Source organism: Solanum stenotomum, chromosome 12 (assembly GCF_019186545.1).
Source record: "Solanum stenotomum isolate F172 chromosome 12, ASM1918654v1, whole genome shotgun sequence".
NCBI classification, from domain to species: Eukaryota; Viridiplantae; Streptophyta; class Magnoliopsida; order Solanales; family Solanaceae; genus Solanum; species Solanum stenotomum.
In genome coordinates this window covers 49,806,617-49,946,902 of record NC_064293.1, presented here as the reverse complement: position 1 = coordinate 49,946,902, position 140,286 = coordinate 49,806,617, and the positions used below count along the sequence as shown (strand labels likewise).

At 32.8% G+C, this 140,286-nt stretch overlaps 18 protein-coding genes and 1 non-coding gene across 27 annotated transcripts; 11 read left to right on the top strand and 8 right to left on the bottom strand.

The window, feature by feature from the left end:
- The first annotated feature begins 10,784 nt into the window (after nt 1-10,784).
- On the top strand, nt 10,785-13,062 carry LOC125848585 (protein LYK2). The gene is made up of 2 exons (XM_049528467.1): nt 10,785-11,484; nt 11,565-13,062. Exons 1-2 carry the CDS (start codon nt 10,785-10,787, stop codon nt 12,872-12,874), a joined length of 2,010 nt encoding a protein of 669 aa, XP_049384424.1. The 3' UTR covers nt 12,875-13,062.
- A 99-nt stretch (nt 13,063-13,161) lies between these two features.
- On the bottom strand, nt 13,162-14,003 carry LOC125848094 (putative calcium-binding protein CML19). Its single transcript, XM_049527897.1, has one exon. The coding sequence runs from the start codon at nt 13,875-13,877 to the stop codon at nt 13,452-13,454; it is 426 nt and encodes a 141-aa protein (XP_049383854.1). The 5' UTR covers nt 13,878-14,003; the 3' UTR covers nt 13,162-13,451.
- A 671-nt stretch (nt 14,004-14,674) lies between these two features.
- TRNAK-CUU (transfer RNA lysine (anticodon CUU)) lies at nt 14,675-14,747 on the top strand. The gene has a single exon. It is a non-coding gene; the product is annotated as a tRNA-Lys (tRNA).
- An 820-nt stretch (nt 14,748-15,567) lies between these two features.
- LOC125846656 (probable adenylate kinase 7, mitochondrial) lies at nt 15,568-17,445 on the top strand. Of its 2 annotated transcripts, none has more exons than XM_049526217.1 (4): nt 15,568-15,856; nt 16,171-16,311; nt 16,417-16,602; nt 17,082-17,445. In XM_049526217.1, exons 1-4 carry the CDS (start codon nt 15,572-15,574, stop codon nt 17,238-17,240), a joined length of 771 nt encoding a protein of 256 aa, XP_049382174.1. In that variant the 5' UTR covers nt 15,568-15,571; the 3' UTR covers nt 17,241-17,445. The 2 variants fall into 2 exon arrangements, with proteins under 2 accessions (XP_049382174.1, XP_049382175.1); XM_049526218.1 differs by having other exon boundaries at nt 17,005-17,185.
- A 109-nt stretch (nt 17,446-17,554) lies between these two features.
- On the bottom strand, nt 17,555-23,776 carry LOC125846655 (uncharacterized). 2 transcript variants are annotated; one of them, XM_049526215.1, is made up of 9 exons: nt 23,639-23,776; nt 22,319-23,089; nt 20,602-22,013; nt 19,702-19,990; nt 19,392-19,616; nt 19,082-19,255; nt 18,479-18,670; nt 18,278-18,391; nt 17,555-18,126 (listed from the first exon to the last, which is right to left on the bottom strand). In XM_049526215.1, the coding sequence occupies exons 2-9, from the start codon at nt 23,027-23,029 to the stop codon at nt 17,800-17,802; spliced, it is 3,444 nt and encodes a 1,147-aa protein (XP_049382172.1). In that variant the 5' UTR covers nt 23,030-23,089; nt 23,639-23,776; the 3' UTR covers nt 17,555-17,799. The 2 variants fall into 2 exon arrangements, with proteins under 2 accessions (XP_049382172.1, XP_049382173.1); XM_049526216.1 differs by having other exon boundaries at nt 22,319-23,080; nt 23,639-23,742.
- Nucleotides 23,777-26,438: 2,662 nt separating this feature from the next.
- On the bottom strand, nt 26,439-31,083 carry LOC125848058 (probable inactive leucine-rich repeat receptor-like protein kinase At3g03770). The gene is made up of 7 exons (XM_049527851.1): nt 29,292-31,083; nt 29,061-29,194; nt 28,273-28,516; nt 27,637-27,842; nt 27,525-27,550; nt 27,253-27,364; nt 26,439-26,921 (listed from the first exon to the last, which is right to left on the bottom strand). The coding sequence occupies exons 1-7, from the start codon at nt 30,640-30,642 to the stop codon at nt 26,691-26,693; spliced, it is 2,304 nt and encodes a 767-aa protein (XP_049383808.1). The 5' UTR covers nt 30,643-31,083; the 3' UTR covers nt 26,439-26,690.
- A 7,121-nt stretch (nt 31,084-38,204) lies between these two features.
- LOC125849284 (uncharacterized) lies at nt 38,205-41,195 on the top strand. Of its 3 annotated transcripts, none has more exons than XM_049529344.1 (12): nt 38,205-38,493; nt 38,568-38,838; nt 38,919-38,993; nt 39,085-39,143; nt 39,234-39,366; nt 39,443-39,539; nt 39,625-39,691; nt 40,092-40,190; nt 40,324-40,413; nt 40,509-40,663; nt 40,750-40,851; nt 40,958-41,195. In XM_049529344.1, the coding sequence occupies exons 2-12, from the start codon at nt 38,634-38,636 to the stop codon at nt 41,103-41,105; spliced, it is 1,230 nt and encodes a 409-aa protein (XP_049385301.1). In that variant the 5' UTR covers nt 38,205-38,493; nt 38,568-38,633; the 3' UTR covers nt 41,106-41,195. The 3 variants fall into 3 exon arrangements, with proteins under 3 accessions (XP_049385301.1, XP_049385298.1, XP_049385299.1); XM_049529341.1 differs by having other exon boundaries at nt 39,231-39,366; XM_049529342.1 differs by having other exon boundaries at nt 38,228-38,493; nt 38,598-38,838; nt 39,231-39,366.
- An 11,542-nt stretch (nt 41,196-52,737) lies between these two features.
- LOC125848595 (uncharacterized) lies at nt 52,738-57,622 on the top strand. Its single transcript, XM_049528481.1, has 4 exons — nt 52,738-53,275; nt 54,883-55,158; nt 55,560-55,697; nt 55,900-57,622. The coding sequence occupies exons 1-4, from the start codon at nt 52,946-52,948 to the stop codon at nt 57,427-57,429; spliced, it is 2,274 nt and encodes a 757-aa protein (XP_049384438.1). The 5' UTR covers nt 52,738-52,945; the 3' UTR covers nt 57,430-57,622.
- Nucleotides 57,623-60,361: 2,739 nt separating this feature from the next.
- LOC125848131 (transcription termination factor MTERF5, chloroplastic) lies at nt 60,362-63,515 on the top strand. The gene is made up of 4 exons (XM_049527940.1): nt 60,362-60,580; nt 61,538-61,587; nt 61,713-61,928; nt 62,077-63,515. Exons 1-4 carry the CDS (start codon nt 60,501-60,503, stop codon nt 63,183-63,185), a joined length of 1,455 nt encoding a protein of 484 aa, XP_049383897.1. The 5' UTR covers nt 60,362-60,500; the 3' UTR covers nt 63,186-63,515.
- Nucleotides 63,516-65,286: 1,771 nt separating this feature from the next.
- Nucleotides 65,287-72,072, top strand: LOC125849226 (sister chromatid cohesion 1 protein 2). Of its 2 annotated transcripts, none has more exons than XM_049529264.1 (13): nt 65,287-65,551; nt 67,371-67,656; nt 67,797-67,834; nt 67,939-67,982; nt 68,647-68,705; nt 68,778-69,337; nt 69,592-69,703; nt 69,856-69,992; nt 70,070-70,524; nt 70,710-70,746; nt 70,848-70,869; nt 71,020-71,152; nt 71,564-72,072. In XM_049529264.1, the coding sequence occupies exons 1-13, from the start codon at nt 65,428-65,430 to the stop codon at nt 71,684-71,686; spliced, it is 2,130 nt and encodes a 709-aa protein (XP_049385221.1). In that variant the 5' UTR covers nt 65,287-65,427; the 3' UTR covers nt 71,687-72,072. The 2 variants fall into 2 exon arrangements, with proteins under 2 accessions (XP_049385221.1, XP_049385222.1); XM_049529265.1 differs by having other exon boundaries at nt 67,800-67,834; nt 71,564-72,070.
- A 796-nt stretch (nt 72,073-72,868) lies between these two features.
- Nucleotides 72,869-77,427, top strand: LOC125847702 (COP9 signalosome complex subunit 3). Its single transcript, XM_049527370.1, has 11 exons — nt 72,869-73,130; nt 73,597-73,712; nt 73,805-74,051; nt 74,584-74,641; nt 74,763-74,852; nt 75,177-75,242; nt 75,875-75,964; nt 76,130-76,288; nt 76,371-76,492; nt 77,039-77,111; nt 77,203-77,427. Exons 1-11 carry the CDS (start codon nt 72,934-72,936, stop codon nt 77,269-77,271), a joined length of 1,287 nt encoding a protein of 428 aa, XP_049383327.1. The 5' UTR covers nt 72,869-72,933; the 3' UTR covers nt 77,272-77,427.
- Nucleotides 77,428-77,787: 360 nt separating this feature from the next.
- LOC125847701 (kelch repeat-containing protein At3g27220-like) lies at nt 77,788-80,460 on the bottom strand. Of its 2 annotated transcripts, none has more exons than XM_049527367.1 (7): nt 80,275-80,460; nt 80,012-80,203; nt 79,705-79,934; nt 79,018-79,188; nt 78,675-78,780; nt 78,300-78,506; nt 77,788-78,117 (listed from the first exon to the last, which is right to left on the bottom strand). In XM_049527367.1, exons 1-7 carry the CDS (start codon nt 80,458-80,460, stop codon nt 77,950-77,952), a joined length of 1,260 nt encoding a protein of 419 aa, XP_049383324.1. In that variant the 3' UTR covers nt 77,788-77,949. The 2 variants fall into 2 exon arrangements, with proteins under 2 accessions (XP_049383324.1, XP_049383326.1); XM_049527369.1 differs by having other exon boundaries at nt 77,842-78,117; nt 80,012-80,197.
- A 2,591-nt stretch (nt 80,461-83,051) lies between these two features.
- On the top strand, nt 83,052-88,020 carry LOC125847713 (cytochrome c1-2, heme protein, mitochondrial). The gene is made up of 8 exons (XM_049527385.1): nt 83,052-83,155; nt 83,442-83,514; nt 84,187-84,407; nt 85,272-85,551; nt 85,660-85,731; nt 87,141-87,257; nt 87,370-87,435; nt 87,526-88,020. The coding sequence occupies exons 2-8, from the start codon at nt 83,455-83,457 to the stop codon at nt 87,640-87,642; spliced, it is 933 nt and encodes a 310-aa protein (XP_049383342.1). The 5' UTR covers nt 83,052-83,155; nt 83,442-83,454; the 3' UTR covers nt 87,643-88,020.
- Nucleotides 88,021-92,107: 4,087 nt separating this feature from the next.
- Nucleotides 92,108-93,262, top strand: LOC125848238 (uncharacterized). The gene has a single exon (XM_049528068.1). It carries the CDS (start codon nt 92,180-92,182, stop codon nt 93,044-93,046), a length of 867 nt encoding a protein of 288 aa, XP_049384025.1. The 5' UTR covers nt 92,108-92,179; the 3' UTR covers nt 93,047-93,262.
- Nucleotides 93,263-102,432: 9,170 nt separating this feature from the next.
- Nucleotides 102,433-111,423, top strand: LOC125847598 (transcription factor GTE8-like). 2 transcript variants are annotated; one of them, XM_049527238.1, is made up of 11 exons: nt 102,433-102,643; nt 106,904-108,178; nt 108,282-108,330; nt 108,430-108,561; nt 109,585-109,652; nt 109,768-109,831; nt 110,135-110,215; nt 110,338-110,438; nt 110,530-110,596; nt 110,690-110,820; nt 110,903-111,423. In XM_049527238.1, the coding sequence occupies exons 2-11, from the start codon at nt 106,961-106,963 to the stop codon at nt 111,170-111,172; spliced, it is 2,181 nt and encodes a 726-aa protein (XP_049383195.1). In that variant the 5' UTR covers nt 102,433-102,643; nt 106,904-106,960; the 3' UTR covers nt 111,173-111,423. The 2 variants fall into 2 exon arrangements, with proteins under 2 accessions (XP_049383195.1, XP_049383194.1); XM_049527237.1 differs by having other exon boundaries at nt 102,433-102,783.
- Nucleotides 111,424-111,965: 542 nt separating this feature from the next.
- On the bottom strand, nt 111,966-113,921 carry LOC125847945 (lysine histidine transporter 1-like). The gene is made up of 7 exons (XM_049527708.1): nt 113,758-113,921; nt 113,300-113,689; nt 112,808-113,201; nt 112,619-112,724; nt 112,450-112,541; nt 112,208-112,276; nt 111,966-112,113 (listed from the first exon to the last, which is right to left on the bottom strand). The coding sequence occupies exons 1-7, from the start codon at nt 113,808-113,810 to the stop codon at nt 112,015-112,017; spliced, it is 1,203 nt and encodes a 400-aa protein (XP_049383665.1). The 5' UTR covers nt 113,811-113,921; the 3' UTR covers nt 111,966-112,014.
- Nucleotides 113,922-116,042: 2,121 nt separating this feature from the next.
- On the bottom strand, nt 116,043-117,935 carry LOC125847946 (lysine histidine transporter 1-like). Its single transcript, XM_049527709.1, has 7 exons — nt 117,787-117,935; nt 117,332-117,718; nt 116,839-117,232; nt 116,642-116,747; nt 116,466-116,557; nt 116,319-116,387; nt 116,043-116,242 (listed from the first exon to the last, which is right to left on the bottom strand). The coding sequence occupies exons 1-7, from the start codon at nt 117,837-117,839 to the stop codon at nt 116,144-116,146; spliced, it is 1,200 nt and encodes a 399-aa protein (XP_049383666.1). The 5' UTR covers nt 117,840-117,935; the 3' UTR covers nt 116,043-116,143.
- A 2,977-nt stretch (nt 117,936-120,912) lies between these two features.
- On the bottom strand, nt 120,913-124,363 carry LOC125847944 (lysine histidine transporter 1-like). Of its 2 annotated transcripts, none has more exons than XM_049527706.1 (8): nt 123,989-124,363; nt 122,754-122,911; nt 122,272-122,667; nt 121,805-122,198; nt 121,610-121,715; nt 121,425-121,516; nt 121,276-121,344; nt 120,913-121,193 (listed from the first exon to the last, which is right to left on the bottom strand). In XM_049527706.1, the coding sequence occupies exons 1-8, from the start codon at nt 124,025-124,027 to the stop codon at nt 121,095-121,097; spliced, it is 1,353 nt and encodes a 450-aa protein (XP_049383663.1). In that variant the 5' UTR covers nt 124,028-124,363; the 3' UTR covers nt 120,913-121,094. The 2 variants fall into 2 exon arrangements, with proteins under 2 accessions (XP_049383663.1, XP_049383664.1); XM_049527707.1 differs by having other exon boundaries at nt 121,610-121,712; nt 121,802-122,198; nt 123,989-124,212.
- Nucleotides 124,364-136,346: 11,983 nt separating this feature from the next.
- Nucleotides 136,347-139,876, bottom strand: LOC125849065 (uncharacterized). The gene is made up of 2 exons (XM_049529064.1): nt 138,954-139,876; nt 136,347-137,968 (listed from the first exon to the last, which is right to left on the bottom strand). The coding sequence occupies exons 1-2, from the start codon at nt 139,662-139,664 to the stop codon at nt 136,682-136,684; spliced, it is 1,998 nt and encodes a 665-aa protein (XP_049385021.1). The 5' UTR covers nt 139,665-139,876; the 3' UTR covers nt 136,347-136,681.
- Between the last annotated feature and the right edge of the window lie 410 nt (nt 139,877-140,286).

Sequence of the window (140,286 nt, the reverse complement as noted above, 5' to 3'; positions counted from 1 at the left end):
ACAAATTACAATCTAAATAAAAATTTAGAATAGGATAAGAAAAGAAAATACTTTAGATAAGTTTTGATGACACGTTTTCCTGCCTACTGAACTTAATTACTCATTGACGAGGTAAATGAAATGACAGTATTGACAATCCTCATCGAAATCTACCACACACAAAACAAACAAAATAGAAACATGAAGAATATAAAAACTAAGACAAGTCTAATCTTTTGCCCAACCTAATTAATTAGTCTTTATCTTTGTCTTTATGTATAATCATGGAAAATTATAAAACTCAAGAATTGAACACTTTTTGGTATATTTCCTTTTCACATAGTAATGTTTTTATTGCTGCCTTGATTTTCTTCTTTCAAATAAATAAGTTGAGGGTCGTTTTTTTTTTTTTTTCTTTCCGATTGCAACTAGGGGTGTCAACACCAAATCGAAAATCAAATCAAATCGCAAATTGAGTTAAACTAGAAAAAAAGATTCGACTAATGATTTGACTTGACTTGATATTGAAAAAAAAAATCCGACTATACTTAAATTGATTTGGTTTGATTTTAACTAAAAAAAATAACTCGAAATTAAACCCGATCATGTACACCCCTAATTGCAACTATGTTGATTTGTTCTGGATTATAAACTTCTAAAACATGGAACTGTACAATATTGACAGCTTTTTTGTTTCATTGCTACACGTAATACTGATATTTCACTATTAGGAATTTGTAACCCCCCTACTTCTATAACACAATATGTAAGTCCAAATAAATTATGTTTGGGAAATCTTAGTCCCTAAATTATTTGTAAAATTTACCTTTGGTAGTATATGTTTTAACATAGTTCATCTTCGATTAATTAAAATATATTTTTGTCCTTTCGTATTAATTAAAAAAATACTAGCTAGATTTGACTATTTATAGAATTATATTATTGTCAAATATGAATTGTCAATACAAATTCAATATAACACAAAAATAACTATGTGGTGAAGCAATTAATAATTATGATAAATTTGTAAATATTCACTAATCACAACAAAGGAGTCAAAAGTGCAAAATTAAATTAATTAATAGATAAGTGGCAAAAACACACCTAAATTATTTCCTATTTTTGAGTTTCATACTTAAACTATTGAGAGTGTGAGTTTCGTATTTAAATTATCACTTATTAGTTTGAGAAACACACCTCAATGGGTGTTTGTAATACACCCTCTCTTTTATATGTAAAAACCTTGTCACATGACATTCCAGGTGGATAAAATATTTCACCTTGACAAAAATTAAATAAACTATTAATATTAGTTCAAAACTAAATATTAAACTATCCAAAAAAATAAATTTAAAATATTTTTTTCATNCCCCCCCCCCCCCTCGACAATCCCTTGTCCTTTTTTTTTTAAAAAAAAATTCAAACCTCTTCTTATGATATTATTTTAAAAAATAAAAATTTACCCCACCCCGTCTAACCCTGCGCTCCTAATTTATTTTTATTATTTACATTTTTCTCATTTTGCGTTAGATGTGTACATATATTTTTTAAAAAATACTTTTTTCTACTTGCATACCGAATATAACAAAAATAAAAATTATTTTTAAAAAAGTCTTGCTACAAGTAAAAAATACTTATATATATATATATATCTCACAAATGGAAAAGTCACAATCAAGGAAGCAACATANTAACATTCCACGTGGCTAAAATATTTCACCTTGACAAAAATTAAATAAAGTAGTAATATTAGTTATTTTCATCTCACTCCAATCTAGGGATGTTCACGGTTTGGATAAAAACCGATCCAAACCGAAAATCGAATCAAACCGATAAAATAAAATCGATTTTATTTGGGTTTGGTTTGGTTTGGTTTTAGATTTTTGAAAACCGATAGTATTTGGTTTGGTTATGATTTTATTCAAAAAAACCGAAGAAATAACCAAACCGAACCGATAAATTATATACATATATTTTATTAATAGACCTACTTAATATATTGTTTTTATAAACAACTTTAAAGATCTTACATATATTTTCATTAAAAAAAAATTATAATTTACTTATTGAAAACAAAAATACCCCATATGAAAACATTTATCTTATTGATTTCATGTATATGAGTGTCTATGACAATTCTTTGTGGGACTAAAAATGTTATTGTCTCTTCCTTCTAGGCAAATATAGTGAATTTTAAAGTTTTATTTATAGTAAATTTAGTGATTGAATGTTCAATAATTTAAGTTATTCTAACTATTTTTCGTTTTGAATGGATTGCTGTCACTTTTTTCATATTTTGAATGAATTGTTTCTTTTATTTTTGTGTATGGTTAATAACCGAATAACCGAACCAAACCAAATCGAAACCGATAAATGTATATTATATTTGGTTTGGTTTGGTTTTGATAATTTTAAAACCCATTAAGTTGGTTTGATTTTGGTTTTGACCAATAACCGATCCAAACCGACCCGTGAACACCCCTACTGACTCCACCATCTCCCCCCCCCCGACAATCCCTTGTCCTTTTATTTTTTTTAAATTCAAACCTCTTCTTATGAAATTATTTTTTAAAATACAATAAAATAAAATTTTACCCCACCCCGTCTAACCCTCCGCTCCTAATTTATTTTTGTTATTTACATTTTTCTCATTTTGTGTTAGATGTGTACATATATTTTTAGGAAAATACTTTTTTCTACTCGTGTATCGAATATAACATAAATAAAAAATTTATTTTTAAAAAGTCTTGCTACAAGTAAAGAATATATATATATATATATAAAATTTAACTCATTACATAAGATGTTACTAATTTCACTGAGTATGTTATTGTTCTTCCTCTTGCATAAATTGCTATCATCATAATATATTCTTTGAATATATTACATGTAGTGTCTTCATCATCATCATCTACAACAAAAGTTCAAATAAGATTAACAAAAGGGGGAAAAAAAATCCTAAAAATCTATCAATAAATTAAACAAAAAAGTTCTAATGAAATTAACAAAAGAAAAAAAAAAATCTTAAAAATCATCAACACACTATATACAAAATAAAAAGAAAGCTATTCCAACAAAGGAATACATAAAGTCAAAATGAACTTTAAGAATTCTGACATCTTAAACCTATTGAGGTAAACATTTTAATTTAATGTCATTTCTCTCGAAAGAAATAAAGGAAGGCATTGAATATTTTTAATGTAAAATTGAATTTTTTGAGGTTATGAATATAAAAGGATTGAAAGTTATGAATATCACTAATACTAATTAAGAGTATAATTTATGAAGTTGAAGAAGTGTGAGTTATGAAAATAACTTTTAAAAATAATATAGTTGAAAAAAATTCAAAAACAAGAGAAAAATGAAAAATGACAATGAAGTCCGAAGAGAGCGTACATCACTATTTTGTCATTCTGATCCTTTATTATTATATATAGATTTGGCTTCCCTTTTACGTCTCCAAGCCCTATACACCCGAAGCTCATTCAAAAGATATAGATGACGACATCCCTAATGATGGCGATATCCAGATGATGGCAATGGCGGCATCCCTGATGAGGTAAAGGAAGACACCCAGTTCCTTAGGAGCAAATAAAAAAAGAAAAAAAATTGTGTTGGCCTTGTGTAGTGGAGTTAGAATTTTTTTTTTTTACTTATTCTTGTGTTGTCTAATTTATTTTGCTTCCTTTATTACACATTTAAGCAAACTCTGTTATAGAGAGTAATAAAGGAAGCACAATAAATTAGACAGAACTATAATAAGTAAAAAAAAATTCTAACTCCACTATAAAAGGCAACACAATTTTTTTTCTTTTTTTTTTTACTCCTAAGGAACCGGATGTCCTTTTTTTTAACCTCTCATCAGGATGGCGCCATCGCCATCATCATGGATGCCACCATTAGGGATGCCACAATCGGAGGCCTAACTTTTATTTATTTATTTTAATTATTTTTTTTAAATCTAAAGTTTTTTCTTATTTTTAATGAAAAAACTTTATTTTTTCTATAGTCTTAAACTAAAGATATATATATATACCAAAATATTTTTAATTTGTGATCTTAAACCTGTCATGTGAAAGTTATATTTAAAAGTTGATAAAAAAGAAAGAAACATTCTTTAATGTTTCTAAACGAACTAAAGGAAAGAAACAATATAATTTATTTTTTTGTTAAAAAATATTTTATAATTTTTTTTTTGAAATAGTAATACCTTAATCTTTAACTAATACTAATACTAATAATTTATTTTATTTTTGTCAAGTAGAATATTTTGTCCATGTCGAGTGTGATGTGATAATTTTTTTAAATAAAAGAGAGAGTCTATTACACACACCATGATGAAAGTGTAATAAAAAAGAAAGACGTGTTTCTCAAACTAATAAGTGATAGTGTATGTATGGAACTCACATTCTCAATAGTTTAGGTATGAAACCCAAAAGGATTAGTTTAGATGTGTTTTTACCCTTATCTCATTAGAGGGAGTTGCTCGGATGGTAAGTACCCCTCACTTCCAACCCGAAGGTTGCGAGTTCGAGTCGGGAGCAAAAGAGATGGAAGCTCCTAGGGGAGGGTAAAAAAAAAAGAAGGTTTAATATGATGAACTAAAATAATAATTTGTTTATAAATAATGGAGGGACCAAAAGTACTATTAACCTAAATCTAAAGAAATAAATGCAAAAGACGAAGGCATGAATTGAATCTGGGCGATTTGATTCGTGACCCATTCCGATTGGAGGCAAATTAGGCGTCGGCACCTAATTAACATGTAATTAATCTTTCATTTGATTTTCAAGTGTAATCAATCACTATGGACTTATTTTCTTCTATATAATTACATCACTAGTTCATTAACAAATTAACCTAATTCAATCAATTTCCCTAGTAATAGTGTTCATGAACAAATAAATGGTACTCATATTTAGAGCATCCTCGAGGGATGGATCTGTTGTATAAGATAATTTTTTTTAAAAAAGGTATTAAAATTCAATAAAATTATAGTCACTAGATTTACTCCGCTCTTAAATATAATCAACTGTAGTTTATTTTTGGTAAACTTTGTGGTGGGTATTCTGACGCTTGGCGATAAGCGATTTTGGAAGGAGAGTCATCTAATTAGTAGAGTCGATTTAATTTTGGCTCATCAATTGATAAACGTAATTGGGCATTATCGTGCGTGCACGTTGAAAGGGACAAAATTTAAGACGACTAAATTTACAAAATAAAAAAATAGGATTAGCCACCACACAAAGATGCAAGTGCCATGCTAATGCTAACACTTAAAACTTTGATGTTGACACAGTCCGATTAAATTATTTTAAAATGAAATTCGTCGACTTATCGGAAACTGAAAATGACTCTTTTGTTTATGGACTTTGCAAACCCCTTAATCACTTCATATTTTTTTTAGGAATGATCCTTCATGAATTCTTTGTCCGACGATACAAATATTTCTAAAGGGAAAATTGTATATAATAGCAAATTATTAATTCAAATTAAATGCTATAAACATAGTTTGATTTAATTGTATCCTATAGCAAACTGTTGCTATTTCGCCTCTCCTGATGAATCTCGCTCGCCATTCTCGTTCTCTCTCGCTTTTTATACAAACTATAAAATGCGTTTGTGTTTGTATAAAACGAGAGAAAATTGTATATATACATATATTTTCTTTCCCCTCTCTTCCCTCTCCCAGATCTCGCTCGCCACTCTCCCAGATCTCATTCGTCAGTCTCTCCCTCGCCTCTCTCGCTTTATACAAACAGAAACACAATTTATACATTTCTGTTTGTATAAGCGAGAGAAAATTATATATACACATGCAAATACATATATCTTCGTCCTATACACTTATAATTATACAATACAAATATTCCCCTCCCCAGTTCTCTTTTGCCTTTCTCCCTTTCTCGCTTTACACAAACACATATTATACAATTGATCTTTTGTATATATATATATATACCAAAACAGAAACATATTATATACAACTGTTTTCTTTTGTATATGTATAGCGAAATATACATATTTATGTTTGTTATGGAGCGTAATTATGCAAACTATAGCTATAATATATAAATATAATTTTTATGTTTGCTATATGTGAAAGTTGTTCATTTCTAAATTCAGGCAATTCAATTAGATTACCTACTTTAAGTACCTATAGAGGAACAAGTGAAAAGAAATTATGTGTCTTTCATACTTTAAATTTAGAGAATAAAATATACTTAGTTAACCATATTGCCTTGTTATGTAAATATTAGGAGATGAAATCCCAAGTCGTGGTATTCTACGCTTAAGCCTTTGAAAATCTTAAAGAACTAAAATTATCTGGTCAATGCATAACATATGTATGAATCATATATAACATATATCTATGTTGACTTTTTGTAAAGATATGATAAATAGAGTTAATATTTATATTAAGACATAATAAAAAATAAAATAGTCAAACATTCCTCTTTATTAATATTTTCTTTGTACTCGTTCCCAAAAAGAATAAAGAATGACATATTTTTATATTTAGTAGCACATTTAATTTTAAAATATTCATTTTAATCATATATAATGAAATGATTTATAGTCACACACACATAATTTATTTTAAACCACAAGTTTAAAAAATCTTTTTTCTTATATTAAATTTCATGTCAAAATCAAACTATATCACATAAATAAAAATGGAGAAATTATTTGTCAAGAGGTGTGTAAATAATAAGAAGGATGAGTACGGAATAATTAGAAGCAGTGTGAAGGATGCTTAATATGATGGGAAATGAAGAAAGGGCGTTTGTTAATGGAGACAAGAAAATAATGAGGAGACGTGTCGTGTTCCTTTTTTTAATTCCTTTGCCTGCTAGCGCCACGACGAACCCCACGCCTCATTTTTGCTTCTTCAATTCAATTTGTCTTTTACTCTTAGCCCCACAATTTTATTTTATAAGTACTCTATTAAGTATATATTTTTGGATATAATTAATGGATGCTAACTAGCATTCCTATGTGGCTTTCCTTCATTGCCACTCCAATATGACAAATATAATCTTATTGTTTTCGCGATCATTACAAAGTCAGTGAATTTTTTTTTATTTTAAAAAAAAAACATGATTAAAATAATTAGTACTAGTTGGTAGCATAGGCTAGATACAATTTTCTATGATAGAAAATATTTGTATTTTATGATGGTCTGGTCTCTTATTTCCGTGGGCTAGCTCCGACGACATGGGCCCTCCTTTGATCCATGGGCTGAATCGATAAGATGTGTGATTAGCGATATATACTTTCATGCATTTCACATCTGGTAAAGATGTCAGTGAACTGTCCGTTTAAATAATATTTTTCCTTATAACAAACTATTAATTCAAAATAAATGTTATAGCTATAGTTTCATTTAATTTCAATTCGTAGCAAACTTTTTGTTATTCGCCTCTCTCTTGCTCGCCTCTCTCACTTTATACAAACACAAATGTATAGATTGTGTTTGTATAAAGCTAGAGAGAATNAGAAAATATTTGTATTTTATGATGGTCTGGTCTCTTATTTCCGTGGGCTAGCTCCGACGACATGGGCCCTCCTTTGATCCATGGGCTGAATCGATAAGATGTGTGATTAGCGATATATACTTTCATGCATTTCACATCTGGTAAAGATGTCAGTGAACTGTCCGTTTAAATAATATTTTTCCTTATAACAAACTATTAATTCAAAATAAATGTTATAGCTATAGTTTCATTTAATTTCAATTCGTAGCAAATTTTTTGTCATTCGCCTCTCTCTCGCTCGCCTCTCTCACTTTATACAAACACAAATATATAAATTGTGTTTGTATAAAGTTAGAGAGAATTGTATACACAAATACAAATACATATTTCTTCTTCCTATACACTTATAATTATACAAATACAAATTTTCTTCTGCTCAGTTGTCTTTTGCCTTTCTCTCTTTCTCGTTTTATACAAACATAAATTATACAAAATACAATGTATAATTGGTGTTTGCATAAAGCGGGAGAGAGAGAAATTTGAGAGATTTAATGTACAAATACAAATGTTTTAACTCGATTCAATTGTAGACAAATTCAAATTTTATGCAGATATACAAACACAATCATTGATATATATACATAATATTTATTTGCTATGGAGCGCAAATAGCAAAATTATAGCTACAAAACACTAATATAATTTTTATGTTTGTTATTCCTAAAATTTGGTCTAAGTTCTATTTTGTTGAACTCTGCAAGCATTATAACCTTTAATTAGTAGAAATACAGTGCAAAGTAAGTAAATTTCATTCTACTTCCTGAGTTGTATAATAGCTAAATAAACTTTAATTTATTTTTTATTTTAATGATTTCAACTTATTTTCCCCGAGTTTACTCTATAAATTCAGAAATTAGCAAAACTTAAAAAATCGTGTGATTTATGCTTTCTCATCTTAGGTAAATTGTCTCGCTTTGTGCACATTATTTTGAACCAGAAGGCATAAAATCCAAGAGGATATATCAGGGAGATTTTAACAAGTAATGGATCCAACTAGTCAGCTTGACTATACGAGAAGTTGTGAAAAGTTTGTCTAGATGGGTTGAAAAAAGATACAATTCTGATGACAATATATTTCGATCTGCTGAAGTTGGTATTTTTCCAATAAAAATCAGATCCATTATTATTTTGACCTTATGTGCGTTCTTCTTCTAGGAACACTAAATTAAACTCTAAGGATGATGTATAGTTTCAGCTGCCCAGTTTCCACTACTACAAGTGTTAAAATGGAAGGGTTAGGTTACATTACTCTTATAATGTTTTTAATCATGAAATATTTTTTTCCCTTTTTATTATGGCAATCTACAATATAAAACAACTTTTAAAAAAAATTGACAAATCAAAATGAACAACATAAGTAGCCTAACTTTTAAATAAAATGAATTGAAATACATCAAAATGAACTAAGCTAATGAATGAACTAATTACTTTTGCGCGAATCATGTTTAATAAACTAATTTTAGTACTTAAGACCCTTGATTCCTCAACACTTGGTGAAGATTGAATTAGTAAAACTCGTTTTCCAAATTTCTAACATTTACTAATATATTAAGTGTTACTACTAGCACTAGCTTTGGTCATGTGGGTCTATCGACAAAAGAAACCTTTTTTTTTTTTTTTCCCTTTGGCCTCAGAAATGGGAATGCTGATCTCGTACTTGTCACCTCTGTTTATGTATGTATGGGCCTTTTTCATTTCTTTTTTGCTCATCTATCTATAGCTTTGCTGAATGGTGGTCGGCATGTGATCTCACGTGCACCTTCTTTCTTCTTCCACATTTTCTCCAAAAACATGAAAGAAATCTAGCTTTGTCCAAAATAACTCTCCACTTAATATATAAACTAGTAAGTTGCATTTCTTTTAAATTCAGAATTGATCATAGACTAAAAATTTTGGATACAATCTTAGAAATGGTCCATATGAAATGTAGGTTATAGATATATAGGTGAAGATGGAATTTTGAGTCATCATCTTTTAAATTGAAATGTCTCTTAAATGCCTTAGCTTTATGCATGCAAAGGACGGGAGGTCTCGTCAATGAGAGTTTTTTTGTTAGCATATAGTGCTCGTCCATTGTATGCGTCACTTATCATACCCTCAACTTAAGACAAGAGAGCATATATTACGCTGAATTAATTCTTTGAAATTATGATTTCGACTTAATTTGCGCATGGAGACATGTTGAACACTTGGTGTGTGATATTGGTTGAGAAAGTAGAGTGTACACATATATTATCCTATCTTAGAGGTAGAGAGGTTGTTTTAGATAGACCCTCGGTTCAAGGAAAACCAGTTTAAGTAGTTCAGAAAAAGAAGTAACAAAAGTGATCAAAGCATAACATGGTATTAATTTTGAACAATCACTACAACAAAATACTAAAAACAACATTTAATAACATAAATTGAAGGACAAGAAACTACAAGTGAAATGCTACAACTACCGATTGCCCTAATCCGTGTCCTGCACACAACCACTCATATACTAACCTAATACCCTATTATGTGGTTAACTCTTCTTGTTTTTCTTCATACATATAACTGTTCCCAAGTGACCACATATCGCTAACTCCAATATAGAAATATCCTATAACAACCATATATTTAGCCATACGAGGGGTCCTCCCGACCGCCCCACTGGTCAATTAACTTACTAGTAACTTGGTTTTCTAAACTTTTAACAGATTTTCATTTGCTTTTCTTACCCCAATGTTTGTACATTCATTTGTTGCTCAATATTCTTCCAAGGCAAGATGACCTTTTTCCAAGTTCATGTATGCGCATAAATAAATACAAAGTTTCGAAAACCAAAAAGAATATGTTAAGGTGGCTGAGGGGATAATCATGACGGATAGCCATTTAAAATAATGTACATAGGGGTTGTTTGGTAGCCATTCATGTATTAAAATTAATATGACGTTTGGTTTGTAATGTAGAAACCCGCATAACTAATACATATAATATAAATTAGGAGGGAATTGATGTATTAGCTTATGCGGAGTAGAAGATGAAATAACTAATACAACATTATTAACACCTGCATAATTCTTACCGGCTTCCAAACAATCACAAAGAGTAGCCAGAAACAAGTGCAGGCTCAAAAATATAAACAAGAATTGTAGCATCCAAGACTCTTGTCCGAAATATTCTACCTTTATATACGCCGATTTGTACAGATCCAAAATATTCATTTCTTTGCCCTGCCATAGACCAACCTTTTTATGCCCTTCCATTATCCATAGAGTGGTCCTTCACTCAATTAATTAAACTATGATTGCCGCTTTTCAATTCTGGGCATTCCTATTTTTCTTACTATTTGTTACTCTTTCTGTTCTTGGAGAGGACTTGTTAAGCTGCGAGTCCAAATCTCCATCTGCTTCTGGCTATCGATGTGACCGTAACGTGCATCCTATACAATGCGGGACATTTGCAATTCTTCGTACTAATTCATTTTACGACTCTCTTTTCAATCTGAGCTCTTATTTAGGTATCAATCGATACGTTCTCGGAGAAGCAAATGGATTTTCTCCTGATATAGAGTTTCTTGCAATTGATCAGCCTTTAATAATTCCATTAGATTGTAAATGCATTGGTGGTTTCTTTGAATCAGAGCTAACGAAAACCACCATTAAAGGTGAGAGCTTTTACAGCATTGCTCAATCTTTGGAAGGTTTAACGACTTGTAAAGCAATTCAGGAGAAAAATCCAAATGCTACTCCTTGGGGTCTCTCTGAGAAAATTCTGTTGTCGATTCCATTGAGATGTGCTTGTCCTTCTCCAGAAGAAATTAGTCTGCGGACGAAACTTCTGCTCTCATACCCAGTGAAGCAAGGCGATACGATTGCAGCCTTAGCAATCAGCTTCAATACGACTGCTGAAAGAATAATTGATGTCAATCGAAGATCACAAGGAGGCAGTTTTAGACCTGAAGGACTTTCACCAGCTTCAACACTTTTGATCCCTCTCGAAGGTAAGAGCGAGCACACTTTAATTATATCATGTCTCAACAGGTAACAAGTTTAAGTTCTTAATTATATCATGTCTCAACAGGTAAACCCAAACTTGAATCATTCACGAAACCTCAGCAGCCGAATTTGGGATATCCAGCAGCAAGTATCGCATCATCTAAAATACATAAAAGGAAGACCAAAATTCGGATGATGAGAGTTTATATTGCTGTTGCTGTGGTTGCTTTCGTGGCAATTGTTGCGCTCGCAGCAGTTTTCTTGTTTTATTTTCTCAAGAGGAAAAGGAATAATTTGAGTAAGGAAGGAGATACGGAGCTACAAAAGTTAAGTTTGAGTGTGAGAACTACCAGTGAAAAGAAAGTTTCATTCGACGGGTCTCAAAATGATCTTGATGGTCAGATTATTGATGCCACACCACATAAGCTATTGGTTGAGACCTATACTATTGAAGAGATAAACAAGGCAACAGAGGAATTTGATTCCTCGAATCTTATCGAGGATTCTGTATTCCATGGCCGGATCAGTGGTAAAAATTTGGCAATCAAACAGATGCAGACTAGCAGTATCTCAAAAATAGATTTCGGGCTATTCAACGATGCAATTCATCATCACCCAAATATCATTAGGCTCTTAGGGACGTGTGTTACAGAGGGTCCTGATTCATTCTTGGTGTTTGAATACGCGAAAAATGGTTCATTGAAGGACTGGCTTCATGGTGGTCTAGCAATGAAAAATCAATTCATTGCTTCATGTGATTGTTTCTTGACATGGAATCAGAGGCTAAGGATCTGTTTAGATGTAGCCACTGCCTTGCAATTTATGCACCATATCATGGATCCTGTTTATGTTCATGGAAATATAAAGAGCCGGAACATATTTCTTGATGAAGAGTTCAAGGCTAAAGTTGGTAATTTTGGTATGGCTCGATGTGTTGAAGATGATGTTGCAAAAGGTTACCTGGCGCCAGAGTGCCTTAAACAAGAAATCATAACCCCGAGCATTGATATCTTTGCTTTCGGGGTGATATTACTTGAGGTGTTATCAGGCCAAACACCTATAAGAAGTGGCAATGGTACTGAAGGAGAAGATGAAGTTGCCCTCTCTGAGAAAATAAAGGTTATTTTGGAGTCAGAGAATGCTGATGAGCTAAGGGAATGGGTAGACAGCGCGTTGGGAGAGAATTATTCATTTGATGCAGCAGTGACATTGGCAAATTTGGCTAGAGCATGTGTGGAGGAAGAGCCGTCATTAAGACCAAATGCTGGTGAAATTGTGGAGAAGTTGTCAAGATTGGTTGAAGAAATATTACTGGAAAGGGAGGAGCAACTCATAATCTCCGAAAGCTCTTGCAAACCTTTGTTCAAGGCTGAAGCCACCAGTACTACCATGTGATTCTGTGAATTGTAAAGTGGCAAGTTTTTCAGGTGTTTAACTTCTTGTAAGATTTTTATGAGTCATAATTCTGGATTTCCTATGTACTCAAGGCAAAATAGGAAAAGAGAGTTTATTCTGCATATTAATATTACTGTTACTTGTAAATAGTATGTACTTTAGTAACTATATAGCTACTTTTAATCAATAGTCATCTTCTTATGTAGCTACTGTTGTCGATCAATTTTCAGTTCATTTCTCAAATATGTTCTGACTTTTTAATAAAAAGCTGTCGATTCAAAGGTAAAATATTACAGATCATAGTAGTAGTGTTACCAAACATGAAAAGCACAAAATATGGGTTTTAATGGAGAAATTACAAATAAGTTTATGTAACCTGGTACGAATATACAGAAAGAATGAGTTATACACAGATCTACCAAAAGAATGAAGAATCAAAGAAAGCAGAAACAAAACAATGTGAAAAGTAGCAAAGGGCAAACAACTAGGTGTCTAACTCGGTATCAGAGTTGATTTCTCAACGGTCACTTTGTGAGATAATAAAGTGAGCATTTGAGAAATCAACGGCCCAGTAATACTAGCAACGCATCATAATCTCAAACTCATGAAAATTAAGGAGACCATCGCCATCAATATCATATCGGCAAATCATTCCTCTGCATTCATCAATTGTTGTTGATTCTCCCAATCTAGCAAGCATTCTATTCAAACTCTCAGGCGTTATGCATCCACATCCTTCCATTTCATACATCCTGAACGCCTCCTTCAACTCGTGTGCCTTCTCTTCTTCACTTCCACCTTCAATTAATCTCACAAAATCTTCGAAATCCAACAAGCCATCGTTGTCTGAATCATTATGCTCAACTGCAGCCTTTGCTTCCTCATATGACATGTCTTTCCCGATCAAATGGACACACTGTTGAAGCTCCTCGGCTGATATTTTCCCGTCTCTGTTCTCATCAAAACGGTCAAATAGGCGTTGGTGCTGTTTGTATTCTGCCATGAATTAGTCTTATGATCAATGAAGAGAACAAGAAAAATATGTATATTGTTCTGGTGTGTTATGGAATTTGTCCAATAAGGCAAATAGAAAGGTTGCAAGAGTAGAATTGATAAGGAAGTAAATTGTTGAAACCTTATATAGGGTATATATATTGAGCGCGGCAGAATCCGTGTGGCATGCGTAAGGGCAATCGGTGGAAATTGTAGACAGGACTTTCAGGTATGCACGGTTTAACAGACTATTGGGAAGAAACCTAGAAACAAGCTGATTCTAATGTACCAAGTCATGGGGAAGGAGACTAGGAAACCAAAGGAGGAATAATAGTTCAAAGTCCAAACAATTTTTTTATTTATGAGTTTATTTTTTCTCGAAGCTCTTATTAATTGACTACTTATTAATTGGAGTAATATTTTTGAGCAGGTGGGGTCTGGGCGGGAAGAATATAACATAATCTGATCAGAGTAGTTTGTTGTAATTAGTAAAAGTCGTCAAATTTACCAACAAGCCCGTCTAGCTCAGTTGGTAGAGCGCAAGGCTCTTAACCTTGNNGAAACAAGCTGATTCTAATGTACCAAGTCATGGGGAAGGAGACTAGGAAACCAAAGGAGGAATAATAGTTCAAAGTCCAAACAATTTTTTTATTTATGAGTTTATTTTTTCTCGAAGCTCTTATTAATTGACTACTTATTAATTGGAGTAATATTTTTGAGCAGGTGGGGTCCGGGCGGGAAGAATATAACTTAATCTGATCAGAGTAGTTTGTCGTAATTAGTAAAAGTCGTAAAATTTACCAACAAGCCCGTCTAACTCAGTTGGTAGAGCGCAAGGCTCTTAACCTTGTGGTCGTGGGTTCGAGCCCCACGGTGGGCGTTTTTATTGATTTTTTTTTATAACTTTTCTTTCGGTTCTCTTATTTTATAAATTATCAATTTAAAGTTTAAACACACAATAAATAATATTCCACGAGGTCCACATGTCATTTACAATAGCACATGCCCCACGCCCACCAATTCTCTGTTACTCTTCAAGGTAGTTAGTATAATTTTTAAAAGTTAAATGATGTTGATCAGTACTATTTTAGAATATTTTTCAAATATCAGAAAAATTATACTCTATAGAATATTTTTTGTATAGTTTTTAAATATTAAAGTTTTAATTATAAAATATTATATTTCACTAATTCAGTTTATTTTTAAGAGATTAACTTTTTTTCGTGGACAACAAAATTACACTGTCAAGTTTATTTTTAGAAAAACTGAAGTGACAGTGTAATTTTGTTGTCCATTGTCTGTGGAGAGAAGTTAATGATATATGAATATATATTTTTTTATTAATTTGTTTTTTCGAGTTTAACTTATTACGATATTTAGAAAATTAAAAAAATCTTTAAATCTTGTAATTTTAAATTAAGATTGTAAAATATTTTTAATTTTTTTTTTATAATCTTAAATATGTCCATGTGAAAAATAAATTAAAGAATAAAATTCTATTTTTAAACGACTAATTTGATTGCCCTGTGACTAGCTCAAAGAAAATCGGAGTCGTAAGACCGAGTCTAGTTTAAAAAAAAACATCTTCTTTATTGGTCAACTCCTTTCATTCATGCCATCCACCTAAATCCAACACATTTTCAGCATCATTCCCATTTTTAAATCAACCACCATTTTACACTCTTTTTTTTTCTCCCACAGGCCATGGCAATGCTGAGCTTCCTGGGAGTTTCACCCCGACCATTTCTTCGGGCCGCTTCAAGCAAGTCAGTTCGGGCCTACGGCTCAGCTGCTGCAGCTCACTTCGATTACGACTATGAGGAGGAACCATCAGGATCAGTTCCACGCAGAGGAGTACAGTGGCTGATCATGGGTGATCCAATGACGCAGAGACACGTGTATGCCCAATGGCTATCCAAACTTGTTGACGTTCCATATATTTCCATGGGCTCTCTCGTACGTCAAGAACTCAACCCTCAATATAACAAGGTACCTATTTATTTCTCTTTTAACAACGTTTCGCATTTTGACAGTTAGTACGGTTTTCCTCAAAACCATTAAGAGATCGATCATCCATCTTATATGTAACTTCCCAATATTTTTAATATGAGATTTTGTTTGCATAAGCAACAGATGATTTGGAATAGTACTTTCATTAGAAGGTTCAGTTTTTATTTAGAATTCAAGTTATATACTCGTACAATATTTTCAATCCAAAGCATTAAAAAAAACGCCTCTTTTATTTGATCTAGTACTGTGACACGATGCTTTAATTTGTTTGAAATAATTATGGTTGTATGAAGATATCAAGTGTTGTGAATGAGGGAAAGCTTGTTCCAGAAGAAGTTATTTTTGATTTGTTATCAAAGAGGCTAGAAGAAGGTTATTGTAGAGGTGAAAATGGATTCATTTTAGATGGAATTCCTCGTACAATGTTTCAGGCTGTATGTATACCTCTCCCTGCTCACTTAAACGCTCTTTATTTTTCTCATGAAAAATGGAGTCGTTTCTCATGCTTTGTTGTGCAATATATATATATATATATATAGGAAATCCTTGACAAAGTTGTGGACATAGATTTAGTTCTGAATCTCAAGTGTTCCGACTCATGCTATGTGTCAAAGAGTGATAGAAGCAATGCAGCGGAAGATCAACTCCTTAAGAGAGGTAATTTAATGTCTTCAAGGGTCATGGATGGTGCCTGGAAAGAGAAGCGATATGATCATGATGAACAGGTATCTATCTGACATATTGTAAATTTTACTACAAGTTAATTTAGAATAACAGTAGCCACAAAACATTTGAGAAAGCTAGGGTTTGAGATTGCCTAGCAGTTCTATTACTCTAAATATATGAACAAAATATTTTTGACAGAAATTAAAGCTAATGTGGTGAGTTCATGATCCATAGTTGGGAAGAGTTTATATAACAATGTCAAAAAATATATCTCAAACACTAGCTTCCTTTGGTTCTCACTCAATTCGTTATGCATTCACATTTACTCTGTGCCTTAATTTATATAAATGCGTTGCATGTGTCTCACAGATGATGAATCCAAATCTAGTCTCAGCTTTATATTTTGGTATTGTGTATGTAATGATGATTGTTACCATCTTAAGGTGGCCTTGAGGCCGCAGAGTTATTACTCATTGTTGTCTCAGTTGAACTACAAAGGCAACTAATACATGTTATTGTTCTGTATATAATTTTGAAGATCAAACGCTTAGAAGAATACTATAGGAAGCAGAAAAAGCTCCTCAATTATCAAGTAGCAGGAGGGACTGCAGAAACATGGCGAGGCCTTTTGGCTGCATTGCAACTTCAGCACATGATGAGTGCAGTTGGTTCGACACAGTTGACTGCAGGATGCTGATTTGATTCTTCTGTGATACTTAATTCTTTTTGCAAGTATATTAGGTGCAGTGATATGAGTGTATCAAAATCAGTTTTGACCGGGAATGTAGAGCTAGTTATTGTTTTATTCTTGTTTACAAGTGTAACCATGTTATAGCGATGAATCTCTAGCAGAAAATAGAGTTTGTAAAATGTTCTTATCTATATAACAATTGAGTGTGGCTTGCTGTGTGAACTTTGTAGTAGAATTTCAAAAGACTCAAAACCCTTTATGACAACAATTTGGGGTCAGTGAGTTTATACTGGTGAAGTAACTATGAAAACTACTATACATTATGAAGCAGTAAAATGTATTATAGATTCAACTGAAATAACTCAATCACAAAATGGAAAGAAGAACACCTTTTTTCCATTCAAGTTTATCAAATATTTCTACAGACACCTAACTCCTTCAATATCTACACGTGAAGATACATAACAAGTGCTTCTCATATCCACAAATCATACTCTCATCGTTGATCCCTATCTTACTTCAGATGAAAAGCAAGAACGATCTTTTAACACCACAACTACTCAGTTTACTCACTGTTATCCCAAACCTCCCGAAGGAGTTGATACCTCTGCCTTCCACTACTTTTTGGCATGGAACTCTGTTTTGCCAAAAAATGTGAAGCTTCAGTGCCATCGCTAATGATAAAATTCAAGGGTGAATCCAATAGCTCAAGCTCCTCATCACTTGTGTATGACTTTTTGAGCACTGAAGATGCTCTTCTTGTCAACATAGAATAGCTATAACCATCACCCAACATACCGGCTACTGAAGCTATTGGAGGTGGCATATAAGCCACAGGAGCTGCTGTGCATGGGTAGTTTGTAACAGAATCATCCTCAGCCTCAGAAGGTTCCTAGCCAAGAAAATGGGGAAACAAATATGACTTGTAAGATTTACTTCATCGATAAAATGCTTGACATTATACTCCAGCTACTACCTTAGCTTCAACTTCCAGCTTGGAAAATAAACGACGAATATTTTCCAGATAAAGCTGAAGAACTTACATCTGAGAGAAGAACCTCAAATACAGCTTCAGGTATTGAATCACGACAAAACTCATCTGGAACAAATATATTAAGAACCCTTCTTATTAGTGATGGACCAAGTGCCAGACATACCTGAAGAAATAAACAGCACCATATTAAAGAGGGGAAAAAAATAAAGAAACGAAGAATAGATCAAATGGTTGGGGTTCTGAGTTTCACCTCTTTTCTCATTGTCCTGCTTAAAAGCATATCCTTCGGAAGCATCATAAGATCACTCAATGCATTTAGAAGGTAGAAAGACTTTGCAGAGGTGTCAAGTTCTTTACTCCCATTCTCTTCATTACTATTTTTTAGTGATTCCCCATCATCAATGTCGAAAAGGTCAGTTAGCCATCTGGACCAATTCCCAACCTGTGATCCACATGAAAAAAATTGCATCTCTATCAAAGGATAAATAATAATTTTTCACAAACATTTCCCATGAAATCTACGTAATGTCCATTAGAATGTTCATGCAGAAAATTAGGGGTTGAATGAACAAATAGGGAAAAAATTAGTTAGGAAAAATAAGAGGTTTGTAATTGGTAAACAAGTCTGTAATTGAAAATTTCCTTTATATTGGATACTAAGAGGGAAAAAGTGACGTGGCTAATTTTTTTTTTGATAAGTAAAAAAGAAGGTTAATGAAATATAAACTTTCCCTCCATCAAAGGCTTCTAAATGTGACAACACTTTTCATAACAACAGGAAAGTAGCTATCTATCGTCACGTCTAAACTCTACTATTTCATTTCACCGGGCAAAATCCAACTGTAATTCTTACCGTATTTTTCAGTTGTGCCCCCGCCCCAAAGCTAGCCTGTCCAGCTGGAATAGGAAGAACATCGGCATCACTAATAGGGTCTGATATAGGATCTGAAGGAATCTCATCAGCAGACTCTCGAAGGATTGCATTGAACATAGCTACATCCAGTCTAGCCACACATTGTTCCATTATCTGGTTACAAGAATGACATTCTCAGCAACTAGAAATATTATAGAATATCAAGCATGTTAAGTTTTACTCAGACTAATAATATTACATGTAATAATTAGTTAAAATAGATATCGAAGGACAATGTGCCAGCTAGTACCAGTTTAGATAGAAAACGCAAACAACCACACTCGTGCCCTCCAGCTCGAACAGGACAAATCCTTTCACATGCATCCTTGAAGGCTTTCTTCCAAAGCTCTGAAGAATAACTTCCATGCTCTTCATTATCTGAACTTGCTGTCCTTCTATAAACTTTGCTTATCAAAGAATTCATACTTAAACGGATTTCTTTTGCAGCACCAGATTGCATATGTGGAGTGAGAGTCTGGAAAAATAAAAGGGCAGTCGTATTAATGAATTAGATAATATATTCTTCTAATTTAAAGTTCAAATGGACCTGGAAGAGAGACCTGCCACCAAATAGATTCAACAATAAGGGAGAATATCCAGGCCTCTGTTCTCTGAAGTGCTCTCGTAAATGTACGAGGGTCCTCCCAATTACCAAAACTTTCACAAAAATCATCTCTTATAACATTGCTGGAAAAAGTCTCCCACTTAAGTGGGGAAGATATATTTTTCTTGTCCTTGGAAACAGCCTCTCCAAGCATAGTTTCAGTAGCACGGGGCAAACACAGCTGCCTCTGGAATTTGCTTATAGTTGCTCTCAGCACCACCGAATTTGATAACCAGAAAGTTAACCTGTGCTCAGACATAAAATAAGAATAAGTAGGGGGAAATCATAAATACTTTCTTGGGCATACAACTTAGCTTCCTTCCATAATAAAAGGTGATGATATTATAGTACTTGAGCCTTTGAAAAATAGCTTATTGTGTACTCATGTTAAGACCAAGAGATAACCCATCACAGGTCTGCAAAGTTGCTTGGAGATGAGTGTATGAAAGAATTTCAAAAGTACTGTCATATGGTTGCAGCTAGGTTTTCATATCAAAATACTCCCTCTGGTTCAATTTATTTTTCTTACTTTCCTTTATAGTCCGTTTCAAAAAGAATACCTTTCTTCTGTTTTTTGGCTACTCTTTAATTCCAATTTTGGCATGTTTAAGACCACAAGATTAAAAGGCATTTTGGTGCATTCTACATATCTTTAGTTTAAGACCACAATATTCAAAAGTGCCTTTACTTTCTTAAATTTCATGTCAAGTCAAAATCAGACAAACAAATTAAATCAGAGGGAGTACTTGTTATTGAAAACTTGTTCTAGCAAGAATGTGCTAGTTTATATGTGTGTGGAGTTAAAAATACAAAACTGCTAGTTAAATGCAAAAAATGATTGGAAACTAGGAAGTACCTAGGAACATCATTTCCACACGCTCTTGCAACCAAAATTAATCCAGAGACAGCACTTTTAGCAGCAGATCCCCTTTTCAATAGAGAGTCATCTTTACAAGCATGGAAATAGAACCTCGACAGGCGTCTAGCAGGAGCATGAACCTTATTTGTGGAACTCCCATGCTCTGCAACAACCGAATAGAGGCCAACTTCAATTGCAGCAGCTTCTCTCAATTCTCCTTCTGCCATCTTTACTCTTTGCTCCAACTTATGGAGTTTGCTTTCCAAAAGAGTTGTTGAATGCGCCTTTCGATCTTTCCACTCGTTTGCTAAACCTTGAGTACTAATCTGTTTATCTTGTGCTAAAAGTTGATTGCCCCTGACAGACCCTCTTACTCTATTAGGTTCTGCTGATGACCTAACTGACTTTACATGCTTTAATCTCTCATTATTCAGGATACTACTCTTTGCTCCATAACTGTCCGTGTCAGTAGAATTTACGTCACTTTCTTCTGAGGCATTCTTCATAGCATCCTCACTTTCTTCCTCTTCGACTATTTCTTGTACTTGTTCATTTTCCTGATAGTTCTCTCTATTATGGGCAGCAGATTCTTGCCTCCTCTCTTGATAATTCTCACTGTTTTCACCCTCATAAGAACCATTCTTGGTAACAACAGCTCTTACATCCTCATGTCTATTTCCAAGAGGAGTAGAAGCATTCTCAGAGTCAGTAGAATTTACGTCACTTTCTTCTGAGTCATTCTTCATAGCATCCTCACTTTCTTCCTCTTCGACAATTTCTTGTACTTTTTCATTTTCCTGATAATTCTCTATATTATAGACACTAGATTCCTGCCTCCTCTCTTGATAATTCTCACTGTTTTCACCCTCATAAGAACCATTTTTGGTAACGATAGCTCTCACATCCTCATGCCTATCCACAACAGGAGTAGAAGCATTATCAGCATTCTCAGAACTGGAGAAATGACTTGCTGAGTTCATAAAGCTTTTACTCTCATCTGCGATATGTGAAATTGGAAAGACTTCTTGATCTAGATGACTATTGAGCCTCCCTTCCTCAGAATTTTGAGGAGTATATATTTCACCACCACTTTCACTGTTAGCCAGTATTCTTTCCATTCGTTGTACTGGTTCAACATGTTTGGTCATCACCTGCGGATTCTGAGAGTTTTCAGTTATTTCATTCTCACTTGATGTTGAGAATTTATTGCTACCACTACCACCTATTTTCCTTGAGAGCCATGCAAGATCAGAAGACAAATCAGTTGAAGAGGGAGATGGACTTTCCTTCAAATCAGATAATGAAATCACCACTTGCTTCTCATCCAAATCTACAGACTTTTTCTTTGAATGTAGGAGATGTTCATCTTCATGTTGTCCAGGATTACTTTTCACTCCCTCAGCTTCATCCTGTAATGATCGCTAGGTGTCAAGCTACTCAGTATTTTGTATTTTTGTTTACAGAATTGGCAATGCCGCGCATTAACTACCACAAATTACGTCAAGCACATGTGCACAAGGAATAGTTGTGTTTAATATGAAGAGGGATATCATGAAGTAACGTCCCATCTCCTATACAAAGTGTGTATCAAACAAACACAACTGAAAAAGTTCCTTTCATGCAATTTGGAAGCAACAGAAGGGAAGGACTCGTATCACATAAGGTGAATTCATTCGGCAGAGTACAAAACTAGATTGAAAAGTAAGCATCATACCTCTCCTTGTGGTAGTGAACCACAGTTCAATCCATTAGCTGAAGAAGAAACAGCAACTGATGAGTGCGAGGAACCATCATCATCGGTAAATGAGGCAATCTCAGCTTCCTCAGCACATTCTTCACTTATCAATGTAGACACAGATTCAACACCATTACGGTCTATCGACACTTCTCTCGTTAAAATGTCACTTGAAGATGAGGAGCTCACACGACCCTTCTCAAATGGCTGGATTTTCAGGAAGAGAAGGGCCTGTGTAGTGTTCCTATAAGCCCTTGTGCAATTAATAGGGGCACTTACATTCAAACCCTCCTTAACAACACCATATTCAGCCAAATTGATAATAGCAGTTCCTAATGGTTGACCTTTCACTGTCTTATCACGTCGGGGTTCATACAAGTTGAACTCAATGCAATTTTTTTGAAAACTGTTTCCATCACCCCCTTTATTAGAAATTTCCTTCAGTAGTGTCACAGGTAGTTTAAAGGACTCATTGAACTCAATTCTTCCATCACCAACACCAGAGCCCAAAAATGGGACAACTTGACTAGTAGAACCATTCCTATCTCCATTTTCCCATTGGATCACAATAGCACGTACCGACTTCAATGACTGCGAGGGAGGCCAAGGTTTGATCTCCTGAATATGAATTAGATAATCTACTTGAACTGAGGGACCTTTCCTAGTTTTCGCCCTCAGTCCCGAAACCATGATTTCCGAGACACAAATGTAAAATGATTTTTAGTGGAATTCTAACAAAGCCTGCAAAGGCTAAAACAAAACTAACTTGTTACCTTGTCAAAGCACATTGATTCTATCTTTTCTAAACTGGACTAACCTACTGTTGAACACAATAAATGCAACCTAACTTGGATAAGGAAATCAGCAACAAAAAAAAAAAAAAGTAACAGCAGTAGGTGAGTAGAACTTCCAGAATAAATGAGTTCACGTGATTCGAGTATCAGGCTTACTGCTCCATATATTTCCATGACATATCATTGTCAGTCTTCAAAAGAGCACATTTTACTTTCCGGAAACAATTACAATGGACTTTTTAACACTCACCTTAAATGCTTATGCCAATCAATAACCCATAGAAATCAGAAAAGTAAGTAACAAACTGTTGGAAGTAAAATCAAATGTTCATGAAATGAAGTTCCATAGAAATCATTAATCAAGTTAAGCAGAGAGAAAAAAAGCAAAAAGCAAATCAAAGTACAAAAATGAAGCATTACACACATAAGAAGAAAGAAGAGAGGCTTGAACTCAAAAACATAAAAAAAAAATAAAAAAAAATTGCAAGATTTGGAGGAGACATACTGAGGAGGAGAGTAGAAGGCATAGAACATTGCCGACAAGTTGTGTCTGAGGCCTAGAGAGAGTGAGCAGTGAGAAGAATGTTTATTCTAATTGAAAAATGGGAAATATTGAAGCAAGAAAACAAGTAAGTAAAATAAAGAAATGAGCATGGAAAATATAAACGTCGAGTGGTGGAGGCTGATGCTTAAAAACCAATGGTGCTTTCCGGTTGTCCCAAAGTACCGAGAGATTCTACTCGCAATTAAGAAGGTGCAATACAAACAACAGTTTCGACATCTTTATTTATTTACACATTAAATAAATTATGATATCAAGGATATGAAAGCTAAAATTTACTTCCACTATATTAAAATTATTATTGATTTTTACTTCCACTTTTATTTCTCAAATTTGGTGTTAAATTAAAATCAGATAAATAAAAAAGGAAGTATTTTATTTGTTCTTCATATTTTATCTTCAACATTAACTATTCATTCTTCAAATTATTTTTCAAAATCTAATATTAATTAATATGAATATTGTCATAAAATAGTTGTGTGAATTATTGATTTTTGAAGAAAGTTCAAAGTCCGGAAAGGCGCGTGTAGTCCGTTCTTGAAATTGGGATTTGAATGATTCCGCCGACATTGGGGTCATACGCCAACTCCTCATACTCCATTTATTTACTTCTCACACCTCCATACCAACTACTATTTCGATAAAGAGTAAGTTCATATTATACACTCAGGATCAGGATCGTTTGATAGAGTGTACAAGAATAATATAAAATATAATATATTAATAATGCTTGTGTATTAATTATGCTTGCATTAGTTATAATGAGATTATTTTTATGCAATCTTTGATTTGATGTACTAAAAATATTATACATTACATAATTTTTTTTAAAAAAAATATTTGTTTACAAAAGTATCCTCCACACATATAGTGGGAATGATGTAAAAAAAGTTTTTGAGGACAATTCTATCTTTAATAATGTTAATGCATGCATTAGAATCCATTGCATTACTAATGCATAGAAATAGATGGTATTAGTAATATGCTCTTCAATACATAATAGAATGTATTACTAATACAAATATTAGTTATGCATATGTTAGAAAAGTGTACCAAACAAGGTACTACTAATACATCAAGCTAATGCAAACATTATTTTCTCTAATACACTCTACCAAACGACCCCTAATTTAATTATTAGCAAAGGCGGAGCTATATGGGATTCATAGGGTTCGACGAATTCACTAAATTTTTCATAATTCTTATATTAGTATTCGAAAATTAAATATATATATTAACTTGTGAATTTCCTTACATAATTGAGTGACAGCTCAATGATAAGAAAGGGACGGTGAAAATATCTTTCGCACTAGTGTTGTGGGCTCAAATCACTTTCTTTTTTAAAGAAAGCATGTTTTGCAATATTCTTCTCTTTTATTTTAAAATTTAACATCCTCAAACTTCTAATCATGGCTCCACCTCTAATTATCAGTACTGTGTTTTCAGGATACTAACATTCCTTTTAGTTTCTCAGCCGAATTATATTAGACTCCAATGTTATATCAAAAAAATTACTTTTAGAGATAAAATATTACAAATAGTGAAAGTCATAAATTTGACTAAGAATATTTAATAATTAATACATGCATTCGAAACATAATTTGTGATTTATATACTTGTTTATATATGAAAATTACATATAACACGATATTGAGTATTACCTACTAAAGATAATTTTATTCCCAAAACTTGAACCAAACAACTAGATACTTACCAACTTATAATTATCTAGTAGTAAATATTTTTCACATGATAATTCATAGAGCTGAAACTACCTGAATAGAGTTGCAAATACTGCTATTTTACGCTACATACGTGTTTTCAATTATCGAAGAAGGAATTTCCTTTTTAAATGAATTTGACTTTTATATAGTAATTTTGTAAGGATTTTCGTACTATTAATATATTTTAAGTGCGTATATATCAAGTTGGTTGATTAGCATTTTCATGTTATCAATTATTGATGAATACTGCAAAAATTTATGTGATAACTACTCCCTCCGTCCATATTATTTATAATGTTTTTATATATTAAATTCTTTATAAATAAGTGGAGGACATTAATAAATTTGTGAAACACAATACAACCACGAAATATGAAAATGAAGGTTTCGTAAATAGATTCTAAGATTTTAGTTGGTGGCACGTCCATATTAAAGAATGATGAAACCAAACTTGGCCCTTGTCGGTACTGCTCAACAGCGACCCATTCGTAATATACTATTGTTTGATTTTGTCCTCCATTCTACTTTTTCCCCTAACTTTTCTTTCTCAATTTAGAAATGAAAAGTCTTTGTTTCCTGAGGATTTAATTTTGTAGCCCTCTTAAAAACTTTATAAACATGTTTTTTTTTAAAAAAAATTAAACATACAAGATATGAAAGTATTGTTTATGTATCACCTCATTCTGCAGAGATTTGATTTTGTGGTCCATTACAAATCTAATTTTTAGCTGCCCCATAAAAACGCATAAGATGGGTAAATAGTATTAAAAAAATTCTATTCAAGTTAATGAAGTCGGAACTTAGCATTTGCTAATCATATTGACCCTTCAGTTTTATGTGCAAGTTATATTAGTCTGGTCATTCATTGAACTAACTGCTCCAAACAGTAGGCACCAAATAAATTTGATGGCATAGCTAGTCATAATGTCTTACATGTCTTGCATTTGCGGTATCCATAGCTTCTTTTTTTTTTCCGTTACACCAAACATATGATGACTAAAGTATTGTAATTGCCTACTTGCAATGATAGAATTTAAAATGAGGGCCTATGCTATATGAAAACATCACCTATTACTAGAATCAACAAAATTTACAATTCTAATACAAAATAAAGAAAATTTGGGAGAACCTGTAGCTCAAACTTGAGCTTTAAGGCTAAGCCTACCGGTTGGTACTCCCACAACCATCATGAAATTAATCAGCTAACATTCTCCTATGCTCTGACCAAATTAAATATCGTTGATTCAATGCAGTTGTACTTCTCAAATAGCTTATGACGGTGAAGTAGCATCAGATTTCTGATCTGCATCAGCTGTAGCTTGAACTTGAGCAGCATATTGTAGGTTCCAGAGAACATCCTCAAACGAGGGGCGAGTTGATGACTCTGTAGATATGCATTTGTTGGTGATGGATATTACAATTGACAATGACTCATTGGAGCTAGTGGCTAGCACTATTGGATCCACAATTCTGCGTCGACCATCTTGGCTACCAAAGGATGCCTGTCATTCAAAGAGAAAATCCAGAGATATTTATGTAACACACCAGTGAAAAAATCAAGACTTTTGACTGTTGTATATCAGGCTCAACTTTTCTCCCTATGGTACTTGCATATCAGAAGGTTTACCTAATAAAACTTGAATAATGTGTGTAGTTCTGTTAATCTATATTAGTACTGATTGTAAAGTTAGGTTGCAGAGAACGAAAATTTTGTTACTTATCCAACATTGCAACAACGTTTAGGATCCTAAAGGGAACAAATTGCTGAAGAATACTTTACGTTACTGTCAATGACAAAGGAGTTGCATACATAATAATATAGCAGTTTCATACCATTTCATTCATCAAAAATGCTTCTCCTTTTCCACTGACAGAAGGGCCAACCAGCGACTCCAGTAATATGAAACCAAAGTTATAAACATCGTCCTCTTTCTTTGTCATATGCCTACACAAGAATAAAATATCACTGATTTATATCCTGCAAACAGCTATAGTAGATGACATATATGCCTCTAGTTGACACTCTTGAAATAGAATCCCAGTTGGTTTAGCGAAAGGAAGTTGCTAAGGCACGTTACGGAATACATGAGTGAAGAGTTTCATACCAGGAGGTGACGTCATCTCCTTTTGCCTGAAAAAAGACATTGAGTATGAGAAATTACCATCTATCCTAAATTTTGAATTTTCACCTTTCACACAAAATATTAAAATACCCACCTTTTCACTTTCTTCCATAAGAATGGACATCCCAAAATCACTTAATTTTGCCATGTTATGCTCATCAAGCAATATGTTACTCGTTTTCAAGCGGTTGCTAAATGAAGAAGGAATTACACCTGTGTGAAGAAAGTGCACTGCCTTGGCAACACCAATCAGCACCGACAACCTGTCTGACCACTTGAGGATCTTTCTTGAACTATTTTCTGCAAGTACAAGTGTTTGAGATAAGCTGAATACGTTATGGCGTGTCTCTTGTATTTTCTGTACTTATTGGACATGCAGGGTTAAATGAAAGTATATAACAACAAAAATAAAGGTCCAACTCAGTATGAAATTCAACCAACAGAACTTCGTGTAAGTGAATCATTACATTGTTGCTCAATCAAACTGACAGTAATTGCATACTGAATACCACTATGTGTGAAATTAATATGATGAATAAGATGCCTCAAGCTCATAAGTAGCAAAAATACTTGCAATGCTAGATAGAGATTCATCAACAATGGTATCCCAATCATTTCTGGGAGAAAAGAATCAAACCAGCACTCCATATGTGCATCATATAATATTTCCATATTCAACCAAGCATCAAAACACATGCAATGCTCATGCTAAAGGATTTACGTAGCTGACCTGATAGATGAGCACGGAAGTTTCCATTAGAGATATATTCATAAATGAGAAAAATTCTGGGGACAGTTGAATCATCTGGTGCTCCACCATCAATGCAGTGACCCAGAAGGCTAACTAAATGGGGGTGACGAAACTTTGACAGTAAGTCCAATCGTAGTTTGAGGTTCCGGTTAGAGTATCTTTTGTACACATTTAGTGACCTTACAGCTATGTAAGCTCCATTCTCTAATCTTCCCTTGTAAATCTGAAATGGAGATAAATATTGAGGGAATTGCTGATAACTAAAATAACTGTCTTATTCAAGCAAGACATAATAAGGCTAACACCTGTTTATGTCAATCAAAATAGCACAGATGTCAACTCACTGCATAGGCACTCAAACGTGTGAGACTATCTAATTTTGCCTTTAAGGGCATTCGATATATTTAGTTGAACTGTCATGTGTTCATTAGATATGAAATCAAATGCACAAAAGCATTATTGGTGACACCAGTTTTTATCATCAAAAGAAGTCACAGATGCACATGTAGAATGCGAATATGATAGGCAAGCACTTAAAAAAAAAAAAAACAACACCCAAATCCATTTTGTACTTTGGTGAACTAGTGCATTCATTGCATTATCATTGTTGGACATGGTCTATGCAACAAAATCTACGACCTGCTTCATTTATTCAAGTTTTACAGCAAGTATATCACTTTGAGCCAAAATTCAGCGTGACCATTGAATGGAAAACATCAAGATATATATTATCTACGAGAACCATAAGTATTGTTTTGAAGCCATACTTTTCCAACTGACCCTTCACCAAGTAATGCTGACTGATCAAAATTTTCTGTTGCTTCTAGCAATTCTTCCAAGGAGAACACTCGATATGATGGGGCACCTTGTGATCCTGTGTTTGCCACTTGAGAAATGACTCCTGAGAATTCGAAGATTGAGATCAAGCTTTTCTGGAGAACATTTCCTTCATATAAATTAAACAGATTAAAAATGAAATAAGAAAAACATCAACTCACTGGCATTTGCTAGGAGTTCAGAGGGAACCCCAGGCTGTGTATTTTGCACAACTTTCGGAGGAATGTGCTTATCCACCATGTTACGCGCATGTCGTTTTCTACGGAAGATGAAAAGGACAACTAACAGAAACACCACAACAATTACAATTCCCCCAATAACACCTGCCAACAATGCTATTTGTTTTCCTGTGATCTGTTTCTTATCCGAATTAGCTTGTTTACAATAGCCCTCTGAATGCTGATATTGAGTGTCAAGAGACAAGCAATTTCCACCAACCTTAACAATTCGCTTATCTGAAATAGTGTTCAAGCAAGAAGGAAGCCCACCAACTAATCTATTATCAGAAATATCAACAAAACCAAGTTCACCCCCACAATTGAGATGGCCAGGAAGTGAACCACTAAGAACATTAGATGCTAAATTCAAGTAACTAATGCTAGACAAAGAGAATAAGCCAGCAGGCAGCATTCCACTGAGAGAATTATTCGACAGATCAAGGTGTTGAAGTTGATTTAGTGTGCCAAATTCTACTGGGATTTCACCCGTAAAAACGTTACTGCTAAGAAGAACTGTGGTAAGTCCTTTTGGCAAGGGTGGCAATTCAGAATCCAAATGATTTTCCCTTAAATCCAACAAAAGCAACTTAGACAAGGCCGTTAAATCGGGCAATTTACCAGAAAGCACATTGTGTGACAGAACAATGTCAGTGAGGGTTGTGATTTTAGACATTGAAGAAGGAAACTGACCCTTCAACCTGTTGTTCTTCAAGCTTAATATAGTAAGATTGTGTAAGGAATCAAACCAATCAGGGAAAGTTTCATTGAAAAAATTGGCATCTAATGTCAAAGTATGAAGCTTAATCAATCTTGACATCTGAAAAGGAACAGAACCAAATAGAAAATTTGAACTCATATCCAAAAGTTCAAGTGAAGCTAACCTATGAATTTTATCAGGAAGGGGTCCCCAAATACCTAGAGAAACTAAAGTAAGAACCTTTAAGCTACTTAACCTTGTCAATGTGGTAACAAAAGAATCAATGGAGAAACCCTCAGATAATGTTTGGTTTGGAATTGCAAATCCATGAAATTCATTCAACTTAACTAACTTATCTCCTTTGATTTTGAGTTCAGTAACAGAGTTATCTTGACAGGTAATGCTCATATGCAGTGTTGAAGTCAAGCTGCAAAAATCTCCATGGTAATTCTCCCAAACATCCAACTGAACTGGATATTCCAAGTGCTTCCTCAACTGAAGAAGAGCTTGAATTTCATAGGACTGTAACTGATAAGTATTTGCTATAAAGAAAGCGCAAATAACCAACACTATCACAAAAATCTTGAAGAAACCCATTTAACAGTGACTTCAAAATGGAGCCAAGTTTCCAACAATCTTGAAGCAACCCATTTTACGTTCTTGGCTAATCATGAATAAGAAAATTACATGGGTGGACCCTTTCTAGTTCAGTGAAAATGAAAAGCATTAAAGTCTAAATGTGCAGACAAGTCAAGATTGAGCTACCAAACAGTTAATGCTGCTACAATCTTGATAAAACCCCATTAAAAATGCGAATAAATTGACCTGTAATTGCAAATTAAAGGAATGTTCTTTTTTTCTTGGGAGAAGAACAATATTGAAAATAAAAAAGCAGAGAGCAAAATTGAGGGTAGTTGACAAAAGAAAAAGCATTTAGTGTTGCATGCAGAGCAAGTCAAGGAGAAAAAACAGGGGACCGATTCAAGTTTCTGGCTTTAATGGTGACAGTTTTCTTTTCACAGAGTCTCAGAAAAGCACTGTGCCACCAGGGCGTCTTAACCACTAGACCACTAAAGCCATCGCTTGGGTCTTATATATTTTGGGGTCCTTATTTTTTAAAAACAATTATTTATATATGTTATTTTTAAAAAAAAAAATAATTATATGTACTGTGAATGTTATGATTTCTATTAAGAAAATTGCATATGAGATGAAAATAAACCTGAATTTCGTAAGAAACAAATTGATGAAAATATGGATAACAAAATCACAAAGTCCCCTGAAGAATTTTTTAGAGTTGATTTTATGTAGAGTAGATCAAACTATTTTTTCATTTCAAAATAGATTTGAATCAATTGAAGCATATGAAAATATTTTTGATTTCTTATTTAGTGGTAAATTATTGAGATCACTAGATGATGAGATAAAAAAATATTGTCTTAACCTTGAATTTTCTTTAACACGTAATAATTATTCTGATATTGATGGTTTAGATTTATTTGTTGAATCAATAGTGTTAAGAGAAATAATACAAGTAGAAAATAATGATCGAATGATTGCTTATAGAATGTTAACAGTTCTTGTAACCGTTGCTTCAGCCGAAAGAAGTTTTTTTGAAATTAAAATTGATTAAATCTTTTTTAAGATCAACAATGTCTCAAGAGAAATTGAATGAATTAGCTATATTATCATTTGAAACGGATTATTAAAACAAATTGATTATAAAATAGTACATAATGACTTCGCATCTAAAATAGCTAGAAATGTAGATTTTAAATAAAAGTATATATGATTAAAAAAAATATTAGAACCCCTATCTTAAGTTTCGCTTTAGGCCTCCAATGTTGTTGAGTCAGCCTGTGTGCCACTCCCACTATATCTCATAGTACTTGCAAGCTTTAGAGACCCCACCCACTGGAAATTTCCTTCTATTCTGGAGCTCCATTTTTATGTAACAATGGAAAGAACACTTCACTATACCTACAAAAAGTTAAACCGTAACAGACATTTACCTGGAACATATTATAGTTAGGTTCTATCGCTGTACTATTTTTTTTAAAAAAAAAAGTAATTCTCTAAATAAGTTTCGTGCATATCCTTACTATTGCACTATGAATCTCTCTATCTGTTCGGTATAAAGTAAGATTCACATTTATCCGTTGATTAAATTTAAATATTTTATTTTATTATACCTTCGATTCAAATATATTCTTTTATTATATTTTGACACAAATTTATTCTTAATTTTAATTTAGAAAATATATAACAAACTCAAAAAATCAAATTACATGCTCCAATTTTAAAAATAGTCAATTATTTTGGAAGAAGTGCAGTGATCATGTTGAAAGATACTGTAAGCCAACATTTCAGTCACTAGTCAGCGTTGTAACTTGTACCATATCATGTAGATTAATGATATGGCACGTGATTGTTAATCGTCAAGTGTGAAGTCTGAAACTGAGATTCAAATCTTCTTTTGACGTAAGATTATTAAAACAAACAATTGTAAAAAAGGAAAAAAAACAATATCTCATATGAGATCATATCACATTGTTATTATTGTTATAAAAGATCAAAAGTAGATGGAATTAAAGAAGAACATAATATACAAGTCCTTTTTTGGGTTTACATAGAGAGGAGGAAGATGCAAGTGTTGGAATTTGGGCCGACTGGAAAAGGACAGATGGCCCATAACAGGGCCCTTGTGTACAGCCTGTCAGGTCCAACTTGGCTTGAACAAGGGATGTTTTGTGGTCTAAATTATTGAAATCTAGGGAATTGGGGGCCTTTTCTTCTTTTTAATATCTCTGCTTTTTGGCATCTTTCAGTTATTATTATTGTAAAATGACATGCCAATATGTCATTCAAATCATACAGGCATAATAATTAATGAATCTTTATAACTTGATGTCAGTTGGTTATTATAACATTTAGTTTTGAATGTAAATAAGTAGTCACTTAACATATTTATCTGGCAATTTTGTATTTTATGTGGCGTCCTATATGTATTATGTCATGTAGAATATATGTGTCTAGTTGTTTAAGTTTTATACAAGTTTAAGTGTCTATTTATGCACATTCAAAATTAGAGGAAATAATTGTCTGTTAAAGCCAAATTAAAAGTCATGTTTATATATTATGTCAATCACAGAGGAAACATCGACCACCATTTGACTATTACAATTTCCCGGCATGAAGCCGTGGGAAAATGTCCCGCAGAAAAGCCTCCGCGTAAACCGTGGACGTTGATGTTATATTTTCGTATGGATGCTGTAATTGTTTTCGTCTTAATATATAGTATGATATTTTTTTATAGTTGGAGATTCAAATTTGTAATACTATAAGGGGTCGTTTGGTGTAAGGGATAGCACCAGATAGTCCCGGGATTAAATTATAGTACCGCTTATTTTGTTGTTTGGTTGGCAAGTTCGGGATAACTTATCCCGGGATTAATAATTAGTACCGGGATAAGTTATCCCTCTCCTTGGGTGGTATAGTAATCCCGGGATAACTTATCCCGGGATAAAGTAGGTAAATGACAAAAATGTCTCTTTCAACCTTTTTGTTATATCACTTTTTACCTTAATGAAGGGCATTTTTGTAAATAAATAAATTGTTCTTAAAATTTATTATTTTGAATACAACAAACCAAACACTCAATAAAAAATAATCCCAACACAACTTATTCCATCATAACTAATCCCAACATAACTTATCCCAACATAACTTATCCCATCATAACTCATTTTCAAACCAAACGACCCCTAAGTACCTATAATACTTTATGTAGTTTTTAAATATATAATTTTATTTCAAAAATAAAAATTTAAAATTTTCATATCTAAATTTACAATCAAACAATTTATTTATTTATTACCCATTCCTAGGAGCGAGCTTTTATTTTTTTACACTCGAATTCATGACCTTAAGATTAGATAGATAGCGTAATTTTTTATTCCTTTTACATTTTCGTATGTATAATTCAAATTGTTTTTTATACATGTCTAATGATGTCAAAGGAACAATTGGCACCAAGTTTATTAAAATCCAAACTCAGAACTCAACTTTATTTATTGGTAATCACAGTACTACAGAACTCCAATTAGAAAAGTTTAAAGCATGTTTTGACCTTTCAATTTGGAATCTTCTTCATTACAAAAGCCCCGGTTAACTTTTCCCTTCTTTTTAGAACTGTTATTCAAGTGGTTTACTCTTCTTTTTGGAGGTAAACTTACTTTAATATGCACTATCAAGTTTTGAGCTTTATTCCTTTTGCCTCAGAAAGTTGATGCAAATCACAACTAATTAGAAAATCCCCAGTTTTATTTATCTTTGATACTTTACTAACCACTTGATATAAGAAGATGGAAATTATGGTATAGCAAATAATTTATTAATTATATTTTTAAACCTTCTCCCGACGCAGGCCGATTATATTCCATTTGAGTTTATGTTTTATGTCGCATAAAATATTCTTATATTATTCAGTCAAATAATTTATTATAACCCGTTAAATTATACTGTTAATATATCTAATCAAAACTCATTTCTTTCCATCTCTAAAAATAAGTATAAATATGAAGTAGAATTGCAAATACTACAAATTGTACTTCGAATCTGATGCTCCTTTTGTTTTGTTTTGTTTTGGTTGCTTTCTTTATTCGCAGAAAGATAGAGGAGTATCTTCTTTCTTTTCCCCTTTCGTTAAGGTAACAAGCAACAACAGGAGTTTTGTTCCTCTGCTTCTTTGACTGAAGCTCTAATTTTGCAATTGTTTTTTTTCTTGGCATTTCACGTGTCCTTTTTTCCAAAAAGTTGTAATTAGTCGATTTCTTACCGATGAAACATTTAATTGTATGCTAATAATAGGCCTATTCGTAGTTAATCAGTTTTCTTTTGTCTTTAATTCATCATGTGACACACAAGTTGAAACACCATTTTCTTCTTGTATTTTTGGCACATAGTATAGTTGTTAGTCAACTAAAAAGCCCGTGAGTACGTTAATACTAGCTTGATGGAGTAACATGTTACATGTACTTATCCTCTTGATAAATTGCATTCATTAATATTGACAAACATGCCGATGTCGGCCAAACCATTTTGTCAATTTGAAAAGTGATAACATATACTCCTCTGTCCCAATTTATGTGACACATTTCGGATTTCGAGATTCAAACAAGTTTATCTTTAACCGTAAGTTTTTTTTCATACCTTTTAAATATTTTGAATTATCAATTATTGAGGCTTATAGTACTTTTTATGTAGTTTACAAAAATATAAATTTCATTTTAAAAAAATTGAAGATTTCATGAGCAAATCCTCGGTCAAACTTAAATTGTTTGACTCTCGAAAAGCGAAATGTGTCACATAAATTGGGACAGAGGGAGTAGTATATCATTAGCTGAAAATCCAATAACTAGAGTCTAGAGATTAGTATTATTCTTGTACCACCACGAGAATATATGCAATTAATGGAACATATTCATAGTTAATTTGCTGCTATATATTATGGACAAGATAAATGAAAACATTCTACTTATTTCAAAATCTACGATATTAGAGCTTTGACCGCTAATTAAAAGGTTGATGAACTTTTTTTATCTAGGTCACAAGTTCAGCCTTACGCAAGGAAACAACAAATTAAGTTAGTGTTTAGTCATAAATTTTAGATGAGATTTTAAATATTTATGTTCAGTTTGGTCATGAAATTTTATCAAATTTTGAGAATTAATCATCAAATATTTTCAAATTCCACTTCCACTCAGAAAATTCTCATTTTTGCACATGTCCAGACCCAACTTCAAAATTCACAACTCTAAAACTCCAATTTTTAAATTTCAATTTTAAAATTTATGATCAGGTAGAAGCTAAATTCAATATCCAAGTGAAGAAGGATAAAGAGGCTTATTATCACCGAATTTCAAGTGTTACAATTGATTCTGAGGGTTGACCCCAAACAAAACAAATTTATCAATCGTAATGATCTTTACATAAATAACCAATCGGATGCACTTTGTAGATTATACAAATATTACACATAAATTAAACAAGTATCATATAATTGTTGATTATTTTGAATTTACGTAGTTATATATGGACAACTATTTTGATTAATTCTTCTGAAATCAATTTTAAAATGGACCATTATGCAAGATGACTTGCATTGGACCAACCAACTTTTTTGGTTGGGCTCCATCATATCTATATCTAAATGGGCCATCCCTGTATGTGAACCATCGTTAGTAGTAGCCCAGAAGCCTATAAAAGTAGTGCAAACATCATTTAAGACGCAATCACTTGGATTAAACGGTTGTGCTTTGCAAAATGTTCCCAGAAGTGACTATATCGTAAATGGCAGTGGGAAAAAGGCTATCATGTCTTTTTGAATATGATGGATTGAAAAATATGCCCTTAGGCAACGGAAGATCATACAAAGGAAGTGTTCGGTACGGAAGAAAAAATATTTTTTCTAATTTTCATGTTTGATTGGTCAAATTATTTTTAGAACGCTTTCTCTAAGAAACTAAATAGGTTTCTTAAAATTGAATAGTAAAACTAGAAAAAACAAGTTCCAAAAGCCTCTCCATCTATACATACATATGATCTTCTTCGTCACTCCATTTCCACCCTCCCATATTCCTATCCGAATATCCCTTCACCACACCTTCATAGTGTTTTGCCTAGATTATATATAAATATATTTCATACAATTTTATTTTTTTGACTTACCTATCAAATACAAAAGATAATGAAAAAATATTTTTACCTAACCCACTAAAAGAAGGAAAAACAATTGGGACACTTAACCGCCACGTGTGCCAATTTGGATCCTAAACATGTCGATCTAGTAAATTTGATTGAGTTAGGTATAATATACTATAGTATTTATATAAAGGTTCACGTAACATACATGTAGGTGAATGAGTGGGCAGATGCTTTAGCAAGAAAACAGTGCAAATCAACCTGTTTTAATGAAGTCATAATTATTATTTTTAAAAGGTCCATGTAATTGCAAATCGAAAGAATCCATCCAAATTTTAACTACCATAGCCAAGTTTAATTAATAAATATTTTTTCATAAATTGAAGATCAATTGTTTTTAGTATTTTAACCAATCTAAATATGATCCAACACGTAAGTGTTGCTGTTTGTCAGGATCCAGTTGTCAAGCGCGTGGATTTGCAATATTGATTTGATGCAGCACAACTTGTTGGGCAATCAATAGGACTTTTACAAGTAGTATTGAATATTGTGGTACCGACAAATTAAATAAGTAATATTGATGGGAAAATTGAGATGCATACACTTCTATACACGCCGAATGAGTCCATCTATGTTCTTGCATCAAGTATCCTACAATTTAACAAACTGCAAGTTGACATATAATTGAAAATATATTTTTTTTATGTTAAAAGAGAGACTAGATCATGCATATAGTATATTCCGACTAAAATTAGTTATGATTCTCAAATGGTATGCCTAGGTTTCCATCACTTTTATAATGGTGTTATTTGGCTAGTTTGTGTGCATTTTTGGCAATTTTATCAAAGTATAAATGGATTCATGATTTGAACTCTAATGCCAATGGATATAAAGTTACTGAATTCGAAATATGATATTTGTACATATTTAGTAGATATCTTAAAATATATACCTAGTCTGAGTCAAAATTATTGGATTTGATTAAATCCATCGCCATAACTGTACAACCGACCCTGTCATTATGTACTTAAACAAGTAACTCTTAGTGTCTATTTTATTTTTATATTGATGGTGTTCGAGCCAATTTATAAGAGCCTCACCTATTCCGCTGGCGACTTGTATAAATATAAGTAACGTTGTCTATCATAAGTTAGGGATATAAGAAGAATCCGATATATCTGAACCGAACCATGGTCTTTCATGATTTTCATCCATTTTATTATTAGTTAGGCTACACAATGCTCCACCAATTATGGACTTTTAGGCCAAGTGCAATTGACATGAAAATCAAAACAAGCACAACTTCAAAAGGGACAGATTTGATTAGTGGAGAGTGCTCAATAATTCACTCCTACAAAGTCAAACACCTTTGCACATGTTATACTCTTTGAAAAATAAAATGCATATATATGACTTCCTTTATTCCTTATTTTCCGCTGTTAGAAGAAAGTTCACAAATTACAAGTAATATATATCGAAAATAATGCACTAGTTGTAAGTCTTTCCTACGCATTGACATGTGACTTATTTCTCGTAATCCTCATCATTTGCTTCCAAATCTCAGATTTCTAATCTTTTACTACATAATTGTAGATCCCACTTGCAACTCTTTCTTTTCCTCCTTTTAATATAAATGTATAAATAAGTAAACCATCCTGGAAGCTTCACTTCACAGTTGATATAGTCACTTAATTAGGTGATACAATTTGGTGTCAGCCCACACTAGCTAGCAGCCTAGCATTTGCTGTAAGTTCCCAACATTTATTAATGTACATTGCAAATAATAAATATGTACTGATCTGCTTCAATCTTTTCTATAGTGAATGTTGCAATATTCAATGCCTATGTAGGATGTTACTAGTTGAGATCAGTCCCCTTGAAGAGCAATGGGGTGCGCGGCTTCTGTCTACCAGGTTGGAAAAAAGAAGAAGAAGAAGGGCATCATCCCTGAGGTCAGCATATTTGTCCCCTCAATGCGTGTTCCTGCTCAATGTGATCTACAGAGGACACTAAAGGGTCTCATTCCTAAGGATCTTGCTGATAAATTAACTTTTATAAGGAACCAGATTCTGCTCATCGCGCAAGATACAGGTATGTATATATGCACTAAAAATTGAAACAACTTGTTCACCTGTTGTCCCCACTATTGAGTACTTCATTTTGTTACCTAGATGTGTCTGCTATTGATGAATTACAAAAAGCGCTCGAGGAGTATTTGTCTCTTCTTGTTGGCCTTACTAGAAAAGGTTAGCCTAGCACCCTTTTAAGATAAGTATGTACTTTATTCTTTCAAACGTACGATATTAGTGTTAATCGATTGATCATGTCATTTTACAGAATTCGGGCTTCAAGAATTGAATGGATTTAAGTGGAAAAACTTGGAAGATGGGCAAGAGGTTCAATTTCTTTTATCAATTTAGTACCTCCTGAGTGGTTGTCACTTGTTGACAAGCTTTATGATCCTTTGCTTCTTTTATAATTAGCAGGAAACCTCTGTTGCAAACTCCTGGTTTGAATTACTGTCTGTCCTCCACATGATGGCTATGTTAACATTAGTAGAGGCAAATATGAAGTTGATACCAAAAGACATCGCTATGACTGAACGGGCTGTGTCCGGAGGTATATATTGTGGTTATTAATTTTCTTAAAAACTCAGTGTGTGATCAGCATTGATCAAACAGCGTTTCGATTTCAGATTGCATGAGGGATACTGTTGATTTGCTGCTGAAAGCATCAGGTTATTTGGATTTCTGTGTCCAAGATGTTCTTGTCCACCTACCACCTGATATCAAGTATGTAAATATATGTTCAGCCTCATTTCTACATATATCTGTTTCTGTGTCATTTTTATTAGCTATTTTATCCTTATTTTACCAGGAACAAGTTGCCTAAAGATCTGCATCAGGGTATTCTCGAAGCCACCTCAAATCAAGCACTAGCACAGGTATATGTTATGTTACTCGACAATTAATTAGAACACAAGTTTTGATTCCTTATAGCTAATAAAATCAATGAAAAGGTAACTGCTTTCCAGTCAGATCAGTGAAACAATCACCAAAAATGGAAATACCGTTAGATGATAAAGTGGGATAAATGAATCCAAATCAAGTCATACAGGGCAGTTAATTAATTCAACTCATGATAATTCTAAGATCCAAGATTCTACTTCTTGTAGAATTCAATTCAATCAGCTTCGATCGATAAAACTGAGTTGGTTCATCATAGGCTGCACCCCCTTGCAGAACCAGTAGATAATCGATACGATGCAACTGACTGCTTAAAGTAAGAAGGTATTGAAATTCCAATATCGACTGATTCCTGACGATGCTTGAGTGGTATTTCAGGGAACTGAAATTCAATTAGGTTTGGCTCTTGAAAGTCAGAATGCTACTTTATCAGTGAAGAGGAGGCTGGCATGTGAAGCAGTAAGCTACTATGCACAGGTACTTGAAATCTTATCAATGCTAATCTATTTGCTAGAAATTACTCCCAAGTCATCTTGACAATTTCTTAGTCGTAGTTTGCTTTTTGCATCATCATATGATTGTATATCTAACTTCTTTTTTTCTCTTTCAGACTCTTTGCTGCTTGTCTGGAGACAATAATTTCCACGGAACAGCGAAAAAGCATCTGTTGTTCATCAAATGGAAGTATCTTGAAGCAAAGGTTTTTCTTCCTACCAAAATTGTTGATTTCTAGTTTAGTTTTTTCAACTTCTTTCATTCTTATTGCCTATACATATATGTTAACGACATAGTTAGGCTGCAGCTTACTACTACCATGGTATAATCATTGACAAGGGCACAGAACCTTCCTGCCACGTTAGTGCAGTATGCTGTTTCCTCGCAGCAGAAGAACTACTTACTGAGAGCAAAAAAGCCTCCTTAAGTTTTTGCCTTGCAGAACCTGTCACCAGGTTTTTAACTATCTATGCTCTTTTTAATTACATTGCAAAGAATGACCATCATAGAAGTAGTAAATTTCCTTCTTGTGTTTTCGTAGAACTCCTCCAGCATGGGGTGTTATGAAACATTTAAACAAAAAAGTGCCGGAAACTGCTGCCAAGAAGTCCCAAATGTATGGCTACCTTTTGGACCAAGAAAAGTGAGTCTGACAGCTTACACAATACTAATATTGAAACTTTCTTCTAATTATGCATGCTTATTCAGATTTTCACACTTACATTTAAATATGATGACTTTGCAAGCAGAGATCTTCGAGTACTGCCTGATCTTCCAGAATTCCAGTTGTCACTCAAACCTGAAGACTACACATTGCCAGAAGCAGATTCAACATGGGATATTATACCTGGACAAAGCCTCAAAGAACATCTAAAAGATGGGGTGGAAACTGACTAACATATTCGGGCATTATTGTACTGAAATATCTATATGTACATTATTTATTTAACAATACAAGTGTTGAGCGGAGGTGCAAGGCTCAAATAACTTGAAATCAATCTGCTTGAAGATTATGTCAATTAAAAGATATATCCCCATTGACATGAGATCTTCTTATGTATTATGCACTCAATCATCAAGATGCATTAATTTCTATTTCCTTTTCATTTTCTTACTCTCCTTTTCTTTGTTAACCATAGGAAATTAATTTTCTGTTCTGTAGTTTCCGTGCACATCATCTAGATTTAACAAGTTCCGTTTTTCTTCATTCAAAATTTCAATAATCACAGCAGCTTGGATAGAATGAGATGCAAAATACCCAATGACAAAAAAGAGTTTAAATATCCACTGACCGTGCAAGTTTTTTTTTTTTTTTTTTTTTACATGATCAGAGTTTAACTAATATCCACCGTAAGATTGATGGTGCAAGTCTTTTTCTTTACTCGATCAGCTAACATTAATTGATAACTTATTTTCATTAAGATTTAATACGCGTATGAAATTTAATACTCTGAATTTTAAAATATTGTTTCTAGATCTAACATTAACTTAATTTATCCTTGTAAACATAATCAGTAATAAATCCAAATAAAATTAGGAATTAAACACCATATCAATTAAATATTATAAACATTTCATTTCAGAAAATAATTATTTTTTTGATAAAGACAATAATTTGAATATTGATATTTTATAAAAGGATAAACTACCTTATTAGACATACATCACTACTATATATATTAATATTATCTTTACTTTCAAACAATTGCATATTTTACCACTTTTAATATTTTATACCATATATTAATATATTATTTGAAGATACAATTAGATTATTAGATACCAACATACCTTAAAACTAGGATTGATTGATTATCTGTTTAAATAACTCTTTCACTTCAAATCAACCACTATCTCTTAATTATCCCCTCCCATGTTTATCACTCAATTCCTCCTTTATGATTCAAGAATTTCATCGTACAATTTCATTCCAACAATAGCTAATCTACTCTGTTCTTCTCAAGATATCATCACCATGGCCGACAAATTCTCCTGAACTCAAATATTATTTTGTATTGTTCATTTATAACTAGATCAAATCAAAGTAACTGCTACAGAGAAAACTTTAATTCAGAGTGTGTCTTGATTGTTTGTCTCCGAAAGAAATGGATCTTAGTTTTGATTATGTTATGCCACAACGCAAAAGGATCAAAGGGAGTATTGTAGAGAGTTTTTGTTTAGTGGTGTTCTTCTAAGGCTTTCTTTGGTTATCGTGGCATGGATTTGATAGTACCAATATTACTTTGATATAGCCCTTGAAACATGTGTATCCAATAAGTAGTAATCTTAATTAAGATTTGAGTGGTATTTTTAGTAATGGGGTGTCTAACCATGTAAATGTATCCACCATTAAATTTCGGATACAAGATTTTTAAGAACACGATGATATTAATGATACGACAGATACTCTACAGTCGTGATTTGTTCCTAAATTCATGTATTTCAGCTACATTTCATATTTAGATACACATAATTAAATGAATATGCTTATTATGTATTCGAGATATATGTTTTTGGATATAACGTGTGAAATTTAAATACACATAATTAGATGTATATGTTTACTATGTATTTGAGATACAAGTTTTGGATATAACATATGCAATTGATACTTGATACATCAAATTAATACTAGATACATATAAAAGATACATGAAATTAATATTATATATATAGAGAGAGAGAGCGAGCGAGAGAGAGAGATAGATACACAAAATCAATACAAGATACCTATAACAAATACATGAAATTAATGCTAGATACTTCTATGATACATATGAATGTACTTGCAGGACACTCGTGCATCTAAGTGTTTAGTTTGTATACATCATATATTGATAATAGATACATCAAATTAATGAATTTATTATTTTAAGAGTAATATTTTGAAATTAATCAAATTGCANCTCCTTTTCTTTGTTAACCATAGGAAATTAATGTTCTGTTCTGTAGTTTTCGTGCACATCATCTAGATTTAACAAGTTCCATTTTTCTTCATTCAAAATTTCAATGATCACAGCAGCTTGGATAGAATGAGATGCAAAATACCCAATGACAAAAAAGAGTTCAAATATCCACTGACGGTGCAAGTTTTTTTTTTTTTTTTTTACATGATCAGAGTTTAACTAATATCCCCCGAAAGATTGATGACTCGATCAGCTAACATTAATTGATAACTTATTTTCATTAAGATTTAATACGTGTATGAAATTTAATACTCTGAATTTTAAAATATTGTTTCTAGATCTAACATTAATGATTAAACATTGTTATTTCAATATTTGAATATGCATAATTTATCCTTGTAAACATAATCAGTAATAAATCCAAATAAAATTAGGAATTAAACACCATATCAATTAAATATTATAAACATTTCATTTCAGAAAATAATTATTTTTTTGATAAAGACAATAATTTGAATATTGATATTTTATAAAAGGATAAACTACCTTATTAGACATACATCACTACTATATATACTAATATTATCTTTACTTTCAAACAATTGCATATATTACCACTTTTAATATTTTATACCATATATTAATATATTATTTGAAGATATAATTAGATTATTAGATACCCACATACCTTAAAACTAGGATTGATTAATTATCTGTTTAATTAACTCTTTCACTCCAAATCAACCACTGTCTCTAAATTATCCCCTCTCATATTTATCACTCAATTATGTCTCCTCCTTTATGATTCAAGAATTTCATCGTACAATTTCATTCCAACAATAGCTAAACTACTCTGTTCTTCTCAAGATATCATCACCATGGCCGACAAATTCTCCTGAACTCAAATATTATTTTGTATTGTTCATTTATAACTAGATCAAATCAAAGTAACTGCTGCAGAGAAAACTTTAATTCAAAGTGTGTCTTGATTGTTTGTCTCCAAAAGAAATGGATCTTAGTTTTGATTATGTTATGCCACAACACAAAAGGATCAAAGGGAGTATTGTAGAGAGTTTTTGTTTGCTGGTGTTCTTCTAAGGCTTTCTTTGGTTATCGTGGTATGGATTTGATAGTACCAATATTACTTTGATATAGCCCTTGAAACATGTGTATCCAATAAGTAGTAATCTTAATTAAGATCTGAGTTGTATTTTTAGTAATGGGGTGTCTGACCATGTATTTGTATCCACCATTAAATTTCGGATACATGATTTTTAAGAACACGATGATATTAATGATACGACAGATACTCTACAGTCGTGATTTGTTCCTAAATTCATGTGTTTCAGTTACATTTTATATTTAGATAAACATAATCAAATGTATATGCTTATTATGTATTCGAGATACATGTTTTTGGATATAACGTATGAAATTTAAATAGACATAATTAGATGTATATGCTTACTATGTAATTGAGATACAAGTTTTTGGATATAACATATGCAATTGATACTTGATACATCAAATTAATACTAGATACATATAAAAGATACATGAAATTAATATTATATATATATATATAGAGAGAGAGAGAGAGATACATAAAATCAATACTAGATACCTGTAACAAATACATGAAATTAATGCTAGATACTTCTATGAGACATATGAATGTACTTGCAGGACACTCATGTATCTAAGTGTTTAGTTTGTTGGATACATCATATGTTGATAATAGATACATCAAATTAATGAATTTATTATTTTAAGAGTAATATTTTGAAATTAATCAAATTGCATTACCAAGATATACATGTTTTTATCTTATATTAATAATATTAATGAATTTACTATTTTAAAGAATAATAAAATGAAATTAATTATCTATGTATTTTGAAAATCCTCAATTACTCCTCTAATTAAGGAAATCAGTTCCAACCAATTAATTTTAATAAATAAATTTTGTATCTCAATTTTAAAATTCGGCAGATACATGTATCTCATGGATTCAGACTCATGTATCCTAAGCATAAAATATGGTACAGGAAGTAATATTTAAAACTATTGGGAATCTTAATAATTAAGACCTAAACTAGTGAAATTTATGTGGTTTGCCCTTTATAAAATGAACTATCTGAAATGCAAATAAAACTTTGGGCTAGATGCTCTATAATCCAGCTATATCCTTTGGGCTAACCTTGAAAATTGTGGGCCGACTCCAAGAATGAGATTGAAATGAAACAATATATCCATCAATGAAGTATGTTTGTATTTCCAATTAGTTAACAGTAACCATGTGTATCTAAGGGAGTATCTTTTAAGTAAATAAAAGAGGTTTAAATAACCTTTCACTCTATTAAATATTTTTAAAAAAAACTTTTTTGGCTATTCTTATTTTCTCCATAAACAAATTGTCTTGTATTTGCTCGTGAAGCTAATAGAGTTGCAACATAAAATAGAAGCTATTTATGAAATTTCCTCAAAATAGAACGTATGATAATTTTGACTCATAAATGGAAGTACAAGAGTTATTTAGTTTACTTTTTTGAAGTAATTTGATATGTGGAATAAACTCAATTTATTGTTATCAAAGTTGAGGATAAGTACGAGAAGATTTTCTAATGACGAGGTACAAATAGCTCCAAGGTATAACCTAAGTGAAATAAATATATATTTAGTATAGTAAAAAGGTAAATTTGATTTTATCCATTTCTCTCTTATTAAAATTTTTTAAAAAAAGATGCAGCTTGCCAAAATGTGCATGACTTCTAAGCAGGGCGGCAAAATCAAGTCCAATCTGACCCAATTTATTTAGATTTGGGTTGGTTATTGACCCGCCCATTTATTAGCTCAATTCATTTCAACTCAACCCATTAAAAAATGGGTTGATATGTAACCCAAACTAATTTTTGAAAAATCTTGTCAAAATATTATTTTAAAATGTTTTATTTTATTTTATATGTTATATATAGTTATAATTAGGGGTGTTCACGGGTCGGTTTGGATCGGTTATTGGTCAAAACCAAAACCAAACCAACTTAATCGTTTTTTAAATTATAAAAACCAAACCAAATCAAATATAACATACATTTATCGGTTTGGTGGTTATCGATTTCGGTTTGGTTTGGTTCGGTTATTAACCATACACAAAATAAAAGAAACAATTCATTCAAAATGTGAAAAAAGTGATAACAATTCATTCAAAACAAAAAATAGTTAGAATGACTTAAATTACTGAACTTTCAATCACTAAATTTACGATCAATAAAGCTTTAAAATTCACTATATTGGCATAGAAGGAAAGACAATAACATTTTCAGTCCCACAAAAAATTGCCATAGACACTCATTTACATGAAATCAATAAGATAAATGTTTCATCTTGGACATTTTTGCTTTCAATAAGTAAATTATAAAGAAATTTTAATGAAAATATGTATAAGATCTTTAAAATAGTTTATAAAAACAATATATTAGGTATGTATATTAATAAAATATATGTATATAATTCATCGGTTCGGTTACTTCTTTGGTCTTTTCGAATAAAACCATAACCAAACCAAATACTATCGGTTTTCAAAAATCTAAAACCAAACCAAACCAAACCCAAATAAAATTGGTTTTATTTTATCGATTTGGTTTGATTTTTTGATTTGGATCGGTTTTTATCCAAACCGTGAACACCCCTAGTTATAATAAAGAAAAAAATAATTTTATTAGGTACTATAAACTTATAAAATAACAAATGAAGCTATTAAAACTTAGTAAAAATTGTGTGGGTTGAGTTATGACCCATTACCTAACCATTTTGACCCAAACAAATTTGAATTGGGTTGAGTCTTGACCCGTTTATTGTCTTGATCCACTTTAACCCAACCACCCCAATCGCCACCCTTACTTCTAAGTTACAAGTGTCCTATGATAATTCACCACGGTTAAAATAATTGTAATTGATAAAAATACTATAAAATAAGTCTTCTCTTTTTTTGTTGGTGAAAAAAATCCTTCATTGTGATATATATGTTAAACTTTGCGAAACTTACATGGCCTGAGTTGAAAACAAACATTTCTTCAAGTAGGAAAAAAGAATTCAGTGCCTCCTCTGGAACCATTTCATATGTTATACAGAAAATGGCTAAATATATAAGCAAATTGAGCAGATATGGCCTTGAGAAGAGGATCCAAATTAGTCGAGTCACAAACAACAAATATTTTAAGAATTTTTTTTGAAAACTCCTAAAATATAAAATGAGTCCCATAAATTTTAGGTATGGTTTGCAACGTTGACTGGTGTTACCTTGAAGATCGATACCCTCAACTGGATAAAAAGAATTACAGTATTTAATGATAGCAGGGGGGATGTTAATGACAAAATATATTTCTTGCAGAAGCAGGATCTAGAATTCACGTTTATATATATTATTAAAATTTTATTGTATCTATATACGTAGTAAAAGAGGCAGACAATTACAAGAGGAGGAGCAAATTATTGTAACCCATTCTCATATTGTTGGATATTTTCCTTAGTATTCATATATCAAATCTGACATAATTGTTGGAACATGCTATACTATACATTGTATATTTGCATATACAGACATACAGTATATATCTAATCTGACACTTTACTAATTTTTGGAGTTTAGGTTACGTACCTACGTGGAACTTTACATATCGTCCTCTATACACTTTACATTCTTTTTACTTTTTCCAAGGTGAGTTATGTATTTGTATTTGCATAAAATATTGAATTCAGTTAAATACATAAATTATAAGTTGCACGTCCATGAGCTTTGTGGAGAACGGAAATAATTAAACAAGATCTTAGTAAAACCAATAACTGCTTACTAAACTTGCACTCGATCGTAATATAGGAATTATATAATCAAAAGATTAGTGGGTATAGATAGCAATCATGTCCCAAAAATACTAGATTGCTACAATTAATTGGATGGTAATGATTGTTTTTGTATATAACTAGGATAATCCATATTATTTCTCGTTGAACCAATTGTGGATTTGTTACTCTTGCTTCTAAGTTTGTTTTTCTTAGATGAGAAAAACACACGAAGTACATAGCTTAAAATGTGGACTAACATTTTTATTAGAAGAAAATTAAAGAGAGATTCTCCAAATTAGTCTCATTCAAAAGATGCACAGCACTAAGGAAAACGAAATCATATTTGCTTAAAAACGGCAACTTTGAGGATTAAGCAATTCAAATATGTATTGCAAAAATGTTAGTTAAACATGATGGTGCACTATTTGGTATATAAAGTCTTGCCTACTTTTCCTTTTCGATCGATGCCTACCTAATTTCCAATCCAAACACCAAATTATTTAATTATACTAAAAGATAGTTAGGCAGGACCGTCTTTTAAATAAATTTCTTTATGAAATGGCGCTTAAACAGTTTAAAATCATGTTAAATTTAATTTACATGGGACAGTTGGTTTTTGGTATTACATTAATCTAGAAAAAGACACTTTCTTTCCACGCAACAGTATGAAATAAAGGGAGTTGAACTTTCACTTAAGTTCAAATCATTTACCGTCTTCGTTCACTTTTACTTATTCATTTTTAACTTTATATGCTCATTAAGAAATAATATTTGATATGAGTATTTTACTAATAATATCTATATTTATTGATATTTAATATTATATATGTTTAATGATTCGGAAAAATAAGTAACTAATGGTAAAGATAATATGAAAAAAAGAGGGTTTTTGCTTAATATGTTAGACATGCAAGTAAAAGTGAAAATATATTTTTAAAATAATGGACAAAATAAATATAAACGAAGAGAGCATAAAGTCTTAGTGAACAAAATTAGTAAATATCTACGTTAATAAAAAATAATAGGTAATCAATAAAATAGTCGAGATTCACCAGCGTACTGCCATTTTTTGTTTAAAAATATGTGTGGGGTGGGAGGATACACTTTGTATTGAACAAGAGCAATGAGCATATGAAAGGTCCCTTTTGTCCCATGTACGGATGACAAATGGAATTTTCTCCACTGAAGTTGGCAAAATTGGGTCCGAATTTCAAATGTCTCGTAAGTCAGTGGAAACCTGAATTGGGACCATTCAAGGCCCTAAAATTAAATTTAAAGTCATCAATCATCATTACTAAGTATCAATGTCTTGAGACAACTCTCTTCCTAAAGAAACCCGCCCAAATAGCTTTGTAACTTCGGAATAAGGGGTGCCCTTGATCAAATTATTTACTAAAAACACATACCTACTTAGTTGAATAATTCGGAAAATCTGAATATATTAATTAAATCAAACACAATGATCAGCTAGCTTCCTTAGCTTGGCCCTTGCGCACGCATGTTTTATGTACTTTCTCCCAACAATTGCGGTCGAAGTTAACTAACTTTTGTTGGAAATGGCGTCTGGGATTGTTTCACCTAGAAAAAAATATCAAGAAGAAGTTATAAATAGTGAAAATGATTAGTTGACTAGAAAAAGTGGGTGGCCAAAACATGCCATATATACAATAGTACCAGGATATAATGTTATCGAAATTATTATAACATGTCTTATATAAAGTACTATTTCTCAAGTTAGGCACATGCCTTGTCAAAATACATACACACAAAGACCGTGAGCTGCATATAAATCACATGACTAGTAGAAAAATATTGAGTAATAAGCAATGTGAAATGAATAGGGACAAATTATTTTTGTCGAGTCAAATACTCAACTTGTTCTTCGCACATGCTGCATCTCCAACATTTCTTCCTTCTATTATAATATTTTCTAGATTTCCATTAATGCATTATTAGCCATGAAATGGAATCTCTATGCAGTTTTTAGCCATGAAAAAAAAAATATAGAAATAAATGAAAGGGAAAGTTAGGGCTACTTTGGTTATCATGATTATAATTCTGGTATAGATTCGATGTTAGTTATTTTATACTTCATTTAGTTACACATTTATTTTTGGCATAAATAATTAATACTAGTCGAATTTTATATCGAAATATTGGTAATAACAGTCTAAGGATTAGCTACACTTGGGCAAAACAAGTAAAAAAAAAAGACAAAATTACCATTCAGCTTAAAGCCATATTGATCAAAAATATAATATTATCACGGTCTAAATTGGAAGTTAAAAATTTATCCAGTTCAAAACCAAACACATATGTTGATTATCCATCTTCTCAATGATACAAACAAATTTTTTATTTAGTAGTCTCAAATAATTATAAAACTAGTCTATGTAAAATAAATTGTATCAAAAGGTAAATTTTTGCTCGCACTAGATATTTACATCACATCAATGTAACTTATCATAGTTAATTAGTTTGATAAAGAGAAAATGCAGTATAATCCATTATTGAACCATAATTAAGTGATATTTGTGGTATTTTAACACATGTCATGCATTTATATTAACTTAATATAAACACCCGAGCAATTTTCTAATTAGTTAGTGTTCTCTCCTATGCACTTTTACTTGTCCACTATTACAATCTTTACTTGTCATTTTTAATATATCAATAAAAGATAATAATTATTTTTTTTTCATGTTTTACCTTAGCATTAATTATTTATTTTTCAAATTAATTTTCAAGACGTAATATTAAATATCAATTAATAAGATTAATGTGATAAAATAGTCATGTTAATCAGTATATTTTTAATAAATATGTTAAGTCAAAATATACCAAATAAAAATAAACGGAGGGAGTAATAATATGGTCAATGAGGTTGACTGAGATCTCTATCGTATCTTAACCGAAGACAGAAAAAGAGAAAGAGATTGTGAGTTGAATGGCAGTGGTATTGACTAGTCGCGTGCACAAACAAGGCAAATTTTTTAGCTTTTTTCACAGTTGTTAAAAAAGTGAAAGTTAGTAGCTCAGAAGTTCAGTGCAGAGTGCAATTGGGCAACCGTAAAATTTCACCAATTAGGTTTGTTCATTATTATCTTGATTTCATCTCAATCTTTCTTGCCCCTTATTTTATGAAATAAATACGAGCAGGTCCTGTCCCCCAAGCCATACCAAATCATCCTAGAGTACACACACCTTTTGTTGGCCGGTGAGTACGGACTTCCGCCCATATCCTCTTGTCAATATTGTTACAGACTCATAATTTAGTACCACTACATTTTGTTTAATTTTAACGTCATGTCTTCGTCTCACTTCCAACAATGGTACCCTGACTATATATGTAGTAAATTCCTTCTCCAAATAATAGTTACGTCTCAATTTCAAATTGTAGGTTAAGTCAATGTAACGTTGGTTTAAATGGACACAGTTGGATGTTATTGCCGAAAAGGCACTATGACTATTTAATATTTCACTTTATTTATTTGTCTTACTTTCCGTTTAAAAAATTAATATTTGTTTCTTTTTATATATATAATTTTTAAATCATTTCCTTACGGCATGCAACACATTTTTGTTGTACAAGCTTACAAGTAAAAGAAACAATAAAGAAGAAAAAAGACAAACAAGTAGATTGCGTTGAAATAGCCATTGAGATTAGCTACTTAAATAATTTACTATACTTGACATTGGAAAGCATGTATTCATCTTTGCTAATTAAATTGTCCGTCTTAAATGCAAATATAATGAAGTTCTAGTACGATATGTGTGTCAAAATTTGGACACACAAAACAGATACTTATGTTAAAATAATATTGATGATAAATTTCGATCGACTGCGGGAAACGGTTGCCAATTGCCATAGTAATATATATAGATGGATGAATGAAACTTGAAAGCCGTCCCTACAGCTGCCTGCTATCGATGAGATCAAAGTTCACGCATTTGCCGTCCCCCATAATGCTCCCTTCTTCCACTTACCTCCAAAATCCTAACAACAAATTCATGTCCCACACTAGATTCTCCATCCTTCCACAAACACATGGACCCATTTAAAGTATTACGTTTTGTAAATGTAACTAAGATACGGTTCAAACTAAGTTATACATACTACTTGCCTATAATCATCTCATTAATAGTAAAGCTAACGTTATAATATAATTATCAAAAATATAGAAATATATTATTCATTTTTGAGACTTAATAAAAAAGAAAAATGACACATAGATTATAACGAAATGAGAAAGGAATATAATAATGAGATTTTTAGGAAAATGGTTAAAAAAAATTGTTGTCTATGATGCAAAATTGCTCAATGTTTATAATTAATTATATACTTTAGATTAGTTCATACCTTCATTGTTAGCTAATTATCTCGTTCTTTTCGTTCAATTAACTTAGTTTTAAATCACAATCAAACATAAAATGTAAATGTAAATCTTTTTTTTAAAAGATGCAGTTTTAACACGTAAAGTTTACTCATTTCACGTTAAAGTTCTTGGTAATGTCAAAGAGGATCGAAAATTAATAATGAAATTAAAGCAATTTAGTATGTAGATGAGCCAACTTAGACTTTTTCCCTGAATTTGAAAATTTCTTAGTATTATAACTTAAAGTAACATCCTATCCAATCAAATATAAAAATGTACCCCTATGTTAAATTACTACTAGTTGGGTTGTGGGTCAGCAAGAAAAAGATCCATGTTTTAACTGTGGTGAAAGAGTGAAGTGAGGCCCAATATAACACTGCCTCCTCAACCCTTTCTCACTCTTCTTAACTCTGGCGCTCACTTCTTTCAAGTTTCCTCTCTCTCGATTTTCGTGTCTATTAAACAAAAAAAAAAAAAACTCACACTGCTCCATTCCTTTTTACTGCTCTTTGCTTCTTCCTTGCAGCACACCTACTTTGTCTGTAGCTGATGCACGTTAAAACACACACAGGATAAACAAGTAAGTAACTTCTGGTTGCGCCTTCGTCGGAAAATGATAGTGTTCGGCCATTCTGGTGCCGGAGTTGGTTTCCTCGCCGGCAAACAGGTCTTTCCGGTGAACTACGAGGCTGAAGTTTCCCGTCGTCTTCTTGAAGCGTCGCATTCAAACGATCTGACATTAGCTCTTGAATGCATCGCCGATCCGTTCGTAGACGTTAATTTCGTCGGCGATGTGTGTTTAAAGGTTCGAAAGGCAGAGGTCGTGACTCATGACGAGTTGCCGAACGAAGTTAGGATAATTTACGAGGAGTTCAAAACCGACGTTACGGCTTTGTTCCTCGCCGCTCATAATGGAAATGTTGCTCTAGTGAGAAAACTACTGGTAATAATTTTCCTCAACTTTGCAATTCCAATTAGTACTAGTAATAAATTTTTTTATGGTTCAAGTGTTTTGCCTACTTGATTCGAATTGATTTTGATTTTTTTTCTTCACGCAAGAGAAAGCTTGTGCTTTTGGATCATTGACTATTAGTTCGTGTAGCATCTTTGTATTCAGCCGGAACTTCTCCATCTGTATTTCTGATTATATTAAATGCAGTGCTTTGGTTATGACTTTTGAGTCCTTTGACTAGCTATTATGAATTTATGATGATATGCTCTAATTAATGCTCCGGTAAAAATTCATAGTTTGTTGAGCCTTTAACTTGACGTTTTGCATCGTCTGTCTGTCCTAAGAAATTTGAATTTTGAATTTTACTGGATAAGACCTAAATCTTTCCGGTTCCGGTCAGTGTGTCGTTATCGTACTGTAAAAGTAGCTGAAAACGCTCGTAGTTAATGTCGACTTTTTCTCCTTATACAATTTTCCTTTGTTATTTTGGCATTTGATAACTTTTTGGTCCTAGTCTTTTTTTCTTTTGTACTTTTGACCGTCTTCTGTTTCTATCATCATCCTTGTTTGAATTTTTTACCTATCAAGAAAAAAGTAACCTATTTTACTTGATTTTTTTTTAAAAAAAAAAATTGTCACCTATTTTCTCAGTACTTGATTTACCCATCTAACGTTATTCTCAGCTATTGTTCTCAATTTTAAGAAAAATGTCACTTTCTCCCCCATACTTGTTCTACCTAGTGTCACTGCAACTTGTGTTTTAAAATTGACTAGTTTTCGGTTAGCAAACAGCAGTATAGGTGTTATTTTACGAATATTTGGAGGAAAAAAATCTTACTCTAGTTTTTCCCTACAAAGAAACTTGCTTTAATTAATTACTACTATGGGGCATTTGTTAAAGGTCTATTTCGTTGTCCTTATTTTGAAGTAAATTTTTGATCTTTGTAAACCTTTTTGTTGCATTAGAGCATGACAGATCAAATTAGACTATAGGGTGAGAAGGCCTTTGCTGAAGTCACTTGAAACTTGAAATGTCTAGTATGGTTTCTTCTGAAAAAACATGAACAGTATGCTTTATGCGTTGCTGGACTATAAGTCTATAACAATGATAATTCACAGTCGGTCTTAAATGTGAAAAATTCAAAACACCTTATAAGTGGATGTTTAATCAAACGAACATTTTTAATCATATTTGTCCGGTGGATTAGGGAGAATGTTGGAATAACTATTCAGCTGCTTATTCACGGGCAGAAATAGGTCCTCACACTGCTTTTCCACTGGCCCATTTTCAATTCATGGATATAAAAGTGTGCAAGCTACTAGTCCTAAAACCGAACAACATAGATTTTATCCTATGTAACATCTATGGTCAGCTCCAGGCACAACTGACCAATTGCAGATCATATATCTGTTGGCTTATATCTTCTTTGTCTTCTTAGTTCTTGGTTTTGCCTGCAGAATAAAATTCCTTGTAAACTGTGAGGATTCTATGTTTCATTCTGTGGAGTTTTGCTTTCTTCTTTATCTCATCAAATGAAACTATGCATTTTGAGTAACTTATAGAGTAATATAGTTACATTTTTTAAAAAAAATTGCAGAGCACTGGAGCCGATGTAAACCATAAACTTTTCAGGGGATTCCCAACCACGTCAGCTGTGAGGGAGGGACACCTTGAGATCTTGGAGATGTTAGTTAAAGCTGGGTCATCTCAGCAGGCTTGTGAGGAAGCTCTGTTGGAGGCCAGCTGTCATGGGCATGCAAGAATTGTGGAGGTGCTCATGGGATCAGACCTGATTCGACCTCGTATTGCTATACATGCTTTCTTCACTGCATGCTGCCGGGGATATGTAAATGTGGTGGACACTCTCCTTAAGGTGAAAAATTAAGCTAGCTATTAAGGATTAAGATACTACTTTTCTGCAGGATATCACTGCTAACGTTAGCTCAGATGTTTCCAACAAAAGTTAAACCTATGAAACATTTACGATTAGAGAAAAGCTAGAGTCACATTTTTTACATTACTCTCCTTGCTGATGCCCTTTTATGCTATTTTGCCTTTAATTTGCAAATTCAAGTGGGTTCTTTTATTTTTTGCTGCTCGATATACCTATAGGTGGGAACAATATTGATGTATACATACCCTTTTTAGCGTTTGCCGTTTTACTTTGCCTTTATTGCTCGTTGTGTGTTTATCTTGTATCCTTTTTGGAGCAACCATGGCCAAAATGTGATTTTTTATTAACATCTTGATAAATTGCTGCTTTCTTGGTGGCAGCTTGGAGTGACCGTGGATGCTACAAATCGCGTGCTGCTCCAATCAAGTAAACCTTCTCTGCATACAAATGTTGACTGCACAGCACTTGTGGCTGCTATTGTCAGTAGGCAAGTCTCTGTAGTTCGTCTGTTGCTTGAGGTAATAAACTCAAAATGGATCACTAGTTATCAATTAAATTCTTCTCAAGTGAAACACTTGACTTCTTTCAATTACACACTCAGCAATTAATGAAGCAATCTTGTCGAATTTATCCTTGTTAAAAGCTGAATATTGAGCCATTTTTAGTTTTAATCAGCAATTGACTAATTAGGCTTTCCCCTTACCTTTTTGGACTCTCAAGGCTGGTGCAAAAACTGATGGACCAGTGCAACTTGGAGCCTGGTCCTGGGATGCAGCTTCAGGTGAAGAATTTCGAGTAGGTGCTGGGTTAGCAGATCCCTATGCCATTACTTGGTGTGCTGTGGAGTATTTTGAAGCAACTGGCACTATTTTGCAAATGCTCCTCCAGCGGCTTGATTCCTGCACATCTCACAGTGGAAGAACTCTTCTCCATCATGCTATTCTTTGTGGTAATGCAGGAGCAGTTTCGGTGCTTTTGAAATGCGGTGCTTATGTGGAATCTCCAGTTAAAACCACCCGGAACATTGAGTTTCGTCCTATACACATGGCAGCCCGACATGGGTTCTCAAGCGTTCTTAAATGTTTGATTGACTTTGGCTGTGATCTGGATGCAAGAACGGACACAGGAGATACAGCTTTAATGATCTCTGCAAGATTCAAGAGTGAAGACTGCCTCAAAGTATTGACTAGAGCAGGTGCTGATTTTGGTTTGGTTAATGTAGCTGGTGAATCTGCAATCTCCATTGCTGCGTCCAATCGATGGAAGCTCAGTTTTCAGGGTGCAGTTCTGGAAGTCATCCAGAGCGGAAAGGTTCCCAAGTCAAGCAACACATCTGTTTTTTCACCATTACTGTTTGTGGCTCAATCCAGGGACGTTTTGTCCCTGAAGGCGCTGATTGGACGAGGAGAGATTGATCTGGATAGCCAAGATGACCAAGGTTTCTCTGCTGTAATGATCACAGCTGCAGAGGGTCATGTCGAGGGCTTCAGGTTGCTTGTTTACGCTGGGGCTAATGTCAAGCTGCAAAACAAGTCTGGGGAGACTGCTGTTACCCTCTGTGTGCTAAATCCAAATCGTGATCGATTTGAAAAGGTTCTGCTCGACTTTGCTCTTGAACAGGGTAGTCGAAATGCTGCAGGTTTCTATGCACTGCATTGTGCTGCTCGATGTGGTGACTTGGATGCAGTTAAGCTGTTAACAACCAGGGGCTATGACGTAAACATGTCAAATGGGGATGGTTATACCCCACTTATGCTGGCAGCAAGGGAAGGACATAGCCGCACATGTGAATTCTTGATCTCCTGTGGAGCACGTTGTGATATGAAGAACGCAATGGGTGAAACTGCACTATCGCTTGCTAGAAAGATGCAGAAAAATGAGGCAGAGCGGGTGATACTGGATGAACTTGCTAGGAAGTTGGTCTTAACTGGTGCTCAGGTGAAGAAGCACATAAAGGGAGGTAAAGGGTCTCCACATATGAAAGTTCTTACAATGGTTGAAGCTGCTGGAATATTGCGTTGGGGAAAATCGAGCAGGCGTAATGTGGTATGCCAAGAGGCAGAAGTGGGACCAAGTTTGAGGTTTCAAAAGATGAGGCAAAGGAAAGGGGATGCTGAGCTTCCTGGAATCTTTAGGGTGATCACAGCCAAGAACAAGGAAGTGCACTTTGTGTGTGAGGGTGGTTCTGAGATGGCAGCGCTTTGGGTGAGGGGGATAAAGCTTGTGACAAGAGAAGCTATTTTTCGCTAGTAGAGATATTCCTCAGTGATAAGCACAAGAGTTTAAATGTATAGTTATTAGCTTTACTACTTTCATTTTGTCATATGGTTAGATGAATTCTTACTTATGTAGAGTATCTCTTAGCATCTGTAGTACTTCGTCTTGTAGTACTTCGTTTGTAAATGTCATTTTAACGAGAAAAAGGAAGGTTGAGAAGATCAAAGCTTTTACTGCTACCCAGCTTCATCATACATGAGTTGGGTTTTACTTTTCTTCTTTCCATCTTCAGTTTGTTGAGATAATGCAGATCGAATCCTCTTCTTCCATAAATGTTGTACGAACTTATAATAGGAGGTTCACTTGTTCTACAACAGAGTAGTTCAGTCTACAATTTTCTCTATTTAACTAGTGGAATGACAGGGTAAACGCAAGATGATGATTGATGAAATTATATTTGTCAAGAACACACTACTACATTTTACATTTGACGAAGACTCTATACAGGGATGAATTTGTGGAAAACAAGTTATCTAATATCGAGAAAAATAACTCTTATGAAAACTTAGTTCACAAGTAACATTTCATTTGTATTTGCTCAGATTATATAAAAATATTTCTTCTTACCCATCAAAGAGATTTTTTTTCTTATTACCAAACACTCCTAGTAGGGGTGGGCATAAATACCGAAAAACCAAAAAATCAAATCAAACCGAACTAATTCGGTTTTTCTGTTCAGCGTCAGTTTTATTTTTTCAAAACTTCGGTTCTTCGACTTGATGTTTAGTGTAAGGGTCTTAGAACTTCGGTGCACCGAAGAACCGAACTTTTATTAAAAAATATTTTTTAAAAAATAAGTAATAATAACAATAATAATAATAATAATATATATATATATATATATATATATATTCTCTTAACTAAAAATAAAAAATCAACTAACAATTAAATCATTCATGAACAAATCAAAGTAGCAACAAATGCACAATTCAATAGTTAACTTCAAATATTAGTTCTCAAAAGGCACCAAAACATATTTTTATCAATGTATGTTATGTAAAGGAACCCATCTTTGTCCTTGTTTTCCTCGAAAAGTAGTTGGAGACACAATGTTCTTGACAAAGATAAATATAGTCTTTTAGTTAACACTAGGGGTGTCAAAAGAATATGAAAAACCGACCGAACCTAACCAAACCGATTTATGTTGTTGTTTTAATAAAATTATAGACTTTTATTTAAGTGTATAATCGTCCCGAACAATTGGGATGGTTATTATAATTTATAAAAAAAAACCAAAAAATTCTCGAACCGAACCGAATAAATATATTTTGTATATTAACAATATGTTAAATTTAATATATATATATATGTGTGTGTGTGTGTGTGTGTGTGTGTGTGTGTGTGTGTGTGTTTTATAACATTTTTCAAATACAAATATAACTTAGGTCATAGGCCTTTAGTGACTAGACGACTTTGGGTCTTTGCTTATTAATTAACCTATACTTAACTAGGTTTAAAATTAAAAGATACGGTAATAAATACTCTATCAAACAATACACAAAACCTATGCAAACACTCCTATTAAATATTTAAGATGAAAAAATGTAGCAATAAAGTCTTACATTTTTGTCTTCTTGGTGAAGAATTAAAGTGTTTCTTCAAGAACATATTTGCAAAAGAAATATTTTAATAATAGTATATTTTGAGGTGATATTTTAAAAGTAAAAAAATCCGAAAATTAACTGAACTGTACCGATACCGAAGAGAAATCGATATGATTGGGATGGTTTTAAAAAAATCTAATTTTGGCTATATATTATAAAATAACCGAAAATTGGGATGGTATAATTTTTAAAAAATCGACCAACCGTACCATTAACACCCCTAGTTAACACAATAACATGGCGAGACACATCATTCCTTAACATACTTTTAAATTTTAAGTATCTTATACTTTGATTTTGTCCTTATTTTATTTTTCATTCGCACCAAAAAATCAATTTAAAAATACCAAACTAATCCAAACTGAAATAGAAAAAATCGAATTGAATTAGTTTGATTTGGTACATAATTCACGTTTCTCTAAAACCAAAAATCAAAGAACCAAACGAAGTTTGATAAACCGAACACCCACCCTACTCTTGATAAATATTTTATTTCATACAGTACTACATAGTGCACGTGACTTTCCATGAGGGCTCAAAATTAAACATCTTATTGCTGAGAAAATGATCAAAATGATCCTTAATGTATGGGCTTTGATTCCATTTGGTCCTTAATGTATGAACTTGATGGAAATGGTCCTTTATGTATCATAAATTGTAATCAATTTAATCCTTAACCCTAAAATTTTAATGGCAGCGATTATTTAAAAAAAAAATTAACTAAAATCGCTACACGTGGAGCGATTTCCCATTATTTTTTAAGCAGTCCTCGCCTCGGGAATTTTTATTAAAAAAAAAAACTTTTTTAAGAAAATGGCTACTATAGCAGCTATTTCTATTTTTTAAACGCTGTTGGGGCAGTGTTGTTAAAAAAAAATTCACAACAGCGATTTTAAAGAAAAAAGATTTTTTATTTTGGACCGGCAGCGATTTTTATGTTTTTTAATGGAGTAACAACGTCAATTTTGTCAGAAGAAAATCGCTCAGTCAGGAGCGATTTTGCCCTTTTAGTTAAAAAAATTGATGTGCCATTTTGAAATTTTTGGAAACAAAGAAAGGAAAGTCTTGAATGAACGCATTTTTTACATATTCCGTGTATTTTGATGGCAAAAAAAAATAAAATATTAATTTTAGGATTAAGGACCAAATTGATCACAATTTATGATACATAAAGAACCATTTCCATTAAGTCCATACATTAAGGACCAAATGAAATCAAAGCCATACATTAAGGACCATTTTGATCATTTTCTCTCTTATTGCTGGTTCAAAGATTGTGTTTGGCACTAGAGAACAAACAACATCTGCGGTCCAAAAGCCTCCTCCCCAAAAATCTTCAAATACACCACCTACATACCCAATTGCCAACTCTCACCTTCTTTGTTTAATCAATGCTTCACACTAGTTTTCACAGTAACAACACCACTGAACAGCTGAAAAATGATATCTTTTATGCGACTACGAATCCCAAACGCAAAGCTTGCCTTTCTTTCAAGAACATCCCGAGTACCCCTTTATCGGTAACGTTATCTTCGACTAACATCACAAATTACCAGTCTTTTAATGGTTTTTCTTTGTGGGTCTGTATGATATTGATGTTTAGGTGCTATAACCTGTTACCTATGAGACCACTTCCAATTTGAACGTGATAACACCACTGGCTTAGTCTGACCTGTGCCGAATTCACTTTAGGTCAATACTAAGAAACGTTTAGCCTTGTTAGAGATACATATAGGCAATACTAATTAGTTGAGATTAAATTTGAATCAAGTTAGGTCAATGCTAAGAAACTTTTAGCCTTGTTAGAGATCTATATATTTTTAGGAATGTAGCCTGTAGGGAACTTCTAGTGCCGGAGAAACTGATCTTTAGTAATATTGTACTGAGATGAACTTAAATGGATCGATATGGACAAGGATTCATAAAGCCGACCACAAACTTGCTTGAGATTGAGGCTAGTTGTTCTAAATTGTTTGTTAGTGATAAATATGACTATTCCCTGGCAATATCTCTTAGAAGTTAGACCTAAACATTCGGTGGTTGTGTAATATAATATGCATTATAATACCACTTGTGCAGAATAAGAGCTCTAAATATGCCTCCTCTTTTTCCTAACTATATGAATAAAAGAAGTTGATTAGGCATCACTTATTTTCGGCTGCACTAGCATATGATGTGATTATACTTTTGTAGACATGTAATTCCTGGTTTTTTCTACAATATTTTCACTTTAGTTTTTACTTGTATTTGTCAAAGCTGTTTTTGCAAACGTTTTTCTTGAGCCGAGGGTTTATCGGAAACAACCTCCCTACCTCACTCAAGATAGGTAAGGTTGCGTACAGCTGACACCCCACCCTCCCCAGACCCCACTTGTGGGATCACACTGGGTATCTTGTTGTTGTTGTAATTCGCGGTTTTGTTGTAAATATCGTCTTCTCTTTAAGTCGGGGTTAAATAATTAGTTAAACTTTCTTCAGGATTGTATTGTCGTTACCTCAGAAGGTTTTCTTTTGCGCAGCGAAGTATTGTAAGTTTCTCAATTCTGGAATATGATTTTTTTTACCTCCAGTAGACTTTCCAGCACTGTGTATCCTCCTAGCAGTGCTGCTATTGGTTTTGCCATAATATTTGTACATTATCTTTGATTGACAGCTGAATCTGAGGTAGACGGATCTTTTAGCTTAAGGTTGGTCCCCCCAACCCTTGTAGCTGCTGAAAAGGAAGAGGCGAAGGCTGTCTTGACCTTGTTTCTGAAGAAACAGGGTTTAAGCAATGCTCTTGCAGCAAGAGCTATCAACAGATCAGATTCTTTTATCGATCACCTTGTCTCTCGGCTACATTCTGTTCATAAGTCTCGCTACCTCGTAGGTCTGGTTTAAGCAGATTGATTTCCTGTTGTTTCTCCCTCTTTCTCTGCTTGTACATCTGTGAATTTGCAGAATGTGCATGAGCATATTCGCTGTGCTGTTTTCTGTTTATCTTCATCTGTAAATTGTGAATTTCCTTTAATTTGCAGGACGAGAACTAACAACTCTTGAGATTAGGGATGCTCTCATCCCATACCTTGAGGCCCTCCACGAGGAATATGGAAGCATTTTGGTGGACGTTGTGGAGAGCTTTCCAAACCCACCTGTTGTGGAGAAAATAGAAGAAACTGTTGAAAAAGTACCTATTCCTGTCACACCAGCTTCACCTCCTAGTGCTGTTCTCGACTCCAAGAAACTGAAGGCTCTGGCACGAGTGACTGATATTGGACCCACTGGAAAGCTTCCCCCACATATTTTATACCTTGTTGAACTGGGCATGGACATTGAAAGGATTAGAGTAATCACACGAAAGTTTCCTGCTTTTGCCTACTATAGTCTTGAGGGAAAAATCAAACCAGTAGTTGAGTTTCTCCTTGATCTTGGAGTGCCAAGATCACAGATCCCAATAATTCTCAGCAAAAGGCCTCAACTATGTGGAATTAGTCTCTCAGATAATTTAATTCCAACAATGACATTTTTGGAAGAACTAGGCGTTGATAAAGAACAATGGGCTAAAGTAATCTACCGTTTTCCTGCACTTCTCACTTACAGTAGACCTAAATTGAGAGCAACAGTGGACTTTCTTTATGAAATGGGTCTATCTGCTGAGTGTGTGAGCAAGGTTCTAACCAGATGTCCAAACATCATAAGTTACAGCGTAGAGGACAAGCTAAGGCCTGCAACTGAGTACTTCCGCTCAATGGGGGTTGATGTTGGAGTTCTTCTCTACCGATGTCCTCAAACCTTTGGTCTTAGCATTGAGGCTAACATTAAGCCTGCCACCGAGTTCTTCAAGGATAAGGGGTTCAGTATGACGGAAATTGCCACAATGGTGTCAAGATACGGTGCTCTATATACTTTTAGCTTGGCTAAGTTGGTATTAAAGTGGGAGTTCTTTTTGACCATGGGTTATCCAAGAGCAGAACTGGTCAAGTTTCCTCAGTATTTTGGTTATAGTTTAGAAGAGAGAATCAAGCCAAGGTTTGCCATTATGACTGATAAAGGTGTAAGGTTGTTACTGAACCAGATGTTGTCACTGTCAGAAGATGGTTTCAATAAGGCTTTGAAGAGAAAATTGCAGAAACTAATAGATAATTAGCCAGAGGCAACGTCTCTGGTGGAGATTTTAGCATTTAGATTTCAAGTCCGTTGAGCCAAAAGTAATGGTTTTCAGTTATTGCTAGGTGAAGATAGCAGTGTTCCTATTGGAGTATGTTTTTTTACAAAGTTGTCTCAATGGATGCTAGGGAAATTTGCTTCCTCTCCTCCTCTTGAGGAATCTTATTGAGTCAGTAGACATCTCCTGTGCCTAGTGTACAACTGTATAGACTAAACTAATCGGAAATATTGGTAGAATAGCTTTTAGGCAAAATGCATTTTATGTGTATTTTGTACTCGAGGTTTGTTGTGTTTATAGGCCTTTAGAATATGATGTAAGTTTTGTTGACAGGATTTGTTTGTAGTTATTCAGGATCTTTAACAAGTGAATTCTCAATTCTTGTGAGGACACATATATGGCTTTCAACAGTTATGTTTTCTTTTATTCCTAGACTAGACAATGGAACACCTCCTCTTATTCACTGTTTAGTTGTTTGTTTGGACTAATCCTGGGAAATTTATGTATGTTTCCTGTATTATCAAGTAACGAGGCTTACATTTGTTGTTGTACATATAGTATTTCATTTGATACTTCAGATATTATTATTTGTGATATTCATTCGTTCAAGATAATCTAGAGATAATATTCATTTATTAAATTTACAGGGTTGGAGAATGGAGCACTTTCATAGTCAGATTTAAATGGTGTGATGGAATAATTTAAAATTTTCTATTTTAGTTACAAGTTTAGGTTAGAATAGAAAAGCTTATGATAATATGTTATTAAGTTTATAACCCTACTCACCGTAATTTAAATTAGTCAAACAAATAGATACCAAAGATATTATGATCAAATCAGGCAAAAATATATATATAATAGAGACTACATTGTGCTTTTATAGAAAAATATTTGAAGATTTACCCTTTTTTACGATCTGATTCATTATTTCAACTTTAAAATTAAAATAGAAAAATTTGATGAATATGCTAAGAAATTTTGAAGTAAAATAATGGTTTTTAGTTTATTTTCAATCAAAACTATATCCAAATTCGCAGTAAGAAATATTTGAAGTAAAATAATGATTTTTAGTTTATATTCAATCAAAATTATATCCAAATTCGTAGGATATGAGGACTAAATTATTTTAAAATTATAATTTCAGATTAATTTATTAAACATGTGGATTAAGATAAAATAGAATCCCAAATTCGAGACAAAATAAAATATTTAAAATTAAATTTAATTAACGATATAAATAGTCTTTTCTTGTCGCGGAAGATACCGTATGCACTATAAAATAATAGAGTAAAATTACATTAACCAAATTATAAGATTAACTCTTTGTTCTATTAAAAAAAAATGGTTAATGAATATGATTGTGGAAAAGATGTAGGAATTGACAGTGGCCGTGGGTGATAAGGGGTGTGTCGAAGTGACACGTATTGCAGTCAAAGTTACTGAGCTGGCAAGCAAGAGCCCCCCCGTACATAAAAAGTTACCGTTTGTAAGAAACCCCATATATATAAAATTGATAAGAACAAACGTGTCTTTTGAAGAAAGTAAATTTTACTGCAAATAAATCGACTCGGAAAAAAGAAAAAGAATATAGTACTACGTACAACTTATTTGAATTACTAAAAATTAATAATGTCACTTTTACAAGTTTATCCTTCCCTTTTCTCTTAAAAAAAAATTCCTAGGATCAATTTTTAATTGAATGATAGAACAGGCTAATTTGTGTGTTTAGTCTCAAAATCTTGTCGTCATATATGAGTTCTGGACAGGTCACTATAAATGAATTAATTAATACGCTATTTTTTTTACGTATATGAAAAATGCTATATCAACAGTAACACCATTCTAAATACTTAGTAATATTAACAGAAGCATGAAATATAAATTTTATTCATTTCACAAGTAGTTTCCCAAGTATGCCTAAAGAGCTCTCAATAGAAAGGTACTAGGTAGTAAATAATTTGGTCATTATCGTCAAATAGGGTTTATTTGGTCGTACATTCCAAAAACGGGGAAACACATTTCTAAATAAAAAAAAATAAAATTGTGAGACTTGTTTGACAATCCTTGTTCCCATTTATCTTCTTCCTCTGAATGAATGAGTTCTGTAAAATCCAGAGCCTACACTTTGATTCATCTCATCATACATAGAAAAAGTTTAAAGTAGAGTGAGGCATTTTTGTCTCTCTCTTTTAGAAAAACAAAGATAGGTAAAGAGAGAAAGAACATGTTTTATTCACAGTTACTTCTTTCAAAGAAAGGGCCTTTAGGCACCATCTGGATTGCTGCTCATTGTCATAAACGTCTCAAGAAAGAGCAAGTTCACCAGACCAACATCGCTTCTTCTGTCGGTGCGTTTTCCTATTGACTTTTTTCCCTTTTCCCCTTTTCATTCATAGAAAGTTATGTGTTTTATCTTCTTCTTTTCCTGTAAACCCTTTTCTCCTAACCTGTTTCTATTTGTATTCATTCTTTTCTTCATACATTAAGACAAAGTGATAGATTAACACTGCAGGTTTCTTTAGATTTCTATTTTAACCACAGTGTCATTTATTGGAATTTAGTGTTCTCTTCACTTAGTTGTACGTACTGCCTCCATGAGTTTGCCGGATTTCTTCATATAGCTGTCGAATGCACACTTCATATAGTTTATTTTTGTCCCAAATTGCAGCTAGTAGTTACCTTTTGTCTCCATTGTGTTAGATGTCATCCCTACATCAACTATTTTCACATTTAGTTGGATGGCTGGACAGTTGTTGTTCTCAAATTGAGTGTTAAAACCATACATTTTGTGATTCCATTTTTTGTAACCCACTGCNTAGTCCTAGCCGTATGCTGTTTACTGCGTTTCACTCCTCACATTACTTTCTTGATGTTATTGTATCATTTGTTGATTATACACTATCTTTTGGATTGGTTGTTATGTTTTATATATATCTCTCCTGTCTCTTAGATTTGATGTTCTTGATGGGTCTCCCGGAAACAGCCTCTCTACCTCCACGAGGTAGTGGTAAGGTTTGCGTACACTCTACCCTCCCCAGACCCCACCTAGTGGGATTTCACTGGGTATGTTGTTGTTGTTGTAGTGTTCTCTTGACTTAGTTGTATGTACTGCCTCCATGAGTTTGCCAGATTTCTTCATATAGCTGTCGAATGCACAGGTCATATAGTTTATTCTTGTCCCAAATTGCAGCTAGTAGTTACCTTTTGCCTCCATTGTGTTAGATGTCATCCCTACATCAACTATTTTCACATTTAGTTGGATGGCTGGACAGTTGTTGTTCTCAAATTGAGTGTTAAAACCATACATTTTGTGATTCCATTTTTTGTAACCCACTGCTTGTCAATCACATCGGAAAGTCGTTGTGTCAGTGGAGACCTCTCTCAACAAAGAATTTTACCACAAAGCCCCAACTAGGTACTACCACTTATAGGAGTCTTCTTTGCTCGTAGAATGCCCCCACGAGAAGAAAGAATAGTGGGATGCTCACGCTCTTGTTGGACGTTGTGGGTAAACTAATGAAGGGAAGAATGTGATTTAATCACAGAATTGAATCGGGGTTTTGACCATGAAGGTGAAATAGGTTCAAGTGTGACTGACAGCTTTTTTGGAAATTTCACCTAGTTTGCAACTTCTACTGTGTTAGCTGTAACAAATGCTATAGTTATAACACGGATTTCACAAGACATGGTGTAAAATATAATTACATGGAAATAAGCATGTCTTCCAAGCCACGGAAAATGGTTTCTAGCTTTATGTTGGATTGTGAACGTTTGCTGCAAACTTGGGTGATTATAGGTGGTGTTAATTGTTGTCTCTGTGAATTCCTTGGATGATTTGGGTAACTGTTTTCTGGCGGGGTTATCGGAAACACCTCTCTGCCTCCATAAGGTAGGGGGTAAGGATGCGTACCCACCTTATTTCCTAGATCCCACTTGTGGAATTACATCGGACATGTTGTTTGTAATCTTGATTTCAGTTCACATGTTTATGGATTGCTGTGTATGTATGTAATGATGTGCTCATTGCCTTGGGTCTTTTTTAATTCAGATTCTTGATTTGATTCTGTTTTTTAATTGCAGCACAACGCACGTAAAAGTAGTATTTAGAAGTTTTAATCATTTCTGGAGTGATTTACATTTGCTTGACTGCTTTTTTTCTTTGCTCAGAGAAAATTCTGCTGGATGAAGCTCCTGTGGTCACATACAGAATTTTAGGTCACCTGCTCCTGGGTGTGGTTAGAATATATTCGAAAAAAGTGGAATATCTTTTCAATGACTGTAATAATGTTCTTGTTAACCTTGGTAATTTTTCAACTCGCAAGAGACCAACTAGTAAACTATCAGCTGTAAGGATTCAGGGTATGCATGCTCCTGCCCACTTTATCACCCGACCAAAGAAATTTGAACTGGATACTTTTGATCTAGAAGTCTTGGAGGATCAAGACGCAAACAGGTGAAATAAATACTTTCCATGAATGACGTGGTGTCCCATGTTAATTTGTATATTTTCATTTTCTTTCTCTTTATGTTTTTTCTGATTGTTGGTTTGGCGTTAATCATTTCAATCTTTGTTTGCAACAAACTGTTTTGAAGTAGTCATGTGGCATCCCGTGAAGAAATCATGCTTTCAGGTACAGTACATCTTTGTGTATTTTTATTCACGGTTACTTGGTTTTAATTCTTCTGCTTTATGTCTCTTATTTTTTTAAAAGAGACCTTCTGCTTTCCGTTTCAGATGCTCAGGAAAATGAGCAAATGGTTTTTGGCTTATCTTGCAAGGTAGTCATTTATGAAGTATTATCATTTCTTTGGTCTTTTAACAGCATGTCTCGGCCTGTGGAACTTTTCCAACAAAAAAAGGCAGCTTAGCTCACTTTCTGCTTTGTGCTCAACTAAATATCACTATCACTGCTTAGCAAGATATACTACTGTTCCCTGAATATCTCGTAGTTTATGTTAAACTCTTTGCTATATGTTATTAGAACCTTAGGATTGGTGTAGCACATATTGTTGAATCAGTTGATTGATTTTAAATTATTATCTGCAAACTGGTTAGTGGAATTTGTACTTGTCAAGATACATCATGGGTTCACATAACTGCTTTTCTTTGAACAAGTAGTGGACAGTTTTAGAGGTGCTGTGTTTAATTTGAAGAAGTAATTTGATTGATCAAGCTGTTCAAATTTCTGATGATACTTGAATAGGAATTAGCTTAGAGCCCTAAGCAGTCACCTTCATTAGTTTTTTTCCTGATGATGGCATGGGTTGGTTGGAATTTCTCTTTAACTACTACTTTCATTTTGTGTGGGTGTTGGGGTGGGGTGGGGGGCGTTCTGTCTCTTTCTCTCTCTATCTGTCAATCTGGTACTGCTGCATGAAAAAGTTCAACCTTTGTTTTCTATGGATATTCTTGCATACATGACATATAAGCTGCTTTTTTCAGTACGAGGAAGATGTCTCTCATTTGGAGTCAAAGTCCACAAATCACACTCCAGTTAGAGAGTATGCACTGATCCTACACCTCTTTAAATAGATGTAGTGCTAGTGCTAAGAATTTAACTTTTCATGGTATAGCATACATTCACCTCACCTGATGGACAAAGATTTTGACTTCCGCCCATCAGTTGGGTCAGGCCATGTGGAAGCTCTGTGGAACCTTAATGAGACTAGATACTCCTTGGAAGAGCGCTTTGAACCTATGACCTTTGGTGACATTGAAATTCAGATGATCTCTGATAGGAAAGCTGATCACCAGACTGATGATGAGCAGATGAAAGAGTCTAATGCTGGGAACTTAGTAAACGAGGAGCATCTTTATGAAAAGAGGTCATCTTTGGAAGAGCATGCAGAACCGATGATTATCACAGAAGCTACACCGGAAATCAACACTGATCAACAATCTGAGAAAAATCATCAGCCTACTCTTGAGCTCTTCAAACCCCCTGATGTAGGAGTGAATGTAGATGATGAAGGACCAGCAGGCCTTGGTGAATCATCTCTTGTGGAAAAGCATTGTGGTTTTGAGCAAAAGAAAAATGTTGAAGCATCTTCCTCTAGAAAAGGGAAGGATCGGACTAAAGTTGATCAATCAGTGTCCCTCTGTATTGATGTATCCCCAGAGACCAAGATCTCAGGTGATTAGGGTCAATCCTTATCTGGATTACCTTGTTCTTTCGCTATCATTTAAGTTGAACAGCTGAATCTTACTGGAAAAGGAATAAGCCACCCCTCCTTTCCACCTTCATCTAGAAATAAATAAGGAGCATGTGTGCCCCTTCTCATTTTTTCTGCTTGTTGGATACAATCTAATTTGTCCCTTCAGAAACCCAAGCAAATCATGTTTTAAACTGCTTGTTTTTTTAACCAACATCACTTTCTTCTAATTCAGGATCTACTTCACCGGATTTCATATCTGTTCGCACCCCAGCTAAGAAGGAGCGAACTCGTATTTCAAGGAAGCGGAAGTGCATATTTGATGAGTCTATTGTGATCCCAAATGAGTACGATCCTTCTTGTCTTTTTTCAACCATTCAAGATCCATTGCACTAAGATATCCGTATGCAGGATCTTCTTGTTGTAACCTTCTTTAGTTAGTGCAGTTAAGTTCATTGCATAGTCAGAAGAGATTGATGTGTCAAATCCAAACATGCAGGGTATTCAAGCACTGGATTGGTGATGCAAATGACTTAGTTTGCAAGAGAAGGAAAGCCCCTCATTCCAGTTATTTTGCATGGAAAGTACATAAAATTTCCTCACTTCCTCAGAGTTTTGAGGAGCCTCTTATTCCTTGTGAGTAAAACGTTCAAACACTGCCACTACCATTTCCGTGTTTTAGGAAATTTAAATAACCAACTGTGGCAATGCAGGTAGTCTTTCGATTGATATTATATCTGCAATTAGCAAAATTAGATCAGCAAGGCATGGGCCTGCAGAAACAGTAGAAGTTCCTCTGCGTGAGGACATGCCAGACTCTCCATATAAACTAAGATCTGGGGAACAAATACCTATTGCTCTTGCTGCATCTCTGCATGCGTACTTACCTGAATCTCCTGGTACCCTAAGATGTGGAGAACAAATACCTAATGCTCCTGCGGCATCTCTGCATGTGGGTGTACCTGAATCTCATAATACACTCAGATATGATGGAGAACAAACACCTATTGCTCCTGCAACGCCTGTCACTGGCTCAAGCTCGTTGAGATTTCATGATACGCAAGGAACTTCTAGATCACACATAGAACCAGCAAGTTCAACTGAAAGCACAGAGAAAGGAGCACTTTCCATGGAGGATGTAGAATTTGAAATGAATTTGATGGATGAGGTATGACATGATTGACTAGTCTGATTGCCGTCAGAAGTAAAGGAAATTGCTTTCAGCTATGGAAGTGTATTGTGATGATTATTAACTCTTTTTGGGAAATAAAAGAATTATGTTGTCCATATCTGTTATTGTAATGCTAATAAGTGCTATAAGTGCTAACTGTTACAAATGCCCTCTTTTGTCAGGAGATAAATTCATTTGAAGGGGATACCTCAGAAAAATGTAAGACAGTACTGTGCTTTAGGGGGTAGGGGAGTGATTTTAGTGGTGAAATATTATTTCAGTTGGATTGCCATTCTCATAAGCTTTTGTCTTGGTTGCAGGCAAATTTTCCCTAAGAACAAGGTATGATGAATAAGGGATCTCATTCCCAATTTTTGCAATCCCTCTTCCCCATATCTATGGCATCTTTTGGTTATGACTCTTGGAAACTTGCTGAAAATTCATTTCTTCTGTTTTTGGTGGTGATCCAATTTGTTGCTTTCTTGCATGCAGAAAGGTTGGAAAATTTCTACTTGAAAACTTTCTTGCTGGGAAGGGGAAGGAGGAGGTAGAAGTTGTTAACTTGTCCTTGCTTATGAAGGGGAAAACAAAGAGAGACAATGCAAGGGTGTTCTACGAGATACTGGTATTGTTTCTAGGTTCCTTTCGTCTTTCTGGTAATTTTAGGTCTGCCAAATTGAACTTGTGGATGAATGGAATTATTTGATACATATATTAAAGAGCGGTTGCAACAAGAGTTTTTGTCCCTTGTTTCCCTTCTGGCAAGCATCCAGTCTGTGCTCTATACGTGGTGCTTAAACAGGAATTACCTTGGTTCTATTGTTGTTAAATGCCTGTATTCTTGGCCTATAAACATTGCTTATAATGGACGGACACATACACATGCGTCATAAATTCATTCTATGCATTATAATGGACGGACACATACACATGCGTCATAAATTCATTCTATGCATTTGTCTGTGTTTATGTAGATCCAATGTAATATGCACATAGATACATTGTGAATTATTTACAATGCTTAATTTTCATGCAGGTTCTGAAATCGGGAGGCTGGATAGATGTGCTGCAGGATGATGCCTATAGTGACATTCTTTTGCAAGAACTCCCAAGACTAAAGCAGACCTTTGAAGCTGACGGCCTTGGCTCAAAGTCTTGAATCTATAATTATGTTCAAATAGAGAGCAGTGTTGGTAAATAGTAGCATAGGAAACAATCACATGACATATATGCCTCATCTTAGAGTAGTAGTAGATGAAGCAATCAACATGCATATATGCTTTTGTGCATGTTTGGTATATAGAGTGGAGGAGGGAGGAGCAGCTATTCTCTCTGCTAGGATGATGTTAAAAAGAGGAAGAAACACAGAGAAAGAGGTTGTTGTGAATCAACCATTGCTCTTCCTCCTTAACATGAGGGGAAGTTAGGTTATTGTTAACTATTCTGTCTACCAACTTTTTTAGCTTATGAATGCAAAGTTATCAGGAATTAGTTGAATTTATTGTCAATGTTTTGGTTAACTAGTACTGGTGAAAAGCTATTACTCTAATTTTCTTTAGATCAATACACAAAAATGACGAAAAGTTGCTTCATGAGAAAATTGTATACCAAATATATATTTGGAGGTGGTTATAGAAAAATGTAGACGATTTACTCTACAAAAGTTGTCAATTCATAGGCATTTTAATCAACAATGAGCAACACTACATGTATAGTCATGAGTTTTAAAAAGCTTTATCACGTAAAAAATATGACATGTTAGGACACAAAGAGGTTGTTCAGTGTGAGAAATAAAAATAAATAATCATAAAATAAAAAAAAATAGTCTATGGATAAAATTTGGGTGTATTGTTTGGTTGTCAAGTTTGGAATAACTTATTTCACCATTTTATATGTGATGAAATAAGTTCTCCCAAATACATGGTGAAATAGCGTATTTCACGGTAATTAATTCTGCGATAATTTGTTCCCAAATAAATGACTCAAAACTTTATAATTTTTATGTATATCTGTCATGTCACAAGTTATTAATTTTCGTATAAGCTCAAACTATATTACGTGTCACATACATCAAAATATATTTAGATTAGTTAATGAAATAGCATTCTTTTGAAAGTTAAAATTTATTTGAATTAGCTTATTTTAAATATTTTTAAATTAAAAGTATTTTTAAAGTGTTTGAATAAATTAAAGAAAAGTATTTATAATCTTTAATTCAAAACTAAAATATAATGTAAAAATAGATCAAAACCCAATTTCTAAATGTAAATTTTTTTTATTATATAAAAAAAATAAAACTCGAGAGCAAAGAAGTCCCAATTTCTTTGTTTTCACTTTGGCTTTTCTTTTTATTTTTGTTAGAGAACCCAGTTGAAGCGAATCTGGTGATAGTGTTGGGCGAAAGAGATGAATCTGAACATGAATTCAATGGAATCAGTGGTTGCTCAAATCCAAGGGCTATCGAGCAATTCATCAGACATAACTCAGCTTCACAACTTTCTCAAACAATCGGAAGAGCTACTCCATTCCGACTTCTCTCGCTTGCTTTCTTCTCTCGCTGAACTCGATCCTTCTATTCACTCCCTCGGCTTTCTCTATATTCTGTAAGTTCCTTTTCTCTTTATTTATAACCTAAACCTAGGGTTTCTATTCTCAAGATTATTTGTTTAAATTAGCCATTGATAGATTATACATATATATTGATTAAAACACCCTAGGGTCTGGTGCCCACGACGTTCAAGCGCAGGCAAAAAGCACCAGGTGCTTTTTTCCCATCTGCCCTAACTTTGTTGGACACACGGTATTGGTACCGGTGGAACTACGGTGATTATGAAAAAAGAAAAGAAAGATTACATACGAGTCTAATTGACAAAGAGGATTGTTATGGTCAATACCAATACATGTGGGATTGAGGCATAGTTGATTGATTAATTTACATAATCTATAAAAATAATGCAGAATTGAACCATCCACAGAATAAAAGACCAGTATTTGTGTAACAAGTGGGCGTTGTCTTTTGTACTCTGTCTAGTCTGTATTACTCATATGGTTGTGTTTGTTAACTAACAGGGAGGCATGCATCTCATTCCCAGTTGCAAAGGAGCATGTTAGTGAACTGCTTGTTTCTGTCGCTAGATTTATCAATTCATGTTCTGCAGAGCAAATCCAGTTGGCGCCCAATAAGTGTAATTTTATCTGATTTCTGGAATAGCTTTTGTGAATATTCCTGTTTCTGGTCTAACTTATATTGAGGCATGTCTACAATTTGTGGTTGCAGTCATTTCTGTTTGTAAAAAGTTTAAGGATCATATTTTCGGACTGGAAACTCCAATTCGTGGTGTGGCTCCAATGCTGACTGCTATTCGTAAACTGCAATCCTCCTCTGAGCAATTAACAACATTGCATGCCGATTTTCTTCTTCTTTGTATATTGGCAAAGTGCTATAAAACTGGCTTCTCTGTGCTGGAGGATGACATATATGAGATTGATCAGCCACGGGACTTTTTTCTCTATTGTTACTACGGGTCAGTTGTTTCAGACTTTCAGCTTTGAAGTTATTTTAGTTGTGGTGGTTTCATGCCCTTGCTCCATTCCTTGCTAAAATTTCTCTTAGTGACTTTTTTTTTTTTAGTAATTTGGAATATTTTGTGGAAATAGGATAGTTCAAGACATAATTCATTAAATCATGCTTTCCTGTCAGTGTGTTTTCTAATTTTTATAGGAAATAGGAGAAACTTTGCTCGCCTATTAACATTGTGTTTGCTTTTATAGTTATCTGGCGAAAGAATTAATTTTGTTCAAAAGCCTATGGTATTGGTATACAATTATCTACATCTGCCTTTTTACTTTTGATACTGTTCAGTTCTACAACCTAAAGACAAAGTTCTTAACAGCAATGTGAATCACAAGTGATGCACCAATTTAGAATGAGATTGAGTAATTCAATGTTCTCTTAATTAAAAGTCACTGATATATGATCTTTCTATTGCTCTTTGGATTTTTCTGGATTTGTCTTAATACTTCTTGACATGTCTTGTAATTTGAACATAACAACAGGGGAATGGTTTGCATTGGACAAAAGCAGTTCCGCATAGCATTGGAACTCTTGCACAATGTATGTTACTGTGTTTTCATTCCATGTTTCCTTTATTGGTATTTGGTTTTGTTATTCCCTAAGTTACTATATATTATCTATATCTGTTAGTTTGTGCTGATTCTAGCTGTAATGCTTCTAGGTTGTGACGGCACCTATGTCTTCTCTAAATGCAATAGCAGTTGAAGCTTACAAAAAGTACATTTTGGTTTCACTGATTCATCTTGGGCAGGTGTGTTTTGCCACCATTTTTTACATACTTTTGGTGGTAATATTTAGTCAACTCTCCAAAGCAATACACTATCTTGTAGTGACGTCTCTGTTGGACAACAGTTTGTGAGATTTATGTGAGTCTTTTCTGGGGCTTGGGCTTGCACTGCCGTATAACCTTCTTATTTTACATTATATATGATATTATCACCCATGGACTTGTTTAGTTTGAGTCACAAAGTGTCAACTTTTTAAAATGATAGTAAATAAGAATATGACAGGTCATGTTTCCAATGTTTATTCTTGCTGATTTTCATTCTCCTGATTAAATTGCTTCTGATGGCAGTTCTCTACCAGTTTTCCTAAGTACACTTCTTCTGTGGCTCAAAGGAACTTAAAGAATTTCTCTCAGGTAATTATTTCAACTGTGCAAACATATCATTCCAAGTAGCACTGACTGTTTCACCCAAAGCAAAATGAAAGGAATTCTTTTCCCTCAAATGATTTGGTGACAATGCAAGCTCAGTTAAGTATATGCGCAGTTGGCTTTACAATGTTGATGTTAGAAATCTTGTACTGATTCAAGTGTTGTTTCAAAATATAAGCATTGCATATTTTGTATTAGTAGGCTAGGCATAAAACTACGTAAATGATAATGAAACAAGAAATAGATCAATATCTAATAGAAGTGAAAGAAAGAACACATTTTCGTGTATAGATATATGGCTGGCTTGATAGGAGATCATGAGTACTTTGTGTACATTACTACATATGTTTTGGCACCATTTGGTGATTTAATACAATAAAACTTTATGTATCGGAAAAGTCCCTGTTTAGAGTCCTCAAAATCTCTTTAGTGTACTCAGCGAAGAAATAAGGTGACCAGCTGTAAGCTTCTAAAATCCCAACAATATTTTCTAATATAAAATGAATCCGAATTGGGAGGAGATTGAAGAGACGCCTCATCGAGGATAATTCTCTGTCATGTGTGGTCCTTATGTGTGGAATATAACATAAACTACTTATTTATTTCTTTTTGAGCAGCCCTACCTGGAGTTGTCAAACAGTTATGGCACTGGAAGAATCTCTGAACTTGAAACATTCGTTCAAACAAACAAGGAAAAGTTTGACAGCGTAAGTTTTCCTGAGGTCAAACTGGTGCATTTCCTGATCTTCTAGCAGCTAATATGAAAGCATGGGTGCAAAGTGAAAGCTCTTTTATCCGCTCTCTCCACTCCCAAACTCCCATGTTAGTCCATCTTTTGTGAAAGTTATAATAATCTTTTCATTATTTTTCAGGATAATAATCTTGGATTAGTGATGCAAGTAGTGTCTTCTATGTATAAGCGCAATATTCAGCGGTTAACTCAAACGTACCTAACTCTCTCCCTCCAAGATATTGCTAACACTGTCCAGCTAAGAGGCCCCAAACAGGCAGAAATGCATGTGCTTCAGATGGTATCCTGCTTTTTAATCTACTGGATTGTGTAAGTCTTCAACTTTGTACCTTGAAATGTTGATGTTTCACTTTTGGTTATAGATTGAAGATGGTGAGATATATGCAACAATCAATCAGAAGGATGGTATGGTTAGATTTCTGGAGGATCCTGAGCAGTATAAAACATGTGGAATGATTGAACACATTGATTCATCAATTAAGAGGTGTGACTTCTGTTACTTCGGTCATTGGACATGGATATTCTACATTTTACTTGTTATTAGACTGTCATTTTTCTGTCCAATGTGGTGGCTATAGCTACTGATTGGCTTTTTGAGAATTTACATTTAATCTCAAACCCCAAATAAAGTTGGAATGAATTTGAACTTTTGCACATGGTACTAATGATGGATGGTATGCACAAAAGAATGCCAATTTCCATCCAGCAATTTGGATATCTGCACCAACTGTGCTACATAAGGGAGGTGTTTCTAAAATACAAGTGAGTAAGGGAGGGTGAAACTGAAATTTAGTAGATGTGTACATAAATAGGATGGAAATTCTACTTTGCATCACTGGTTGATAGTAGGGTGAGGGTAAAGGGTAGGGTTATCTATTAGATTTACTTTATTCTTGACATCTCTATCTCTCTGTGTACATATGTTTTAACGAACCAACAATATGTGAGTCCTGCTTTTTTTGTTACTATTCTATCAATTGCTATGAAAGGATATCTAAAAACTACAATGATGTATGTTTTTCTATTGCAGATTGATGGTGGTGTCGAAAAAGCTGACTTCTATGGATGAACTTATGTCATGTGATCCTATGTACCTAGGAAAGGTAAAACTATGTCAAAGTCCTCTTTTGCTAACTGCTTAATAGAACAACTGTGTTTTTCACTAATTTAATTTGTGATTACTTGCTTATGCAGGTTGGAAGGGAGAGACAGAGATTTGATTTTGATGATTTTGACAGTGTTCCTCAGAAATTCACTGTCTGAGACTAGCAGAGTTCAGTTTTCTGAGTAAATATGGCAAATGATGCTGATATGTTCATTTGAAATATAAGCAAACTTTATTCCATTGTCCTCAAGAAATGGCTAAGGAAATAGGTGTATTTAACTCCTGGTTCAATCAGTGGTATCATGTTTGTTCCATTTGCCCTTTTGTTTTTTGTTTTGTGTGGGCAGGTTGAACTGCTTGCTCTAGTTTTAGTTTACTATCTAGCAAGGAAACTTTCTAGTTGCAGTAAGAGGCTAGGAGGATCATAATGTTCCATCTTCTTTAGTGGACATTGGTGTTTTTGTTAATTTGTTTAAAGAAGTAAGTTCCTCCATCTCCCAGTTTTGGGTTATTACAAAAATGGATACCCTTCTTTTTACGTACTATTTTACATATATTTATCATCTTGCAGCAGATATCCGGCTAGTTGGCTGAGCATGTAATGGCAAAATAAGATGCTTCCCTATTTAAGTATTTGTTTGTCGTCTTTTCCTTCCATTGGAATTCTAGACCCAGGACAGGCCACCAAATATGCTAATACAACTGCCTAAATAATAAATTTTAAAAAATGAATAGTAGTGTATGAGCTACATTTTTCTTTGCAAACGACAAATTAACTTGACTTTGACATTCAATAACATTGAAAAGCGACATGGTAGCCAGGAATCAGTAACATATCATTGTAATCTCAATTTGGTTCTCCATGTATCTCCTACTACTTTCCTGGGCTGTGGATTATCTGGTCCTCTATCCCGCTGTCCAGAGGTGAAATACAACCATCCATTCCAGAACCCCGCCTGTGTTGTCTTCGCCCGATATGGCATCTTTCCGATGACAGACCATGTCTGCACAAATTCGTAATTAAAAAAATACTCAAGTCTGAAAAGGAAATAAGTTATGTAGTCACTCGAATGGAAGGCAATAAAACAGAGAAGTAACTAAACTGAAACTTCATAAAAAAGTATGTTATGTAGTTTAAGACAAAGATATTGCCAACTTTGATATTGATTAAGAAAAGGTAAAATACCAGTGTATTTAGGTTGAACTGGAACACCTCTCCAACTAAAATCATCCTTTTGGTCACAGGATGCTTCTCTGTTGTGCCTCCAACAATAACAATAGAATTATTTACAATAACCCAAGAACATTCTATGTGCGAAACCGGTTTTGGCATAGAAGGCAACCCTTTCCATTTCATACTTTCATCCAGCATATAAACATCTCCAAAAACCACCTGAAGCCACAAACATAGAAATTATAGCAACTTCCCCAAAAGAACTTTGAGACAAGACTATCAAAAGGAAGACAGAACCTCGAGTTTAGTTGACCAGACTGAAACAAGAATACTTAAGATTTAATAATCAGATAACTGAACCTAGATAAAAACTATAGCAACATATACCTCGAACCTTCGTGAGCATTTAAAAATAGGGGAGCCAGGTTTGGCCATGAAATCACCCTCTTGACCACCAATTACGTAGAGCCGATCACCAACAGCAATACAAGCCCTGTGGGGAATAGCCTCAAGATCAGGTTTTGAAATAAATTGCATTTCAGAACGGGTTATATACTTTTGAAGAAAGGAGAGCACAATTTTCAATATGGACCTGTTAGACATTTTGAATTGCTATTCTCAAACTACTCAAGTTCAAACGTTTAACCTTCAACATAGTTTTAGCTTTTAAAGTCCTCATAAAAGTAAAATGGAACAAGGGCTATAGCCTTAGAAAGAACGACTGACAAACCTATGTGGTCCTCCGCGAGGAATGGGTACTTCTTTGCGCCAGTGCTTCTCTAAGGCTTTTCCATTTGCTACTGCAAGACTCCAATGATCTAATCCAGGGGTGTGGCGATTCTCTTTGCCTCCACCCATCACATGTAGCCTGCCTTTCCAAAGCTGAGTTGCTGGTGCATACCTGAAAAAACCCTAGACATTACTCTAGTTTTGTATAAAACTCATCATAAGGTACTTATACTTCAATATGCTATCACTACGATGTGATGCTAATCTAGAACCTAAATGGATGATGGGCGCATTCCTTATAGTTACAAACTTGATGGATGATGGACGCATTCCTCTACCATTTTCCACTTAAAATACCAGGCTTTTTGTCTGCAGCAGAATTTGAAACCTTGATGTGCGCCTAACCCACACATTATCTGCTGCACCTTACCACTAAACTGAAGTCTAAGGACAATACTAATCTGGAACCTCAGCAGATGCGGTCTCTACAACCCACGGTTTCTTAAACCACTTCATTGACCACTTGGTCACACACCTTTAGATGCACAAGAAACTAATACTATATCAACAACCCCCATTTCCATATGTGATTATTGTAAGAAATAAGGTACACAATCTAGTCTAGGTTTAATGTTACAAAAGACTTCTGAGAGATGTGTTCTTGGGATAAGCCAGCAAGGATACATACCTTGGTGCTGGTAATGGTGGCAAGCTTTCCCATTTTCTGGTGTGCGTGTCCAAAACAAATGTGTTTGCTGTAGGTCCCCTGCATTGGGGACCATATTGTCCTGACACTATATATATGTATCTTCCATCAGTAGCCACCCCTAAATGTGAATGTGCCATATCTTTTGGGATTGCAAAACTCTCAGTCCATGTATTTGTTGTAAAATTGTAAACATCAACATGAGAATGCACCTATACATAGTAATTAGTATAGTTAACTTGCAAATACATTTTCAAGCTAATTAAAAAAATGGGAAAAAGATGTTTACATGGTCTAGGTTTTCATATCCTGCAAAAACGAAAAGCAAATCCTTAATCTGAAGAGAATAGCCATCCAAACGAACCACAGGTGCAGATGCCATCTGTTCCCATTTCAATTCAGGAGCAGGCAAATCAGCATAGGTCATGGCTAACGCTCTTTCAGGGTAACGATCCCTATTACTTCCTCCTGCATCCTGATTCTACAAAATGCAAAATTGTTCATAATTTCGTAGTAATTACTAAAAGCAACCCAAATGCTGTCTTAACTAACCTTTAGAGAATGATTGGAGACGTTAATACGGTACTTGTCAGGAGCCCAAGTGGTAGCAAGGGAAACATAAGCAGAAGAAGAAGCAGAATGAAAATCGCGGGTCAAGGAAATTGCTAGAAGAGCAACAAATGCAAGAAGAAGAATGATAGGTTTTGCGAAACTGTGCTTTGCTGTCGATCTTATCATTATGTTGTACTAATAATAATACAGAAGCCGTGGGAAGAATACCCATTTGCGCCATTGATATAAGATAATAGGTTTATTAGTTGGAGGATTGTTTTAAGAGGAAGAAGCGCGGGCGGCCGCTAATGGTTTTTCACTTTGCCCTTGGTTTTCTGCCTCTCTTTTTTTTCTTTATTTCTGGTTCCTCCCTCTTCTTTTACATGAAAAAAAATAGTATATTCCTTGCCATACAATTATCTATTTTTCTACATTTATGAATTCTATATATATGTAGAAACAAATTAAATACTCCCTCCCTCCATAAATAAGTGAGGCTTGCTTCAGTGTCGAAAATACTTGCTACTTTTTAAGTTTCCAACATAATTCTTAAATATTTTTGGGGTCACATTCTTAGTATGTTGAAATTGTGTCATGAGTTCGTTTAATCAATTCTTACTTTTTTTGGTATACCTCTAACTCTTCTAACTGTTAGGGATCATTTGGTTTGAATACAAGTTATGTTGGAATTAGTTATGCTAAGATTATTTATATTGGAATTAGTTATCCTGACCTTATTTCTTATTGATTGTTTGGTTTGCTATACTAAAAATAATAATCATTACATCTTTTCTAAAAACACATGGTTTGATTACAAAAATACCCTCTAATTTAGTTTTTTTTTGTATATATATATATTTATAGAGTTTTAGTTATTTATTTTTTAAAACAAAACATCCATCTTATTTAGCTTAAGTATTTTTATGTATGATAGGATTTAGCCCCAAAAAAACTCAATTTCAGCCTTGGAAAACAAAACACAGAAGAAGAAAAAAAGGATTTAACCCCTAAAAAAATTTAAGAACAAAAAGAAGAGTTGCCTTACCATGTAAAAATATCTCCATTTTGAAGCTTCCAAACAAATCCAGCAAAATGTTGTCATACTAAAACCAATAGTACTCTTTAGACGGAAGTTCATAACTAAAGGATTTGAAGGATAGTTTTATCATTTAATAAATTTATCCATTATCATATCACTCTTGCGAGAGATAACTTATTCTGGTATTATTTATTAATCCTGAGACAAGTTATTTCAAACTTTCCAACCAAACACTAAATTAAGGGATCATTTGGTTTGAATATAAGTTATGATGAGATTAGTTATGATGGGATAAGTTGTATTGGAATAAGTTATGCTAGAATTAGTTATGCTGGGATTGATTTTTATTGCTTGTTTGGTTTGTCATAATCAAACTTATATTTATGACATAATTTCTAAGAATAAGTTGTTTGTTTACAAAAATACCATTTACCTTATTTAGTTTAGTTTTTTACATTTTCTTTGCAAGTTTAGTCATTCATTCTTAAAAATAAAAATTTCCATCTTATTTAGCTTAAATATTTTTGGGTGTGTATTTCCATGATTGTCCCGTGTGTCTCTAAAATTAAACTTTCATCTTATTAACTTAAAAATAAAACTTCCATCTTATTTAGCTTGAAATAAAATTTCCATCTTTTTAGCTTAAAAATAAAACTTTCATCTTATTTAGTTTAAAAATAAAATCTTCATCTTATTTAGCTTAAAGTAAAACTTTCATTTTAAGTTTATTAAAAGTAAAAGAAATTTTATTATTAAAGTTATCTATATTTTAATTGATAAATATAAAATATAATTTTTTAAATGAGTAATAAACTATTTAATAAAAAATATGCAATTTAGTAGTGTAGTGAACTTTTTGAGAGAAATTAAATATAAATATAAATATAAGAACATAAATAAGAATTATATATACAAAATGTAATTTATTAATAGAAAAATATATTATCATTAGAGCAACGAATAACCAAGGTTGTGAATATTAGTATAAATGTTGTTAAAAATTATGTTAATATATATGAATGTAAAGTGGTGTATACAAGTGGGGTTTAAGAAGGGTATTTTTGTTATTTTACCTACCCAATCCCAGGATAAGTTATCCTGGGATTGTTATTCCACCCCATGGAGGGATAACTTATCCTAGGACTAACTGTTAATCCTGGGATAAGTTATCTCATCCTTGGCAACCAAGCAGCAGATTAAAGGCCACTTAAATATTATCCCTGGATAAAATCCTCTTGTCCATTACACCAAACGACCCCTTATTGTTGTCAACCTCTCACATTTCTTTATAGGTCTATCTACACACTTTACATGCTTGAACTATCTCTTGCTTTGCTCATCTTGTTCACCATGGTCCACAAATGTCACTTCCACCTTACCTCATATAATGTAATTTCTTATCACATATCACTTAATATGCTCACACGTCCATTTGACCAAGAGCCTCCATTTCTCCTACTCCGCTCCAATACATTGTGCAACATCATCGTCAACCTTAGCCTTATGTATTATGTAAGTGAAATTGCATTCTCGATTTTATGTGTTGTATAAATATACAATATAGTCTTCTGTTATTTACACGGTTAAACTTTACTTCTCCTTTGGGCCAACTTTCTTTGATCCTCCAAAGGCCCAATTAAATTAGCTGGGTTTTCTTCTTTAGGCCCAATACCATTTATTATCGGAAGGCCCAACGAGAAAGATAGAACAGCTCGTCCTGGAGCAAAACCTCCTCCTCTTAGAATATTCTGAATAGCTTTGAAGACTAGTCTGGTTTTCCGGATCTCTCAGGCGCTGTTTGTCCTATCGCCGTCGATCAATCCTCTCTACGGTCCTTTTCCGGTGAGCTTTTCTCCCCTCGCCTCTCCTCAATTTATTCGAAGCTCTAGCTTGTTTCATTTTGAAAAGCACCCTAGGATTCGCCTTACTTGTTGACGTTGTTTTGAGTAGAACGAATTTGCAGATCGCAGAAAGTTGTTTGCTAGGGGAATAGGGAACTGTAGAAGGAGCTATGTCAAATAAATAGTCCGTTCTTAGGCGTATTGACTTTGGAGTAAAATAATCAAATCTGTTGAGTTATGTTTTATGTTTTGTTTCCTATTTTAACTTTTCTGATTTCCTGACAGAGGGCTTGACTAATAATGTTGGGAGGTAGAGCAGTCCATCGGTTACTAGGCAGGAAATTTCAATCTGAATCCACGGTATGGCTGTACATCCTTTCTTCTTAGCCGATGCTTATACTCTTGAGTCATTGGTTTATGTATATAAGGAGATTTATTGCCTTCAAAATGCATACTTTCTTAATCCCTTCAAAAAATGCTTTTTGTGTACACTCATGTCTCGTATTTGAAATGCATTTCATTGGCTATACTGGAACACATTTCAGAGCTGTTTATTTTTTGTTCGACAATATGTTTGGTCATGTTTTGATTTCTGTGTGGTATAGGAATAAATTATAATAGAGGATTAGTGTTTTAAGGACTAATAGAAGTGGGTTCTATTAAAGTTTAAGTGTACTAAAATTGTATTCAATATATTCAATCTAGCAAACTGGAATGTTCTCTGTGACAATGCAAATTGGAAAGAGGACTCAGCATTTTGTGAGCCTGCATTAAATTGTTTTATGCGAATGGGGTCTGCATTTTCCTGCTTGTGTTGGCAGTTATATAGGTAAACATGCTGTACTACCTGATCACATAACATCCTTCTTGCAGCAATAAGCTAATAAGTAGTCTGACAAATCACCACTGGCTGTGCTAGAGCTCATTTCTGATGTGGGAAATTTTGTGATTGGTACTGATTTAGTTGAAAGACTTGGGTCCTATCAATTTCAAGTTGTACAAATCATTCGTTAAAACTACATGAATTTGCAGGCATCTCCAATTTTATCACCCTTTGTTTCCAAAAAAACTCAAGAAGAATTTGGATCTTTTGGCATGAAGTCCTTCAGAACATTAGCACTCATTGGAGCGGGTGTATCTGGACTTCTAGGTTTTGCGACAGTAGCATCTGCTGATGAGGCTGAACACGGATTGGAATGTCCAAGCTATCCTTGGCCTCATGCAGGCATTCTTAGTTCATACGATCATGCTTCGTGAGTTTCTACTGAATCTCTTATCCCCCCTTTGCTCTCTGTTGTCTTTTTTGTTCTCTCCTTTCAGTTGCCCTGTCCCCCACTTTCCTTGTCCCATCAGGAAAAAGGTTAAAGATGTCAGGCTTTTATGTGTATTTCTGATAAAGAATGTTCTGTGAAGTGTATACTTCCATCCCTTCAAAGAAAAGGATAAGGATTTCAGGGTATCTGCAGATTTTGTGATAGAGGGATTTTGCCAGATGCATTACAACAATAATATGGGTCAATCACTTAAAGTACACTACATTCAATTTGCATTTATATGGCATAGCATAGAATGACCTTTCTAAATGAAGTGCTGTTCCATCCTAATGTTTGGCCTGAAAACATGGAAGTCTTCTATGAAATGGAAAAAATGCCAATCACCGACTATGAATAGTGCTTCTCATTTGGTTTACAATTGTACTTCTTGTCTCTTTAATTTCAAAATGCCAAGATATATAACATCGAGACTTTTTGCATCTTTGACCAGCTTACGTAGAAAAGATTCCATATTCTATGCCAATAGATTCATGACATCCATGTACTGAATCATCAACTGAGCCATGTTAAGAAAGCCCAAGCTTATACGTGTTTGCCCATGCCGTTCAGAGAAAACACTCCTATATTGTGTCTAGTGGGGAGCTTTTTCATCTCAAAGAATAAGCAGATCTTCATATTTCGCATTTTACATTACCTTATCGAAAGAAGAAAAAAGATATTGTGCATTGCTTAAATTTATACTGCTGGGATAAAAAGAAAGTGATCAAGACCTGCTTACAGAATTCAACTAGCTATATAGTCTTATTTTAGTTGAATTATTTTTTGTGCTCTTTTGGCAAACAGGATTCGTCGTGGTCACCAGGTTTATCAACAAGTATGTGCATCTTGTCATTCAATGTCACTTGTTTCATATCGTGACTTGGTCGGGGTGGCATATACAGAGGAGGAAGTAAAGGCTATGGCAGCTGAGATTGAGGTGGAGGATGGGCCTAATGATGAGGGTGAAATGTTTACCCGTCCTGGTAAACTGAGTGATCGTTTTCCTCAGCCATATCCAAATGAAGCTGCTGCTAGATTTGCTAATGGGGGGGCCTACCCTCCAGATTTAAGCCTTATAACAAAAGTATTTCCGCCTTTCTGTTTCTGTTTTTTTAAAGAATAAATCTCCTCTCTGTTCCTATTTCAGTCATTACTGTTATCTGCCCCATTTAGCTTTCATTCTGTTTCTCAGGCACGCCATAATGGTCAAAACTATGTGTTTGCTCTTCTTACTGGCTATCGTGATCCTCCTGCTGGTGTTTCGGTATGCATCATTGTCCTTTGTGTATCTTAGACTCTTTAAGTTTTCAATCTTGAAGCCTTTTATACCTTCTGCACTGTTGGTTTTCGACTTCCCATATGATTTTTTTTCTTTTGATAACCAAGAAATCCCTGAGGGGCAGAATGGGCCTTTTAGTATGAAATGGGTTTTTTCCCTTTATTACGTAGCTGATTGTGTGGCCTAAGTGGCCTGAACAACTTTTTCTAGTGGAATTAATTCTCATTCACGGTTCTCTCTAAACATTTGAATCCACATGTATGTCTGTAATTTTTTTTTTCTTTTTGTTATTGTACCTTGTGTTGTAGTCGAAAAAGGAAATTACCCCTAACATGTGACACAAGAACATTATGACACAGTGATTTCTTGTTTCCGACTGTAAGCAAAGTAGGATAAGTCTCCAGCCCTTGTCGTGATGTATTTGACTCTGCAACTGAGAGGACCGGGTTCGTGAACTGCTTTGACACTGATAGGCATCTTATTCTATGTAATCTGAAGCTGTGACCTGAATTTAAAACAACAATCCTACAGTACAAATTCATTAATTTAACCAAATCACTTATGGGAATAGAGTAGTGAGAGGATCAGAGTATGTTGGATCACACTTATAGTTGCATAGGATCTCACATGAGAATTTATGATCCTGTTTGTAGGATTGTATTAGATCAATTCAGACAGTAGATCTTAAGGCTTCACTCGGTCACAATGATCCTAGTATCCTACTAATTTGTCAATTTTATGAAATTCCCATATTGTATTTTGTTACTCCCTCCATTCCATATTAAGTTAATTTTTGAGGTGTTTCACACCCTTTAAGAAAAGTAGATTAAGACGTAAATTGAACATAGTTTTCCATTTTTACCCTTATTAATTATTGTCAAATTTATGATTAAAATAACTAAATACTAATTAATCACTAATTCCAATACTAACTAATGAATGGTAAAATTGGAAGAACACCAATCTTGAAAACTGAACAATTAAGTTAATTTGAAAAATTGAAAATGCCTCAAAAATTAACTTAATATGGAATGGAGGGAGTAACTTGTATTGGCTGTGCAACAAATTCCAAGACCAACAGGTGCAAATAAACCGTATAATATAATATAACTAACCATGTATATTTGCTTGGATCTTAAAATCCTACTATGATCCAATCATGGGATCCTAAAATGATCCTATCTAGGATCTCCATTCTAGAAACATCTCATGGTGCATTTGTTGGTTTGCTTACTTAGCCTTCCTAATTGTTGTGGTTGTTTGTGAGCACAATCTAAGCAAAGTCAACCATTTTATTAGCTGAAGATAATTAGATTACTAGATTTTTTTTGTCCACACAATACTGGCGTTCCTCGTCTCTTTGACTGATCTGTCAAGCTACAACCATACTGTAGATTCGTGAAGGACTGCACTACAATCCTTACTTCCCTGGTGGAGCTATTGCAATGCCAAAAATGCTTAATGATGGTGCTGTTGAGTATGAAGATGGTGTCCCTGCAACAGAAGCTCAGGTTGGTCCCTTTGTCACTTGATTGGAGCTGTCTGCATGTAGTTTCATAGAGATGAGCTACACTACTATGTTTCAGTATAAATAAGCTAATTTCTCCCTGTATTGTTGTGTAGATGGGGAAAGATGTGGTGTCATTTTTAACTTGGGCTGCTGAACCAGAGATGGAAGAGAGAAAACTGGTCTGTTGTTTTTGGTATATGCACAGATGATGATGTTTGTGTTATTATTACTATATGGCAGTTTCTGATATATTTGCATTTCCACTGCAGATGGGCTTCAAGTGGATATTTGTACTGTCCCTTGCACTACTTCAAGCTGCTTACTACAGGCGTTTGAGGTGGTCTGTTCTCAAGTCACGGAAACTGGTCCTTGATGTTGTCAATTAGAACATCCCCTATCCAAATGCTTGTGGAGCAGGCAAATAATATTATCTTTCTCAAAATGCTTTTGTTGTTTGACGTCTTACTCTGGAATGGCCTGGTTTTTGGTAAAGCGAACAGGCTAAAATTTTCCTTAATTTGGAGTTGAAATAAGAGGCCCGTGTAATTTTTAAGTTGTGATTTTTATAGTGGGGAGACATTCTCGCCTTGTTTTTGAGGCTGTAACCCCTGTTTGTGGAGCTGTCTGGCTGTTGTGAAACTTTGCTCTCCAGATTTTTAGTTTTGTGACTTGACATACAATTTTATTGCACTTAAAAAAATCCTATTCCAAGGGTTACCAATACGATTAATCAAATAAGAATTTTATTAGTAAGTTTATTGTTATTGGTTGGCGGATTTGCAGTTTACGTGTGTTTCCATGAATAAATTCATTACTCAGTTGTGACAAATAATAGTGTTTTCGCTGCCTTTTCATTGAAATTTTGTTTACTGAGAAAATATGATAAAAACATTATGTAATTCTTGCCTCAGTTTAGTACGGAGTAATGAAGCGAAATCTAAATTGTGGTATTTGACATATTTTGAAATTTTACATCCAATTTTTAAATTAGCCATGCAACTTGGTAGAATTACATTCTTGAAAAGCAGAGGCAATTTTTATCATCCAGTGTATTCTTTCTTCACTATTGAAGGAGAGAGGTTACCACATTCAACGTACAGTGTAAGGTGTAATATCACAATCGAATTGCGTTTTCTTTTCTTCTCTCCTAATTTTATGAAGAAAAAGGTTACTGGAAGGAAACACAACTTTTTCTGTTTTAACCAATTAGAAACCAGCCAATAGTCATGTTCCACATACTGCTTATAATTATAAACCCAACTTGTCTATTCCAACTAGCTTTCAGCGTTCGCCACGCGTCCTTCCCATTAATATCAGATTATTATAAAAAGAAGAATTGAATTCCTTGTATATTTTGATTGGCTATAGGTGAATTATTAAAGCAAACTAGTTATTTATTGGTGCACAAGATTTGATCTCATATAAAACTAGATTTCCTGTCTTTTAGGGTTCTTCCTAAACGACAAGTGCATAGGTGTCCACAATACAATTTCAAGACAAAAACACTACTAATTTATTTTATACTAAAACAAGTAATCTATAACGTGTCGCATCAATTAGAAATACATTCATTTAAGATAAACATAAAATTTTGAATACGCCACTACATATATTCATTAGTTTTAATTTGACGTAGTTTAACGTAATACTATATACTTCACAACCAATTGACTTTCAGAAAATCATATATCTTAGCATCAATATTGAATGATTGCGCTCGATTACTTATAACTGATAAATAGCTTGTTATTAATGGGAAAATTAATTTTTTTATTATATACAGTATAATTTTTTAGTGAAAGCATATCAATGACTACTTTATTATAACAAATTAAACTATACTTAATTGAGAGTATTGGTAGGAGTGAGGACCACATAAGGGGGAGAGAAGCAATGGATGACACCTGGTGTCGCAAACAATTCCTCTCATTTTATTGTCTCACTTTCCAAAATCGGTCGAGAGAGAAATTTCATATCAAATGAATATAATGTTTCAAATTAAAGGTGAAGAAAACGTTGTTTATTACTATAGAATAGAAGGGATGAAGTAGTTATAATACTAATATTTTGTAAGCAATTCGTCTAGAGACTTCAATATTATGCCATGTGTAGTGTGGATACCTCAATGGAAGCATCCATGTGAATGTGTATGTATATAAGTATATACGGTACCCAAAGAGTGCTGGGCATAACATATATATATATATATATATATACACACATTCAGTTGCGTCAAATGAAGTTATATACTATAAATGATCACTACACACATATAATCATTCTCAAGAGACAACAGGAAGCAACTCATGATAGACACAACCATCAACTTCAGGTAAAATTATCTTTCTCCAAAATACACATACAAATATATTACTTCGCCATTTATTATTATTATTATTATTATTATTATTATTATTATTATTATATCAGAGGGAGCAAGCAAGCTAAGATAGACAATTTTCCGAAACTCATCGGAATAGTATAATATATATATATATATATTATTTTTTTAGCAATATAATTATCTTGTTATATACTCATGCTCGTACATGGCCTAGAATTTGAACTAAAGTTTCTGTTTCCAAAGAAAAATGTGTTATTGTACTGGACAATCATTTCTATCTGAAACCCAAACTAGTTAGATTGTTGATATTTATGATCAATATCTTTGTCAATACATTAGAAAATATTGTTACATAGACTCTTTCTTCTAAGCCACATGCCTTGCTGTCGTTACATATACTCCTAGCAGTATATGTTTTCATCGACGTACAGACCGTTATAGGGTGAGGCCAGGCAATATATATTGTAACATGTGTTGTATGTTATTTGTTTAATAGAGTTGCAAAGAAATAGATCTTGAGTTTAATTAACTCAACCACCTCAAATGTAATTAGTTGATCATGAGGGAAGGATTGCCATGAAGAGTTCAAATTCTCCTCCATCAATACGTACCCGGCCCGGAGAATCTGTTCAAACTTTATTAAGTTTGAATTATGGGAAACGTGAATAGACATGTATGTAAAAATAATATAGATTCTTTGGTCAGGCTTTTTGTTTTTCTTTAGATTTCATCAATCATTATATATATGTAATTTTGTATGAATTACTAATAGTGTTTCCATATACTCCTCCCTAACACAATATAATTCCCCCTCACTAGACATGTATCTACAAGTTAATAATAATTTGTACCTTTTCATTAATTTTTTATAAAAACTAATACAAATTTTGAAGCAAAATTATTGGATTACTAAACTCATACTAATTCATATCCTAGTAGTATGGTTTTCTGATTTTATTATATAGTACAAGTAACAATAAACCTGCTTCTTTTTCAACCAAACTTAAATATATTTCGTAGAGATAAGTTATTAAATGGTTATATATATATAATTATTAAAGAGAAAAGCAAGCATATTAATAATTTTATATTATGTAGGAAGAACCTCACTATCATAATTCATAATAGTAAGAAGAAAAATGAATGGAAAGGGCAGGTGGCATCAGATTCTATGAATGTAGTGAGTAGTAGTATATGGAGTAACTATTAGGTGTAAGCTCCAATCACAAATCAATTCAATTGTGTGACCTCACCTAACCTATTTTATTTTATTTTATTTTATTTGATTGATGGGAGTGGGACCTAATTTTGATCTGAACCATCCACGCGCCCAATAAACCATGCTTCTTCCCATTACATTAATTGCCCACCTTCATGACCATTCCTTTCTCGGTGCATCCCACTTATTTATGGTCGAAAATATAATTAAATAATAAAAATATGATATTTTAATAGCTTAAATGTTTAAATGTAATTGTCATATACTTCAACATGATATCAAAACAAGTATTTTATTGCTATCCAAAATTTAAAAGAATTTTCACATGTTTTGAGATCGAATTTCAGCACCATCCAAAATTTAAAAAAAAATTCACATGTTTGACTCATGAAAAATAATATTATTTATATAATCACAATCACTTAGCATTTGTATTTTCTAGGATCTTTGAAATCAAGTATACATCCTTTATACTTTGTTTCAAGAGTATGACCCATGAATATTATTTCTATAAACACAATCACTTTAGCATTTGTATTTTCTGGGATTTGAAATCAACTTTTTCTATAAAATCTTTACGCAGTCTATACATTCCTTTAAACATTGTTCCAGAAATAATGTTACTTTTTATAGTTGAGGATTATTTATTTTTCAAACTTTCTTATTTATGTTAAAAAAAAAAAACCATTCTCCTTTCCAATAAACCATTAACATAACAAGTATAAGGATATTTTTGGTGTGGCAAAAGTCTTTATTTTTTGTAATTTGTTATATTATCCAATCATAACACTATCCTATTAAATGAAATAAGAGAAGTATTATTTCTCATCACTGTAGATTATAGTCAAGTCTTTCCGTATTTAAGTTTGAATTATTTAAAATTGACTAAATATGCTCTATCTATTCTATACATACGATTGAAACAAAAAACGAAGAAATATTCGTTCGTGTAGGGGGAGGTGATTTTCACGATGAAACAAGGAGGGTGGGAATATTGGTTAAAATAAATGGACACGCGTCTAATTAATGGAACCTCCCAGAAAAGCATTCCCACTTTGCTTCTATCAAGGTACAAACGTGTCGACCTTTTTTTCCTCAGTGCTCACTCTACGTGACCTAACCTTATTGGCTCTCACTGCCACACCAATCACAGCAACTCTATTTTCATTTTCCCTGGATACATGGGACCCACCTGATCTCACCCCACCAATCACATCTCATCACTGTTTTAAGTTTAACCCTAGACACGTGTTGCTTCCTAACCCAACGTCCCCTGTAACTATGATAATCCTCTCGGCATCCGGCAAAAATAAATTATTTCTATCTAAAAACCGCTCTACAACACACCTCTTCGGCACGAATGGACCTTGGAAATACTTGGGCCGGGCCGGGATACACAGGTACGCCCAAAGATACCACGATAATCAACCACATGATGCTCAGGTTCCGGCCTATTGCGCCCAAGCCCGTAGCTAATTCTTCGGGCCCGGGCACTACGCCGGAAACTCTTGTTGTTGGAAAAAGAAGAACAAAGAGAAAGTACGTTAGAGTTAAGAAAAATGACAAGTGCAAGATTATTGATAAAAAAGAAAAAAGTGATGGATCATCGGATGATCATCAAACTGTTGTAACTCTTCAGCTATTACCGGAAAGTAGTGGAGGAGTTAAAAGTTTGCCGGAGAACAGATCTTACCCAAAAACTATCAACTTTTTCGTGCAAGACCGATCATCAATATGGATAAATAACAATATTTTATCTATCGGTGCACCGGATCCGTCAGATCGAACGTCAGAAGAGATCCGATCTCCGGTGGTTGTGGAATCATGGGTGATGGTGGACGGTTTAACAAACACTACTTTGGTAGATTTATCAGCTTTAGGAAGTACGGACATGGAGAAGATGATGAATCTACAGCGTGACACGTGTCCGGGGTTCATATCGGACGGTTTAGATAGCGTGAAATGGGTGAATCTGGCGTATCGGAGAATGATAGATCCGGTAGATGACGGAGGAGAAGCGCCGGAGATGGCGGTGCGTTTAGTAGTGAAGGAGAATAAAAGTGCAGCATTATTATTATTGCCAAGTTTTGCATGCATAGTAAGAATTGTGTATACATGGAATAAAGTGAAGCAGTCAAGGACAATGCCTTGTGATGTATGGAAGATGGACTTTGGGGGATTTGCATGGAAATTTGATGCTAAGGCTGCACTTAGCTTGGGCCGTTGAAGGGTAAATAAACCCGACAATAGTAATTCAATCTAAGGTAATGTCATTTTTATATATTTAAATGTCATGAGAACTGATGAAGTCCTAAGTGAAACAAAATAATGATCCCTAAAGTTTGTGCTTTGGCTGATAACTAAATCTAGCTAGGGCAAAAATGATGCGTACCTCTCCCTATTCAAAACTCTACTTCTAAATGTGAAAAATGTTTGCTGGAAATTCATAACAAGCTTTTATGTCTTGTTATTCATCTTTAATTTGATACATGAACTGGTACTTATTGTTGAACAAGGAAAGAGATTCATACTTGAAGGAGCTTAACTAAATGAAAACACTCTCCTTAGAACTAAGACCTAGTAATTATTTAACCTGTAACATTGCTTAATTTACTTATTCGAACACAGAATAATTTTGATAAACAACATAAATTTTCATTTGGTACCCATTATATCATGTCATTTCCAACATTTCATTTATTTTGAAATGTTTTCAGGTCTTGATAGAATTTTTTCGTACTCTACAATTTTTGATTTGTATTCTGAATCCTTAAATATTTTCCACAAAAGGACTGCAATGCATCCCACACCCAGACATTGCATTTGTTGTTGATGTCAAATATGTGTATTGAGAACCAAATACCTACAACAAAATATAGAAAAAAGAGTGGACATGTACCAAATTAAAATGGAAAAAAATGTATATATGCTAGAGCAAATCTACAGTGAGTTTACAACAATAATGTGAATTAAGCTATTCTCTTATGGGCCTTTGCACACTAGATGTATCTAACGAGGAAGTTTTCTACTCTATTATTCTCGAAAAGAATAAGGCATTATTCTCCACATTATCTTGTAGTTTGTTCAAAATAATCTTGTGGCCAACTTTTTGGTCAAAGAAAAATAGACAGTAAAGCACAAATATTCATCGGATAGCTAGATCACATGATAAACATTGACGTCTTGAATATTGAATATTCTTCATTTTTTCTGTATTGTATATTTTATTTGCTATCGATCCTTTCACATACTACTAGATAGGAATTATGACTGAAGATAACTACTAAAGTAACTTGTTTTTAATTAGTGGAGCTAGCTAGGTAGCTAGTATATTGAAATAATTGGACAGGGTTAGGTTGCAACTAAAGTAAGTAATCACATTGTTATATGCTTTATTGAAACTAGAGACTATATAACATCACTTCACCAAAAAGGAATATTTTTTGTGTAATCAACTTCAACTTACTGTATCAAATTTTACAGGGTTAATACATAAAATCCCCTCAAACTTGTCCACAACTTACTTTAGTAATGAAACTTCAGGGATAGTTATTTACCCCTAATTTAATTTCAACTGAATTTAATACCTCCTCAAAAGTAGAGAACCACTTGTATTGTGGAAGGTGTTCTACACGCACCTCCACCTGTCAAATCTCCCTTCTTTATTTTTTTTTCTTCNTACTAAAGTAACTTGTTTTTAATTAGTGGAGCTAGCTAGGTAGCTAGTATATTGAAATAATTGGACAGGGTTAGGTTGCAACTAAAGTAAGTAATCACATTGTTATATGCTTTATTGAAACTAGAGACTATATAACATCACTTCACCAAAAAGGAATATTTTTGGTGTAATTAACTCCAACTTACTCCATTAAATTTTACAGGGTTAATACATAAAATCCCCTTCAAACTTGTCCACAAAACTTACTTTAGTAATGAAACTTTATGACTAGTTATTTACCCCCTAATTTAGTTTCAACTGAATTTAATACCTCCTCAAAAGTAGAGAACCACTTGTATTGTGGAAGGTGTTCTACACGCACCTCCACCTGTCAAATCTCCCTTCTTTATTTTTTCACTTTTTATTTTTTTTTCTTCCACCATTCTTGAGATGGAAGGGGTATTTTTTATGCTACCTTTCTGGGTTATGTTCAATCATGGAAATTGAAGATCTACATTTTGGTTAAGGGATTCTGATATAGCTTTGAATAGCAAATTGGTGGTTATTGCCATGGGGGCTGCCCTTTTCTCTTTGTTTTGTTCACAAATCAAACGAAGCTGAGACCTGCACTTTTCTCTTTTGCTTTACTCAAATACAACAAGTTTGAGTCATCAATAACTCATTCGAATTGGAAAAATCCATTACATACTTGCTTTGAGATTTTAGTTTGAAGAATGAGACGTCAGAGAAATCGATATTTTCAATACGAAGAATGATTTTTGATTTCTTAGATTTTTCTCTGCTTTACCAGTGATTTCTCTTTTGATGTACATCTTGATGAGAAATTAAGATATATCAATGGTGATTTGTCTTTTAGACGAAGAAACCCTCTTTTCTTGTTTGCTTTTAAAATTATAGATTAAAAAACTATAAAAAGATGAAAAGAGCATTCAAAGAAAATAGAGAGATTCATCGGAAAAAATGTCTGCCAAAATTCCCAGCAATCTGTACATCAAGAAATTAGTTGCAGGTCTATATTTTGGGGAAAATGAAAGAAAGGAAGACGATGAGGAAAAAAAGAAAAGTATAAAATTAGAAAATAGAATGAAAGAGACGTCCCACTAAAAATTGAAGGAAAAATTAATTATCAGTCCCTAATTGAAAAATGGTACGTGTATAGCTAACTATTTTTCTGTACACTTTTTCATTTGTTACGCGCGTGCAAGGAAGTAGTTCCACTTTCTTTGCCACGTCACATTTAAGGGGGTTATAAAATTCAATTGAAACTAAATTAGGGGTAAATAATTACCCATAAAATTAAAGTGCCAAAGTAAGTTTCGCTGCTAAGTTCAAGAGGAATTTTATGTATTTTCCCAATTTTACACTAAAAAAGAATATTTTTCTATCTCTTTATTTTTTATTTCATTTATATTTTCTTATTTCATAAAATAAATTCTTTCCAAAACATTCACCATATATAATTCATATTATTTTCTTTTATAATCGTTTAATATAAAATTATTTTGTATCATAGTTTTTAAATAATATAAATTGCTAGCAAATATTATACATTATACATAATAATGGATAATACAAATAAAAGTGAAATACAATTAAATAAACATTACATAATTGAAAAAATTATTTTAAATTCTACATAAATATTCAACTTTCAAGATCATTACGGTGCTCCCATAAATACTCTATTAATGCATTACATAGTACAAAATGAGCTTCTTTGTCCTTTATTTTTTTATATCGGGCTAGAAATTGTTGAAATTGATAATTTTCATCTATTGTCATTTCTACGGTCGGAGTTGGACCTTTCGATGCATCTTGAATTGGTGCATTAAGATCGTGCTCATCCTCGATTATCATGTTGTGCATTATAATATATGAAGTTAATATATCATGCAACACTTCTTTTTAAAATTACTATGTATTTTATATTTCAATTTTGATGTATGTCAATTACTACTTTGTTGAATGTTTATTATTTTCGGTTATTTTTAAGTACATTGTATTATTTGTTTAAAAATTTATATGTTTGTAATTTTAATTTTTGTGAAGGTTAATTGTAATTTATAGTAGAATTAATATAAATTTAATTTTTTAAAAAAGTATTATATAGAAAAAATAATTTATAAAAAAGCTAAATTTTATATCTAAAATTAATATAGTAAAAATATTACATAAAAAATAATTAAATATACAAGAGATTTAATTAAAACATACAATTTATATAATGTTTAATTAAAAATTTGTGTAATAAAATAATATTAAAATATTTAAAAAGTGAAATGGTGTGATGAATAGTGTTGCACCAATTTAGTGTAACACTATTCACACACTAAATTTGATGTAAAAATTAGTATGGATTAGAGCTCAAAACACCAAATTTTATACTAAATATAAAATTTGATGTAAATTTTGATGTTGGGTTGGAGATGGTCTAATAAGACGTAAACAGAAAACTGTATATTATCTGCTGTTTTCTGCGGTAGATGTGTTTTAGTTTTTCAACTTTTATTACAGTAAAATGACGTAGGAGTCTTTCATAAAGCAATTGTAATTTACTCAATCTAATTTTATAACAGTAAATTTTATTTTTTTTTAAATTGTTACCTTTATTATTTGTGATAGTGGGCAACATTTTATGACATTAGTACTATTATGATGGATAAAATATTGTTTACTTAAAAAAGGCAAATACTATAATTTACAATTTCATTGATATTAAACCTCTTATTCAAGGACCAGGCATGTGTGTTAAGTTATAGTACTACGTACGGATAAGATTTGCTTTTGCTTGATAAGCTTAAACAATTAATGAGATATAGGCTGAAACTAAACATTATTAACGAAAGAGTACCTGAACATAATTGGTTGATAGGAAAAAGCTCAAATTAAAGATATACTCATCATTCATCAAGATTGTCGTGAACTAGTAAGTATTGATTTTTTTTAATTCTTAATCATATGTTTGAGTTTGATTTCTACATATATTAATAATATCTTTATTATGAAACACTTTACATTTAGTATCAAATATTTTGATATAACTCAAATTTAATTGAGTCCTGATAGAAAACTGAAGAAACTAACAATTGAATAGAGTTAATATCTCAAAAGATCACTCAACTTTACGAATTTATCTTAAAAAATTATTAAACTTTATTTTGTATCAATAAAAGCACTTAACTTAGTTTTTTTTTATCAATAAAATCACTCGATTAAATTGATCATTAAAAAAATTCACACTATAAATAAATTATTTTTGATATTATGTTCATGATTAAACTACTAAATATATGACTCAAAATTGATATTTCATTATAAAATAATATAAAATTCAAATAAAAGATAAATTTATCAAACTTGAACCTAAAATTCTCCAAACTGTCGTCATGATACATGAACCTCACTTTTATTTCTTGTTTAAATGAAAAAAAGAGATTTTCAGAAATAAGAAAGTGATTAAACCATCACAGAAAGTGTGGTTACCAGCAAATGAAGCAATAGTAATTTAGCAAATAAAGTTGAAAATTATTAGCCGTCACTGCAATGAAGCAGTAGTAATTAATCAAAAGAAATTGATAAGATTATCTTTTATTATTTTATTTTATAATAAAGTAGTAATTTTAAGTTATTTATTTATTATTTTAATTGTGATCAGATATAAAAAATAATTTATTTTGAATTTTTAATGATAAATTTGGTTGAGTGGTTTTATTGATATAAAAGTCTAAGTTAAGTAATTTTATTGATATAAAGGCCTAAGTTGAGTGATTTTATTAATACGAAATAAAATTTAATGATTTTACTAGATAAATTTTCAAAATTGAATGACCTTTTGAGATATTAACTTTACATACATATACCTATTAATCATGGATTTCTTTGCATAGGTAAAGCGATGATTCCAGTATAGTTTCCTGTTTTTCTATTCGTAGTACCTCATTTCATTTTAATTATCGAAATAAAATAAGTGTCATTAATTAGATGTGAATGGACAGAATAATTATAAGGTGATTTTTCTTTCGATTGTGGATTTATCTGGGTTGTAGTCAAAATAAGCTGCAAAGTGATTATTAGAGTGTTTAGACCAAGAATAAGTTGGTAACCACCAAATACGATATATAACTTTGTGTACTTGTCAATCAATTACCCGCTTTTGTAAATGTATATTTTACTAGGAATTCTTTTCCTTTTCTTCTAAAAGTTGAGAAAGAGATTTTTTTTTTTGTTTGTTTAAACATACTAAAAAATGATTTATGTTTTCGTCCAATTTTTTTTAGGTTACCTCATTCCTTTTTAGCAAGTCTTTAATTTAATTTTAACTTACCATTATATTAAAAAATATTTTAATATATTTGGCATATTTTTTATTCAAAATCATAAAATTCAAAAAATAAATTCCCTTTAAATTATACATCAAGTTAAAAAACAACAAACAAATTAATTGGAAGAATAGAATGAACACGTGTGGACATAACTAGATTTCCATTTTAGGGGTTGTTGGCTAGAGAAGAACCACGCCACGCGTCCTTCCTTCTTTTTGACCAATTCTTTTGCTTTTTACTTTCTTTTTGCGTATTATTCTCTATTTTCAGTAAGCAACCTGCTTTAAATGGTTTTCTTTTTGTTTAAATAATCAAATGCCCTCTTTCTTAAAATTCTGCACTTCAACCAAATTAAGAAAAAGAAAAAACAGAACATTATTAATATTCTTCAGCAACTAATAGAATGCCTTTGCTAGTAATAAAATATAGATTAATTCCTTTGATTGCAAGTGTAAGGTATTATAATGTAATTTATAATACATGTACTACATTCATCATTAGCCATTTATAAAATTCTGGTTGCCGGCACAAATAAATACCATCATAATTTATGTAAAAACTACGGAAGAATATAAATGGTGGAATAAGAAGACAAAAATTAATAATACATCAATTTAATTACAACATTATTATCACTGAAACAACCCTCGCTCAATTATTTAAAAAATTATTTTTCCGCACATTAAAATCTCTATGTGACTTCTCTTCAAACTAAACGATCCTTCAAATTTTTATACATTGAGGTGCGTTTAGTCACACATTTTTAAAAAATATGGACCATTTATGTAGCGAAATACTTTGAAAATTGTTATTTAATGATCAGTAATAAAGGAAATTGTTATGTGGGGATCAATAATCATAAATAGTATTAAAGATAGTATAATAAAATCAAAGTCTGATTCAAAATTTCCAGACGATAAGTGCATTAATATTATAAAGAGGTAGATCTATATGATATAAAGAATGTCAATTGAACTTGGACAAACACTACAATTTTTAGATTTGAATATTTTAACTTTATTTTCTTTGATAAATGAAGGAATTTCACTTCAGTAAGTGGAAAAACAAAACAAAGATGATTAATTTATAATTATAAACTAATAAAATAGTTTAACCTTAACCGAATTGGTTAACCATTTTATACTGCTATCAACACAATAACTATCTACATCCATGTATCTATTTAAGTTAATTTTCAACCTTAAGCTAACCGATATATAAATGATAAATGAAAAGGTTTTGAATGATGCTGATTAATTTGAAGACATCACACTATGCGCGATACATATACATTATAACATTAATCGCCTAAATAATTAACATTTTTTATGTTAATTACAAATGCATAATCATAAATTTAAATGTCTATCTATTATTATTAATATTTCCGTGAGAAGTCATTTACTTGTTACTTTATTAGATGTTGATTATATTTGATATGAAAAACAAATTTGATTTTACTTATTTTTATTGTAAGTTATGCTATTTTAATTGACAGGTTTTCTAACCAATTACTGAGGGAAGGAAAGTGGAAAGGAATCACTTCAAAAAGCTGAAGACCAATATATTGGGCCTCGAAGTGATTTACTTGGTCTTCGTGGGCCAGTGTGCGGCTTCTCTGGCCCATGTGTATTATTGGGTTTTCCCAATCTAGGCCCGTGTATACTGAGATACACAAAATTATGCTCATTTTTACTCAATATGTCCAATTTTTACGGTTAAGTTATTTCACGCTATCAAGAAAAGAGTAAATATAACTGATAATTTATTATATTTAATAAAATAAAATAAATCATTTTTTCTCAGATATTGTGCATGCTTCTTTAATATTGAGGGTATAGTTTGAAATAGTTATTAGCTTCAATCTTACACTTCTAAAGTGACNAAAATTATGCTCATTTTTACTCAATATGTCCAATTTTTACGGTTAAGTTATTTCACGCTATCAAGAAAAGAGTAAATATAACTGATAATTTATTATATTTAATAAAATAAAATAAATAATTTTTTCTCAGATATTGTGCATGTTTCTTTAATATTGAGGGTATAGTTTGAAATAGTTATTAGCTTCAATCTACAATTTTTTGGTAGAAAAGGATACTTATATATATATATCAGGACATTACAGTAGCAGAAGTAGAAATAGAGTTAGCTAAAGAGATAATTATAATGAGATAGGGAGAGTAATCTGTAGAACAAATATTTGTATTTATATATTTTGACATTTTATGTATCTAACTTAAAAGAAATTGATATAAGATATTGACTTAGTTTATATAATTTGATTTTGTACATATGTAAGTTGACATTCTTACTTTTAAAAAAATATATATAAACAATCGCGCAAAGCACAAACAAATTCACTACTATAAAAATAAGTAATTAATTTGAGTTAATACAAAATTTGGAGTTTAAGAAAATAAATACTAGGGGTTGTTTGGTAGAGTGTATAAAATAATGCTAAATAGAATATATTAGTAATGCTTGCATTAGCAATGCATGTATTAGTTATGCTTGCATTAATTATACATAGATTATTTTATTGCATTGTGTGGTTTGATGCATTAAAACTAGTACGTATTGCATTAAAAAATTATTTACAAAGATACCCTTCACTTTTATGGTGGAAAAGATGTAAAAAAGGTTTTGAGGGGCAATTGAATGTTTTATCATATTAATGCATGCATTAAAACCATTGCATTGCTAATACCTAGAAATCCATGGTATTAGCAATGCACACCTTAATACACAATAGAGTGTATAACTAATGCTTGCATTAGTTATGCATAGGTTGAAAAAGAGTACCAAACAAGGTACTAGTAATACACAAAGTTAATACATGCATTATTTAGATTTTATAGTTTTGAATACATCACATACCATGTGACAAGTTGAAATCAGAAGGTTGATAAATTTTTTTAAAAATAAATAATAGACTAAAAAAATAAATAAAAAATAAAACAACTAAATTGAAACAAATTGAACATAACACTTTAAGAAAACAATTAATAGTCCTATTACTGCTAAAAAAAAAAAGATCTCCTCAAATTTGGAGCTAGGCAGGTGCTTTGAAGGCTTAGAACCGGCCAACCGGGGATAAATATCACTCATAAATTTTTTCCTTTATTTATTTATAATTTCATACTATTTATTAGTTAGATTCATGTTATAAAATTATCCTTGGAATAAAATAAAAATAGAGGCTATAAACTATAGACGATTGATTTTAGAAACAGAATGCAAATCTATTTCCGATATTCTGAATTCTTATTGAGCAGATCAAGTTTTTTTTTTTAAAAAAAAGCTTTAAAGAGAATTGTTTTCCTGATCCAAAGACCAAACAACACACTTTTTATTTATTTATTTAATTAATATATTTATATTTATTTATATATTGAAGGGACAAGGAACCTAATAGATTCAGAATCTTCTAATTTGCAAAAAAAATCATAAATTAATGACCCAGATCTTTAGTACGGAAGTACAAAATAATATCACCCGTTGGATTAGCCGCCATATATTTCACGGTTGAGATTTCGCCCAAAGTCAACAATTCTCCCTATTTAAAGAAGTTAGCGTTTCGAGAAACCCCTTTTCTTTACTTCCCTCACTCTTAACAGAAAGAAACCAAAAAAAAAAAAGAAAAAGAAATCCATAGCGAGAGAAAAACAAAAAAAGAAAAAGAAAAAGAAAAAAAAACTTATCTGTTTGAAGAAGTGGTTCTTCGAGCTTTCAGCTTCCCCCTGTGATCACAGCGGTTGCCTATAATTTCTTCAAAGGTTCGCAAGAATTGCACTTCTTGAAGGTTTGGAGGTCAAATTGGGTATAAATTCACAATTCTAGGGTTTGCTGTTTTGATATTTACGGCTTATTCTTCTTGAATTTTCCTCTGTATTTCGTTGAATCATTTAGTATTGGTGTAATTGGGCGTTGCCGCCGGGGTCAGGAGCTGATTAAGCGAAGGTAATTTATATTACCAAGCTAATCTTGTTGACTACTTAAGTTTTCCTTTTTGTTGGAATAGCCAGTTGCGTCAAATTGAAGCTGTGAAAATAGTGAGGACTCTGTGTAATTGTCTTGTTAATTATGAAGATTGATTAGGTATATATATTCAATTTTTATTGCCCATATGATAATTTTTCATGATAAAGTTCGTAAGGTTTCAATTAAAGAAAAACTAGTGGTTTTGAATGCACTTGCAATTTAATATAACACCTCACTTATTTTTTTGATTAGTGACGAATTATTCATGGGGAAACGCATCGTTTCTTTGGATTTTATGCGGTGAAGTTTAGCCCATATATATATATATATGAAAGAATTTGTAACTATAATTTTAAGATCAATGATAATATAAGAGAGAGAAATAAAAATTGAAAAACATAGCTGAATACTATCTCACATCACAATTAGTGGTTGTGGCATCAATATAGATAGGTCTGAAAAGAAGGAATGCTCTACCTTGGCAGTATGTGTCTCGAGGACCTGAGCTCTGATTAAGGCTAGACATGACCCCGAAAATATCGACCTTGAACTCAAATAGGGGTTGCCATAAACAACGATAATGGGCTGTTATCCCTGAGTTCTCAGTAGGACATCGACAAATGTATGAACCTACAGACCATAGTCTGGCTATTCTTCTTAGAACCAATTGTTTTTTTTTATGGAATTCTATCTCAAAACTCGGTGAAAATGGGGTTGCCCCTCTACTTGTCTCCACTTGAAAACTAGACTTGGTCCACCAACCAGGTTGGAACTTGTGACTAGTGCCTACTATACATCTCGTGTGGTATTGTAAAACCAAATTCTTAGGTGCTTATAAATCAAATCCTTAAGCTCTTGGGGCTCATTTTCCTTACATGGGATAAATGAAGACAAGGTAATAGCATACAAGCTTTTTTTTATAAAAAAATCGGGTAATGACAAAATCTGGAAGTTTCGAAATTTGTCTTCATTCCTAACTTCCATTATGAATACATACTATTTTTGGAGCGCTTCATAGCTCCATTGCTTTCCCTCCTTATTCAGTTATACCTTAACCTCAGGGTTTGAATCAGGAAATAGAGGACGAAAAAACTGGAAACTTCTAATGTAGTCCGGGGTAAATTTATAGGGAAAATTTGGGGCATGCGAACCCATGATCTCTCGTAACCGAATAATTTATGTTTATGTATATATTTTCTAACATTAGTATAATATTATATGCCGACACTCATGCTACAAGAAGACTAAATGGCTCACTCGGTTGTAGGTTGAGTTATTTATTTAGAGGACTAGAGATCAATTCCCACTAAATACATTTTTTCCTTTTTTTTTTTAATGGTGCATCCATGTTCTAGAATCCCTAGATTCGCGACATAATGTAGCTTTAACCAGACTTGCATTGTTGCAGCATATTCCTTGTTGACAAATCTTGATTGAGTATGTCTATGGACTTCACTTATGGATATGCCCATTAGAAGTGCACACTGTTAGCTCACTTATAAGAAAAAAGAAAAAACGCAGACTATTAGCTTGAGTATAGCAACAATGCGATCACCATCTCCTTTTGAAGTTGTGTGATGCATGAAGATCATACGTGTTTTAGATTTCACCAGTATTTGGGGCCTGTAGTAGCTTGATAAGGTCCAAAGTACTTTGGGTAGCTTAATGGTCCTTCTGATAGCCACTGATGTCTGCCTATTGGGTTGTAATCTAAGCAGATGGCTTCCAATTATTCCTTGAGCGGAGTTGTGGACATTCATGTATCTCATATGGTTCTCTAGGCAGCTGTCGACTTCCTTGGGTTATCCATCTATTTGTGAAGGGTAGAAAAGCTCCGTTGTTGTTTGACCTGCATTCATTAAAAAGGTTCCTTTCGAAACGATCTTGTCTGCAGGGACAATGTTGTGAGTAGTCCATGCAGATTATTGTCTGAGAATATTCTAGCAACTTGGAAAACAGTGAAGAGTGTGTCAATGAAAAAATATGAGCTTGTATGCTATAACAATCTACAATCACAAAGATGGTGTTACCCCCTGACTTGGCCGCACCTTTATTATATCCATTACTACGTACTCCTTTGCTTTCTCTAGAATTGGTAGGGTTTGTTGAAACCTAGGTATGTCACATCCTCTACTTTGCACTTTTGACAAGTATCACACACTTGAAAACCTATTTTCGGCCTTCCTTGACTAATGAAAGCCACTAAATACTTATCTGTCTCTTCTTAATGACTAGGGCAGACAAGTGCCCCTCTGATGAATCATGTATTAAATAACTTTCCCTGGACCATTATACCTCAGCTAATCTATTTTGCAAGGAGGTCTCAGTAATAGCCCCCTCACATGATTGTTTTTTTCAGCCCCTGAGACCTTCATCACTTAATAGCTAAATGTTATCAAAAGCGAAACAAGATAGAAAAACAACAAGTACTTGCTGGGCCTTTTTTGTGCGAGGAACAATTGAAACACGAGTTTTAGCAAGGTAATGGGTAGACTAGATGCAAATTTCTAATTAAGCTTAGTAACTAACCTGCGCTGATCATCACTTGAGGAGCAAATTGATGTCATAATCCTGATCACCATCATATTTATCCTACGAGTATTTTTAACAAATAATACATCCACAAAAGGAAATCACATCTTAACAATGAAATGTGATCCATGTCAGCACCTTCATAAATAAAAAGTTGAAAATGGTAGGTTGTGTCTCTTGGCTCTCTCCCTTCTGCACATTTAAAGCAGTTGAGCACAGTGTTATCAAATGCGCGCTTTAAGCGCTTAAGCCCTGAAGCGAGGCTCAAAACATGTTGAGCGCTTCGCCTCGCTTTATGTGCGCTTCGGTGTCGTCATCAAGGTTCTAAGGCAAACTTTTCCTTGCCAATGAGCCTTTTATGAAGAAGTGACACTAAACAATTGATATTTCACTTTATCATAAAAAAAATTCAGTTTCTTTGGTCATAAATGTGTCATTCATGTTTATAATTATTAGTCTTGGACTAAACATATATATTTGTATTTTTTTTCTCCCTTTGCGCCTTTTTTCATTAAAGCCCATGCTTTATTTGCGCTTTGCGCTTAAAGCCCCCACGGACCTTAGAGGTTTTTTGCGCTTTTCACCTTTGATAACACTGGTTGAGCAGAGACCATTCAGTCTGCTATATCCAGGTGTGATCCATCGGAGAGAGTCAGGTTTAAATTCCTGCCAACAATAGATCTGCCTTATTCATCATCAGAGTTCCTTGAGCAAGTATAATCTTTGCAGGAGGAGAGCTTTCAGCACTCCCGATAGCCTCCATCTTAATAAGCTGAGTCTCTATAGGTCCATCCTGCGATAAACATCTTCACAACATCAAAAGAGAGCCGACAACTAAATGGAGTTGATTTCTCAAATGGTCACTTAACTAGAGTTATTCTCTCATACAGTCACTTTCTTTGATGGAAAAAATTGAAATCAAGAAGAAAGGTGATTTTATGGGATAATAACTATTAGTTGAGTGACCATATGAGAAATCAACCCAACTAAATTAGAGTGAGCAGTTCTAGCAGCTTTGGACCTCTTCTTTCTCTAAGTCACAAAAGCTTGAAATTTTTGATTCAAACCTTTCATTGTTGATTTGTTTGAATTTTGGGTTTTCCACCCCGGTTAATATTTAGAAGCTCCAGTGCTAATTTGCAATGAGAGCTCAAAGATCAAATAAATTACAAGAGAAGCAAATGAAATTAGAGAACAAAATTGAACAAACCAAGTAACGAAGGGAGAGAAAAAATAATAAGAGAAATGTGCTCAATTAATTTCATTCATGCACAACACATAGTGCGATTAAGGATTTAAAGGTGATGGAGGTTATGTAATTACCTCACGGTACACTGATGTCACATAAATGAGGTTATAAGAGGAAAGAGGAAATTTTGTTAACTGGGACTAAACTGTAAAACTGAAAATTTCTGAATAGAATTTTATTCGAAATGTTGTAATCTCTACATTCTACCTGTGGAGCTCTTCGTGTATATATCTAGGAATTCCTGCCAATGTAGCACTTTTAGGTTTTATGGCTGGTTTCAGAATTGGCTTCCTGAGAACATCTCTTCTTTTGTGATAGGTCGGAGAAACCCTTCTTTTGCTGAGGCCAAGTAGTACCTATTCTGCAGTCTGGTCGATGGCTAGGAAAGACAAGTTGCGTGGAGGTGGTTCTGCTGGTTTTGCCACTAATTGTGGATCGGAGGGCTCTGGCAGTTCAGGGAGATTCGATGCTGGAATTTCCGTTTCAGGACATTCAATTGCTCCTCAGCAGAGATGGATAAATATAAATTCTTCTTCACATGATGGTTTTGCTGTGCCCATCCATGTTATACTGCAATCCAAGCTGTCACCATCTGAGAGGAAAAACTTGGTTCTGCAGTTGAGATCTGATATTGAACAAATTAGACTTCTTCAGAAGAAAGTTGAGTTTTATAGGACAAGTGTAATTGCAGTTTCATCTTCTAGTGATATTGTTAGCTGTAGCAATGCACAGAAAGGGCTCCCTTTAGCAAGCAAGAAGAAATCTGCAGGAAACCCTGGGTTTGGAAAGAAGTCAAACCCTCTTGCTCAGAAGACACGGGGCCTGAGCAGGGAGGTGTCAGGCAGGTTTAAATCTGTTAAGCCTGCTTCAGTACCATCCCGTTCAAATGCAGCATTGATGAAACAGTGTGAGAACTTGTTGAAAAAGTTGTTGTCACATCATAATGCTGGTGTATTTAATAAACCTGTTGACGTAGTTAAGTTGAATATTCCCGACTATTTCACTGTCATTAAACACCCAATGGATTTGGGGACAATAAAGAAGAGGCTCACTTCAGGTGCTTACTCGAGTCCACTGGAGTTTCTTGCTGATGTGAGACTGACGTTTTCTAATGCATTGACCTACAACCCCCCTGGTAATATTGTCAATGTCATGGCTGACGAGATGAGCAAATTTTTTGAACTGAGATGGAAAACTATTGAGAAAAAGCTGCCTACAAACGATGCTGAATTAGTGGAAGAAAAATCAGGCTTGCATGAGGAAAATGGAGCTGCTTCAAAGAAGAGGAGACTTTCTCCAACGCAGCATGTAGTTATGCCAGAACTTCCTAAATCCAAGATGACTGATGAAGAGAAACATAAACTTGGTGGTGAACTGGAAGCTTCACTTGGTGATCTACCCGACAACATCCTTGAGTTTTTGAAGGAACTGAGTTCAAATGGAACAGCAACTGGAGAAGATGGAGAAGATGCCATTGAGATTGACATTGATATTCTCTCTGATGATACTTTGTTCACATTACGGGCGCTTCTAGATAAGTTTTTGCAAGAGAAGCAAAAAGGCAATGCAAGAGCTGAACCTTGTGAGATAGAGGTAGTTTACCGTCAAAGAATACATCTTCACGTACAATGTAGAATGGACACTCTACCAGTGTTTGATGTTAATGAATTATTGTTCTCTCTTATTGTTTTTTCAGCTGCCAAATGGATTGGGGCTTAGTAATTCATCCATGCACCTAGAAGGAGGTTCTTACTCGCTCTTTTGATTTCATGCACGCTATTTGTTGTTTGGTGTTAGATTTCGAACTTCAACGATTTTCCTTCTAAATACTGGAAAATATACAGATAATAACCATGTTGATGAGGAGGTCGATATTGGTGGAAATGAGCCTCCTGTCTCCAGTTATCCTTCACTTGAGATCGAAAAAGATACAGATCCTAAAAGAGATGAACGTATAAATACAGGGGGTCCCAATGGTAATTCAAATTGGTTATTGACTCATCGATACTTTTCGCTTTGTTTCTGTTGGACATTCTTGTAGTGCATCCTACTTTTTCAATGATCCGCTTTCTGGTGACATATCCTGTTCATATCATATCTTCCTTGTCTTATCTTCTAGGGCTGGTAAAAATGAATTTTAAAGCCATCGAGTCATCGGACTATTTTTACCATCTTGTGGGATGTGCTCTTTTCCCTTTTAATTTTTATTAACTGGAAATCTTTGAACATTCTAAATTGTTGTAGTCTGATGAATCTCTTACATTCTGAATTGTTCTTTTTAAAATAACCTAAACTATTCTATTTCAGGATTTCTGTTGTTGATCTTATATCTCCTTTCCTAGTTCTTCACTGCACTGCATAGTGAGGTTCTTATTAGGTTGCTACATCGTTAATACGTTTGGAGAAATCTACTAAGTCAAGCTTGTCATAATCAACATTACTTGCTCAGAACATCTATTACTTGCTCTCTTTTTCTTTTTCTTTTGATTACCCGTCAATTTCCGGTCACGTGGTTTGCCAAATAACTGACGGCCCTGGTTGATGTTGCATGATTGCTAAAAAAATGGGATGCTTGTGGCCCCGCATTTACTGCATTCAAGAAGTTCATAGATTTTTCTCTACATTAAGTTTGAAGTTATTCTAGTCATATGTTCGTGTGTGTTGGATCTAAGCTTCACCTATTTCATTTTTTAAGTTTGTGTTGGTGCTACTATATTCTTTTTTACTTCTCTTGCCCAGCTTTTCTTTTCAGTTTCTGTTAAAACTTCATCATCATTTGTACTGTGCTTCTTGAATTGAATTTATTCTTTATTCTATTTTCTTTGATAAAACTTAGAGGAACTTAAATACTTGGTGTTCCAAATTTCAAATCCATCCATACAAGTGTAGTGTTATCTCTGAATATAAAGCAATCTGGAACTGCTGATTTAGTAGGCATTGTTAGAACTTAGAATTCTGAATGCTGTCTTAACTTGTTCTTGCATCTCCCTTCCATCCAGATTCAGATTCTAGTAGCTCTTCTGATGATGAGTCTGAAACTCAAAGAACACCTGATCATGCTGAGCAGGTGAAGAGAGATCACAATAGCTTCTAAATGAACCCTCATGGTGTTTATTGCCATTAGACCAGCTTTAGAGTATTTGGAAACCTAATACATCTTTTTTACTGGTGTTTGATCACAGGATCACAGTTCACCAGTAAAGGCAGATGGAAAGGAAGCTGGCAATAGTTTAGCTGAAGGAAATCGTGAGTTCTTTTCTGATTATGATTTCTTGATATAGTAGAGAATTCTGTTGATGGTTATCCTTTTATTTGAAACTGAGCACTTATCTGAAATGTAGGAAGTGCATAAATCTGCAGAATACCTTAAGGTTTGTAAAGTGTGGTGATTAGTGGTTTCATGGAATGGTTATTAGGGGATCTAAATGAAGTGTTAGGTTATTAAATATTTTAGCTGTCTGGTGGTCTGAGATCCTGTAGTCAGGTTTTTTTGTTGTCTTTTCCTAGACTTCATAGATGTTGCTATCTCACTCCTTGTTTAATCTCCAGACTCTATCAGCGGCGTGGACCAGCTGGATCAAAGTTCTCAGCAAATGCCATTCTCTGTTGAGTCAGAAGCATATCAAGATGGTGAGTTGAGAACTGTTTTTTCTGTATTTATTGTTAAAGATAAAAGGTAACGTAAGAAAAGTTGGTTTATTTCCTTTTGTCTCTATTGATTTGTGGGTTCATGTGTTGCATTTTTACATTAGGGGAGAGTAGGGTCTCCCCTGGAAAGCTCTATAGGGCTGCTCTCCTGAAGAACAGATTTGCGGATACAATTTTAAAAGCTCGAGAGAAGACACTTGTTGAGGTGAGTATCCTTTGCTTGTTATAGGCATTCTACTGCCTTTTCCATTTATTTTGACCAGCGTGTCATTCCATCCTGTAATTTTGCTATAAAGGTCGAGAAGGGTGATCCGGAGAAACTTCGTCGTGAAAGGGAGGAGCTTGAGATGCAAAGGAGGAAAGGTACCCCCAACCCGAATTCCCAATATTCAACATGGAAGAAAATTCTTTTTTTATGTGAATTGATAGCCTGATTATGTTAATTTCCATGATCAGCGAAAGCTAAGCTGCAAGCAGAAGCTAAAGCTGCTGAAGAAGCTCAAAGACGTGCAGAAGTGGAAGCTGCAGTGGAGACTAAGAGGAGGAGAGAGCTCGATAGAGAAGCAGCAAGACAGGCGTTACTCCAGGTGAGTAGAAAATATATCATGTCGTAGAAGGTCAAGTGCTTCAGTTAAAATATCAAACGGGACTTCCATTTGGTTTTTGCAGATGGAAAAGACCGTAGAGATTAATGAGAATTCAAAGTTCCTTGAGGATTTGGAGATGCTGACTGCTGTCCCTTCCGAGCAGTTACACAGCTCAGTAGACGAGACCAGTCCAGATCATTCCCAGGATGGATTAGGTAGCTTCAAATTTGGAGGCAGTAATCCCTTGGAGCAACTTGGGTTGTACATGAAGGTGGATGATGATGAGGAAGAATGTGAACTGGCTACTCTCCCAAGTGATCCTATTGATGTTGAGGAAGGTGAAATTGATTAAGCTATTACCCTCTGCCCCACTGTGTTGCTGTATCATAGTATTCAGAAATATGTGATAGGTTTAGTAACATGAATCCCTTTTCCACCTTGAAAGCCGATTTTGTTTTAAGAAAAAAGGTACAGATCGAGAAAATATGGGAAGTGTTGATCTGGAATTCAGTTTGCAATTGGATGTGAGTAAAGGAAAAATAAAAAGAATTGTGTGGAAGTCCTCTGCTGTTTCACCTTTTCTGATTTTCAGCTTCGCATTTTTAATCTTATTATCTATTCAGTAGTAGTGTGTAATTATGAGGATTCGAATTTGTTAGGAGACGGTACCCAAGGCCCAGGATAGACCGTTAGTTGTTTTTAAGAAATTACGGACGATAAATACGTTAGTATCATCTTGTTTCATGACAATTATAAAATTAGATTTTCTATCTGCACTTGTGAATGAGATCGAAAGATAAGGCAATTTTCTTTTTTTTTTTTAATAATTATCGGAAAATTATCTGGTTCAACTTTAGTTAATTCACTATGTTATCTCTAACTTTTGGACTTAACGTTGAAAGACTAGTGTAAACATGAAATTTTAGAGTAAGGCTTATTAGGAGTTACATGAAATCTTTCATCATCTTATTAAGGCTTATAAGGAGTTACAAGCAAATAGAGTAAAAGGTGGGTAAAAGTATAAGTAAAACTCAGATAAGTAGAAGGGAAAACACATTCATGAAAAGTAAACAGATTCTTATAATTTACATTATTGTACACTAGAAGAAACGGACTTGAATAATATAAGATGAATTCTTCGGACTTGAATAATATAAGATGAATTCTCCCAAGCTATGGAAGTTGGGAAGATGACTAAGAGAAAAATTCGTAGTCCTTGGCTTGTATAATGATGGTTCTTAAACCGCCGATTGGTGCCAAAACAGTCAACAGAACTCCCAGTATTATGCAAATCTGTCATTATTTTGACCAATTAGTTGCAGTTTTAAGCTCAAATAATGAAAATTGAAAATTGAAAATATCAACTGCAGAAGAAGCTGCACCATACCCAGTTAGTAGTCCAAGAGAGACCCCATTTCTTTGGTTTGTAGATTGAAAGCCACATGATGCAAGGGAGCTAAAGAGGCCAGAATATATATAAAAAAAAGAGTGGTGTTAGTGCAGCCAATCAACTTCTCCTCGTCCAGGTGATTTATATATTAAAAAAAAATACAAGAACGTCACACTGACTTGGACTCCATTTGACAAGTGGATTCAGCTAGATTTGGTAAGGGAAAATAGGAAACTTACAAAATATGTTGTTGGGGCAAAAGCAAATCCTCCAAAGAATCCAAGAAGTCCCCCAAAGAAAGGGAAGATGATTCCAACTATCATTGTGAAGGCTGCAATAAGAACAAAGGCATTACAAATGTAAAGGTTTCTACTTCAATTTTTTATTGTATGAAGGCGACTAACTTACCAACATAAAGGTTTCTGGTAACAAATCTCAAGTACCATGTTGGCTTGAATCTACGTTTCTTTACAAGGTAAGTCTCAACCATGTCAAACACCGGCATTGCATAGAGCTACAATAATAGCAGAGACATTTTGTCGTCAGTTTCTATATATATTAAAATAAAGACAAGAAGGAAATGGACAAGAATCACACCTGATAGCTGCCAATGATGTGGATAACAACAAAGGCATTAGCAAGGACAATGAGCCAAGTAGGTTTGTTCAATGAGATGAGAATGTTGTCTGATACTGAATTCCCAAATGTATAATAGCCGATAAGTGCAACTGGGAAGTAACATAAAGCCACAACAGTGTAAGCAACAACTACTCCCTTCCACATAGGTCCTTTAGAAGGCTTCTCAGGTGTTGAAGGTATCGTAGCTTGAATCTCCAACACCACATTATGACCCGCGTATGCAAAAGCCACTTCTCCCAATCCACCGAAAAAGTTGAAAACTGCTTCCCCTGTGTTTTTAGCCTTGTACCCATAATCCACATCTGGTTGTACACCCTTTTCAAGTGAAGCTACCCAAGCAATTGTACAGTAACTGTTGGAAGACATGCATGCATACATACTCATCAAGTAAATAAAACTCGGATGCAATGTCTGTCCTAAATATATATATATATAAGCGCAAGTAATTACCTTAAAGACATGATAGCTGCAATCAAAGACACACCAGATATGGCATTGAAATTGGGAAGATGAGAGAGAACAAAATGTACAGAGGCAAATATCATGATGTAATAGGTGAGTTTGATTTCTACGCAATTGCCAGGAGTGCAGACTAAATCGTGGATCTTCTGGAATGATTTTCCTCCAGTCACCATATAAACAATATCAAGGCCAACTTCAACAACCAATTGTTGAGGCACCACGATATATAGCCCCAGCTTTTTACCAAAAACATGCTGCCCAAGTTCATGATACCTATCGAAACGTTTCCCTGGAACCATTTCATGCATCTCAACCATTTGCCATAGAGTGTATAAAGTTATAACCCAAGATATAAACATCACTGCTACACCAGGTCCCCTACCATCAAATGAAACAACAAATCAGGAAACAAGATGACTTTACATTACAATTCAAAGTATACATACCATCCGAGCTCTGCCATGGCATATGGAAGACCGAGAACACCAGCACCAACCATAGCAGTAACATTGTGGAATGCTGAATACCACCATTTTGCATTCCTAGAAGAAGTAATCGGAAGCCATTCATCTATCTTCCTTTGTTCTTCCGTTCTTCCATCACGCTGTCAATTCAATTCAACCAAAACATTATAGTATATATGTTATAAACAATTTCACACACACTACAAATTAATAATTATTATTACAGAAATATACAATACAAAAGAGATGTCAAGTGTACCGAATTTTTCTGGGGTGATGTAGCCGGCATATTGTTGTGACTATTTGTGATACAAGTTATGAAGATTGCAATCACTTGTAATTATGAATTCCCAAGTTGTAACCATATCATACGTTTATTTACTTTTTAAAAAGTTTTCTTACAGTTATCGGAAATTTATCTAACACAAATTTGTTTTAAAATCCGAATGTTTCTCATTTCAGTTCCCCATTTACTCTGCGCCACACATATATGCCTTTTTTTAATTACCAAAGCTTCAGATCAAATTTAATTAATTATATGAGAATGTATCTCTAAAAGAAAGTGTTGTCGCCATTGACTACTGGAGCATGTTTGACCAGAGGCCAAAAACATTTATTTCAAAGGAAAAAATATTTAAATAAGTCAAAATATATCTTTAAATCATTATGTTAAAATATATTAATAGTTAATTTTATTTATTTATCTATGTATAATATTGATTAAAAATTTAAATATCTACATTCTAATTTAATAAAAATAAATATTTAATTAAAAAATTTATAATAAATATTTAAAACAATCTTAATATTAAAAGTACATTGAAACTTGTCCTTTTTCATAATTTGACTCTCAAAATTATTATTATTTTTTTAAAAATAGTCAAATACAATTTGCTTATCAAAAACATTTTTTAAATAAATTAACTAAGCATAAATTGGAGTATTATTTTTCAAAAGCACTTTTTTGAAAAGTTATTTTAGAAAAAAAATTATATAACTAAGCTAACATTTACTAGTTAATTATGCTACTTGACTACAATTTAAATTAATTTTAAAAAATGGTTATTGTTTAACCACTTTTTTTTTTATCAAAAGGTTAGAATCCCTTTTCACATTTTATACAAATCTACACATTATTTCTTTTTACCACATCCACTCAATTTACTCCTTAAATCTCTCAACCCTATAAATAACTCAACTGAATTTTATGGGATGTCCCTGAAGGGACAATAACTCAACTGAATCAAAATTCAAAATTTGACTTCTTCCTCTTTTTTCCTTTCATTTCTTTTATTTTTCTCTCTCTATTTTCTGTTACATTTTATTTAGGGTTTTTTTCTTTTAATTTTTTCTCCACCTCCCGTTGCCATTTCTTTCTTAAGGTAGAATCATTTTTCTATTTTTCTTCTGATTAAAAAAAAAGTTTAAAATTTGAAAATTTTGAATCATCCCTCCTAATCGTGCAAAATCAATTTCAGGTAACCTCCATTCATTTTTTTTTCACTTCCATCAATTTTTTGTTTTTTTTGTTTTTTATATTTTTCCGATTTTCCCATTGTTTCATGGTCCAACAGGAAGTAGAAACTTTTGGAAGTTTAGCCTTGTTTTCATTTTTCTTTTTCAATTTGTATATGACATAATAAATGAGTTGTAATTTAGTTAATTGTATATATTACATAATTAATAACCAACATATGTATAAAAAGAATATCTACATCCAACTACCCGTGTCATAATAATCATGTTGATAAAGAGCCTTTATTTTTAACCGTTACGGGCTGTTAACAAAATCATATCAATATTCATTCACCCATGATTAGGATTGAATAATAGCTAATTATTGCTATAATTGACTAGTGGATCTTTATAAATATAAATGTAAATATGTTATTACAATATATTGTTTATGATCTATGGATTGCTCATTTGGTAAGATGGTATATGAATTGATTTTTTTTATACTTTTGACAACACGTAGGAATTTCATGTTTATCTTAAGAAATATATTTTAAAAAATTCAAATTATATGATCAAATAAAATTTCAAATCAAATCATTTTGCTTTCAAACCATAACTGTCCAAACTACTAATAATAACTGTTTGATATGAAATAGCATGTCAAAACGTCTCCTGAGTGTCACAAATAAAATTGGATAAACAGCATTCATCTATCCCCCAAAAACAGAGTTATACACATTAAATTTTGAGTGCAAATTCACTAATAAAAACAGAGAGGTCTTAATTTCAACATACATAAAGGCCTATACTGTAAAAAGTAGTAAGCCAAAACACATAAAAGCATCGTTGCTAGGAATTCAATAATTTATGAGCAAACAAACTTTAATCCAAGAAACAAATTACATCTTCCCTAATCGAAAAATTTATAGCCCTTTGCTTTTAAGATGATGGATCTTAAGGCGCCAATTGGTGCCAAAATCATCAACAGAACTCCCAAAATTATGCAAATCTGTCATCATAAAACAACGAATCAGAAGAAGAAAATTTAAAATGTGAAGGATTAGACTAATTAATATGATTCTTACCCAGTTAACCATCCATGAGAGACTGAATCTCTTTGGTTTATAGATTGCAAGCCACATAATGCAAGGAAGCTGTAGAAGAAAACAGAGAGTTATATGAAATAGTAATAGTAGTAGTAGTAGTACAAAAATTTGGATAAAATGACATACAAAATATGTTGTTGGGGCAAAAGCAAATCCTCCAAAGAATCCCAAAAGCCCACCAAAGAAAGGTATGGCTATTCCAACGAACATTGTGAAAGCTGTTTGAAACATAATACAAATGTTACTTGAACAATAGTGTTTTTCTAAATAGATATAAATGAAATAGAGCTTTAATTTCTTACCAACATAGATGCTTCTGGTAATAAGTCGCAAGTACCAAGTAGGCTTGAACCTGAGTTTCTTGACAAGCAGAGTCTCAATCATGTCAAAAACTGGCATTGCATAGATCTATAACATTAACAATGTTCGCGTTAGGAGGCTCCATATAACCATAACAAACATTTCTAATTGTGATACGAAATTAATGTCTCAGCAGCACCTGATAGCTCCCAATAACATGAATAACAACAAATGAATTAGCCATGACAATGAGCCATGTAGGTTTCTCCAACGAGATGAGAATGTTGTCTTCCACCGAATTCCCAAACGCCCAATAGCCAACAAGAGCAACAGGGAAATAGCACACAGCTACAATGATGTAAGCAACGACAACACCCTTCCACATGGGTCCTTTGGAAGGCTTCTCCGGCGTTGAGGGAATTGTAGCTTGAATCTCTAACACCACATTGTGACCTGCATAAGCAAAAGCCACATCTCCCAACGCGCTGAAAAAGTTGAAAACTACTCCCAAATTGGTTTTAGCGGTGAAGCTATACTCCACATCCGGCTCCACGCCCTTCTTAGCCGATGCAGCCCAGCCAATTGTAGAGTAACTAAATTCAATAGTCAGTAAGACAAGAATTAAATATATTAATGGGCAGGCAGAAAGGAAAATAGATAGATAGATAGATAGTAATAGTAATTTTGGATACCTTAAGGACATGACAGCAGCAGCCAAAGAGACAGCAGATATGGAATCTAAGTTGGGAAGTTGAGCGAGAAAAAAATGGACAGAGGCAAATATCATGATGAAGTATTTAAGTTTTATTTTAAAGCAATTGTTTTTGCACACTAAATCATGGATCTTCATGAGTGATCTTCCCCCAGTGACCATATAAACAATGTCAACACCAACTTCGACAATTAATTGTTGGGGCACAACAATCCATAGTCCAAGCTTTTCCCCAAAAGCATGTTGCCCCAACTCATGATATCTATCGAAACGTTTCCCTGGAACCATTTCGTGCATCTCAACCATTTGCCATAAAGTGTACAAAGTTATAATCCAAGATATCACCAACACCGTTACACCAGGTCCCCTAATAAAATTAAAAAACAAATTAACCAACTCTACTGGCATATATATAATTAAGACAGATGTACGTACCATCCAAGCTGAGACATAGCATAAGGAAGACTGAGGACACCAGCACCAACCATAGCAGTAACATTGTGGAATGTTGAATACCACCATTTTGCATTCCTACTAGAAGTTACCGGAAGCCATTCATCTATCTTCCTTTGTTCTGCACTTCTTTCATCACCCTGTCATTTAATTTATATATACTCTCATTTTCCGAAAGTGAATTCAACAAACAAAACTCATTGTTTTCGTTGAAGAAAATTACAATCAAAGACTAAATGTGAGACCATCTCATAAATCAATGATACTACGACATGTAATTAACATTGTTTGCAAATCGAAAAAATAAACAAATTACAATACCATATTGTTGTATGACGAGAGAATGAAAGTTGGTTTTTCTGGCGAAATCACAAGTTGATACAAGAATAACCTTTCTTTTATATATTGCTTTAATGTACTTCTGTGGAAAATCTGTTAAATAAAAATAATATATTATAGTATAAAGTTTTTACCTTATATGTTTACTCTACTGATATCTTGTCTTTTATATCAATGGAAACTTATTTATTAGAGAACCAAATATGTAAATATCATTCAATTGATTAATTGTTATTCCAAATTAAGAAAATAAGAATTGCCCCATATACTAACATGACATAATAGGTACTATTTATTTCACATTTATGCTTTTCAATTTTAGTTGTGTACAAATAGACACTTAAATTTATAAAAAGTTGAATAAATAGACATATACGTCATACGTGATATTCTATATGATAATTTGTGTCCTACGTGAATTATGTCAGATAAAACTCGTGTGTCTACTTGTTCAACATTATATATTTTTAAGTGTCTATTTATACACATCCAAAGTTGGGGGACATAAACATAAAATAAGGTAAGTTAAAAGAAAACATTTATATATTATGTCCGGATAATATGTGATTATACTTTATCCATTTCTAGAATACCTTACTATGTTATTTTATTTTATTCTTATCCCCCGAATAAAATACATACTATATAATGTTGGGCATAAGGAAAGTGAATTGTCACCAGCCAGGACTTCTATTAATCTCTTTTTCTAGATTTTGTATCTTCTAAAATTATTTCTTGTGTCATTTGTTAATCTTTTTTTACTAAAACCTTTCCCAATTCCTTTCTTTTCTGTACTAAAATCTCTCTAACTAAGATTGTGTCTTTTTAAAAAATTACTTTACCTTAAAAGTTGCTGTCATTTAAAAAAAATTCCATCATTAATACTGTTAATTAATCTCTTTTCCTAAAACCCCTCTCAATTACTTCTTTTGTGGTACCGTTTTTCCTTCCCATAATCTTATTATATTAATGATATTTATATCCTTTTTCCCCTTAAGTGGCTCTTTTTCTTTCTTTGTTCTTTTTACTGTTTTTACTCCCCCTCGTCTACGGACACCTTTTAAGAAAAATATTAAGTATAGAGTAATATGACCAAATTATTCTTATTTATTATTTTTTAAAATTTAATACTTATTTATTTTGTATCACAATAATATCTCTTTATATTTATGACTAATGATAAAGGTGAAAAATGAATAACTAATTATGTCTAAATTTTTTAAAATGACAAGTATTGTGAATCATCTAATTTTAGTGAAGATGACAAGTGATCCGAAAATACTTATTATATCCAACTTTCAAGTTAGTAATAGGCATTTTCTCTTGTTTTTTTACTCCCTCCGTCCAATAATAGTTATCCACTATATTAAAAATAGTTGTCCAATAATACTTATTCAATTTAAAAAATCAAGAGATAATTTACCTTTTGTGTTTGTTTTACCCTTGCAATTAAATATTATTTATCATCTAACACATTTCTCAAAACATTAAATTTAATAAAGTCAAAGGATAATATAGTAATAGTACCCCTAGTATTTATTATTTCTTAAGTGGACAATTATTATTGAACAGTATTATTTATTGCACATTTATTTTGAGCTTTACTGTAAAAGACATATTTGAGTTTTACCATAAAAGGCACGAGGAGAAATGCTCTACAAGTGGTAGTCTTGATTTTTTTGGTCCAGTTTAATAACACGGCCCAAGTAGGTATTTTGAGACAGTAAACTCACTCAATTAACCACAAGTTCATTCTTATAGCCTAAGGTTAGAAATTAGATACGTTGTTCATCTGATATAAGCTCTAATTCTTTCCTATAGGGCTAGATAGTATATAAATTTAAATATTGAATTTATCTCTATCAGCTTAAACATGGGATGAGAGAATTTTATAGCGTTTGAATATATTTATGGTAGGTCGGAATTAGTAAAAAATTGAAGAACATAACTTCTTTTTCGGGTATATTGGACAACACTAAAAAAATAAAAAATAAAAAATAAAAAATAAAAAATAAAAATAAAAATAAAAATAAAAATAAAAAGGCAGCAAGTTGTAACAACTCCAATTTCACAATAGACACATTCAAATATTATAATCACTAAACTTAAAGTTACAACGCAAAAGTGGAACTAACAAATAAACTGCAAAACAACAATAGACTAGTAAACAAAGAAAATATTGAAGAAGATAACTAGAAGGGAGATGAGAAACTAAGACTCAAAGAAGGAGATGAGAGGACTAGACATTTTTCTCAACAATCTACCATTACCCCTTTTGATAGAACTGTTCTCATATCCACTACTCAACCCGAATCTCAAATTAACCTGACCCTATTGTTTGTTCTTGGCTCAATAACTCTTGTCAGCCCAATAACAATTTGTATGACATTGGTATCTATATTGGGCTGGACTTGGATCATTAACACAAGTACTAAAAAGTTTGATAAGCTATATTTCTTACTATAACATTTTTTTATGAAAATTATAAAACTAAAAAAAAAAATCTTATAAAAGGGTACAGAACCAATTGGATGTGTTTTGCTTGATGTAGATTTGGTTAACAAGTTCAGTTGTACCCTAAGAATCCCCTGTTTTCTCTAACAACTAGTTTGAGATTAAGACGTAATTATTATGCTGTTGATATTTAATTGTATGTTTTACATTTTGATGATGCATCAATGATAATAAAGACATCATCGTCGTATATGGTTTTTGTTTATTAGAAAGAAGAAAAGTGAAACAAAGACGCGCAAAGATGTGTTTCAAGTCTTGACAATGAACAACACCATGAAATTAACCATATCTTTACATACGAAGAAAAACTATGCTCTAAAATGTTTTATAGCCAAAACACACCACGGCAGTAGAAATTTCCTTTACCAAACATACGTCTATCTAAATTTAATCAGATGGCATAATCATCGCTATATTCTTGCACTTGATCAATGATTCTAATTGTAAAATTTGTAGGTCTTTGCTTGTACTATGATGGATCTCAACCCACCAATTGGTGCTAAAACCATCAACAAAACTCCAAAAATAATGCAAACCTGTCATAAAAGAACATATTAGAGTCTGCCATTTTAAAGTGTATATAAAATGCAGAATCACAAAAATTGAAAATGCACTTACCCAATTAGCAATCCAAGAGAGACTCCATCTCCTTGGCTTGTAGATTGCTAGCCACATGATGCAAGGCAGCTGAAGAAAATAAAAGAGTTAGTACTATATATGCACTACAAAGAGATTAGAGGGAGAAAAAACTTTATATATTCACTTACAAAATATGTTGTTGGGGCAAAAGCAAATCCTCCAAAGAATCCAAGAAGGCCACCAAAGAAAGGGAAGGTGATTCCAACAAACATTGTGAAAGCTGCAATAAGACCAAAGGCATTTGTTACAAGTTTTCTACTGTACAAAGTTTTATAGTATGCGACGATTTAAATGATGGCAAGTCATGACTTACCAACATAGATGTTTCTGGTAACAAATCGCAAATACCAAGTAGGCTTGAACCTAAGTTTCTTAACAAGCACGGTCTCAATCATGTCAAACACTGGCATTGCATAGATCTACAACATCATAAGATAAATGTTTTGTTAGGCGCTAATTAAATGTACTGTAATTGAAATTTTGCAATTTAGATGAGAACATGGTATACCTGATAGCTTCCAATAACATGGACAACGACAAACATGTTAGCCATGATAATAAGCCAGGTAGGTTTGTTCAAAGACATGAGAATGTTGTCGTCCACTGCATTTCCAAACATCCAGTATCCAATAAAAGCAACAGGGAAGTAACAGAGGGCCACAACTATGTAAGCAACAACAACTCCCCTCCACATAGGTACTTTCGAAGGTTTGTCAGGTGTTGAAGGAATTGTAGCTTGAATCTCTAACACCACATTATGACCCGCGTATGCAAAAGCCACTTCTCCCAATCCGCTTAGAAAATCAAACACAGTTCCTGCAGTGCTGTGTGCCTTGTACCCGTAATCCACATTTGGTTGTACACCCTTCTTAACTGATGCTCCCCAAGCAATTGTAGAGTAACTTCATCATCACAGCAAAAAGTTAGTAACACAATCAACATTTAAAGAAATAAGTAAAATGTGTATATATATACCTCAAGGACATAACAGCTGCTGCCAAAGACACACCAGATATGGAATTGAAATTGGGAAGATGAGATAGCACAAAATGTACAGAGGCAAATATCATGATAAAGTATGAAAGTTTGATATTTGCGCAGCCGTCCTCTTCTGGTTTGCAAACCAATTGGTGCACCTTCTGAAGTGATTTTCCTCCGGTGACCATGTAAACAATGTCAACACCAACTTCGACAATTAGTTGTTGGGGCACAACAATCCATAATCCAAGCTTTTCCCCAAAAGCATGTTGCCCCAACTCATGATATCTATCAAAACGTTTCCCTGGAATCATTTCGTGCATTTCAACCATTTGCCATAGTGTGTATAAAGTGATAATCCAAGATACAACCATCACAGTTACACCAGGTCCCCTGAAATTAATTAATTACTCACTTTAATTTCAGTAATAGTAATTGAGTTTATATATATATGTTAGTGAAAAAAATGAGTATTGTACCATCCAAGCTCAGACATGGCATAAGGAAGACTGAGGACACCAGCACCAACCATAGCAGTAACATTGTGAAAAGCTGAATACCACCATTTTGCATTCCTCGAAGAAGTAATCGGAAGCCACGCATCGATTGCCTTCTCTTCTTCTGTTCTTGTGTCAATCTACGTACATTATTTCATAATAACTAATTAAGTAGTAATATTCAAAAAACTAATGATAAACATGTACAGTTCGCATTGGATGTTTACACAACTTACAATAGCTTAGTGATGATTTATTAGTTTGGTCTAAAACACCCCTTAGCTTTACCCCAATTTTGATTGTTTCAAAAGGTTCAACTTCTATATATACGCTAACAGTAATTATTTTGGCACTACAAGTCAAAGCAATTTTCATGTATTTTGTCTTAATTAATTTGGTAACCTAAAAATTAACTACATAATTTATTTTTTTATTTAAATGGTTTTCAGATTCAAAGCAACGTGAAATTTGGCGTAAAACTGTGGAATTAAAAAAAAAAGATTTGGATTTTAAATCGATAATCCATGTGACCCACTACTAATAATAAAGTATTGATAGTGTCAGATTTGTATAGTATGAAAGTCAACTGAAAAATTGAGACGATTTTCTCATCGCACGTCTTTAGTGTATAACAAGTTGCCGTGAATTCACCGTTGTCAATAATTATAAGTAGTCCATTAAAGTCCTATGAAAGAACCCTACTGACCTAACGTGATGTACACACGTGCAACGTTTAAACTGAATTTAATGATCCTAATTATTTTTTTTTAAAAAAAAAATTATAGGGATAATATCAGTTTGACTTGTTCAAGATTGATTCTAGACCACCAAACAAACTAGAAAGAGCTACCAAAATTCAAAATTTTCTCATGAACCAAATTAAATAGAATTAAATGAGCACAGAAACGAGAGAGACAGTTTTCTTTTTCTTTTTTTGGTACAAGAGACAAGGTTATATTTCAAGATCTAAAACTCAACCAAGCATTTCAAGTATTTAGCATATCTCACACAACATTTATGGAAATTCTTGGTATCCACATAATATAGAGTTTTAACTTTTATAAATTAAACGATACTATATAGTTACAAGCAATTATTCATAAGAAAATGGGAACAACAACCTAATAGATCACAATACACTTGATAATATCAGTGCATATACACGTTAAATCATATATGTTTGCAGAGAGACACAGAAAAAAGAGAGAGAAAGTTACCTTGGAGTCATCGTAATTTGATGGAGCTTGAGTTCCCATGGCTACAAGTTGTGACTTGTGTTTAATTAGAGAAATGAAACGATCAAATAATTTAAAAGGGAAGAAACTGAGGAGACGAAGAGGACAAAAGATTAAAGATCAGTGGAATGAATATGGAAGACTTCGAAAAAATATCGAAGTTATCTGTCTTTTATAAACAAAAAAAAAAAGTACATAAGTTCTTAGCTGTGTATATTATTATGGATTCCCAGTCCTATAGTAAATATTTAATTTAAAATTAAAATAAAAGCCCAGCTTGGACCTAACAAGTAGAAGATGTTGAAAGTGACGTTTTTGTTTGACTTTGAATTTTGTACAAAAAATATTGGCATCAACGAATTAGGCGATGAATTTTACACTATGTACTATACAAGTTGCCATCAGTCACATTGCTATTTGCTTATAATCAAAATAACAATTGTTTTGACTCAAAAGTTGTTTTCAGATTGGTTGTAGTCTCCTTGGAAAATTCCACGAACTCCTGCGTCATTACTACTAATTTTTATTCTCCGGCCTGCAATTATGTGGAGTATTACATAATGTATCGTGTTGTGCCTTCAAAAATATATGTGACTAACTAACTTAATTATATTGATATGATCGACTTTAAAAGGTTAAATATACAAATTATTGACACTGATAATGAAGAAGAAATTCGTGTGTTCATACACAATTTGAGTAATAATGACTGAAATATATGTAAACATCTCACATGCAAATATTAATTAATCATCTAAAATTAAGGAAAGTTTGAATTTTTTTTATAGGCAAATGGAATTTTAAAATAGATCAAAAGACATAAAGATATAGAAAATATTAAATTTCATATTTATATGTATAAGTTATAATCATATAATTAATCTGACATATTATCAAAGACGTAAAATGCTCACAAAAAATCATGTTCAAATTTTCAATTTTCTCACAAGGGAGTGCATAGCACGGATGGAAATATTTTTTGATTGGTCAATTTTTTTTTTAAAACTTCTTTACTGAAAATAGAAAAAAATAATCATAAGTATTGATCATTTCTTATTAACTATATGACTATATCCTTTCACCCTCAAGCATATATACCCCATCATCACCTCTAGGACACCATATTAGACAAGTAGACAAACAAGACAAATGCACTTAATTCTCTAGAAAACCGTACAATTTCAATTTGCACGACGGTTCACACAAGGATATTTCGTGTTTAACTAATTTTCTTCACGGATAATATAAAGATTTATTAATTAGATGTATTCAACAGTATTGGAAAGATTGTTTTGTAGAATATGAAATATTATTCCCTCCGTTCAATAATAGTTGTTCACTATACTATTTTACGATGTCCAACAATACTTGTTCACTTTATTAAATCAATAGATAATTTTACACTTAGTTCTTAATTTAACTTTATAATTAGTTATAGTCGTCTCCCTATTACATTTTTCATGACATTGTATTTATTATATTTAAAGGGTTAAAAATATCTTCTATTTATAATTTCTTAAAAATTGTGCAAAATCATTAATGGACAAGTATTATTGGACAGATGAAGTATTTTATTAATTTATTAATCATTACAATGTTATTGAATTTTTTTTTTGAAGGATTGAGGACCATGTAAGTGGTGTTCACGGTATGGTTATTTTAATTTTTTTTATTAGGCGGTCGCATTGATATCCAATACATGATACTGAGAAATTAATATTCACATGTTAAAGTTTTTCATGATCATTATAGGCTTGTTGCAGACTCATATTAATTTAATTATACCAAATAATTTATAATAGGTGTTTGTATTTATGCTCTCTCACTTAACCATCTCTAAATATTGATATTGTATATTTTTACCTTATTTGACTAATAAATCAATAACAGGAAAATGAAATGCAATTCATTCGAATAAGACTAACTGACAGAAGTAATAGACAGAGAGAATAAAAAAATATACATAACAACTTTCCATGAAATTTACTTAATTATGATAAGTTAATATAATTTGAGGTAAGCATAATAGCAGAAATTACAGAAATACACATATTTTGTTTCACTTATTTCCATTATCCCCTATTACTTTTAAAAATTTCCAAAATCCCTTATTTCTTTAATGTATTCGAGTTACATATATTAATGTATTCGAGTTACATATATTAATGTATTCGAGCCAGTATTTAATGTATATGAGCTACATATTAATGTATTCGAGCCAGTATTTAATGTATCCGAGCTAGTTTTTAATGTATCCGAAACAATATTTAATGTATTCGAGCTACAATTATTGTATCCGGTTTTTTTTATTTTTAATGAATTGATGTAATTAGAAACTTATTAGGGATAAATTGTAATTTTATATTAAAATTATGATATTTATGTAATTTGCGCATATAATTATCATATATACCAATAATATCTATAGATTTAATCTTTTGGATATACTTTTGCATAACTTACAATTATCTATTTCTAAATAGTCAACTTTTAAGTGTTTGTCATATACACGACATCTTACCTCTACATATATTAATTATTAAATTTAAAAGAGTGCTTCACGCTCAGGCTTTTTATATTATGTAATAATAATATCCGTAACATCGCATTTTTATTGACGGTAAAATGAGTTTGGTTTTAAGGTAGTATTATTATGAAACTTCTTTATAATAGTATTGTTTATTTCAATTTTTCTTTATTATGATAAAAATATATAATATAAAAGTAAATTTTAATTTTTTAAAATTATTATAATAAAATATTATTATAGAAAATGTTTATTATAAAGAAGTCCGACTAACATTATATACGCTTACGATATACTCTACCAGCTTCGGTTTTTCTTTGAATTTGACTAAAGATATAACTTTTTGGTGGTGATGATGATATTTAAATTCAAAGCATACGAATTTTAAAGTTAAAACTCACAAAGTGTACACATATGACGGCATTAAAGTTGGCCTTTTTTGATAATTCAACATGTGCTCTTTCGTTGACTTCCTATTTCTCTGAAAATTTATTTGACGTAACTCCCTGGAATAAGGTAACGAAAAATAAGATATTTTCCCCCTCTTTCTGGAGGTTTAATTTTTGCAGTCGATTGCCAATTTTATTTTAGTAATATGTCACTTTTATTTGGAGAAGTATATTTTTAAAAATATATACAATCCGTAAACAAAATACACGAGAGTATGACTTTTTTCATGGGATAACATTGATTTTTTTTGTTCTTTAATTATTGATATATTTTAATTTTAATCCTTGTGTTCTGTGATTACACGTTTAATCTTTAATTAATTAAAATATGTGTTGTTATTTATGGTAGATGTAATGCTTAAGATCGTTTGTGGAATTACATTATCCTCAAATATGAAATAACATTACAAACCTAACATAAAATTTAGGTGATTAAATGATGTGACGGTCACTATTTCGTAAATTTTGTGAGAGTATATTTTTTAAATAATTGAAGGTTAAATATACTCAACAAGATATTACAAGGACTAAACGCATAGCTTACCGATATTTAAGGGACCAAAAACACAATTTCGCTTTTTACATTGTAGTTTTACTTATTCATATTAGGTAGCAATTTTATAAGGTCAACTTCTCAAGTCGAAATTTAGAAGAAAAAAGGTTGTACGTATATGAAAGATAAGTGTGGAAAATTGCGTGTGTCCATATTCTAATAGGCTGAATTTTCCTAGAAGTTGCATTTTCAAATAATGACTTATATACGTTTGGGTTGCAATTGCTTTTTCATTATGTACAAGATTAGGCAAATCTTGGATTAGGCAAATCAATAATATAATATTTCAAAGTAGTTGTTGCTTTTTTATGCTCTTACTCCCATATCTCCAAGTGGACTTCAATAAAACCAACCAAATCCATTCAGATTGCCAGTCGACTTCAGAAAAATAAAAAGTCCTTAAATTTCTTTATCAATCAATTGGGAAAATGCATAAGTACCCTTAATCAATGCCCGAACTTTCAGAGACACACTTATATTATACTAAGGTCCTATTGTCCTCATACCTTATTTTATATATAATTTTCTACCCTTTTCGGCCTATGTGACACTATCCTTGCAAAAATTGTCAACACACGTTGGGCCCAAAAGATAGTGCCACGTAGGCCGAAAGGGGTAGAAAATTATTTATAAAATAAGTTCGAAGGGTAATAGGACCTTAGTATAGTATAAGTGTGTCTCTGAGATTTCGAGCATAGATTGAAGTACTTGTGCATTTTCCCTCAAACAATTATTACATGTGCCAATAGGGTAAAGAAAAAACATTGCACATTTATATAAAAAATAATTAAATTCTCTTAGATATAAGAATTCATGTAACAATAAAGTTGACTGAAATAAAGTTTTGCGATGCACCATGCATATGCAAAGCGTAGGTGTGACATTCTTGTATTTGTAGCAACTTATCCGAATTTGATTTCACTAATTAATAGTTTGGTTGGGGTGCATGCTTATTTATATTTAGTTTTAGAATTAATGGTTTTGCGAAGTTGACTAGCGTTTGATCTAAATATATCTCATGTTAATATTTTGATCCAAAAATTCCTTTATTATTAATACTTTAATCTAAAAATATCTCTATTATACTACTTTTGGGTCAAAAATGTTCTTTTCCTAATAAATATAGGACAAATTACTTAACTACACTCCTTTACTTACCTTAATATCCATTTATCCCTACTTATTTCAAAAAATTTTAAAATCCCTTATTTACCTATGTATCCCGCATGTATCCCGTACACAACGCTATGTATCCCGTACACAACGCTATGTATCCTGTGCACAACGTTATGTATCCCGCTATGTGAAATGTATCAAACCTAATGTATCCCATGCACAACGCTATGTATCCCGCAAACATCATTTTTAAGGGATTTTTGGTAAATAGAAAACTAGAAGGGATAAAATGTTATTTAGTACTTATAATATGTGGTTCCTATAATTTATACATAAATATATTATTATTATATTTTTTAAAAACACATTCTTTTTATTTCATTTATGTTCATTAAGAATTAATAATGGAAATTGAACTGTTTAAGAGAAAGAAAAAAGGGACCAGAGGGGCCGAAATAATACAGCTTTGCCGGAAAGCCAATGTCCACTTGGGGCTCCTTATTAGTTTTGTTACACATAGTGCGTCCTCCATTTTAATTTAGGCATAATACATAAATATGTTCTTTAATTTGACTTCATTTTACGTTTATGTCCTCCAACTTTGGATATGCACAAGTCGACACTTAAACTTGTATAAAGTAGAACAAGTAAACAAACGAGTCTTACATGGCACAATACACGTAGGCAGTGGCGGATCTAGGATTTAGAGTCCGTGGGTGCCAAATAGACTTATCGATTAACAATTATAAAAAAAAATAAAAATGTGCCAGCTGTTTTTCCTTAAAAAAGCGTGCTTGGAGCCTTTTTTTTCTTAAAAAACGTCTGAAGCAAATTTCTCAAAAAAATAGGTACAAATGGGATTCGAACCCACAACTTCAGCCTTCTAAAGTTGCCCTCCTACCATGGCACCACAAGCCAGTTTTGTTCTCTGGGTGGCACGCTTTATATTTATATAAATATTATATATATATACCTATGTATATATAGAGTTTCCGTCGAGGTTCGGGGGTGGCGTGGCACCCCCACACCCCTTCATAGATCCGCCCCTGCACGTAGGACACCACGTACGACAAAAAATGACATGTAGGATGCCCATGTAGGACATGTGTGTCTATTTGTTCAACGTTATACAAGTTTAAGTGTCTACTTGTGCACATTCAAAGTTGAAGGGCATAAATGTGATTTGAAGCCAAGTTAAAAGGAATATTTATGTATTATGCCTTTAATTTATTTGTTATACTTTTATTTTCAATCATAGTAATTTTTTAATTTAAATTTTCAACTGACATGTTTAAAATTATAAAATTAAGAAACATCTGATTATATTTAACGTATCATTAATATATGACTATTAATTTTTTAAAATTCTGTGTGAAGTCAAAATATGACAAATAAATTGATTCAGAGATTTTTTTTTGGTTTAAAAAGTAAAAATATTGAGCAAAATGAATTTTGAGTAAAATTGTATTAGTCAGAGTCAAGATAACGTGATAACGCCAAAAATAAGTTTAGACTAGAGTGGTTGTCTTATCAAAGACATTGACAGCAACCTTGCCCAAAATATACGCCTATATATTTTGACTTTTTAAAATTTGCTTCTTCATTTCTTTAATTAGTTAATAACAAAAACATATATAATAAGTGCTACTCATTGTATAACAATTTCTAAGAATAAGAAAGAAAGCAATTTGATCGTATGTATTAACAATGTTTGACGTCATTTCCATGTTCCTCTATTATATGGTTGACTTGACAGATCAGTGTGAGTAGAGCAAACGGTTTCTTATTTTTATTTTATCAACTTGTCTCATTCTTCATACTACTCTTTAATGGCACAACTAATTATCATTAAAAAATATCTAGAGCGAAAAAAAAAATATACGAAAATTAAATGTTCGTTTAAGATTAGTTTTTTTTGTTTGATATATCCTTATACAAGTACTAGGTGGTATTAAAAGTGGAAGTTAGAGATGCAAGAGGTTCATCTAAATTTATTTCACGGATAATTATACTTATATATACATGAGATTTTTAATTATTCTTTTTTGTAGTAATAGATATTAGTCTCTCTTTCCCAATTTACTTGTTTTTGTCGAGGGTAAAAATTTTTTTTTTTGATTTAATAGTGAATTTGGATATATTTAGAATTTTAAAAGTTTTTTTTATTAAAATAAAATTAAATATTTTAAAAACTAAGAAAAGTACGATAAGTAAAAATAATTTAAAAATTAAATTATTTTAAAGACATGAACAAATCATAGTAAAAAATATTTCTTTTAATTCTCAAAATATGAATATCAGCAACAACAATAACATATATCCAATGTAATTCCACTAATGAAATGTAGAGATGATTGTATGTGCAGACCATACCCTATCTTAAGTTGGTAAAGATATTATTTCCAATAGATCATCAATTCAAGGAAAGCAAAACATAGGACTTGTGGAACGGTAACAACAACAAGATAGGAAGAAATCTAAAGAAGAAGAAGAAGAAACAATTAGTAGAAATTTAAAACTAAGGGCCCGTGGCCATGCGATATGGAATCATGATATGGTATCATAATATGAAATAATGAGATGAAATTGAAGTTTTGTTTGGACATGTGATATGAAATTTTTTGTGTTATATATTTTCTCATAAACATAATAATCTCATAAGTTGTAAAACTATTAAAATAGCCTCNATTATTTTAAAGACATGAACAAATCATAGTAAAAAATATTTCTTTTAATTCTCAAAATATGAATATCAGCAACAACAATAACATATATCCAATGTAATTCCACTAATGAAATGTAGAGATGATTGTGTGTGCAGACCATACCCTATCTTAAGTTGGTAAAGATATTATTTCCAATAGATCATCAATTCAAGGAAAGCAAATCATAGGACTTGTGGAACGGTAACAACAACAAGATAGGAAGAAATCTGAAGAAGAAGAAGAAGAAACAATTAGTAGAAATTTAAAACTAAGGTCCCGTGGCAATGCGATATGGAATCATGATATGGTATCATAATATGGAATAATGAGATGAAATTGAAGTTTTTTTTGGACATGCGATATGAAATTTTTGTGTTATATATTTTTTCATAAACATAAGAATCTCATAAGTTGTAAAACTATTAAAATAGCCCCAATGTTTATTCAATCTTACCGAATAAATAAAAAATTATAAAATCGCATAATAAATTATTACAAAGCTATTTATTTCCCACCTAAGTAATTGTTTTATCAAACTTTAATTCAATAAAAGAAATTGAACATAAATTGTAGTGAACTAGTCTTTAATATAATCCTCCCACATAATACGGACAATCTCCTCACGTTGAACTTGCATTTCTCAATCATGTGACCGAGAAGACGAACCAACGTAACATTGTTATTTTGAGTCATTTTTTGGTCAATATCATCCGCAACAATATTTTCATGATTATAGACCATAAATATTTCATTACTCCTTTTTGCAAATAATTATGTAACATTGCACAAGCTATGACAAGTTTCACTTGTGTGTCAATATCATAATAGTTCATGCCTTGTTTCAATATTTTGAATCTAGTTTTCCAAGCTCCAAAAGTCCGTGGGGTTGTTTTAACAACATATAAACTTGTGGATAAATTTTTGTGTTTAAAAAGTCTCAGATCATGATAATTTTTGGAGAATATGGTATTCCATCTCATGATATGGAATCAGCGTGAGATTGCATGTCCAAATGTTAATTCCATCTCATAACTCTATATCGTGATACGCCTACTAAGAATAATCTACATGACAAAAGAAAAGAAAAATAGAATGAAAATGATACTAATATTATTGCTCACAATTGTGGACTTTTCAAACTTGTTAGTTTACCTGGTTTAATTCAAGTCAACTAAGAATTTTCGATGAAACTATACTGCAAGTAGATAAGCTTAGACGCAACTTATTAATCACTGACTTTTACTCTGCAATTGATTCGCTTAGAAAAACTGTATTTCTACTTTGTTTCTAAATTCTAAAAAGTAGTGCAAATAATAGAATTCCTATAAATTCCATTCACATGATCACATCAACACTTTGTAATATTCTATAATAACCAAAAGATCATAACATAAATATATATTCTATAATAATTTGCTTAAATTTTAAAAGTTTTATTGGCCTTCAACCTAAAAATGTTATATTACGTTTATCTCAACTGCCTTTATTCTAGACAAAGATAATGGCAAAAGAGAATAAAGAAAAATGTTAACTTTGACATTTTAGGTCCAAGTCAAACTGTGGTATCACGTAATAAATGCCTTGTATTGATATCTAATGTTTTTCTATTTAAGGACAATTTAGGGCATCTCTAACCCAAATACTAAATTTTACATTAAATTTGGTGTGAGCACTATTTTTGGTATAATTAACTCCAATCCAGTGCACCAAATTTTACACCAAAAAATAATCTTTTTCTCTCTCTTCATTATTATATTATTATTTGTTATTTCATTTATATTTTCTTATTTCATAAAACAAATTCTTTCTAAAACATTCACCATATAAAATTCATATTATAAAATTATTTTGTACCATATTTTTCTACATATTATACATTATACATAATAATGGATAATACAAATAAAAGTGAAATCATTAATGAAATACAATTAAATAAACATTACATAATTGAAAAAATTATTTTAAATTCTACATAAATATTCAACTTCCAAGATCACTACGGTGCTCCCATAAATGCTCTATTAATGCATTACGTAGCTCAAAATGAGCTTCTTTGTCCTTTATTTTTTATATCGAGCTAGAAATTGATAATTTTCATCTATTGTCATTTCTACGGTCGGGGTTGGACCTTCCGACGCATCTTGAATTGGTACATTAAGATCACGTTCATCCTCAATTATCATGTTGTGCATTATAATATATGAAGTTAATATATCATGTAGCACTTCTTTTCTCCAAAAAGTGACGGTCCTGCGATAATTGCAAAATGAGATTGCAAAACTCCAAATGCACGTTCAACATCTTTTCGACATGATTCTTTGTTGAATGTTTATTATTTTCAGTTATTTTTAAGTACATTGTATTATTTGTTTAAAAATTTATATGTTTGCATTTTTAATTTTTGTGAAGGTTAATGGTAGTTTATATCCAATTATAATTTATAGTAATATTAACATAATTTTTTTTAAAAAAAAGTCATATATAGAAAAATTAATCTATAAAAAAACTAATAAAATTAATATTATAAAAATATTACATAAAAAATAATTAAATATACAAGAAATTTAATTAAAACATACAATTTATATAATGTTTAATTAAAAGTTTGTATAATGAAATAATATTAAAATATTTAAAAAGTGAATTGGTGTGATGAATAGTGTTACACCAAATTTGGTGTGTGAATTGGTGTGGGTTGGAGCTCAAAACACCAAATTTTACACCAAATATAGTATTTGGTGTTGGGTTGGAGATGGTCTTAGAATCTTTTTTTAATAGTGTGCTTGAGATTAGTTTGTAAATGTGAAATTCAATAAATTACGAATTTTCAAAATGTTAATATTTTGACATTTAATAGGATCTCTTAGTCATACTTTTAATATTTATTTAAAATGTCAATATTTTAGTTTGTTATGTATCTGATTTATGTATTTTCTTATTTGTTTGATTTGCAAGAATACAATTATTTACTAGCAGAAAGGAGAAAATCAGGGAAGATAATATTTGAAAAAAAGAACATATCACTTAAAAATTTCATCAGTTGTGAATACCAAAAGATTTTACATTTTATGTGTTGACTTTACCATTCAAATTAAAATTGGTATTTTGACTTTACCATTCAAATAATAATTGGCATTTTGACTTTACCATTCAAATTAAAATTGGTATTTTACTTTCATAGTGAAAACTACAAATTGTATCTAGTGATCAAAATTGTATTACATGATTGCCAAATATATTTTTCTTTTATTTGTATTACAAAAATATTACCGATTGTATCCCAATATAATTAATCATTACATATGAATATGATTTATGAAATGATACAAGATTCTGGAAAAAAATAGCATACATGGTGGAAATAATACAATATTCTAAAAAATATATAAATTGACTATGAAAGAAATAGAGATACAAGATTCTGGAAAAAAAAAATAGCATACATAGTTGAAATAATACAATCTGTTGAGGAATGATACAATATTCTAAAAAAAAAAATACAAAATTGGTCGTAAAAAAATAGAATACATCTATGCTTAAGAAATATAAATCAATTTGACATACCTATTTGAATGACTACAAACTAAAAAGGAAATACAATGTTCTTAATAAAAATATAAAATGCTGAGTAAAAGAAAAATAATTGACAAACAAAAATTAATATGAATACAATTCAACTGTCTTCTTCTTCTTCTTCTTGTTCTTCTTTTTCTCCTTCTATGTTGTTTTTTTTTAATTTCTTTTCCCCAAACCTAAATTCAAATCCGTATTCACTTGTTCATATATTAGTAACCCTATAAACAAAATTTGAAATTATTAATTATGAATGTATAAAAAATCAAACAATATATGATGTGTGAATGCTAATGCCGATTACTACAATCTATTAAATCTCAAATATGGAAATAAAATCACAAAAAAATCGAACAATAGAGTTTAAAAAATGAAAAATCCGAAATATGTAAAAGAGGAAAATCTCATAAAATACTTGGTGAATATGAAAACCTCACAAAAAAAACCAAACAATATTGTTTAAAGACGAAAAATTCGAAATACAAAATACTTGGTAATTATGAAAACAAAATCACAAGACATCTCACAAAGTACTTGTTGACTTCGAATTTACCTTTATCAATGGTTGAAAAATCTTTTTAATTAATTGTGAGATTTGTTGAACAAAGTGTAAAAAATTGGAAGAGTTGATTTTCTTAAACAGGGAAAGGAGATAACAATGGTGAAAAAGGGAAGAGGGAGGAGTAATTTGAGGTAAAACCTAAAAAGAGGGGTAAGTGGGTAATGGGTGTATTTTTATTTTTATTTTTTACGAGATGAGGGAGTAAAAAAAGGGTCTAATTCGAGTCTGATTTGAGAAATAAAAGGAAAATAAATTAATTATATTAAGATACAATTTATTTTCTAAAATATTGATATGTTTAATAATTATTTTAAAGTGTATATATTTTTAATAATTATATTAGGGATTGTGACTAGTTTGCTACCATAAACTAAACATTCTAGAGAGCGAAATCCTATTTCTTTGAACTTAGACTACCAGGATAAACAGTTCGGCCCAAATGTTTAGTCCATTTATCAGAGGACCTTCTGTTAACCGAAACTTACCTAAATGTATCACTCAGACATCTAGTTTACTAAACATAGTCGAATTATACACTACTATACATTTTGACTGTATATATTGTATAGGTATGTATAGTAAACTAGATGGCCCAAAGGCATTGAACTGTAATTTTATCCCAATCTTAATGAACATAAAGCTAACCAAAAAGTTGGTGATTTAGAAGAATGGTCTCAAAGGTGGATCGGATCGTCTTGAAATTTTGAGTGCTGGCTAGGTAAAACTTCAAGTTTAATAAGTCTATGAAAGTTAGCGACCGAGCAAGAAGGGGACAAAAGTTCAAAACTACCTATTTTGAAGGTCATTGGCACTTCATGCTTAAGGAATTGACAACACTGTTAGTTTCAGTAATGACATAATCTAGCAAACGTTCTGCTTAAACTTACTAAAAGCAACGTTTTATTATACATCCTTCTTCAAGAAAAACTTGCACACAACTACAATTAAGAAAGCTTGACAAATTAGTTCTTTAAGTTACAACAGACAGAGGTGTTACAAAATGTAATTAAAACATCAAACAGAGCGAAGATACTACTTCTTGAAGGCTATTAAACTATGGGGGACATGTAGATGTATTGAACTAAGAGCTCACTTGACCTGCCAAATTAATGGAGTCCACCGTATGAGCCATCACCATCATTTCCATTTCTGATTATATAAACCAGAATTCCTCAGAGTCTAGAAGATCAGGCCGTGGATAGAACAGAGCGCTCGTAAATTTCATATGGCCTCAGTTCACTTGAAGTGGCTTTGACAGTTTGTTCCGAAGCACCAAAACACAAGTACTGGTTCACCAAACTCTTGTTTTGTTTGTATATCGAATCTGATGATTTTGCCCTTACGTGATTAGAACTAGAAGGTCTAGCAAGCTCATTCTCAATTTGAGTGGCCTTTTGTTGGTCCAATGAAGTGTGTGAAGACACTGATGAAATTGAGAATGAACTAGAGCAAGATGATCTACGGCGGACACTAAGATGTGGTATGGCCAGCATGACACCATTTACTAGCCCTGAAGCAAGTTTCTTCTTAGCTGTTGGACTTGGAAGGTTACTTCTAACAGAGAGTGTCCGCTTGTTGTTTGGAAGAGAGGAAGGCTTGGAGAATCTCTGTCGAAGAGGAACTGGTGCTGCTTCTGAATTTCTAGCAGAACTTTGATCCGCCAATTTCTTGAGCCTCTGAGTATCTCCTTTCCTTATTTTTGGCCAATAGAAAAAGCGTTTCAGCCTTTGTGCAGCATTATTTGCAGAATTGGTTTTACCCTCATTTCTAGAACAATCATTTTCAGTGTTCACATTATGTTGACTCAGATCAGTTGAGGTGCTCAGATCTGCGCTTTCATTGCCATCACGCTCAATGCCCGTGTATAAGAAGATTTCGGTGTCAGAGATTCTGAAGGAAGTGCCAGGACTGCTACCTACGTGTTGCATTTTTAAATGGGATGCTACAACTCTCCTTGCTGAATAATCGTGTTTACTAAAAATTCCCCCAGCAGAGATCAACTGTTTTGTGAGGAGTTCTGATGAAGCAGAACGTGGCCGTTGCCTAAGGATATCAAGTGGTGTCATTCCATCCTTATCACGAGTATTAACATTCACAGAGCGGACAGTCATTAGTAATTCCACAAGTTCAGAATGAATATTTCCAATGACAGCCAAATGAAGTGCGGTTCTACCATCCTTATTTTCAGCATTGACAATTTCTTCAATGTTGAAAAACTTCCCACAAACTAATTGCTTCATGAGCTGGATTTGATGGTCCAATCTACGGAAACAAGGAGTTTGGAAACCAGTAATGGCGACATGGAGAAATGTTTCTCCGGCATTGTTTCTCAAATAGACCAATGAGCTTGATGCAACAATTAAAGCTTCAACAACAGCTAATTGGCCCCTGGAAGCAGCAATATGTAGTGCAGTGTTGCCTTGATTGTCTGTGGAGTTAATAATATCAAAACTTTTTATAAGATGTTGGACAACCTGCAACCATTAACAGAATGATATAAGGCACAAAGGAAATCCAGACCTAATTAAGGAACTGCAAAAATATTACCCTAACTGCTAACATTATTATTGTTTCTTACAGATACTTAAGATTTCGAGATCACAACAGTTACATCATCTAAGCTTGCTCCGAGATAATCTTCAACACAAGATCAAACATTTATTATTAGATGAGAATAGTATCCAAAAATCCAGCTAATCTTTTTTTTCTTCTTCTGTTTTAAAAAATATGGATGAGTAAATCCTGACTAGAGTCTTTGCAAAGTCTCAGATCAGGTCATAAACAAACATCTGTGAAAAGAAAAGTTAATTATCTCACCTCTTAACTCCCAAGTATAGGTCAAGTACATAGTCAAATATCTCAGTTATATTCCCATCTCGAATTAAAAGTGGACAAGCTAGGCAAAGTTTACAGAGAGATGTCTGAACAGGAAAACTTTTTAAAGTAGACATTAACTAAGACTTGAGTAAGGCAACAAGGGAAAACAGATGATTAGCAAAATTCTACCACCTTCTGCTAACGTACAGTGACTAGTACAAGAGCCTCATACAATAAGTAGTAGATAATTGCTGACTAAGAAATTTTTCTTTAGATTAGTTTACATGTAGACCCCTAAATTTAATATCCGATTTTTCTCATAGATATATGATGAACAAAAGAACAAAGTTAGAAGTACCAAAGACATGATTCAAAAAGTCATAGCAAGCCCAATAGCTACTTGTACAGGAGAACAAGTAAGCATAACTCCTCCTAAACAAGTAAAATATATTGACGTGGGGAGGAACGTATGTACTAGTTATATCATCCGTAATTGATTGAATCTCAAGACATTCTTCGAACCAATCATAGACGTTCTTGGGAACTAGAATGCAACAAGAGTACTCAAAGAGGTCTCCAAAATCCTCAAACTGGTAAACAAACAATGCAAAAGGCTCAAACTGGTAAGCAAGCAAGTCATACCTCAACTTGCCCCTTGCCAGTAGCTGCATGCAAGGGTGTTGCACCCTGAATGTCTCTATAAGCTAAGATATCATCACAGCATTCAGCAAGAAGCTCCTTCAGTACCTGAAGATTACCTCCTCTAGCAGCAGCATGAATTGCTCTATTCATCATCTCCCACTTATAAGCAGATGGAACCTCACCAATATGTTTATCCATCTCACCACCATCACGCACCAGAAACCTCGGGGTGATAGCAAAATCAAACAGAACCTTAAAAAGATCACAACTTTTACTCCTAGCAGCAGCATATAATATATCAGTGACACCATATTCCCCTTCTCCAAACACCAAAAGCGGGTTTCTTTCAAGCAATTCTTGAACAAAAGACAGGTTTCCAGCAGAGGCAGCAGTATATAAAAGCCACCCACCATAGCCAGCTTTAAGAAGTGAATTTTTCCCTTTCTTGGTGTCACATTCAAGCATCAGTTTTCTAGCAACTTGAGAGCGGCATCTAGCCACATCATCAAACTGTTCTTCATCATCCCAAACAGACTCAAGCCTTCGAATCCTACGTAGTGAAGTGAGCTTAATAAGGTGATTTCCATCTAATCGAAGAAGCTCACGGACCAAATCATAATGACCATTAGCAGCTGCATAATCAATTGGCGAAGCATACCACCATTGATCCCCTGTGCTCTCCCACCGAAGAGGAAAATACGTTGGAGGCATTCTAACAAACAGATTATGAGTACACAGATAACTGGAGCAACAAAGCTCAAATTTTACCAAACAAGTTCCAGAGGGAAAATTGAAGATTCTGCAACAAGAAAACTTCACAGAGTTAACAATCGCAAAGAGATAGGAATGAATGACATAAAGGAACTTGACCCACAAAACAACTACTACTTAAAGATAATAATAAGAGAAGACCCTACTGTGATAAGTACTAAAAATAGCTTGTGGATATATAATATACGTATAATATGTGTATAATCAATATATACCGACTAGTAAATTGATAAACATGTACTCAAAAGAGAAGAATTAATACTCAAATAATGTGTAATGTTAAAGCTTAGAGTACACACAATAATCAATAGTTGAAGTAGCTTCAAGAATACAAATAACAATAAGAGAAAATAGTACAGAATGTGAAGAATGACACATGGAAAAACATGATTTAGTTATAAAAAAGAGAAAACAAAACCAGAAAAGATTGATACTGATGAGAGAGAAGAAAGATTGATCCCATCATTAGCCCAGTAAAAAGGACATGCATTTGCTTACCACTAATGTTCAGAGATAATTTCTCACAGAATTAACAAAAAAAATTCATGAAAGAGAGATTCAT

Bases quoted from the DNA above. Each gene is read 5' to 3' on its own strand.
- LOC125847944 (XM_049527706.1), bottom strand. From the start codon at position 124,027: ATGGGAACTCAAGCTCCATCAAATTACGATGACTCCAAG. The intron at 121,517-121,609 runs GTAAGTCATGAC...GTCTTATTGCAG, and splicing joins TACCAGAAACATCTATGTTG to CTTTCACAATGTTTGTTGGA. The intron at 121,345-121,424 runs GTAAGTGAATAT...TATTTTCTTCAG, and splicing joins TTGCCCCAACAACATATTTT to CTGCCTTGCATCATGTGGCT.
- LOC125847713 (XM_049527385.1), top strand. From the start codon at position 83,455: ATGTTGGGAGGTAGAGCAGTCCATCGGTTACTAGGCAGGAAATTTCAA. The intron at 83,515-84,186 runs GTATGGCTGTAC...ATGAATTTGCAG, and splicing joins AATTTCAATCTGAATCCACG to GCATCTCCAATTTTATCACC. The intron at 87,258-87,369 runs GTTGGTCCCTTT...ATTGTTGTGTAG, and splicing joins TCCCTGCAACAGAAGCTCAG to ATGGGGAAAGATGTGGTGTC.
- LOC125847598 (XM_049527238.1), top strand. From the start codon at position 106,961: ATGGCTAGGAAAGACAAGTTGCGTGGAGGTGGTTCTGCTGGTTTTGCC. The intron at 108,331-108,429 runs GTTCTTACTCGC...GAAAATATACAG, and splicing joins ATCCATGCACCTAGAAGGAG to ATAATAACCATGTTGATGAG. The intron at 109,832-110,134 runs GTGAGTTCTTTT...TTTAATCTCCAG, and splicing joins TAGTTTAGCTGAAGGAAATC to ACTCTATCAGCGGCGTGGAC.
- LOC125848094 (XM_049527897.1), bottom strand. From the start codon at position 13,877: ATGGCAGAATACAAACAGCACCAACGCCTATTTGACCGTTTTGATGAG.
- LOC125847945 (XM_049527708.1), bottom strand. From the start codon at position 113,810: ATGGTTGGTGCTGGTGTTCTCGGTCTTCCATATGCCATGGCAGAGCTC. The intron at 113,202-113,299 runs GTAATTACTTGC...GTCTTCCAACAG, and splicing joins GCAGCTATCATGTCTTTAAG to TTACTGTACAATTGCTTGGG. The intron at 112,725-112,807 runs GTGTGATTCTTG...CTATTATTGTAG, and splicing joins ACATCATTGGCAGCTATCAG to CTCTATGCAATGCCGGTGTT.
- LOC125848595 (XM_049528481.1), top strand. From the start codon at position 52,946: ATGATAGTGTTCGGCCATTCTGGTGCCGGAGTTGGTTTCCTCGCCGGC. The intron at 55,159-55,559 runs GTGAAAAATTAA...TCTTGGTGGCAG, and splicing joins TGGTGGACACTCTCCTTAAG to CTTGGAGTGACCGTGGATGC. The intron at 55,698-55,899 runs GTAATAAACTCA...TGGACTCTCAAG, and splicing joins TAGTTCGTCTGTTGCTTGAG to GCTGGTGCAAAAACTGATGG.
- LOC125847702 (XM_049527370.1), top strand. From the start codon at position 72,934: ATGAATCTGAACATGAATTCAATGGAATCAGTGGTTGCTCAAATCCAA. The intron at 73,713-73,804 runs GTAATTTTATCT...TTGTGGTTGCAG, and splicing joins CCAGTTGGCGCCCAATAAGT to TCATTTCTGTTTGTAAAAAG. The intron at 74,642-74,762 runs GTATGTTACTGT...TAATGCTTCTAG, and splicing joins CATTGGAACTCTTGCACAAT to GTTGTGACGGCACCTATGTC.
- LOC125849065 (XM_049529064.1), bottom strand. From the start codon at position 139,664: ATGCCTCCAACGTATTTTCCTCTTCGGTGGGAGAGCACAGGGGATCAA. The intron at 137,969-138,953 runs GTATGACTTGCT...TAATGGTTGCAG, and splicing joins CTGGCAAGGGGCAAGTTGAG to GTTGTCCAACATCTTATAAA.
- LOC125849284 (XM_049529341.1), top strand. From the start codon at position 38,634: ATGGGGTGCGCGGCTTCTGTCTACCAGGTTGGAAAAAAGAAGAAGAAG. The intron at 39,367-39,442 runs GTATATATTGTG...TTTCGATTTCAG, and splicing joins TGAACGGGCTGTGTCCGGAG to ATTGCATGAGGGATACTGTT. The intron at 39,540-39,624 runs GTATGTAAATAT...TTATTTTACCAG, and splicing joins CACCTACCACCTGATATCAA to GAACAAGTTGCCTAAAGATC.
- LOC125847946 (XM_049527709.1), bottom strand. From the start codon at position 117,839: ATGGTTGGTGCTGGTGTCCTCAGTCTTCCTTATGCTATGTCTCAGCTT. The intron at 116,388-116,465 runs GTATGTCATTTT...TTTCTTCTACAG, and splicing joins TTGCCCCAACAACATATTTT to CTTCCTTGCATTATGTGGCT. The intron at 116,243-116,318 runs GTAAGAATCATA...TTATGATGACAG, and splicing joins TCTCATGGATGGTTAACTGG to ATTTGCATAATTTTGGGAGT.
- LOC125848238 (XM_049528068.1), top strand. From the start codon at position 92,180: ATGGACCTTGGAAATACTTGGGCCGGGCCGGGATACACAGGTACGCCC.
- LOC125846655 (XM_049526215.1), bottom strand. From the start codon at position 23,029: ATGGTTTCGGGACTGAGGGCGAAAACTAGGAAAGGTCCCTCAGTTCAA. The intron at 22,014-22,318 runs GTATGATGCTTA...CGATCATTACAG, and splicing joins GTTCACTACCACAAGGAGAG to GATGAAGCTGAGGGAGTGAA. The intron at 19,991-20,601 runs GTACTTCCTAGT...GTCTGAGCACAG, and splicing joins TGTGGAAATGATGTTCCTAG to GTTAACTTTCTGGTTATCAA.
- LOC125848058 (XM_049527851.1), bottom strand. From the start codon at position 30,642: ATGGGTTTCTTCAAGATTTTTGTGATAGTGTTGGTTATTTGCGCTTTC. The intron at 28,517-29,060 runs GTATGGCTTCAA...TCTCCATTTCAG, and splicing joins GTGAAGGGTCAGTTGGAAAA to ATTTACAAGGGAAGATTAGA. The intron at 27,551-27,636 runs GTGGGTATTTTA...GTCTTTTTTCAG, and splicing joins TTATGGAAGAAAGTGAAAAG to GCAAAAGGAGATGACGTCAC.
- LOC125848585 (XM_049528467.1), top strand. From the start codon at position 10,785: ATGATTGCCGCTTTTCAATTCTGGGCATTCCTATTTTTCTTACTATTT. The intron at 11,485-11,564 runs GTAAGAGCGAGC...ATGTCTCAACAG, and splicing joins ACTTTTGATCCCTCTCGAAG to GTAAACCCAAACTTGAATCA.
- LOC125846656 (XM_049526217.1), top strand. From the start codon at position 15,572: ATGGCAATGCTGAGCTTCCTGGGAGTTTCACCCCGACCATTTCTTCGG. The intron at 15,857-16,170 runs GTACCTATTTAT...GGTTGTATGAAG, and splicing joins TCAACCCTCAATATAACAAG to ATATCAAGTGTTGTGAATGA. The intron at 16,312-16,416 runs GTATGTATACCT...ATATATATATAG, and splicing joins CTCGTACAATGTTTCAGGCT to GAAATCCTTGACAAAGTTGT.
- LOC125849226 (XM_049529264.1), top strand. From the start codon at position 65,428: ATGTTTTATTCACAGTTACTTCTTTCAAAGAAAGGGCCTTTAGGCACC. The intron at 69,993-70,069 runs GTGAGTAAAACG...GTGGCAATGCAG, and splicing joins TGAGGAGCCTCTTATTCCTT to GTAGTCTTTCGATTGATATT. The intron at 70,525-70,709 runs GTATGACATGAT...CTCTTTTGTCAG, and splicing joins AAATGAATTTGATGGATGAG to GAGATAAATTCATTTGAAGG.
- LOC125848131 (XM_049527940.1), top strand. From the start codon at position 60,501: ATGATATCTTTTATGCGACTACGAATCCCAAACGCAAAGCTTGCCTTT. The intron at 60,581-61,537 runs GTAACGTTATCT...AACTTTCTTCAG, and splicing joins TCCCGAGTACCCCTTTATCG to GATTGTATTGTCGTTACCTC. The intron at 61,588-61,712 runs GTAAGTTTCTCA...TTTGATTGACAG, and splicing joins CTTTTGCGCAGCGAAGTATT to CTGAATCTGAGGTAGACGGA.
- LOC125847701 (XM_049527367.1), bottom strand. From the start codon at position 80,460: ATGATAAGATCGACAGCAAAGCACAGTTTCGCAAAACCTATCATTCTT. The intron at 78,781-79,017 runs GTTTGTCAGTCG...TATTCCCCACAG, and splicing joins CCTCGCGGAGGACCACATAG to GGCTTGTATTGCTGTTGGTG. The intron at 78,118-78,299 runs GTATTTTACCTT...GAATTTGTGCAG, and splicing joins AGTTCAACCTAAATACACTG to ACATGGTCTGTCATCGGAAA.